General features: G+C 47.5%; 1 protein-coding gene across 1 annotated transcript; it reads right to left on the reverse strand.

Annotated features, from left to right (window-relative positions):
• Positions 1 to 725: 725 nt before the first annotated feature.
• Positions 726 to 108,153, reverse strand: LOC141165835 (ciliary microtubule inner protein 2B-like). The gene is made up of 5 exons (XM_073651793.1): positions 107,947 to 108,153; positions 84,822 to 85,012; positions 51,312 to 51,529; positions 47,035 to 47,224; positions 726 to 907 (listed from the first exon to the last, which is right to left on the reverse strand). The coding sequence occupies exons 1-5, from the start codon at positions 108,012 to 108,014 to the stop codon at positions 810 to 812; spliced, it is 765 nt and encodes a 254-aa protein (XP_073507894.1). The 5' UTR covers positions 108,015 to 108,153; the 3' UTR covers positions 726 to 809.
• Between the last annotated feature and the right edge of the window lie 36,026 nt (positions 108,154 to 144,179).

Consider the following 144,179-nt stretch of genomic DNA (forward strand, 5'->3'; position numbering starts at 1 on the left):
GTCTTTTAGTCCTTCTACTGATCCCCTTATCTCTTTTTTGCTTCTTCTCTGTGTTCCCTATTTGTACGTTTTTCCTTCCCCCTCGTATACCTTACTCCCCCAAACCCTCTTCATGTTCATTGCCTCACTTAGGTTCCTACTTCTTAGTCTTCTTGCCTAGAGCTTTTAGTGACACACGATTCCTCTATGATCCCTGGCCTACTTTACATTAGTTTATTGTTATATGGCTAAATGTTTTTTTTTCCCTTTATAGAACTTACCTTGGGAGGTAATGCCCTTTCAGGTATTTTATTACTACAGATGGTTATCATTTATTCGTTGTTTTTCACTGTTTTCTCTATTTGTACTTTGAAAAACCAATAAAAAAAAGAAAAAGAAAAAAACAACCAGAAAATGACAGGAAAAAGATGCCACAAAAATAATGAGAAAACCCTCCAAAAAAACACTGGCTGCCAAAAGTGTCAGAAATACGTAACAAAAAAAAGACACAAAAGACGAGTTTAAAAGATGTCGTGTGCACATACTCTCAGTCTTATATAGTTTTCACTTTATCCTAGACTATGGTATAGAGGATAATGTAGAATCTAATGCTAATAGCTAAATAGTATATCATATATATCTTTTTTATTACCTTTCCTAGAACAAACCAAGCACTAATTGCTGTCGCACATAGAACAGAGATCTGTCTAGTATATTTTATGTCATTATAAATAACAAAACAATAATTAGAATGTGTAATATGTTTTTCTTTATTTATTTAGTAAATCACATATGATAAATGTATATGTAGCGTAATCGAATATTTTATTTTAGAAGAGAGACGTCCATTGGAATTTTTGCTCGTGCAGCTTTCCTATGGCATTTTCGCTGCTCCTGCCCCATGTGGACCCAATGGAAAACATTTGTCCTATTGCAATACAAAGAGAAGTATTATTTTTATTATACAAAAACATATTTGTTGATAACGTTACAGTTTGCATTCACAACTCCAAAAGATATCTAACTAACTTATTGAAAGATTTATTCCCTTCCACATAATATGAGGACTGGGAATATGAAACTGGGAATCTGGTCCTTTATGGTCCTGTTACTCAATGGTTACTGATTCATCATTTGCATTTTTTAAGTCCCTTTCCTTTTATGTCTTGTGGTATTAGTTGACTTTTTGGCGCCAAATCCTTTATAGGTGAGAATATATAAAATAGACTTCAAGAAAAGATGCAAATAGAATATTGAATTGGGTGCAAACAAAAAAAGGCACAAAACACACAAAGCTAGACAAAAATAATGCAATGATGCATCGAGGTTTAAATGTTTTAAAGCACCACATAATGTTGTGAGCAATCTTACACAGTGAAACAGGCACACAATCTGCTTTTCATTTCACTTAGAATTTTGACTCACTCATATGTTTTATATAAGCTATTAACAAATGTTTTTATGACCTATTAGAGAGGGCTGGGTCACTAGTGGATCTACATTCACTTTTAAAAAATTTTTGTCCTCTTACATCTAGGACAATAGTGAGAGGGGAGAAACCATACTCAATCTGTAGTCTGCATTATAATGCATCCCGAGACTCCTAAGTTCTGAAAAATAGCACAGCTGGACTCTTAGATGCCTGACTAGCTTACAGAGCATAGGCTGATTGCAGGTTTACAACGGGGAAGCACAAAAAGCAGAAGGAGCTGAGTTCATAATTGAGACTATGTAATACCAGAATACCATTTCAACTTCTCTGTTAATGAGATGCAAGCAGTGAATCAATTGAATCAGGATGACACAATAGTAACACATATAGCAGACAAAAGGGAAAATATTGTAATATTATATAAGGACATGTTTAAAAAGGTAGTCTTTGACATTTGACAATTTTCAAATTTATATTTTTAAAACAATTAGAAAACCCTGTATCATTTCCTTTACACTTTACAAATACTTACTAATTTGTGCTGGTATATCACATAAAATCCCAAGAAAATACATTTAAAGGGAACCTGTCAGGTCCCCCATGCCCTCCAACCCAGTAGCATTCACCTATGTATGAGCAAATTCCCCTCCTAGCCCCTGTATAATGTTGTTGAGTGAAAACAAGGTATAAAAAAGCATTTATAATATCCTCTTTTCCTATGCTAATGAGGTCTTTGACTAGTCGATGATGGGGTGTTAGTTGCCCCAGACTAGTCAGCCTTCTTTCCATGTTATCACACGCATATGGACAAAACATTATTTGTACGAGTAGCGTCATCGGCGCTCATGAAATCTTGCGCATGCGCACCGCTCATTTCCACAGCTTCACTGCATCTCTGAAGCCAGGTGTACACTTCCAAGGTTCAGAGGTGCACACTGCGCATGACCGGAAGCTATCTTCTAAACTTCCGGACATGCGCAGTATGCCACTGAACCCTGGAAGAGTACACCTGGCATCTGTCACCACTTTGTTGAAAGCAGTTTCTGTAATTTTACAGCCGCCTGTTGCACATTCTGGAAAAGGGCCCATTGGGACTGTGTTGCACAAGATCCCATGTGAACCTGAAACTGACTCTGCCATTGGATTCATTCAAGTACAGTCAATCTCAAGATGAGGAGGTGAGGATTACGAAACATATAGCTGACAACACCAATCCCATGTGCCTAAAGTCATTTTTCAACCTGTCACAGGAGTAATATATCGTTGTTGTTTAGATTTCATGGCATTGAACACAATGTTGAGAATAATGCATGCAATGTAAAGGCAGATCTGGCAGCCATTCCCAATGCAGATGAGCAAAAGGAGTCAGTCATCTTCACAATTTGCGAATGCGACTGGCACGTTTTTTTATTATAGTCGTCTGAACCTGGTCTTACCCTACTTTGCACTGATAACAGCAATACTGATGGATTATTGAAAAAAGTTCTTCCAGGTTCTGTTTTATAGTAGACAGTTTTCTGTTTGCATTTTAAATTGCGTGTTTTTTAATCATGTATAAGCAACTAATAAAGATTATTGTATTTTTTTATATCAAGGTGTTTGGACTCTAATTGTTGATAGGTGTTTTCTGGGTTTTTTTTTAGCTACCCGGCATTTACTACATAGTTCTAGCAATTATAGTTACAGTATGTCATGACATAACTACAGAAAAGTAACGGCTACAGAACAGGTAGTGTCAGTCTGTTATGAGCATCAGTACTCGAGAGAAAATGGTAAGATATCTTTTTCCTCTTATCTCAGCATGGAAAAATTAAAAATGAATCACCCAAAATTCTTACAAATATGTTTTTAAGAAAAAAACTTGCAATAATAGGTCAAACTTGGAGACATATTAGTGGGAATGTATCAAACTTTTTTTTTTTTTACAGTATTTTGTCTTTAAAATGTAGCAAGAAATATCATATTTGCAAAAGATATATATATAGTTTATAAGGCCGAAAAAAGACAAGCGTCCATCCAGTTCAGCCTATTTCTTGTGCACTGCAGCTATTCCGCAGCGTTGATCCAGGGGAACGCAAAAAAAGAACAAAACAAAACAAAAAAAAAAACATGCGGTATAGGCCAATTGACATCATTGAGGAAAAAATTCACTTCCCGACACCAATCTGGATTAATTAACTATCACTAAGCATAAGATGTAATTTTATTGTTCTCAAGAAAGGCGTCCAGGCCTCTCTTGAACTCATTAAGTGAGTTGGACATCACCACTTCCTCTCCCAGAGAGTTCCAGAGTCTCACGGCTCTGACCGTAAAGAATCCCCTTCTATGCTGGTGCAGGAACCTCCTTTCCTCCAGACGCATAGTGTGCCCCCTCGTCTTAGTCACCATCCTTGGTATAAACAGGTCATGGGAGAGATCTCTGTACTGCCCCCTGATGTATTTATACATGTTTATGAGGTCTCCCCTAAGCCTTCTCTTTTCCAACGTAAATAGGCCTAATTTTGACAATCTCTCTGGGTATTCTAGTCCCTCCATTCCCTTTATTACCTTAGTCGCCCTCCTTTGTACCCTCTCTAGCTCCAATATGTCTTTCCTGAGCACCGGAGCCCAGAACTGTGCACAATATTCTAAGTGCGGCCTTACCAGCGCTTTATACAGAGGAAGAACAATGCTCTCATCATATGCCCCTATTCCTCTTCTGATGCATGCCATGACTCTATTTGCCTTCGCAGCTGCTGCCTGACACTGGGCACTCCAATTTAATTTGCTATTAACCAAGACGCCCAGGTCCTTCTCCATGTCAGATTTCCCCAACGTTTTCCCATTTAATATGTATGGGTGACTGCTGTTTTTCTTTCCCATGTGCATGACCTTACATTTATCGGCATTGAACCCCATTTGCCATTTTTTGGCCCAACTCCCCAATTTATCTAAATCCTCCTGTAGCTGTGCCCTATTCTCATCTGTATTAACTACTTTACAAAGTTTAGTATCATCTGCAAATATTGCTATTTTACTATGCAACCCTTCCACTAGATCATTAATAAATATATTAAATAATATAGGGCCCAAGACAGACCCTTGAGGCACCCCGCTAGTAACCCTGACACCCCCTGAGCTTACTCCATTGATAACCACCCTCTGCTTTCTATCACTCAGCCAGCTATTTACCCACTTGCACACATTATCCCCCAGACCAAGCATTCTCATTTTATATACCAACCTTTTGTGTGGCACGGTATCAAACGCTTTGGAGAAGTCAAGGTATACAACATCCACTGACTCTTCCCGGTCCAGCTGTGAGCTCACCTCCTCGTAGAAGGCAATTAGGTTTGTTTGGCAGGAGCGATCTCTCATGAATCCATGTTGATATGGAGTTAGACAGTTATTATCATTAAGATATTCTACAATAGCATCTCTAAGAAATCCTTCAAACAATTTACCCACAACAGACGTTAAGCTGACTGGTCTATAGTTCCCAGGGTCACTTTTAGACCCCTTTTTGAATATTGGTACCACATTTGCTTGGCGCCAGTCTAGTGGGACAGTCCCTGTCCATAAAGAGTGCTTGAATATAAGATACAGCGGTCTGTCTATCACATTACTTAATTCTTTTAGTACCCGGGGGTGTATGCCATCTGGGCCTGGTGACTTGTCTATTTTGATATTATTTAGGCGTTTCTGAACTTCCTCCTGGGTTAGGTGGGTGATATTTAGCGGAGGGTTTACTTTATCACTTTGCATTTCCTCCGATAAATTGTTTTCTTTTGTGAAAACAGTGGAGAAGAAGCTATTGAGTAGGTTTGCTTTACCCTCATCGCCCTCTATGCAACTTTTGGTATTTTACTCTACTCTCACCACTTTTAAAAATCTGGGTGAGGTTAGCTATGCAAAGAAGATTTAGACGAGACTTAGGAATTGCGACTTGTGTAAAATTCACACATAATATTGCACACTCACTCCAGAAGGGGGGGTGGATTAAAACATGGAAAATCAGCTGGAGACAGAAGTGTTATATCTAGGAATGCACCAAATTTATCAAACATTGTGCAACACTTTGATTAATTTGGTGCAAATAAAAGCAACACAGGTACAAGCAAAACCAACTTTAAAAAATCCTCTCCTGATAACTTCGCCCTATTCACTTTTAAATTTAGGTTGCGGGGTACTTATGGTAACCCAGGTAGTGTCCAAATTCCAGACCAATAAAAACCTGGAAACCTGTTACATCCATCAATTATTTTGCAGGGATATATTCCTAAGTTAAAGTGGATCCGTTCACCATATTTTAAAATACAAACTTCATATATTAAAAAACAGACCTATTATACCAGATGAGGTTTGTGTACATGGAAAATTCATGTCAGATTAGTCACGATCCTTTATAGAATTTTTCCTGTCTAATATTAAAATATTAAATAAGGAAACCTATACCGTATTTTTTGGACTATAAGACGCACGGGACCATAACATGCACCTAGGTTTTAGAGATGGAAAATAGAAAAAAAAATTGAAGCAAAAAATGTGGTCATGAAGCACTGTTATGGGGGAGGGGATCTGCTGCTGACACTGTTATATCCCCCATCCTAGTATATATATGCCCCCATTCTGGTATATATGGTCCCACCTTCCTGGTATAAGTGGCCCCCATTCCCTTCCTGGTATACATGGACCCTATCCCCATCCTGGTATACATGGCCCCCCATCCTGGTATACATGGCACCCCCATCCTGGAATGCATGGCACCCCCATCTACATCCTCATATGCATGCCAATCCCATCCTGGTATGCATCTACTCACCTTCCCTCTGCTCGAGAGCTGCGTCCTGTTTTGATGCCAGCTGCTGATCTCAGTATGTGAACAGTGCATGACATCACTGCTATGCGCTCTCACACACTGAGGTCAGCTGCTGGAATATTCACTGCTTGCCACGCCCGGACTATGGGCGTGGGGAGCAGTGAATGTTCATATTCCTTATTAGCGCGCACAGCCGCAACAGCCAGCTCCTGCAGCTGCTCGGCAATAATGTGTGCCCGCTCTTAAAGATAATTAATATTCACTTTTCTCCACTCCCATAGGCGTGGGGAGCAGTGAATATTTATTCTCTTTAATAGCGGACACACATATTTGCCCGGTCGCTGCAGGAGCCGGTGTCTGCAGCTGACATCGTTTGCGCTATTAAGAAAAATGAAAATTTACTACTCCACACACATGGGCGTGGGGAGCAGTGAATATTCATTTTTTTTAACAGCGGGCACAGTGTTTGCTGCAGCAGGCGGCTCCTGCCTCTTGTGACCCGCTCCTCCGCCGCTGCCGCTCCCCCCACACATGCCATCATCAACAGCCAGACTATGTACCACTACGACTATGTACGACTATAAGATGCACCCCCCACACTATGTGTTATAGTCCAAAAAATACGGTAATTAAAAAATACTAATAATTTGAGGATAATGCAGCCATTCTGACATGAATTTTCAAAGTTCACCAACCTCATCAGGTCTAAAAGATCTTTTTACCCTTTTCCCACTGCAGCCAGTTTTGACCAAGCCCCTTTTTCAAATCTGACATGTGGGAATAACATTGGAATTCTTTTATATATCCCAGTGATTCTGAGACTGATTTTCTGATTCTCAAACCTAAAATCATGGCACATAAAATAGTTAATAAATAGTGTTGAGCGAGTACTAAAATGCTCGGGTGCTCGAAGCTCGGGCCGAGCTCGCCGTGATACTCGGGTGCTCGACCCAAGCAACGAACCCAATGTTAGTCTATGGGAGACCCGAGCATTTTTGCGGCGGCACCCCCGGCAGTCTGTAGAAAGCCTAAAAAGTGCCCAAAACGATAGTGACAGTGCTCAAATGACATGGGGACAGCATGGGGATCGCCCCAGGAAGCATTTCTGACCCCCAGGTCACTGCTGTCAACAACGTGGTCAGAGGTATTAAGCCACTTTTAAGGGCTCACCATAAAACGTTCAAAAACAAAACTGAAACTGCTTTCCTGTGAAATATGTTATGGAAGTTCCTTTCCAGGGTAAAGACTTGTGTATAAGGTAAAATAAATAACCCCCCCAAAAAATACTCCTCCACAACTTGGGCTATGTTCACAAGTAGCATTTTTTATGCGTTTTTGCACTTTTGTATTGCTTTCAACCGTGACAAATGCATTCACCGGGAAATGTCATGGGAACAGCATGGGGAAGACCCCTGGAAGCATCTCTGACACGCAGGTCACTGCCTAAAAGTGTGCCCATCAGAAGTGATCTTTGCCGCATCAGAAGATGCAGATTTGCAACTAACCCCGTGCAAGTCCTTGTCCCAGGGCAGTGTTCAATTGTACCTCCCCCATTCCTTGCAGTGCAAGTGCAAATATGCAGTCAACCACCCACCCACCCACCCGCAGGCTGCAATACTATACTGATAGCTTGCACTTGAAATGGGGCCTTTTAATTTGGAGGAGGCGAAGCTGGCCACTAGCTCATGGCTGCATCGGCGGCGAGGTCTCCATACTCAGTCCCCAGCCGCCACTATTTGTCCTGGGAACCTTCCTCACACTTTTCTTAGCCTGGCCTGCTTTAGAGCAGCATTGGACGAGCCCATCAGACAACCAGAGACTCCTCCGGTGGGCCCTGGCTTCTCCATCAGAGGAGTTGAGAGTGCCAAGGTGAGGAGCATGATGATGATGATAGAAGTTAGTATCTGCTTTGTTTTCATGGAATGCAAGCGTAAGTGTGCAGCCTGCCACCCACCCACCCCCAGGCTGCAATACCATACTGCTAGCTTGCACTTGAAATGGGGCCTTTTAGTTTGGAGGAGGTCGTAGCTGGCCACTACCTCATGGCTGCTTCGGCAGCGAGATATCCATACTCAGTCCCCAGCCGCCCGGCGGTCGGGTGTCCACGCTCGGTCTCCAGCCGCCAGGGGGCGGCCGGGTGTCCATACTCGGTTCCCAGCCGCCCCGCGGCCGGGTGTCCACACACGGTCCCCAGCCACCTGGGGGCGGCCAGGTGTCCATAAACGGTCCCCAGCCACCCCTATTTCTCCTGTCACCTTCCCACACACTTTTCTTAGCCTGGCCTGCTTTAGGGCAGCATTGGACGAGCCCACCAGAGAACCAGACTCCTCCGGTGGGCCCTGGCTTCTCAATCAGGGGAGTTGAGAGTGCCAAGGTGAGGAGCATGATGATGATGATAGTAGTTAGCATCAGCTTTGTTTTTTTGGAATGCAAGTGTAAGTGTGCACCCTGCCACCCACCCACCCCCAGGCTGCAATACCATACTGCTAGCTTGCTTGCACTTGAAATGTGGCCTTTTAGTTTGGAGGAGGCCGAAGCTGGCCACTACCTCATGGCTGCTTCGGCAGCGAGGTATCCATACTCAGTCCCCAGCCGCCCCTATTTGTCCTGGTGCGCCTTATACATAAGATTTAGAGCGCATACCAAAACATTACCTGTGCCCTCCCCAGTACATTTAGTGGGAAGGACAGCCTATTCCGCTGTAGTGTGTGCATGCCAAACCCCTGTTCATGGTACATGCGAAGATGCCTCCCACCCTGCACCTGTCGTTGCAGACTTGCAACTATCCCCGTTCAAGTCATTGTCCCAGGGCAGTGTTCAATTGTACCTCTCCCATTCCTTGCAATGCAAGCGCAAGTATGCAGCCTGCCACCCACCCACCCCCAGGGCTGCAATACCATACTGCTTGCTTGCACTTTAAATTGGGCCTTTTAGGCATGTGGAGGCGGAATCTGGCCACCACGTCATGGCTGCGTTGGCGGCCGGGTATCCATACTCAGTCCCCAGCCGCCCGGCGGCCGGATGTCCACACTCGGTCCCGAGCCGCCAGGGGGCGGCCGGGTGTCCATACTCCGTCCCCAGCCGCCCCGCGGCCGGGTGTCCACACACGGTCCCCAGCCGCCTGGGGGCGGCCGGGTGTCCATAAACGGTCCCCAACCGCACCTATTTCTCCTGTCACCTTCCCACACACTTTTCTTAGCCTGGCCTGCTTTAGGGCAGCATTGGACGAGCCCACCAGAGAACCAGACTCCTCCGATGGGCCCTGGCTTCTCCATTAGGGGAGTTGAGAGTGCTAAGGTGAGGAGCATGATGATGATTGTAACGGGTCTGGGAGGCGGAACCTCTGAGCTACTATACAAGGGGGCGGTCCTTGTAAGGGAGCGGGTGGCGACCAGGGTAGACGGGCAGGCAGTCACAGCAGGTGACCGGGACAGTCTCTGAATGAACGGACAGGAGGTCACGGCAAGTGACCGGGGCAGTCTCTGGATGAACGGGCAGGAGGTCACGGCAAGTGACCGGGGCAGTCTCTGGATGAACGGGCAGGAGGTCACGGCAAGTGACCGGGGCAGTCTCTGGATGAACGGGCAGGAGGTCACGGCAAGTGACCGGGGCAGTCTCTGGGTAAAGGATTGGTACGACCTGTGGCGGCTGATGATAGACGTGAGCTCCCAGGTGAGCAGGCGAGAGTCTCTGGATAAACGGGTGGTCACAGCATGTGACGGCGGAGCCTCCAGGAAGACCAACAGACAGGTAGCAGATGAGCGCTCCCAGGTGAGCGGGCAGGAGTCTCTGGACAGGCGGGTGGTCACAGCACGTGACGGCAGAGCCTCCAGGTAGGCTAGCAGACAGGCAGCAGATGAGCGCTCCCAGGTGAGCGGGCAAGCTGGTCCTTAGACAGACTGACAGGAGTTGGAAGGCAGACCGTCGGACCTCAGGCAAGCAGGCAGGTAGAAGATGTGCGCTCCCAGGTGAGCGGGCAAGCTGGTCCTTAGACAGACTGACAGGAGTTGGAAAGCAGACCGTCGGACCTCAGGCTAGCAGGCAGGTAGCAGGATATCAGGCAGGAATAAGACAGCAGACTGGCAGGAATCTGGCAGGTATCTGGCAGGTAACTGGCAACGGGACCTGAGGGCTGAAGCAGAGTAGTGAACAGTGCTACAACATTGCTCGGGCACCTCCATTTTGGAGGAGGTGCCTTTTATATGGGAGGTCCTCCGGCAATTGGCCGGGGACTCCTTAGGACGGCGCGCGCGGTCCCTTTAAGAGCGGGGGAGCGCGCGCGCGCGCGCCCTAAGCACACTGCCGGGGAAGGAGCGCGTGCCGGAAGCAGCGGGGAGAGAAGCGCTGGAGGACGCCGCGCCAGGACCGGGGAGGTGAGAGGGACGGCGTCTCTGCCTAGAACAGGGCAGAGACGCCGATGCTACAGTACCCCCCCCTTTAGGCCCCCTCTTTTTTTGGCCAGAAAGAAATTTCTCAAGGAGAAGCGGGGCGTTGATGTTCTCCCTGGGTTCCCAAGTTCTCTCCTCAGGACCAAACCCCTTCCAATCTACCAGAAAAAAGGTTTTTCCTCTTACCCTCTTGGAGGCCAGAATACTCTCTACCTCAAAGATGTCATCAGCGGAAACCGGAGCAGGAGGGGCACCTGGATTTTTGGAAAAAAAGTTAAAGACAACGGGTTTGAGGAGAGATACGTGGAAGGAGTTGGGGATCCGTAGGGTGGCCGGGAGTTTTAATTTGTAGGCCACAGGGTTAATTTGCCTGAGGACTTCGAAGGGACCGATGAATCGAGGACCCAACTTGTAGGAGGGTACTTTGAGCCGCACATGTTTGGATGAGAGCCAAACCTTGTCTCCCGGACGGAATTGGGGCGGATCCAGACGTCTCTTATCAGCATATCTCTTCATCCGCTCAGAGGAGAGAAGAAGAGCGGACCTGGTGCTCTCCCAAATAGTAGAAAATTCGCTGACAAGAGACTCCGCAGCAGGGTTGTCCACAGAAACGGAGACAGGAAGTGGAATCCGGGGATGTTGGCCACCGACTATAAAGAACGGGGATTTGGAAGAGGATTCGCTCTCATGGTTGTTATAAGAGAACTCGGCCCATGGTAGGAGATCCACCCAGTCCGAGTGGTGAGCATCAACGAAGTGCCGGAGGTAGCTGGTCAAGATCTGATTGATCCGCTCCACTTGACCATTGGACTGAGGGTGGTAAGCGGAGGAGAAATCCAGGGTAATGTCCAGCAGCTTACATGTGGCTCTCCAGAAGCGTGAGGTGAACTGAACCCCACGATCCGACACGATGTGGAGGGGCAGACCATGGAGACGGAAGATGTGGCAGATAAAGTCTTTAGCCAGCTCGGGTGCAGACGGAAGACCAGGCAGGGGAATGAAGTGGGCCATCTTAGAAAAACGGTCAGCGACAACCCAAATGACAGTACAACCGGCAGAAACTGGAAGGTCGGTGATAAAGTCCATAGCGATGTGTTGCCAAGGAGCAGCAGGTACGGGAAGGGGCAGGAGATGGCCGGCAGGTAGATGTCGGGGAACTTTGTTACGGGCACAGGATGAACAGGCCGCGACGAAGTCTACCACGTCCTTACGCAGGGTAGGCCACCAGTAATGTCGGGTAATAAGTTGGAAGGTCTTCTTTTGGCCAGCATGGCCAGCTAGTTTAGAAGAATGTCCCCAGCGAAGAACCCTCTCCCGATCTGGCACAGCTACGAACGTCTTACCGGGTGGAAGACGAGTCAGATCCAAGGGGGCCACATTCATCACCTTGGAGGAGTCGATGATGTGCGTAGGTTCCTCCTCTTGATCGGAGGACAGGAAGGACCGGGACAAGGCATCAGCTTTGACATTCTTGTCCGCTGGACGGAAATGAAGAATGAAGTCGAAGCGGGCAAAAAACAACGACCACCGGGCCTGGCGAGGATTGAGTCTCTGGGCATTTTGGAGATATGCCAGGTTTTTGTGATCCGTGTAGATAATTACCGGGTAGAGAGCCCCTTCAAGCAGATAGCGCCACTCCCCCAGTGCCAATTTGATGGCTAGCAATTCACGGTCTCCTATGGAGTAGTTGCGCTCCGACGAGGAGAAGATTTTGGAGAAGAAGCCGCACGTTACCATTCTCCCGGTAGAAGACTTCTGGGTGAGCACCGCTCCGGCTCCGGAGGAGGAGGCATCAACCTCCAGGTAGAATTGTTTATTACAGTCCGGACGGTGCAGGACGGGAGCAGAGGCGAAGGCTTTCTTTAGGGAAAGGAAGGCCTCCTCGGCTTCAGGCGACCATGTCCTGGGGTTAGCCCCCTTACGGGTAAGTGCAGATATGGGAGCAGTCCGAGACGAGAAGTGTGGGATGAAAAGACGATAGTAATTAGCGAAGCCCAGGAATCGCTGTATCGCCTTCAAACCTTCAGGACGAGGCCATTTTAGAACGGAAGAGAGCTTCTCGGGATCCATTTGCAGACCTGTTTGGGAGATGACATAGCCCAAGAACGGAAGGGAGGTCTGATCGAAGAGGCACTTCTCGTATTTGACATAAAGGTGGTTCTGCCGAAGCCTAAGCAGGACCTGACGAACATCCCTCCGGTGTGTGGGGAGATCCGGAGAGAAGACCAAGATATCGTCCAGGTATACCACTACGCAGGAGTACAGGAGGTCACGGAAGATGTCGTTGACTAGTTCCTGAAAGACCGCGGGAGCATTACAGAGACCGAAGGGCATCACAAGGTACTCGTAGTGACCGTCCCGGGTATTGAATGCCGTCTTCCACTCGTCTCCTTGACGGATACGGACCAGATTATACGCTCCCCATAGATCCAGCTTGGAGAAGATCCTGGCGCCCTTGAGACGGTCAAAAAATTCGGAGATGAGTGGCAGGGGAAATTTGTTTTTTACCGTGATGAGATTGAGTCCTCTGTAGTCAATACAGGGACGTAGCGAGCCGTCTTTCTTTTTGACAAAGAAGAATCCGGCTCCAGCCGGGGAGGTAGATTTTCGGATAAATCCCCTAGCCAGATTCTCTTCAATGTACTCAGACATGGCCCGGGTCTCGGCTGCAGACAACGGGTAGATACGCCCACGGGAAGGAGTGGTGCCAGGTACCAGGTCGATCGGGCAATCGTATGGCCTATGGGGTGGCAACGTCTCAGCTTCCTTCTTACCGAAGACGTCCGCATAGGGCCAGTAGGGAGCCGGGAGACCAGGTAAGTTAGCTGGAGTAGGCTGAGGGCGAAGTGGACGGACCGGGACCAGGCAGGTCCTATGGCAGTCAGGACCCCATCGGAGTACTTCACCGGACCGCCAGTTCAATACGGGTTCATGTGTCTGGAGCCATGGTAGACCTAGCAACAGGGAGTTAGAAAGTCCGGACAGCACATGGAATGAGATCTCCTCAGAGTGCAGCATTCCCACCTGCAGGGTTATGGGTTCAGTGACGAGCAGGATGGTCTCCGAGAGAAGTCTTCCATCCACGGAGGCGACTGACAATGGTTCAGCCAGGGACTTGGTGGGAATATGGTATCTCTCTACCAGAGACTGGGAGATGAGGTTTCCAGCAGCTCCAGAATCCAGATGGGCGAGTTCAAAGAGACGGTTCTCTCCCCAAGCAATAGAGACCGGTAAGGTCAGAGACAGAGAGGGCTTACTTTTGTCTAGGACGACCTCTCCGAGTGGTCCTAGACACTGGCGTTTCCCGGCTTTTCCGGGCAGGAACGGATGAAGTGCTTCATACTGCCACAATAGAAACAGCTTCCCTCGGCTCGGCGAGATTCTTGGCGAGAACCGACCATCTTGGTCTGGTCGACCTGCATAGGCTCAGGAGAGTGTACCTGAGGAGAGACGGAGGGAGTGACGGGTTTCAGAAAAGTAGGAGCTAGACGTGGAAACCTCCTCTCACGGGTGACCTCTTTGGCACGCTCCTGGAACCGCAGGTCAATCCGGGTGGCAAGAGTTATTAGGTCATCGAGAGTGGTAGGAATGTCCCGACCGGCAAGTTCATCTTTAATACGGCCGGACAGACCCTCCCAGAAGACGGATACCAGAGCGTCATTATCCCAGGCCAGCTCCGAGGCAAGGGTACGGAACCGTATGGCATATTGGCCCACGGTGAGACTTCCCTGACGGAGGCGTAGCAGTGATGATGCGGATGAGGTCTTCCGTCTGGGTTCGTCGAAGACTTTCCGGAAAGCCGTGAGAAAGGCAGGCAAATCGGACACCAGGGGGTCTCCTCTCTCCCATAGAGGATTTAGCCAGGCCAGGGCCTTTCCGGTGAGATGGGACATGATGAAGGCAATTTTGGCCCGGTCGGAGTTAAACTGGTGAGACAGGAGTTCAAAGTGCAGGGTGCATTGATTTATGAAGCCCCGAGCCTGGGCGGAGTCGCCTCCGAAGCGAGGAGGTGCAGAAAGCCGGGGTCCGGGGTAGGATACCATGTTATTAGTGGGCAGTGGAGCTGCCGGATTGCGAGTCATGGCACTGGCGGTGGTTGCAGGCAGAGCAGTCAGAGTGTCTAGGCGAGAATTGACATTCCGCAGGTGACCCAGGATGGACTCCTGTTGGGACCTCTGATGGGACAGTTCATGACACAGGTCCGAGAGCGAGGGAGCTTGGGTGCCACCGGGTTCCATGGCCCGAGCAAACTGTAACGGGTCTGGGAGGCGGAACCTCTGAGCTACTATACAAGGTGGCGGTCCTTGTAAGGGAGCAGGTGGCGACCAGGGTAGACGGGCAGGCAGTCACAGCAGGTGACCGGGATAGTCTCTGAATGAACGGACAGGAGGTCACGGCAAGTGACCGGGGCAGTCTCTGGATGAACGGGCAGGAGGTCACGGTAAGTGACCGGGGCAGTCTCTGGATGAACGGGCAGGAGGTCACGGCAAGTGACCGGGGCAGTCTCTGGATGAACGGGCAGGAGGTCACGGCAAGTGACCGGGGCAGTCTCTGGGTAAAGGATTGGTACGACCTGTGGCGGCTGATGATAGACGTGAGCTCCCAGGTGAGCAGGCGAGAGTCTCTGGATAAACGGGTGGTCACAGCATGTGACGGCGGAGCCTCCAGGAAGACCAACAGACAGGTAGCAGATGAGCGCTCCCAGGTGAGCGGGCAGGAGTCTCTGGACAGGCGGGTGGTCACAGCACGTGACGGCAGAGCCTCCAGGTAGGCTAGCAGACAGGCAGCAGATGAGCGCTCCCAGGTGAGCGGGCAAGCTGGTCCTTAGGCAGACTGACAGGAGTTGGAAGGCAGACCGTCGGACCTCAGGCAAGCAGGCAGGTAGAAGATGTGCGCTCCCAGGTGAGCGGGCAAGCTGGTCCTTAGACAGACTGACAGGAGTTGGAAGGCAGACCGTCGGACCTCAGGCTAGCAGGCAGGTAGCAGGATATCAGGCAGGAATAAGACAGCAGACTGGCAGGAATCTGGCAGGTATCTGGCAGGTAACTGGCAACGGGACCTGAGGGCTGAAGCAGAGTAGTGAACAGTGCTACAACATTGCTCGGGCACCTCCATTTTGGAGGAGGTGCCTTTTATATGGGAGGTCCTCCGGCAATTGGCCGGGGACTCCTTAGGACGGCGCGCGCGGTCCCTTTAAGAGCGGGGGAGCGCGCGCGCGCACGCCCTAAGCACACTGCCGGGGAAGGAGCGCGTGCCGGAAGCAGCGGGGAGAGAAGCGCTGGAGGACGCCGCGCCAGGAGCGGGGAGGTGAGAGGGACGGCGTCTCTGCCTAGAACGGGGCAGAGACGCCGATGCTACAATGATGATAGAGCGTCTGGTTTGTTTTCTTGGAATGCAAGCGCATGTATGTAGTAGCGGCTAGGCCTGAGGTGGTCAGCGTTTTGGCGCATATCCTACCTCCTCCGAGGATTGTTGGATGTTTTCCTGCTACTATCCCAGTTCTATGACTCCCGTTAAAACAAAGCTTCAGCTGATAAATGATGGATGAGGTGGTGGCAAAGGAGAAAGAGCAGGAGGAACAGGGACCATTCACATCAATATCAGGCCAGCCAACCACATATGTCTTGTAGGATATGTTTCTGTAACAAAAGGAGCTGTTCGGCTACACAGTTATAGGGCATACAGTGAGTGCAATGCCTACCAAAATTTTCGAGGCACTCCAATGCCCCTTGGAAATGACATGGAGGTCAGAGGGCCTTAACTAAACCGTTTTTTCCATTTATAGCAACTGGGTCTCCTGTACACTGTTGACCTAAGCAGTGAATGGAAGGCTTTCCAAAAAATGATGAGAAACTGCAATACCCCTTGAAACAGACGTGGATTACAGCATACTAAAAACCTTCTACCCATTATTGGGGAGTGGGTCTCCCTTAGTTTTCGCCTTTGCATTGAAAAGCAAAAGCTGACTAAAATTAGGAGGAATTGCAATGCCCGTTGGAAGAGTCATGGAGGTTAGAGGTAATTAAAAACAACATTTCAATGCCCCTTGGAAGAGCTGTGGAGTTCAGAGTGGTTTAAGAAGATGCTTTTAATGCCCGTTTGAAGAGACATGGAGGTCACAATAGCTTAACAAGACGGTTTTAATGCCCCTCGGAAGAGACGTGGAGGTCACAGCTTAACAAGACGGTTTTAATGCCCCTTGGAAAAGTGGTGGAGGTCGCAGTAGCTTAACAAGACGGTTTTAATGCCCCTTGGAAAAGTGGTGGAGGTCACAGTAGCTTAACAAGACGGTTTTAATGCCCCTTGGAAAAGTGGTGAAGGTCACAGTAGCTTAACAAGACGGTTTTAATGCCCCTTGGAAAAGTGGTGGAGGTCAAAGTAATTTAACAAGACAGTTTTAATGCCCCTCGAAAGAGACGTGGAGGTCACAGTAGCTTAACAAGACGGTTTTAATGCCCCTCGGAAGAGACGTGGAGGTCACAGTAGCTTAACAAGACCGTTTTAATGCCCCTAGGAAGAGACGTAGAGGTCCCAGTAGCTTAACAAGACGGTTTTAATGCCCCTTGGAAAAGTGGTGGAGGTCGCAGTAGCTTAACAAGATGGTTTTAATGCCCCTTACAAGAGCCATACAGTACAGTATCTTAAAAATATTATTCCCATTATTGGGGAGTGGGTCTCCCACCGTCTTTGCTTATGCCTTCCAAGCAAAAGCTGACAAAAATAAGGACGGATGAACTTTCAATAATGGCAACATGGACCACGGTCACCTTGGTGGTATAGTGGAGGCTGAGGATAAGGAGAAGAACATAAAACAGCCAAAATGAGGAAGCGTATACCCATGTGTGGGTGTCAAGTGGTGCATGTGAATACACCTCCTGAAATAACACAGTGGATTTGACTTTATGTTACTCTGCTGTCATTTGGTGGTGATGAGAAGTCTGGCCCAATCCAGCCCTTGTTCATTTTGATAAGGGTCAGCTTGTCAGCATTGTCAGTTGACAGGCGAGTGCACTTATCAGTTATAATTCCCCCAGCAGCACTAAAAACACGCTCCGATAACACGCTAGCGTCAGGGCAGGCCAGGACCTCCAAGGCGTACAGAGCGAGTTCATTCCAAGTGTCCAGCTTGGATACCCAATAATGAAAAAGCACAGAGGAATCACGGAGGACGCTGGTATGGTCAGCAAGGTACTCCCTCACCATCTTTTGAAACTTTACTCTCCTTGTGAGAGTACCCCGCGCCTCAGGGTCTGTCTCAAGGGAGGGTCTGAGAAAACTGTCCCAGAACGTTGACAGTGTTCCCCTGCCTCTGCTGGATAGGAGTTGCGTCTCTCTCGCATGTACGCCTTGGTTGAGCAACGAACTGTGACCTCTGCCCCTAGCGTGTTCAGATGGGAATTTTTTTAACAGTTCTGCAGCAAGTGCCTTCTGGTACTGCCCCATTTTTGTAGACCTCTCCACCTCAGGAATAAGAGAGTGAAAGTTCTCCTTGTAGCGGGGGTCTAAAAGTGTCACCAACCAGTAATGACTGTCACCCAACATTTTGACAACGTGAGGGTCATGGTTAAGGCAGCGTAACATAAAGTCAGCCATGCGTGCCAGACAGGTAACGGGCAAGACTTCCGTGTCCTCACCAAGATGACGACTGACTATGCTCTCCTCCTCCTCCTCCTCCCCCCTGTCCTCAGGCCACCCACGCTGAACCGACGGTATGACAGTTGTATAGGTACTACCGTCTACAGCGCAATCTCCTGTTCTTCCTCCTCCTCCTCTCCCTCATTGTCCCCCAATGCACGTTGGGATGAGATGAGGCTGGGCTGTGTGTAATCTCCCGCTACGGCTTCTTGATCCATCTCATCATACTCTGGCTGCAATGCCTCCTCTTTAATTCTCTGCAGAGAGCTTTGCAAAAGACAGACAAGTGGAATGATGGCGTCATCGCCACTCACCATCTTGGTTGACTCCTCAAAGTTGTCAAGATGGTACATACAGTGCTGGCCAAAAGTATTGGCACCCTTGCAATTCTGTCAGATAATACTCAGTTTCTTCCTGAAAATGATTGCAATCACAAATTCTTTGGTATTATTCTCTTCATTTAATTTGCTTGCAAGGAAAAAACACAAAAGAGAATGCAGCAAAAATCAAATCATTGATCATTTCACACAAAACTCCAAAAAAGGGCCGGACAAAAGTATTGGCACCCTCAGCCTAATACTTGGTTGCACAACCTTAAGTCAAAATAAGTGCGAACAACCGCTTCCGGTAACCATCAATGAGTTTCTTACAATGCTCTGCTGGAATTGTAGACCATTCTTCTTTGGCAAACTGCTCCAGGTCCCTGATATTTGAAGGGTGCCTTCTTCAAACTGCCATTTTGAGATCTCTCCACAGGTGTTCTATGGGATTTTAGGTCTCGACTCATTGCTGGCCACCTTAGAAGTCTCCAGTGCTTTCTCTAAAACCATTTTATTGTGCTTTTGGAACTGTGTTTTGGGTCATTGTCCTGCTGGAAGACCCATGACCTCTGAGGGAGACCCAGCTTTATCACACTGGGCCCTACATTATGCTGCAAAATTTGTTGGTAGTCTTCAGACTTTATAATGCCATGCACACGGTCAAGCAGTCCAGTGCCAGAGGCAGCAAAGCAACCCCAAAACATCAGGGAACCTCCGTCATGTTTGACTGTAGGGACTGTGTTCTTTTCTTTGAATGCCTCTTTTTTTTTCCTGTACACTCTATGTTGATGCTTTTGTCTCATCTGACCAGAGAACATTCTTCCAAAACGTTTTAGGCTTTCTCAGGTAAGTTTTGGCAAACTCCAGCCTGGCTTTTTTATGTCTCGGGGTAAGAAGTGGTGTCTTCCTGGGTATCCTACCATACAGTCCCTTTTCATTCAGACGCCGACGGATAGTACGGGTTGACACTGTTGTACCCTCGGACTGCAGGGCAGCTTGAACTTGTTTGGATGTTAGTCGAGGTTCTTTATCCACCATCCGCACAATCTTGCATTGAAATCTCTCATCAATATTTCTTTTCCGTCCACATCTAGGGAGGTTAGCCACAGTGCCATGGGCTTTACACTTCTTGATGACACTGCGCAAGGAAGACACAGGAACATTCAGGTCTTTGGAGATGGACTTGTAGCCTTGAGATTGCTCATGCTTCCTCACAATTTGGTTTCTCAAGTCCTCAGACAGTTCTTTGGTCTTCTTTCGTTTCTCCATGCTCAATGTGGTACACACAAGGACACAGTACAGAGGTTGAGTCAACTTTAATCCATGTTAACCGGCTGCAAGTGTGATTTAGTTATTGCCAACACCTGTTAGGTGCCACAGGTAAGTTACAGGTGCTGTTAATTACACGAATTAGAGAAGCATCACATGATTTTTCAAAGGGTGCCAATACTTTTGTCCACCCCCTTTTTTAGGTTTGGTGTGGAATTATATCCAATTTGGCTTTAGGACAATTCTTTTTGTGTTTTTTTCATTGAAGACAAATTAAATGAAGAGAATAATACCAAAAAATTTGTGATTGCAATCATTTTCAGGAAGAAACTGAGTATTATCTGACAGAATTGCAGGGGTGCCAATACTTTTGGCCAGCACTGTATGTCAGACATCCAGGTCCACTCCTGAGGTCTTATGTGTGGAGTCTGACCTGAATATCGACGGCCTTGTTGCAGCTGGTACTCCACAACTGCTCTCTTCTGCTCACAAATCCTTTGCAACATGTGGAGGGTAGAGTTCCAACGTGTGGGGACATCACACACCAGTCGGTGTGCCGGAAGCTGCAAACGGTGCTGCAACACAGCAAGGGCGGCGGAAGCAGTAGCCGACTTGCAAAAATGAGCTGACAGGCGGCGTACTTTGATGAGCAGATCTGGCAACTCGGGGTACGATTTAAGAAACCGCTGAACCACGAGGTTAAGCACATGAGCCAGGCATAGTACGTGTGTGATCTCGCCTCGCCTCAAAGCCGCCACCAGGTTACGGCCATTGTCACACACGACCATGCCTGGATGTAGGTTCAGCGGTCTCAGCCACAGATCTGCCTGCTCTTTCACAGCTGTCCACAACTCACAAGCAGTGTGAGGTTTCTCACCTAAGGTTATGAGTTTCAGCACAGCCTGTTGCCGCTTGGCGGAGGCAGTACTGCAATGCTTCCAGCTTGTAACTGATGTGGTGATATCTGAGATGGAGGCTGAACATGAGGAGGAGGATGATGCGCAGGAGCTGTACACTGTGGGGGCAACTCTGACTGACATAGGGCCCGCAATCCTCAGTGTAGGGAGGATGTGTTCCGTCCCAAGGTCCGACTGGGTCCCGGCTTCCACTATGTTTACCCAGTGTGCCGTCAGGGAGATGTACGGTCCCTTGCCACAAGCAATTGTCCACGTGTCCGTTGTCAGGTGGACTCTCCCAGTAACTGCGTTGTTGAGGGCACGGCAGATGTTTTGGGACACGTGCTTGTGTAGTGCGGGGATGGCACAACGGGCAAAATAGTGTCGGCTGGGGACCGAGTACTGAGGGATGGCCACCGCCATAAGATTGCGGAAGGATTCCGTCTCCACCAGCCTAAAAGGCAGCATTTCCAACGCAAGCAGTCGTGAAATGTGAGAATTTAGGACTGTGGCTTGTGGGGCGTTAGCTGCAAGTTTCCGCTTTCGTTCAAAGGTCTGGGATATGAACAATTGAACGCTGCGGTGGGACATGGACGTGGACGTTGATGCTGTTTCTTGAGAAACTGCCATAACAAGTGAAGACTGAGAGGAGGGGGCATCTTTGCATGCAGTATGGACTGGGGATTGCCTTGCACACACAACAGGGGGTTCTATTGCACGCACAACAGTGGAAGAAGCAGTAGTGACACCCGCTGACACTGATCGTGGACCCTGGGTTTCGCCCCACAAAGTCGGGTGTTTTGCTGCCATGTGCCTGATCATGCTGGTGGTGGTCAGGCTGGTAGTTTTGTCACCCCTGCTGATGCTGGCATGGCAGATGGTACAAATGGCCTTTTTGGGGTTATCAGCAGAGTCTTTAAAAAAATTCCAGACTCTGGAAGACCTACAGGTTGCACTGGCAACGTCCCTCGTGTTGGTGTTATGGGGAACTGTTGCCTGCCTTCTGTGTGCGGCCACCACACTGCTTCTTCCTGCCTGTTGGGGTACTCTGCCTCCCTCACCCTGTGTGCTGCCGGCCTCGCTCTGCATGTCATCCTGCCACGTTGGATCAGTTACTAGATCATCCACCACCTCCTCCTCTTTCACTTGCGCACCACGATCCTCCTCCTCACTTCCTGGCAATTGTGTCTCATCATCGTCCACCTCTTGTGACAAATTGCCAGCATCGACTTCCTGTGGCCGTGGCTGTTCAAATATTTGGGCATCGCTACATGGGATCTCCTCTTCCACCACTTCAAGCGGAGCAGGCGAGGTGCACAAATCTGGAAATGGACCAGTGAACAGCTCTTCAGAGTGTCCAAGTGTGGGATCAGTTGCTGTCTGATGACACTCGGCATGGTGGGAAGGAGCATCAGGGTGAGGAGGAGTATGCGGTCGAGACTCACGGCTACTAAGATTTGACCGTGTGGAAGACAGACCGGAGGTGGTGGTGCCCAGGTAACTGGAAGTATTATCTACTATCCAATTAATAACCTGTTCACACTGATGAGTTCGCAATACTGGTGTTGTTCTGTGCTTCCCTAGTAATTCGGTCAATAAGTGGGAGCGAGAAGATGTGGCTGTTGGTTGTGGCACATTTTCACCTTGGCCACGGCCCCGTCCTCTGCACGCACCATCACCAGAACCTCCAGTTCCACGTCCCTTGCCACGAGCCTTGCCCATTGTAAAGGAAGTAAAATAGCTTACACTCGCACTATCAATGGAAAAAGGGTAATAAAAAGTAGATTAGAACCGTGGAAGAGGAAAATCACAGTTCTATTTCTCTGGCCTACACCCGACTCTTTTAAACAATCAGAATAATCAGGGAGAAACTATTACTGTTTTTCTTTACGGAAAAAATAACAAAAGCTGGATAATAGAGATTTTTTACTGTGGAACAGCAAAACCACAGTTATAATTTACTGGTGTATACCAGACTTTTTTAAATATATATATTTGCGGCTGAACAGTGAGCGACACACTCAAACTGTTTTTTTTTAGATACAAATGGCCAAAAAGTGGATAATACAGAGGTTTGAACTGTGGAACTGCAAAACCACACTTCTGTTTCTCTGGCCTACACCAGACTATTTTCATCAGATATATTTGTGTCTGAACTGTCACAGACACACTTTTTTTTTTTTTTTGGGGGGGGGGGGGGGGGGCACCAAAAGGTTAATAAGACGGGTATTTGTATAGTGTGAAGGAGGAAAAAAAAAGAGGATTTAGAAGAAAAAAAAAGGATTTTTCCTGGCCCCCGAGACCTGGAGCTAAGTCCAGCAATTTCAGCAACAGGAGCACACAGGACTGTAAAGCAGTGTTTGTTAGTATAACCACTGCGTCTCCTATACAGCCTGCCTGCCTGCCTGATATCTGGGATGGATATTAGTCCTGAGAAGGACTGTTTGTTTGATCTGGCAGCCTTACAGACCCTACACTAACTATTTTGCAGTATATATCTCTCCCTAAATCAGCAGTGCTGTCCCTACACTGTCTGATCCCAGCCGTCTGTGTCCAAGATGGCGGCGCCCGGTTTTAAATACTCGAGGTGACGCTGTGCGGCCAGCCAATCAATGTAATGCCCACAACCAACATGGCTGCGGCATTACAGTGACTGGCTGGCAATCCCTGCATGTTTATTGGCTCTGTAAAGAGCGCCAAACATGCAGGGCGGAGTCCCGAGCTCCTGCCCGAGTAACTTGGAAATGCTCGGTGCTCGCCGAACATCTCGAGTAGCGTGATGCTCGGGCGAGTGTAAGGTGCCCCAGCGAGGTAGTCGTGGGCGAGCTGTAGTCCCCACTCGCTATGGCACAATACAGACAATACGTGTCCTCCCTCTGAAGTGTGGCTGTGTATGTGTTGCTCTTCACTTACTTCAAGCCATCCGATCGCGGCTGTCTCCAGGCATTTCTCTTCTGGGACCAGGGCAGCAAGAACTTCAGAGGACACAAGGTTCTTAACCAGAACTTGAACTTTACTTGGGGAAGAGGGATATATACAGTATTTACAGGCAGATATAATGGATAAGGCCCGACAGGCTATCATCTCTCTCACAGGCACTGACAACATCTTCAGCCCTGGTTCCCTCTTTAAGTGAAGCATCTCTTGTGACTCTATCTCTAGTCCACGAGACTCTTCTGTAACATTAACAGTGACCTGGATCAAATATCTCCCCCACGTCCTAGCCTGGAGTCCTATTTATCTTCTTCTGCTTCCTGCAGACTAGAAGTGCCTCGGGTCCTCACTAGCTCTGATGAGTTTCTCCGACCAGCTAACAGGACTCTTGCTCTTGCGTGAGGAGACTTACACAGTAGTGATCCCACAGTCTGAGTGTGTAGAGCTCCCGTCTACCATAGCAGCCACTATAGTCAGGCTGCTCACACGATTCCCCGTACTGTCTCTTAATGGCCTCTGGACACTAAAACCGAGGCTTTTTGTCAATGTGCCCACCCCCTGTGAGCTGTCATCACACAGCATTAACTCACCACTGCCTGCAACCCTGCTAGCAGACTCAACCTGACATCTGCACTCAAAACAGTGGCATCTTGTGGCCGTTTACAGGTACTGCAGGCCACAACGAATTATGCCAGGAACAAGCTCTATATCACTCAAGGCTTGATACTGGCACTAAGTTCCCCCTTTACTCTACTGACTGGACCAGTAAAGCTAACCCCTTAGCTTGGTCTACCAACAGTTCAGAGAGGTCTGACTTCAGGAACACTCCCTTTAACTATCTCAGTACCAAGGGAAGGCTAAGCCCTTCCCCACTATTACACAAGTACCGAGCAGTGTCGAGCATGTTCGCTCAACACTATTAATAAATAACATTTCCCATACTTTACATTAGCATCATTTTTAAAATGTATTTTTATTTTTTAATAATGTTAGAAAAATTGAAAGTTTAGCAGCAAATTTTCAAGAAAATTTACAAAATCTATTTTTTTTTACTTATTTTAAAAGGCTTTTTGTATTAAACCCCCCCCCCCAAAGTAATACCATTTTGAAAACTTCACTTGTCAAAGTATTCAAAACTACATTAGGGAGGTTTGTCAATTATTCAGGCACATCACAAGAATTAAGACAAAGTGGAATAGAAAGGTTCCATTAATTACATTAATGATTTAGCAAAAAATTTTTCATTTTCAATTTTATTTTGCAGATTTGGTTTGAAACTACTGTTTGAGCACACAGCAGGGCTCTGAATGGAAAGGAATGCTATTTGACTTTTCTAAATGAAGATTTTGTTGAGGCAGTTTGCTGGTGTAGTCTGTGCCATATGCAGATCATCTGAGATGCCAGAACAGTAAGCCTTTTTTTGGAAATTCAATTCAACTAGGGGTTTAAAGCATTTTACCCCACAGATGTCTCACATATTTCTTTCCCATTGGGTTGTTAACATTAAAAATGTAATTTTTTACAATTAAAAAAAAGATTTAGCACAAAGTGAGTGGAATAAGGACGGGGAACGGGCATAGCAAAGCCCTCCTTGCAAATTCATAAAAAGCTATGCCACTAGGTGTAGGTTATGCCAGACATGTACTCCAGTCCTTGGCTGGTGTAACACTTCTGGCGAATGCTCACAGCAATTGTGAGATGCACTAATTCATTAATGGCTATACACCTCTTAATAAATGAAGCGCACCTTACTCCAGCACTACTTTCATTAAGAATCCTATGCTCACCACCAGTCTAGTGAATCGGATCCATAGTTTTTTCCTATGTTATGCTACTTTTGCTCTGCAAAAATACTTTTCTACAAAATATCATTTGTTTTGCATTACCTTACTTTGCGAGCTTTAGCGTTTTATCATTTTTCCCTGGATAGAGCTGCCTTTCTTGTGGGATGAGCTGTAGTTTTCATTGGTTGTAGTTTATTTGATAGCACTTTTGGCATGAATTTTTTTTGTACAGCTAAATAATCTGACAGTTTTATAACTTGGTTCGTTCCAGATGTGGCAATACCAATTATGTGTGTGTTTTTATTTGTTTCTTTATTTTTTTTTACATTCTTTCAAAGTTTATTTCACTTTTATTTTTAGTTCTACACTGAATATGCAAATCACTAGCCTAATACACTGCAACACATATATATATTGCAGTGCTGACTATTGCTGACAGACCCAGAAGCCATTGCTTGGCTTTTAGTTGCCAAATTAACTTTTGACATCTTGCAATAGGATCACGGGGGGCACGATGGAGTGAAAGAGGGGCACCTTTGTGGTATCCCACAAAGTGGCCATTTCTATGGGGTACCGGACATATAGTGTGTTTCATATAAATACTGTGTTTTTTTGTGTAAACTGTGCATTTTAAATACATTGTGAGACCTGCTGACAGGCAGCGCAAAAAGGGTTAACCTTCCTTTCACAGGCTTGATCATGTGACCCAGCTCTGTTTAACCCCTTAACAACATTGGACGTACTAATACGCGTCTGTGCCCTGGGACTTAAGAGCCAGACCCGTATTAGTACGTCATGGCGATCGCGTGCGCACACAGGCTGTGTGGGTGCGATCGCCGCCGGGTGTCAGCTGATTGTCACAGCTGACACCCGGTACTATGTGTAGGGAGCGGTCACGCACCGCTCCCAGCACATTAACCCCCGCGATGCTGCGATCGAAGTCGATCGCAGCATTGCGGTGGCAAGGGGAGGTGATCGTAGATACTCACCTCCTCTTCCGGCTTCCAGCGCTGTCTGCCGTGGCTTCCAGGATGTTGCCATGACTACCCGATGTCGTCATGACAACATCCGGGTCACCAGACAGCAGGAAGATTTTTTGGACATGCGCAGTGTATCTCCAAACAATCTTCTCCCTGTCCATCGCTGACAGCCTGCATGGCACAGGGATGGTGCTGCATTCCTGTGCCATGCAGGCGATCAGAGAAAAAAAAGTGAAAGTCCCATAGTGGGACAAAGTAATAAAGTATAAAAACTATCAGAAAGTGAAAAAAATAAATAAAAAAAAACTTGTAAAAATATTAAAAAAATAAATAAAAAAAATAATCCACCAAAAATAAAAATATAATGTACCCATCAATAAATATTATTATAAAAAAAACACAAAAAAAACAATAAAAGTTCACATATTTGGCATCGCCGCGTCCGGAACAACCTGACCTATAAAACTGTCCCACTAGTTAACCCCTTCAGTGAACACGGTAAAAAAACGAAGCAAAAAACAATGCTTTATCACCATACCGCCAAACAAAAAATGGAATAACACGCAATCAAAAAGACAAATATAAATAAAAATGTTACCGCTGAAAACGTCATCTCGTCCCGCAAAAAACAAGCCACCATATAGCTCCATCAACCGAAAAATAAAAAAGTTATAGCTCTCAGAATAAAGCTATGCTAAAAAATAATTTTTTCTATAAAATTGCTTTTATTATGTAAAAGTGCAAAACATAGAAAAACGATATAAATGTGGTACCGCTGTAAACGCACTGACCCGAAGAATAAAGCTGCCTTGTCAATTTTACCACACGCGGAACAGAATAAAAAAAAAACAAAAAAACAATTCCTGAATTGTTGGTTTTTGTTTATTCTGCCTCCCAAAAATCAGAATAGAAAGCGATCAAAAAACGTCACGTGCCTGAAAATGGCACCAATAACAACGTCAACTCATCCCGCAAAAAACGAGCCATCACATGACTGTCTGCCAAAATCTGGAAAAATTATAGCTCTCAAAATATGGCGATGCAAAAACTAGATTTTACAACAAATGCGTCTTTTAGTGTGTGACAGCTGTCAGTCATAAAAACCCCATATGATTCTGGTATCGCTGTAATCGCACCGACCCGAAGAATAAAGTCGTCTAATCACTTATACCGCACGAGGAACGGCGTAAAAAATAAACTCTCGGGTTAGGGTTGGGCTAGGGTTAGGGCTGGGTTTGGGGTTAGGGTTGTGATGGGGTTGGGATTTTTTTCAAAGGTAAGAAAAAAAGATGACGATATGGCGACTAGTGTTGAACGCAAGTGCTCGCTACTTGAGTTTGCATCGGGTGCTCTGGTATGCATTGAGTATCGTGGGTATTTGAGTGACATGCTAGAGTCTCCGCCCCATAAGCTTCGCGGCCAAAAAAACTTTGCGGGGATTGCCTGCCATGCACGAGCGATCCACGCATGTTTTTTTTTTGGGTGTCTAATAACCGTGAAACATGCGGAGCAGGGACTCGAGCATGTCATTCGAGCATATGCTGTACATGGTGCATACCTGAGTACCCGATGCAAACTCAAGTAGCGAGCACTTGCTTTCAAGACTAATGACAACTTATTCAATATGATGACCTAATGTTATCAAATTCTGTGTCGTACCTCTGGGTTCAAAATGTTCACTATACCCCTTAATAAAATCCTTGAGGGGTATAGTTTCCAAAATGGGGTCACTTGTGGGGGAGCTCCACTGTTTATGCATATCAGGGGCTCTCCAAACGCGACATGGTGTCCGCTAACAAATTCAATGGAAAATCGGCTCAAATTGTTAGCGGACGCCATGCTGCATTTGGAGAGCCCCTGTGTGCCCAAACATTGGAGCTCCCCCACAAGTGACCCCATTTTGGAAACTAGACCCCCCAAGGCACCTATCTAGATGCATAGTGAGCACTTGGAACCCCTAGGTGCTTCACAAATTGATTCGTAAAAATGAAAAAGTGATAAAAAAAAACAGGTGCCTTGGGGGGTCTAGTTTCCAAAATGGGGTCACTTGTGGGGGAGCTCCAATGTTTGGGCACACAGGGGCTCTCCAAACGCAACATGGCGTCCGCTAATTATTCAAGCAAATTTTACAATCAAAAAGTCAAATGGCGCTCCTTCCCTTCCGAGGCCTGCCGTGCGCCCAAAGGCTATGTGCCCACGTTGCGGACCTGAAGCATATTTTTTAGGCTTCTCCCTGGCGGGAAAATCGCATGCGGATATTACATGCGGTTTTCCCGCCAGGTAGAAGCGTTTGTGAGGCGTCTTTGCATGCATTTCCGCATGCGGGTTATCAAGCACTTCTCCAAGCATCACTTGGAAAAGTGCTTGACAACTTGTTCAGAATGGTAAAAATTAAAAAAATAAACTTTATACTCACCTTCTGATGCATTCTCTGCCCCGTCCGGAGTCTTGAGCGGCTCACGCTGTTGTGTGCAGGACCTGCGGTGACATCATTGAGTCATGTGGTGGGTCACATGACTCGATGACGTGGCAGGTCCTTCAGACAACAGCGCGACGGAGGGAAAACATCAGAAGATAAGTATAAACTTTATTTTATTCTTTTTTTTACAGGTTCTTTGGTACCCAGGTCTGGATGAGAGTCTCCTCTCATCCAGACTTGGGTACCATCCGCACATTGATTCCGCTGCGCTTCCGCAAAATTAATGAACATGCTGCGGATTTTTGACCGCAGCATATACGCTGCGGAAAAATCCGCAGCATGGGCATTGACATTGCGGAATGCCATTGGGGACCATGGGGTGCGGATATACATGCGTTTTTCAAGCGTTTACGCTGCAGAAATTCCGCAGCATATACGCTTGAAAAACGCTACGTGGGCACACAGCCAAACAGTGTTTTTTCCCCACATATGGGGTATCTGCGTGCCCAGGGGAAATTGCACAACAAACTTTGGGGTCCATTTTTTCTTGTTACCCCTATGAAAATAAAAAAAATTGGGTCTAAAGTAACATTTTTGTGAAAAAGTTAAATGTTCATTTTTTTCTTCCACATTCCAAAAATTCCTGTGAAGCACCTGAAGGGTTAATAAAGTTCTTGAATGTGGTTTTGAGCACCTTGAGGGGTGCAGTTATTAGTATGGTGTCACTTTTGGGTATTTTCTGTCATAAAGACCTCTCAAAGTGACTTCAAATGTGATGTGGTCCCTAAAAAAGTGGTTTTGTAAATTTTGTTGGAAAAATGAGAAATCGCTGGTCAACTTTTAACCCTTATAGCTCCCTAACAAAAAAAAATTTTGGTTCCAAAATTGTGCTGATGTAAAGTAGACATGTGGGAAATGTTATTTATTAACTCTTTTGTGAGACATATCTCTCTGATTTAAGGGCATAAAAATTCAAATTTTGAAAATTGCAAAATTTTCAACATTTTCGCCAAATTTCCATTTTTTTCACAAATAAACGCAAGTGATATCGAAGAAATTTTACCACAATCATGAAGTACAATATGTCACGAAAAAACAATCTCAGAATCAGGGGGATCCGTTGAAGCGTTCCAGAGTAATTACCTCATAAAGTGACAGTGGTCAGAATTGTAAAAATTGACCTGCTCATTAACGTGCAAACCACCCTCGGGGGTTAAGGGGTTAATATGCAGAAGCTTCTGGAACAAACGCCTCTGGTCAGTCAGCCAATGACTGCAGCTCTAATAGTCACATGGGGTGGGAGGAGCCAAATCCTGTGAGGTAGTTAACGGTTGAAGTGGCAGTTGGTGGTAAGACATGAGAAGAGGAAGCCATTTTGTAGGTGAAGGAGCTACCTATATTCCCCGACTGCTGCGCTTAAAAAGGGACAGACACAATAAGGGGAACTGATAGTCTTCATATTAGGAAGATTACAATTGCACCTCTAGGAGGAAGAATTACCTCAGGGCAGGAACAGAGCACAGTGCTGAGGAAGAAATCTTCAGATTTGATGAAAGCAGAGGTTACCAAGACACAGCTGTCTCAACCATGAGTGTAATCCTGTACCTCATTTCCCTACCTTTTGTGAATAAGAATTTGCCCCATTATCTTCAGCAAAGAGACTTCTGTTTAAGTTCTTAAGGCTTCTTTATGACTGGGGCTCGGGTGCACAGACTACTACCACCATCATCACCCTCAACCAGGAGGCATTTACTGGAAAAACATTATAATGTGGAGCTTCATGTGGGAGTGTAATTTGAGAAGAGAAGACTCTTCTCCTGACAGAAAACTGGCCACAGCGAGATATATTGTATATTGTGAGTAGAGATGAGCGGTGTTCGACTCGAACTGTTCACCAATCTCAAATTCGAGCTGTTTTGGACGGTGTTCGAGCCGTTAGGCGAACACGAACGATTTGAAAAAAATCCGGCTGTTTGAGGTTATGTTCGATAACTGTTCGTGCACCAAAATCATAACTGGATTTTTTCTCAGTAATGCTGAAAATTAATGTTAATGCGCAGTTTCAGTGTACAGCGGGGCGGGGGAGGGGCAGGGAATGGATCTCTGCTTAAATAATGAAGATCTCCTTTTTTTTTTCTCATTCCCGCATTTACAGTGGGGAGGTGCAATCTGTCAGCCTCTCAGCAGCGCACAAACGGAGCGAACTGCTTTTTTTCACACAAGCAAGGGCATGTGTCATTGGCAGTGTATGTCACATGTCCTTGCCCTATAAGAACCAGCCATTTTCCCCGTTGCCACCATTTTCTCACTGCTGCAGCTGCGTGTTAGACAGCATCGCTGTTGCTGTGTGCGCTATACTTTCAGTGTTCATTTCAAGCCAATTTTCTCAGAAATATACAGATAGCTTGGGAGTAGGGAATAGTTGTGATTGCAGTCCTTTTGAGGGCTAGGTTACAGCATTTCCTACGACTTTTAGCAGACAGGTCTGTGCCAGTGCTGTGCAAGTGTTTTTCACAGCATTTGGCTAAATCTAGCTAAGCAAATCCTTTTTGGCCTCTTGCAGTGTGTGTTAGTCAGTGGAGTAGCGTATCTGTGTTGCAAGCTACACCACCTGTGTATAGAATACAATTTTTTTTACTGCACCTAGCCAAGTAAAACCTTTTGGGCATAGCATCATTCTATTAGTCCATCTATACTAAGCTCCACCAGCTTGCAAATTACTAATAATTTTTATCTACATCTAGCTCGGAAGATAATTTTGGGCATAGTAGTAGTGTGTAGTACTCATTGTATTAGGCCATCTATACCAAGCTCCACCAGCTTTGAAATTAATAATATTTTTTAGCTGCATCTTGCCTGTAAAATAATTTTGGGCATATTAGCAGTGTGTGGTACTCATTCTATTAGGCCATCTATACTAAGCTCCACCAGCTTTCAAATTACTAATCATTTTTAGCTGCATCTTGCCTGGAAAATAATTTTGGGCATAGTAGCAGTGTGTGGTACTCATTGTATTAGGCCATCTATACCAAGCTCCACCAGCTTTGAAATTAATAATAATTTTTACCTGCATCTAGCCCGGAAAATAATTTTTCTTCCCAATAGTGGTAGCAATAGAAATATGGGGGGCGTGCCTGGCTAACAAAAATATATGCTTCATAACAAAAAACACCAGCCTAGCGCACTGCATTAATAAGATGGCATCATCGTCTCTCCCAGTGCTAGGCCTACTACGCCGGCTAGCATTCCTGTGCCTAAAACACAATGTATGGGTCCGCGCTAGCCACGATGCTGAGGGGTCTAAAGCTGCTGCTAACGCTTTATCACAATTCAATTGGCAGATTTTCACAGAGCTCCTCCCCAACGCCCACACATCGGGCAACAGTTGCCCACCCTCCCTATGGGATCTAGTGGCGAATATTTGATGCCATTAATCAGAGCGTCAGTTGCCCTGTCGACGTGGCAAGCATACGGTAAGGCATGGGAAGAGTGGACACGACTAGTAGCAGGCAGACGGGTTGACCAATGTGAACAAGCCAGATTACAAGTCACAGAGAATTTCTCCACCAGCTAATGATGAGGGGCATATCAGGGGCGTCAGCGCAGCGGTGTCTGACCGGAGTAGCATTTCACTTCCAACTACTGAATTGGGGAGATGTGACAAAGAGATTCATCATCAGACAATCCATAAAAGGGTGGAAAAGGGGTCAGCCAAGTCAGGAGTGTAGACGTCCCGTCCCGTGTCACTAAAACTGATTTCTCACATCATATCCCTAACACCATTAACATGACACTCACAATTTGAAGCAACACTACTGTCTACTGCATTTGTGATCGCCTTCTTCGGGGCGCTATGCATAAGCGAATTAGTCTCTCAATCCAAAATTACCACCAGTGGAGGCTTATTACACCAGGATGTAGTCATAGCCAATAATGCAATACGTCTACGCATACGCCCATCGAAATCGGTTCCAGCAGGCAGGGGCACTTGGGTACTTCAACAACCCACAAACGGTACACTGAGTCGGGTAACAATAGTAAAAACATATATAACCATCAGATCACAAAGTAATTTCTTCCTATCACACATTGATGGAATGCTATTATCAAGATACCAGTTCAAAGCTATATTTAATAAATGTATAACATCAGCAGGGAACCACCCCAAAGATTATGGGACACACTCATTCCGCATAGGCGCGGCCACGGAAGCAGCAAGGGCAGGACTGTCAGAAACGGAAGTTCAGAGGATAGGGAGATGGCGATTCACGTGTTTGGCGAGATACATAAGACCGGACTTGTTATCCTAACGTGGTTTGTTTCTTTTACAGGTGACGCTAAGCCAACAGTGTGGGTGATAGGCCACTCGTATATATATTGGGCAGAAAAAAGGGCAAAAGTCCGCCCAGACGGGAGGAAATTAGAGTTTCATAACACATATTTCAACTGGAAAGGTATTAGAGGCCTGCTATGGCCACAGGTGCTAATGGAGGTAATCAACGTAGGGAGAGAGGTAAGAGGTCCGGTCATCTTAGTTATACAGACCGGGGGAAATGACCTAGGTCATCACAAGAGCGCATAACTGATGGCAATAATGAAACTAGACACTGAGCGCTTCAGAGAATTTTTCACAAAACTAACTACAGTATGGTCAGAGATTGTGCCGATAGCGGTATGGCAAGATGCGCGAGACATCATGGCCATTGAACGGACAAGGCGGGTAATAAATATTCGGATGGCAACATTTAGAAGAGACAGAGGCGGTGTAGTGATACAACACCGACAACTGGAAGGAGATAAAGCAGGCCTCATACGGCCCGACGGTGTTCACTTAATGAATATTGGACTGGACATATTCCTGTCAGGACTCCAGGACGGAGTGGAACAAGTGTTAAGAGTGATGGATGGGGGTCAGAGTCCTGCATACGAGTACGCAGGATCCTCCGTGGCCTGGAAATAGAAAGGACATGTTGGAGAGTTACACTTGTTGGCCAACTTGCCGGTGTGGAGACCCAGGGCATGCTGCAACAAGCTGAATTATTTTAGAAATAAAATGCCTTTCTAATGGAATGAGTATAAAGAGTTAATAAAGCTGTGACCGATCCTCACCCATCCAGTTGTAAGAGTTACATTACTGCATTGTCAAGGAAAGGGGGCGGTAGGGGGGCTGAGCGTCTGGGTTTGGTTGGGGGTGCCCACAGTCTGCCTAGGCTAGATGCATTTAAAAATTCTTATTAGATACACAGGCGGTGCAGCTTGCTTCGCAGCTGGGCTACTACGCCCAAAGTATTGCCTAGGCTAGATGCAGCTAAAAATTCTACGCTGACTAGCAGACACTGAAGCTTTGGAGCAGACCTCTGAGTAACAGCTCTTCAGACTCAACCATCTGTGTTACCCCAAGCCATAGTGTATGTAGTTTCTTACAGTTAAACGGGGGGGGGGCGACCCAACCCACCTGGAATTGACGATGCCAACGTCACGTAAAACACAGCAAGGGGACTCAAAAAAAAGTCTCAATTTTTTCCAAAAATTGTGGCACAGACACCAATTAAGTGGCATCAATTGCCCCAGAGTTGCTTAAAACGGTTGGTGAGGTGATTTTACCAAATCCTCAAGCTTTTAGTCTCCTCAGGATGACACAGGGGTAGAAAAGTCCTTGCGGATCCATGATTTGTTCATCTTTATGAACGTGAGTCTGTCTACATTCTCAGTGGACAGCCGCGTGCGCTTATCTGTCAGCACACCACCAGCAGCGCTGAACACACATTCAGAGAGAACGCTGGCTGCAGGGCATGACAAGATCTCCAAGGCGTGAGTGGCGAGCTCCGGACATTTTTCCAGATTGGAATACCAAAATGAGCAAGGGTCCAGTGACACAGTCATGGCTTCGATGTTCACTTGGAGATACTCCTGTACCATCCTCTCTAGGCGTTGACTATGTGTCAGACTTCCTGTCTCCTGTGGCCTTGCAAAGGATGGTCTAAAAAAGTGGAGAAACGATTCCAGAAAATTGCTGTTACCAGCAGATACTGTGTTACTGTTACGGTTTGAGTGATGAAGACTCGACAGTCCCACGGTTTGCAAGTTAGAACTGAGATTCACTACGTGCACCACTGGTGTTTTGTGGAAAAGCACATGTAAGATTCTGCAACAGCCTCTGCTGATACTCCTGCATGCGTGAATCCCTTTCTATGGCAGGAATTATTTCGGCAAATTTACTTTTGTACCGGGGATCTAAGAGTGTGGCAACCCAGTAGTCGGGATTACTTCGAATTCTGACAATCCAAGGGTCATGTTGCAGGTAGTGCAGCAAGAAGGCACTCATGTGTCTTGGGCATCCAGGAGGACCAAGTCCTTGTAATGTTGGTAGCGAGGTAAGAATCATGCTTCCTTCCCCTGCCCTCTCCCCCCAACCTCAAACAACAGAAATGTGATCAAAGTCTCCCTCATCTGATGAGTCTTAGATGCCCATCGCCAGTTCATCCTCCACTTCTTCCTCGGCTCCTGCACCTTCCTCAACAGTTTGGCTGCTACCATGCGCCCTGGTTAATTCCTCTCCCCCACCCTCACATGCCTGCCGCCTTGGTGCTGCCGACCGTCTGGACCTTGGAGATGTTATCCCTTCCGCATACGACTCCTCCTCTACTTCCTCCACCTCCTCTTGTCCCACCACCTGACTCTGAATTCTGTTTAACGTGTGCTCCAGCATGTAAATCATCGGAATAGTCATGCTGATAATGGCATCGTCAGCACTAAACATCTTCGTCGCCATTTCAAAACTGTGCAGAAGGGTGTGTGGCACCCCTGAGGGTTCAGTCGCCACAGAGGTACTGAATCTCACCCAGAGGTGTGGTATCTCACCCTCAGGTAAGGAAGGAGTATGGCTCGGGACCCTAACACCTGCATCCAACACATACTCGCAGTGGGGGTAGGGCGAGATTGCTCCTAAGGGAGAGCACAGTCCCAGGTCCCTAGCTGGCGGGAGGGTCCTATGTAGTGGGTGTGGGTGGAGAAAGCAGCACATGACAGGGAGAGTATAAATAGGAAGCCATCTTAGAAAGAGCAAGCCAGTCAGAGGAGGAGAAGTGACAGGAGCAGAGGCTCTGCATGAGCTCTGCTCCGGAGGCGGGCCTAGCCTGGGAGGCCCAGGACTGAAGGAGAGAAGAGAGGAGTGGGAGCAGGAAGGCTCCAGGAACCGAAGGGACCCTAGGGGTATGGGCCGTGCAGTAGGCCACCCGTACGCCTGCTTCTACCAGGAGGTAGAGGGGTCAGGCCAGATAAGGGGAACTGGTCCCTCAACTAGCGAGAAACAGCAAGGCTCAACTAGAAACCGGAGGCTGCAGCATTTCATGTACTGCAGGCCAAAGTCCACACTAGTTTCACTAAGAAGGTAGCCACATAGGACCCAGGGGACGGAACACACGTCGCCCGCCAAGGCCCGGGGATACCGGATAGAAGTGTCACTGGGTGTGAGGTGCAGGGAGAAGGCCAGAGAAAGGACACACAGAAGGGGGGTCCTGCTAAGTACTCCGGAGCTATCTGGGGGTGGACTGAGCCCCTCACTGAGTATGCACAGCACGACAGGGGAGATTGCTCTGGTACCTGTAATCTGGACTGCAACAACTGTGAGTAAAGATCTTGGGACTGCATCACACGGACTCTGTGTTCATTACTGACTCCCTGCACCATCATCCACCCACACTGCCCTGAAGCTACACTCTTCCTGTGGGGAGTAATAATACCATTGCTGCAAAACCACCAGCTTCAGAGGACTGTTTCGCAGCGGCAGCCCCTTTGGCTGCACTCCACAGGTGGCGTAGTCGGACATTATAAAACCAATATATCCAAATTACCCTTGAATTGACCGCCCTGGGTCACGGACCGGGTCACCGCCACAGTGACTACAACCCCCAGCGTCTACTGGCCCGGCTCCGGGTACCCCATGGCCCAGGGGGCGCATCAACTTCATAGGTCCCTGATCTGAGACCACTCCTGCAGCGTGATTTGCCCCACCTCTGGATCTCATTGGCCCAGGCTATACGTCAGAACGTATTGCACCAGGGCTTGTCGGTGCTGCCACAGTTGCTGCAACATGTGCAGAGTTGAATTCCACCGGGTAGGCACATCGCATTTCAGCCGGTGAACTGGCAGGCCCAACGACTTCTGTAGAGATGTAAGTCGTTGAGCTGCGGGATGCGAATGGTGGAAGTGAGCACACAGCGACCGTGCCCTCTGCAGAAGGCCATCTAGTCCGGGATAGTGGGCTAAAAATTGCTGGACAACCAGGTTCAACACGTGAGCCATACAAGGCACGTGTGTGACATTGCCCCGGCGAAGGGCCGCACCCAGGTTTGCAGCATTGTCGCACACGGCCTTCCCTGGTTGCAGGTCCAGTGAAGACAACCATTCATGAAACTGGGTCTCCAGAGCTGACCACAACTCCTCAGCTGTGTGACTCACATTTCCCAGACATTTCAAAGTAAACACCGCCTGATGCCGTTGAGCCCTGCTGCCAGCATAGTAAGGAGGTATGCAGGAATCCTTCTGCGCAGTTAGAAAGCGGGTGGCATTAACATACATGTTTTGGGTGCAGGTGGAGGACCGAGAGGAGGTTGAGGAGGCAGAAGCAGTGGAGGAACTTCTAGATAAAGAGGATTGACGTACAACTCGTGGGGACGGCAAGACTTGGACAGCAGCCCCTTGTCCTGCTGTCACCATAGTTACCCAGTGCCCAGTCAGCGACATGTAATGCCCCTGTCCATGCCTACTCGTCCAAGTGTCTGTGGTGAAATGCACACAGAGTCACACACAGAGTTTCTCAAAGAAGCGGTGATGTTGTGTGCGACATGCTGGTGGAGCGCAGGCACACCTTTCTTTGAGAAGTAGTGCCGACTGGGCATCTGGTACTGGGGCACTGCGACGGACATAAGGTCTCGAAAATCCTCTGTGTCCACCAGGCGGAAAGGCAGCATTTCTGTAGCCAACAGCTTGCAGATGGTGAAATTCAACCTCTTAGCTTTGTCATGGCTAGGAGGAAATGGTCTTTTACTTGTCCACATCTGAGGGACCGAGGGCTGGCTGTTGTGCTTAGACGGGGTTGAGTAGGGTGTTCCCGGCAAACTGCCGGTCTGTGAGGAAGATGAAGGCGGAAAAGTTAGGTTGCCTTGATCCAAAGGTGGTGCTCTCAATGTCGGAGAGTGCTCAACACCAGCTGGTGTTTCCACTTCCAAATGAAATGATGACCTGCCAATCACACTGGCTGTTGCGGTTAAAGAGGTGGCAGGTCTGCGTCCAAAAGCATGTGTGACTGCTGTCCCCCCAGTCACAGAGGATGAAGAGGCTGCGGATGCACAAGATGGGGCAGACGGTGGTTGGCCCGGCCCGCTAGGCCGCATTGTAGCACAGTGAGCTTCCCACTGCAACTTATGCTTCATATCCATGTGACGGTTCATGCATGAAGTACTCAAACTATGGATTTTTTGGCCTCTACTTAGCTTTTGGTGACATATATTACAGATAACACAAGTTGGGTCATCCTTATCGATCTGAAAAAATGCCCAGGCTACGCAAGGCTTAGAGCCCATGCGACCTGAAGAGCCACTACGACTTGTGGTCAGAGGCAGAGTTGTGGTTTAGGATGCAGTTGTTGACATGCTTCCAGTACTCCGTCTCTGTCCAGGAAGGCGCAACCTAACCTCGTCGTCAATAGCATCTGTGATGCCCTGCTGTGCTTGGTATTACAGATCCTAGAAGAGTGCATTGATGGAATCCTCCACAAGAGGCCCCCATAAACATTCACACATCTCCACCTTCCACCTCAGACCAGCAGAGGGAGCCCGTTAGGGATATAAATAGGGAAGGTGGAGCTAGGCAGTTCAGTTCCTCTGAAGAGCTCCTGCAGTAGAGAAGCCTAAGAGAGGTCAGTCTGCAGTGGAGCTCAGTCTAGTCTAGAGAACTCAGTTAATAGTTCAGCAGTGGAGCACGAGGCTCCTGCTAGCTAGATTCAGGGAGCCCAGTTAGAGCTTAAGGTGTGCTGGCGCCATAAGATCGGTGAAGCGCGGCAAGCTGCCGTTAGTGTGTATAGCCTAGTGAGGGCCCGAGTAGGCCGAAGGCGAGTGGAGAGTTAGTACATAGGGGGCAGAGGAACTTAACCAGCTCACCCCGAAGCATTTACCGGACACCGGATCCGAGCTTACCGGGATCTCTATGACCCAGTAAGGCATAACCGGAATCCCTGGAGAACTACAAGTCCCAGGATCGCTAAGGTGCTGATACGTAACAGAGCCAGGAGATGCTTAGGCCCCGCATACTGGGAGCGTGAACTCCAAGACAAGGCCCTACCACAAGGTCAGCCAGCGCAGGACAGAGACAAAGTTAGGCCTAGCTCCAGGTAGGTCAGAAACTTACTACACAGAGGCAAGAAACAGGAGGCCCTACACCCGCTCATTGGGGAGGATCCTGATATGCACCCTTCACCCTACAGTGCTCCGGGATGTGCCTGAATTTCCACCAGTAAAAGGTACTGAAGTGACTACCGTGTCCATTCACGTTCTTGCTCTGACCCAGCTGGGTCTCGCCTGTCCTGCATTCCCCCTGCATACGCTTTTCTGAGGCCTAGCTCCACCTGTGGGGAGCTATACCATCGAGCTGCCTTATCACCGGCCTCAGTGGACTGCTGCAGCGCTGGTGCTTCTCACCAGATACCACAGGTGGCGTCACGAACTCTTATAAAAATAACAATTATCCACCCTTTTAAAGAGTGACCCCAGGGTACGGGCCCGGGAGCCGACTACCGCGACATCCCCAAGGCCAGGCAAAGGCCCGGGTACCGAGTCATCCCCATCCCCTGGGCTACTCACATCCTCCTCCACCTCCTCTGCTGACCTCATCGACTGGCTGACTGTGGGTTGACAGTAAGTGGGATCTCCAACCTCGTCATCATCACCCTGTGTGTTCTCACACCCGTCGTCCTCAGAGCCAACCTCTTCCTGCCCTGACCGAAAAGTCAAGTTGTCGCTCCAATCAGGTACTTGAGTCTCATCGTCTTCATCATTGTCTCCACCAACAGGAGTTACAGTTTGGGAACGAGGGTCTACATTATGCTCAGAACCTTCTTCATCTGGTCCAGGATCCGACTCATAAATATTCTGGGCCTCAGTGCAGATCATTTCCTCGTCTTGATTAACAGAAGCTCTGGAGCAGACCTCCGTTTCCCAGGCTATAGTATGAGTAAACAGCTGTGCAGACTCAACCATCTGTTCTACCCCATACTCAGACGGGCAGCTGGAGACTTGGGAGCTGTGAGGAAGCAAGTGCGATTGGGGTGACACCTCTGAGAACTGGAGTATTTGTGATGTTGAAGTTGAGGTGGAGGAGAGCCCACTTGAAGGAGCACTTGATATCCGTTGACGCACGTGCTGTTTTTGTGCCTCATCTGGAATTTGTAGCGATGGGCGTGTCCGTTAGAAAGGGATCGTATCACATTGTCCACGAAAAGAAGTAGACATCTTAGTTTGGCTGGAAGATGGTCTTTCTTCTGCAGATGTTACTCTCCCCCCCCACCGCGGGGGGGCTCGACTCACCAGCGGACAGGCACCAGTATTGGGAGAGGGGGGCTGGCCATCAGGGTCCACCGCGGCTCTGGCACAAACCCGGCGACATGGAGGTCGCACGGGCAGGAACGAACTGGCCGTGTCGGCTTCGCACTCCAGCGTAGTCCCTCATCCCGCTAGCGCCCGTAACCTCAAAGGGATGCGCAAGCGGCTTTTCTTCCCAGGGCTGTTCCCAGCACAGCAGGAACGTGGGGGAGCTCAGGTCGGCCTTCCACTGTACTCCCTTACCTCCCTCATCCTCTTTCCTTCTTCCATTCTCCATCTAACCCCTCGGCTCTGTGGTGTCCGCTCTCCCTCTAGCTCTCTCCTTCTCACAGGTGGACTACCGCGTGTATTCACACTGTGGCGAATCTTTTGGGCCCAGGCATAAGAAGTTGTCGAGGTAATGGATAATATATGCCCCCTTAGAAACGTCCATTACAACCCATTCGAGGAAGCAACTAAACGCCTCAAATAGTGACCATGGGCAAACAGCGATCTATATAGTATGCTCCTTCCCAGAAGCAGCCCAATAGCTGGACACTATTCGGAGGCACAGGTAGTAAGTAACCGGAACGCCGCATCAATGTCTGTTTTGGCCATTAGGGTGACCCTTCCCAACTTCTTGAACCGCCAGATTGCCTTGTCAAAGGATGTACAGTATATACTACTGTACTTGGTTCCGCGTCGATGTTTTCGTTTACGGACCTGCCCCTTGGATATGACAAATGGTGGATTAGTCCGAATGTATTGGGTCCCATTTTTGGCACAACTCACAACGGGGATACCACTACGTCTTGTAAGAAAAGTGTTCTGAATGGAACCGCCATTCTAACTAAAGATATTTCTTTTTTTAATTTTCTTGTCACGACGTCTGGGTTTTGGTAGGCTGATTTTAGATTTTTACTCCAGCCTTTCTTGATTTTAGAAGGGCATGACATGCCTATATCTGTGTCTCCCCCTCCTTTCACTCCTCCACCTCTTTTCTTTTCGCATGACTATATGTACTTGTCACTTTTCCATGTGTTAGTTGTGTCTTCTGAGCAGTTTGTCAGCTTTTGGACACCTTTGAAGTGTTTTCTATGTGTTTTCTATGTGTTTTCTATGTGTTTCTATGTGTTTTTGTTTGCCTGCCATTGGTTTTAATGGTGTTCAAAGGTGTTCGATGAACAGTTCGACGAACAGTTCGGCGAACATACGGGTGTTCGACGAACCGAACCGAACTCGAACACTACGGGGGTGGCTCAACACTAATTGTGAGGAGTACAGCACCCTGCCATACACCACATGAGATTACCATACCTTCCTTTTCACAACAATCCAGATGCCATAGTCAATGGCATCAAAGAATAAACAGCCAGGATTGGTGCTGGCGTGAACCCTGGCTACCAGTATAGCCGAACTTAAGCATTGATCATACAATCAACAAAGTGAACAAGTACATCCATTTGTGGCACCACTTTCCCAATTAGAACATACATATACATCTTACGTTGGGAAAGGGTTTATAATGTGTGCACTTTGTAATGTAAAATCTGGTGACAGATCCACTTTAAGTACTACAAGAGTGTTAGAACTCTCCTGTTAGGTTTTTTCTATTATGCTGGTCACATGACCGTTTTTGCCTATTTAATCCTGCTCCACCCTTCTGGCCTTGCTGGACTTCATTGTAATTTCTACTCTTAAGCTAGCCAGGTGCTTTGTAACCTTTCTCAGTCAGTTTAGCTAGGTCTTTTGACCTCTATGTTCTATGTTGTTTGTTTGTCTTTTTACTGCTACAATTTCTGCTAGGAGGTGTCCATCTTTCTCCCAGTCCCTAGTTCTTGTAGGGATCCCTTCCTCACATCTATAGGTCTTCGTTCAGACTAGCTGAGGACTTTAGCGGGTCTGATTGCAGGATCAGGTTCCCCGTTACATCGTAGGGATCTAGCTTAGTTCTATTGTAGGGACAGATCTCCTGTCTTTCCTTAGTGCTTGTAGCAGATCATAACAGTAAGTCCAGCCAAAAAATATCTCTTAGGAAAGACCTCCAGTTTCCATCATGGTGTCGGTTCAGGATTTGGCTCAACGCCTGCAGGGACTCTCTCTGGAGGTGGCCGAGCTCCAACAACACGTGAGTAGCTGTTCTGAAGCGCATTTTGTGGAGCCAAAGGTACGATTGCCTGATTTATTTTTTGGTGAACAACAAGATTTTTTTTCCTTTAAAAATACTTGTTTATTGTATTTTCGTTTGAGACCCAGATCCTCTGGTGATGAATCACAGCGCATAGGGTTAATAATGTCACTTTTGCGCAAATAACCTCAGGGATGGGCATTTTCTCTCCAACCTAGTGATCCGTGCTTTAGATCAGTGGATAGTTTTTTTTCTGCTTTGGGGTTGTTGTATGATGATCCTGATCGTGTCTCATCAGCTGAGACGGAATTGAGATATTTGAGGCAGGGATCAGGTAATGTGGAAAATTATTGTACTCACTTCCGTCGGTGGTCTGCTCAGGTGGGGTGGAACGATTCAGCTCTGAAAAGTTTGTTTCTTGCTGGGCTAGGTGAAAGGGTTAAGGATCTGCTGATTGCTTATCCTACACCTGGAAACTTGCAGGAGGCAATGCAATTAGCTATATGGGTGGACAGGAGACTGCGTGCAAGGGTTAATGAGAGTAAATCCTCTGCCATGTCAGCTCCGAGTCTTGAGAGGGTCTGTACTGACACTGGAGAGCCGATGGAGATTGGGGCGATGTCACCCCGCTCTCAGGAAAAAGACCGCAGGTTTTCTGAAGGTTTGTGCTTTTATTGCGGCAAATCTGACCATTTTATTAAGAACTGTGTGCTTCGTATAAACAAAGAAAAAAAAAAAGGTCAGTTACGCCTGTATAGCCTGTTTAAACACTAAGGGTGTATTTCTTTCTGCTACTACCGCAGCTCAGGAAGAATTAATTGAATTTCGGGTATTTGTGGATTGTGGTTCTACTCTGAATGTGATTGATGGGGGATTCTTGGAAAAACTTAATTTAAAACCCAAACCTTTGTCATCCCCTATTGCCGTGGTTTCTGTCGATGGCTCTCACTTGAAATGTGTTACTCACAAGGTTTATGAATTTCCCTTCACTATTAATGGTATTCACGAAGAAAATTTGGATTTGGTGGTATTAAATAATTTGCCTTCTCCAGTAGTTTTGGGGTTGCCCTGGTTAAAATTGCACAATCCTGTACTGGATTGGTCTACCAATGAAATTAAGTCCTGGAGCCCTAAGTGTTATGACAAGTGTTGTAACGGGCACATTGCTGCTGTGGATAAAGGGGAATTACCTGTACCTATTCAGGATTTTTGGAAAGTTTTTTCTGAGGAGGAGTCGCAAATTTTGCCTCCCCATAGAGACTACGATTGTACCATTGAATTTGTTCCTGGAGCGACTCTTCCTAAAAGTCGTTTATTTAATCTGACTATTCCTGAGAGAAAGGCTTTGGAGGAATACATACAGACGAGCTTGGCCGCCGGTCATATCAGACCCTCTAAGTCACCTGTGGCTGTTGGATTTTTTTTTTTTTTTTAAAAAGGACGGCGGTTTACGTCCTTGTATGGACTTTCGCGAGATTAATAAAATTACTGTACGCAATCCCTACCCACTGCCATTGATTCCTCATTTGTTTAACCAGTTAGTGGGGGCCAAGTGGTTCTCTAAAATTGATCTCCCGGGGGCATACAATTTGTTGCGCATGAAGGAGGGTGATGAATGGAAGACTGCTTTTAACACTCCAGTGGGTCATTTTGAGAATTTGGTTATGCCTTTTGGTCTTACCAATGCACCAGCATTTTTTCAGAATCTTATTAATGACATCCTTAGACCTTTGATCGGCAAAAATGTGGTTGTGTATTTGGATGACATTTTGATTTAGTCGCCTGACCTGGAGTGTCATTGGCGGAGCGTACGTGAGGTATTGCAGTTATTGATTGACAATTCGCTTTTTGCTAAGCTGGAGAAATGTGAGTTCGCTGTACAGAGAATTAGTTTTATGGGCTACATTATCTCCAGCGAGGGCTTTGAGATGGACCCGGTGAAAGTTCAAGCTGTGCAGGAATGGCCTAGGCCTATTGGTTTGAAATCGATACAGAGGTTTTTGGGTTTTGCCAATTATTACAGAAAATTCATTAAAAAATTTTCTATTATTGTTAAACCACTGACCGATCTCACCAGGAAAGGTGCTAATACGGTTCAGTGGACTACTGAGGCCATTGAAGCTTTTGTGTTTCTAAAGGAGAGGTTCAGCTCTGCCCCCATCCTTATACAGCCTGATGTGACTAAGCCGTTTTTGGTTGAGGTTGATGCTTCTTCTGTGGGGGTCAGTGCGGTGTTGTCTCAGGAAAACAAGGATGGAGTACATCCCTGTGCCTTTTTTCAAAAAAATTTTCTGAGACTGAACTTAATTACGATATTGGTAATCGGGAATTGCTGGCTATTAAACTCGCATTTGAACACTGGCGTCATCTCTTGGAAGGTGGTGATTTTCCCATTCAGGTTTTCACTGATCATAAAAATCTGATCTATCTTGATGCTGCCAAGCGCTTGAATGCCCGTCAGGCTAGGTGGGCACCTTTTTTTTCGCGGTTTAATTTTTCCGTTACTTACATCCCCGGTACCAAGAATGTTAAAGCTGATGCGTTGTCTCGCAGCTTTTCTCCCATGGTCGGTGCTGAGGAGAAGGAGAGCATTTTACAAGAAGGTGTTGTGATTGCTGCATTGGACTCCGTTTTGGAAGATGAGATTCTTAAAGCACAGGAGAATGCCCCATCTAACACTCCCCATGAGAGGTTGTTTGTGCCTAGGACCTTTAGGAGAGATTTGTTTGTTGAGTGTCATGAGTCTCGGTTGGCAGGTCATCCTGGAATTTCTGAGACCAAGAGACTTGTGGGTCGCAGTTTTTGGTGGCCTGGATGGCAGAAGGAGGTCATTAAGTGGGTGCGTCAATGTACTGTGTGTGCTAGATATAAGTCTTCACATGCTCCTGCTGCAACGGTTGCTTTGCCCTCTGGAGGTTCCTAGTGCACCTTGGACACATCTGGCTATGGACTTTATAACTGACCTTCCCCCCTCTGAGGGTTTCACGGTCATCTGGGTGGTCGTGGACCGTTTTAGCAAGATGTGTCACTTGGTTCCCTTCATCAAACTGCCCTGCGCTAAGACACTCGCTAAGGCCTTTGTCAAGGAAATTGTCAGACTCCATGGTGTTCCTACTGACATTGTTTCTGATAGGGGACCTCAGTTCGTGGCTCGTTTTTGGCGTGCCTTTTGTGACAGGTTGGGAGTTCATTTGTCGTTTTCATCTGGATATCATCCTGAGTCTAATGGCCAGACAGAAAGGAAGAACCAGGATGTTGAGCAGTTCTTGCGTTGCTTTGTGGTAGACAATCAAGAGGGGTGGTCTGAGTTTATGCCGCTAGCTGAATTTGCTCTTAACAACCATACATCCTCTTCTGCTGGGTGTTCGCCTTTTTTTGGTTGTTCTGGGAGACATCCGTCTTTTGGGTCATTCTCCAAATTGGTATCGGCTGTGCCTGAGGAGGAGAGTTTTTCCGGTGATTTGGAAAGAGTTTGGACGGATGTGCGTGGTAATCTTCAAGAGGCTAACAAAAAATCTAAGAGGTACTTTGACAGGAAACATCAAGAGGTTTTGTTTATGGTTGGTGACATGCTTTGGTTGTCCTCTAAGAATCTGCGGTTGAGGATTCCTTCTAAAAAATTGGGTCCCAAGTTTGTAGGGCCCTTTAAGGTGCTTCAGGTAGTTAACCAATCTGCTGTTAGGTTGGAGGTTCCTACCTCCTGGAAGATTAATCCGTTGTTTCATGTTTCTCTATTGAAAAAAGCTGATGTATCAGATAGAGACGCCACTGCCACTGTTCCTCCAGTGGTGGAGGACGGGGAATATGAAATTTCCCGCATCCTTAATTCTAGACGGTATAGGGGGAGTTTGCAGTATCTTTTCGCTTGGAAGGGTTTCGGTCCCGAGGATAACTAATGGGTGAGGGCAGATGATGTTTCTGCTTCCAGACTTGTCAGAGCGTTTCACAAGAGGTTTCCGGATAAGCCTAGGCCTAGGGGATCCGGAGGATCCTCTTAGAAGAGTGGGTACTGTTAGAACTCTCCTGTTAGGTTTTTTCTATTATGCTGGTCACATGACCATTTTTGCCTATTTAATCCTGCTCCGCCCTTCTGGCCTTGCTGGACTTCATTGTAATTTCTGCTCTTAAGCTAGCCAGGTGCTTTGTAACCTTTCTCAGTCAGTTTAGCTAGGTCTTTTGACCTCTATGTTCTATGTTGTTTGTTTGTCTTTTTACTGCTACAATTTCTGCTAGGAGGTGTCCATCTTTCTCCCAGTCCCTAGTTCTTGTAGGGATCCCTTCCTCACATGTATAGGTCTTCGTTCAGACTAGCTGAGGACTTTAGCGGGTCTGATTGCAGGATCAGGTTCCCCGTTACATCGTAGGGATCTAGCTTAGTTCTATTGTAGGGACAGATCTCCTGTCTTTCCTTAGTGCTTGTAGCAGATCATAACAAAGAGATGCCATACTTACAAACCATTTAAATAGATCTAATTCTAAAAGAAACATTACTGTACCAGGGGTATATCCTGAGTAGTTAGGGAGGAGGCCACTGTTGGTTCTGTATATCAATTTTCCTTGTCTTTTCTGTAGATAAGCATTTGTATCAGATAGCTTTGTAAGAGCATTTTTTTCTGCCAAATCTTCCTTGAAGATTTTTTTCATCTTTTCATTCTTTAAAGAAGGAAATCCGGACATTTCACCTGTCTGCAAAACAAAAAAAATATGCATGACTGATGTTGTGATAGTAGAAAAAAAAATACACAAAAAAAACACATTATTGTCATGTGTCTGGATTTGAACACTTGATCTTGGGTTCTGTGGCCGGCGTCTCTTTCCACTGAGCCACAGCAGATACCCCTTTTCTTTGAGTGTTTTAGATCTTTTTTCCTGTCGCTTTTGGGTAACAGATGTTTTTCATTTACTCTGCTTGTCTGTTCTATCATCTTTAGGGTGCAGCTTTATATACCTTCCCTTGCTGGTGTTTCCTGCTGGTGATAGTCTTTGTTGAATTCATTCACTTTTCTGTAGTTTAAATTGATTAAAGTTGTTTTGTGTGTGATTTCTTTATTTCTTAGGGAATTGCTACTCTAGCAATACTAGGAGCTCCTAAGGACAATCAGAGTAAGCCGCCATCGAGTGGGGGCACCATTGTGTTATCTTAGGGTGCCAACCTCCGAGGTCAGGCAGGGACAGACCAGAGTCAGAGAAGGGCTTTTCCTAGTCTGAACAGGGTTCTGTCAAGTTCAGGTATTTGTCTCCCTGGTTTGTACTCTACCCATGTGAATGTGCTTTAGTTATTTTCTGAGTTTTTGCTCCAAAATTGTAATAGTATTTTAAAGTGTAAGAATTCTTTTAAATTTAAAGGGACACTCCAGTCAAAGCAAAGGTTTCTTATGTGTCCATTTATGTAATTCCATGTGTCTGTCTATTTCTAGTTGTTTTTCTTGCTGCTTCTATCTCTATATATCAAACAGGATTCAGTTGCATAGGAATGGTCTGAATCAGGCAATATAGAGCCACTTTTCCTACCTGGTTAATGGAGATATACAGTACAGACCAAAAGTTTGGACACACCTTCTCATTTAAAGATTTTTCTGTATTTTCATGACTATGAAAATTGTACATTCACACTGAAGGCATCAAAACTATGAATTAACACATGTGGAATTATATACTTAACAAAAAAGTGTGAAACAACTGAAAATATATCTTAGATTCTAGGTTTTTCAAAGTAGCCACCTTTTGCTTTGATGACTGCTTTGCACACTCTTGGCATTCTCTTGATGAGCTTCAAGAGGTAGTCACCGGAAATGGTTTTCACTTCACAGGTGTGCCCTGTCAGGTTTAATAAGTGGGATTTCTTGCCTTATAAATGGGGTTGGGACCATCAGTTGTGTTGTGCAGAAGTCTGGTGGATACACAGCTGATAGTCCTACTGAATAGACTGTTAGAATTTGTATTATGGCAAGAAAAAAGCAGCTAAGTAAAGAAAAACGAGTGGCCATCATTACTTTAAGAAATGAAGGTCAGTCAGTCTGAAAAATTGGGCAAACTTTGAAAGTGTCCCCAAGTGCAGTTACAAAAACCATCAAGCGCTACAAAGAAACTGTCTCACTTGAGGACCGCCCCAGGAAAGGAAGACCAAGAGTCACCTCTGCTTCTGAGTCTAAGTTTATCCGAGTCATCAGCCTCAGAAATTGCAGGTTAACAGCAGCTCAGATTAGAGACCAGGTCTATGCCACGCAGAGTTCTAGCAGCAGACACATCTCTTCAACAACTGTTAAGAGGAGACTTTGTGCAGCAGGCCTTCATGGTAAAATAGCTGCTAGGAAACCACTGCTAAGGACAGGCAACAAGCAGAAGAGACTTGTTTGGGCTAAAGAACACAAGTAATGGACATTAGACCAGTGGAAATCTGTGCTTTGGTCTGATGAGTCCAAATTTGAGATCTTTGGTTTCAACCACCGTGTCTTTGTGCGACGCAGAAAAGGTGAACGGATGGACTCTACATGCCTGGTTCCCACCGTGAAGCATGGAGGAAGAGATGTGATGGTGTGGGGATGCTTTGCTGGTGACACTGTTGGGGATTTATTCAAAATTGAAGGCATACTGAACCAGCATGGCTACCACAGCATCTTGCAGCGGCATGCTATTCCATCCGGTTTGTGTTCAGTTGGACCATCATTTATTTTTCAACAGGACAATGACCCCAAACACACCTCCAGGCTGTGTAAGGGCTATTTGACCAAGAAGGAGAGTGATGGGGTGCTGCGCCAGATGACCTGGCCTCCACAGTCACCAGACCTGAACCCAATCGAGATGGTTTGGGGTGAGCTGGACCGCAGAGTGAAGGCAAAAGGGCCAACAAGTGCTAAGCATCTCTGGGAACTCCTTCAAGATTGTTGGAAGACCATTTCCGGTGACTGCCTCTTGAAGCTCATCAAGAGAATGCCAAAAGTGTGCAAAGCAGTCATCAAAGCAAAAGGTGGCTACTTTGAAGAACCTAGAATATAAGACATATTTTCAGTTGTTTCACACTTTTTTGTTAAGTATATAATTCCACATGTGTTAATTCATAGTTTTGATGCCTTCAGTGTGAATTTACAATTTTCATAGTCATGAAAATACAGAAAAATCTTTAAATGAGAAGGTGTGTCCAAACTTTTGGTCAGTACTGTACCTCTATAGGAGATACTCAATGAAATTAAAATAAGAAAAAGATGAAGGTATAGTTATAAAAAATAAGCAAAACTTTACATAATTAGAACAGCATATCCCAATGTCGGAGGAGAGGGCAGAGAAAGGGCATTAAAGGAAACCACCAGATGTAAGTTGTTCATTCAACCTTTTTGGGTTAAACAGATTCTAAGCAAAAAATCCATTGGCTTTCCTTCTGTAATAGTAGCTGATTCCAATCCCTCTTTCTAGGTGAAGGAAATACCACCTCAATGACTCTGGACGACACACTCCTCCTATTACATGCAACCTCAGAATCAATTTCTCTGGTGGACCCAATGTACCTCAACATTGCCCTCTTAGATCTAGTTGTCTCACTACAGTGGATAATTCTTCTAGCATGTGACGCGCCCCTGGGCCTGTGTCGCGCTGCGTTGCGCACGCGGGAGCTTACCCGGAGCCGGATCTGTTTAGGGTTGTAGTCTCGTGGCGGTGACCCGGTCCGTGCCCAGGGAGTCAAACTGGACGGCAGTCTGTTAGCGGTAGAAAATGGTTGATGACTACGCCACCCGTTGAATGCAGCCAGGGGGCTGCTGCTGCAGGGCAGACCGCTGAGGCCGGTGGAAGGATGGTGCAGCGTGATAGTATAACCCCCAACGGGAGGGGTATGGCCTCAGGGCAGCCGACGTGGATGATGGGGGTAGCAGGAACCACTCAGAGACGGTATGGTAGCGTTCAGGGTCTTTACTGGTAACAACGATAGACCCTCCCGGAGTACTTGCTAGCGAACGGGGCCTGGTCAGTCCTTGAGCAGATGGGATCTCCCCTGGCCAGGCGTAGTTGTAGGCCTCCCAAGCTGACTGTACTCTTCTGGCTACCTTGCTAGAAGCTGATGTAAGTAGCCCACGTCCCTGAGTGTACCGTGTGGTGCTCACCCGTATGGCCGGTGACTCGGGGCCTTCTAATGGCTTCCGCTCCACGATGGCGGTGCTGGTCCCACGCGTGTGACCGGGCCTTCGGGCTTCTGGGCCAGGGGACCTGAAATCCCCTGCCTGACGGATTCTGCTGCTGGGTAGAAGTTAGTCCCCACAGCCTCGGACTCCGGGTCCGGTAAAGAATCTTCTTAGTCAGGGCGAGCTCTTTAGCTGCCAGCCCCTGACTCCTTGTGACTCTGCTGCTTCCTATGCTGCTCTTGTCTCTACTCTTCCTGGACTCAGGCTCAGGCCCCAGGACAGGGCCTGCCTGTGGAGCAGAGCCCATAGAGCAGCTCTGCTCCCTGTCTTCTCCTCTCAGAACTCTCTACCCTGCCTCAGCCCCAGGTTTATATAGGGGAAGTCCTTCCCCTCCCAAGACTGGGCAGGAGGTGTGGCATGCACAGGATCCCTGACCAAAGGACCTCCCACCTGCTCTCAGACGTAATATCTCTATCACTGTGGCAACCAGACCCCTGGGGTGTCACACATGCATTGCAAAGTGTAATATCTACTTTTTCTATCCTAGCAGAACATCTGCAAATACTGTGATGTATAGCTGTAATTTAAAATATCATATATTTGTGATATAAGAATGAATGCATATAATATTATATACTGTATAAAATCATGCAAGAACAAACCTGCTCAGTTCTTCCACAAGACGTTGACCTCTCCCTTGAAGTACCTTCTCTCAGAGAAGTCCATCTGTCCATTTCAGACGAAGCGCACTTTACAGGAGTCCTCAGCTCATACTTTATTTCCTCTATTGCTTGTATTGCAGATGAGGTCTGAGGATTTCCATCATAAATGTGTTTTCTTTGAGTAAACAGATACCTCCCACTTGACGGATGAAAATATCCTTGAATTGAGAGAAGGAAATACCAAGTGATATATTATTTCTATTTAGGATGCCTCAGAGTTTGCTGTATTCATGATGTAATACTTTTATTAACTAAATGTAAAAAATGATAATTGTAAGGTTTTGGAACAAAAAGCTCCCTTCATTCATAAAGTTTACAAATGTTCAGATCACATTTAGGGTCTGTCTGGGTTAAGCACCAGGAATATCTTGGGAGTGTGCATCAAAACTTAAAGGGATTTTCCAGTTTCAAAGCTTTTTCTTCAGTATGTTAGCAGGTATAAAATAATAGACCTTCCCCTGTACTAGCCCCTGGTCTCTGTCGCTACTCCGGTGATTGCTTACAGACTGCAGTGCACATCAATACTGCAGCCATTCACTGACCACAGCGGCTCGTACTGTCAGTATATGGAGTCCGCTTCATACACCTGCACCCGACATAGGTCATACCAGTAGGGGAAGGGGTTAAAAGGTTTAATTGTTTTGTTGTGAAGATTTTATAGGTAAACCGATATTTTAAACCCCCTCTTGCTCATTAGGTTTATTAAAGAAAAAAAACGTCTTCTGCCTGCAATTAGTTCTGAAACAAGAACAATATAAATATCTCAACACAACTATAATAACAAGTCGTTTCTCCAAAGTGTACACAAAATGCCATTTTTAATGATTACTGCAGTCTCGCAATTGTTTAACTCCATAGGACAGGCCTCTATAGTACTTAGACCAGGCTTTGGCTGTTATAACCTGCTACAAACATCATGCATAGACAGACATCAGCTTCTGCCACACCATTTCTCGTAGACAATCCATGGGTAATGGCCTCCAGTTCACTAATATTCTTGTGTTGGTGAGATAGTGGGCCAGAAAGTTAAAAGTAGAGATCACTGCCTGTCACAAACAAGAAAAAGGTGGCAAAAAGATACAAATGCATTAAAATGTACCTCCACTTTTGAAATAAAAATGATCATAGTGCAAGATGTTGCTGTATAATTACTCTTTTACAGGATATTGCTTTTAACCCTTCCCGATATGGTCATTTTCCATTTTCAATTTTTCCTTCCTTCTTTCAAGAGCCAGAACTTTTTTATTTTTCTGTCAACATAGGTGTATGAGGACTTGTTTTTTTTGTGGAACAAATTGTACTTGATACCATTCATTTTATCATGTGATGTAATGGAAAGCCAAAAAAAAATTCCAAGTGCAGTGATATAGCACAATTCCATAATTGCTTTTTATTTATTTATTTGTATATACAGTGTACACTAAACGGCAAAAATTACCAAGTAAAATGACTCTCTAGGTTACACCGAACATGCTAAATTTTTTTCTTTAAATGGTGAAAAAAATGTGGTAATTTGTAATAAAAAATTAGTTTCTGTCAACATATTCCAAGACTGATAATGTTTTCAATTTTTGGTTGCTGGAGCTGTGTGAGGCCTTGTGTTTTGTGCCCTGAGCTGGCATTTTTATTGCTAAAACTTTGAGGTAGATATAATGTTTTGATTTCCTCTTACCATTTTTTTCCCAAAAAAAATAATTTGGCATTTAGATTTTTTCTCATTACATCGGTTACCAATCGGGTTAATTACAGTAACTTTTTATTTTGTTAGATTGGACTTTTACAATTCCACATGTGTATTTTTTTCCATTTATTTATTTTTAATGGTGGAAAAAGGGTGTTGATTAGTGTTGAGCGAACATTCTCGACACTGCTCGGTACTCGCCCGAGCATCACGCTACTCGGGATGTTCGGCGAGCACCGAGCATTTCCGGGTTACTCGGGCGGGAGCTTGGGTCTCCGCCCTGCATGTTTGGCGCTCTTTACAGAGCCAATGAACATGCAGGGATTGCCAGCCAGTCACTGTAATGCCGCAGCCATGTTGTTTGTGGGCATTGCAGTGATTGGCTGGCCACACAGGGTCACCTTGAGTATTTAAAACCGGGCGCCGCCATCTTGGACACAGTCGCTCCGGATCAGACAGTGTAGGGACAGCGCTGCTGATTTAGGGAGAGATATATCCTGCAAAATAGTTAGTGTAGGGTCTGTAATGGCTGCCAGATCAAACAAACAGTCCTTCTCAGGACTAATATCCATCCCAGGTATATCAGGCAGGCAGGCTGTATAGGAGACGCAGTGGTTATACCAGCAAACGCTGCATTACAGTCCTGTGTGCTGCTCCTGTTGCTGAAATTGCTGGACTTAGCTCCAGGTCCCGGGGGCCAGGAAAAATCCTTTTTTTTAATCTAAATCCTCTTTTTTTTTTCCTCCTTCACAATGTACAAATACCCATCTTATTAACCTTTTGGTGCCCCCCCCCAAAAAAAAAGTGTGCCTCTGATTTTTCAGACACAAATATATCTGTTGAAAATAGTCTGGTGTAGGCCAGAGAAATAGAAGTGTGGTTTTGCAGTTCTATGGGCCATTTGTATCTAAAAAAAAACAGTTTGAGTGTGTCGCTCACTGTTCAGCCGCAAATATATATATATAAATTATTACTGTGGTTTTGCTGTTCCACGGTAAAACATCTCTATTATCCTGTTTTTGGCATTTTTTGCTCTATAAAAAAAAAATAGTGTCTCCCTAATTTTTCAGACACAAATATATCTATTGAAAATAGTCTGGTGTAGGCCAGAGAGACAGAAGTGTGCTTTTGCTGTTCCACGGTAAAAAATCTCTATTATCCTGCTTTTTGCATTTTTTGCTGTAAAAAAAAAAAAAAAAATAGTGTCTCCCTGATTTTTCAGACACAAATATATCTGTTGAAAATAGTCTGGTGTAGGCCCGAGAAATACAAGTGTGGTTTTGCAGTTCCACGGTACAAACCTCTGTATTATCCACTATTGGGCCATTTGTATCTAAAAAAACAGTTTGAGTGTGTCGCTCACTGTTCAGTCGCAAATATATATATATTTTAAAAAGCCTGGTATACACCAGTAAATTATTACTGTGGTTTTGATGTTCCAAGGTAAAACATCTCTATTATCCTGTTTTTGGCATTTTTTGCTGTATAAAAATAATAATAGTGTCTCCCTGATTTTTCAGACACAAATATATCTGTTGAAAATAGTCTGGTGTAGGCCAGAGAGACAGAAGTGTGCTTTTGCTATTCCACGGTAAAAAAATCTCTATTATCCTGCTTTTTGCATTTTTTGCTGTAAAAAAAAAAAAAAAATAGTGTCTCCCTGATTTTTCAGACACAAATATATCTGTTGAAAATAGTCTGGTGTAGGCCCGAGAAATACAAGTGTGGTTTTGCAGTTCCACGGTACAAACCTCTGTATTATCCACTTTTTGGCCATTTGTATCTAAAAAAACAGTTTGAGTGTGTCGCTCACTGTTCAGCCGCAAATATATATATATTTTAAAAAGCCTGGTATACACCAGTAAATTATTACTGTGGCTTTGATGTTCCACGGTAAAACATCTCTATTATCCTGTTTTTGGCATTTTTTGCTGTATAAAAATAATAATAGTGTCTCCCTGATTTTTCAGACACAAATATATCTGTTGAAAATAGTCTGGTGTAGGCCAGAGAGACAGAAGTGTGCTTTTGCTGTTCCACGGTAAAAAATCTCTATTATCCTGCTTTTTGCATTTTTTGCTGTAAAAAAAAAAATAGTGTCTCTCTGATTTTTCAGACACAAATATATCTGTTGAAAATAGTCTGGTGTAGGCCAGAGAGACAGAAGTGTGCTTTTGCTGTTCCACGGTAAAAAATCTCTATTATCCTGCTTTTTGCATTTTTTGCTGTAAAAAAAAAAAAAAATAGTGTCTCCCTGATTTTTCAGACACAAATATATCTGTTGAAAATAGTCTGGTGTAGGCCCGAGAAATACAAGTGTGGTTTTGCAGTTCCACGGGACAAACCTCTGTATTATCCACTTTTGGGCCATTTGTATCTAAAAAAAACAGTTTGAGTGTGTCGCTCACTGTTCAGCCGCAAATATATATATATTTTAAAAAGCCTGGTATACACCAGTAAATTATTACTGTGGTTTTGATGTTCCACGGTAAAACATCTCTATTATCCTGTTTTTGGCATTTTTTGCTGTATAAAAATAATAGTAGTGTCTCCCTGATTTTTCAGACACAAATATATCTGTTGAAAATAGTCTGGTGTAGGCCAGAGAGACAGAAGTGTGCTTTTGCTGTTCCACGGTAAAGAATCTCTATTATCCTGCTTTTTGCATTTTTTGCTGTAAAAAAAAAAAAAAAATAGTGTCTCCCTGATTTTTCAGACACAAATATATCTGTTGAAAATGGTCTGGTGTAGGCCACAGAGACAGAAGTGTGCTTTTGCTGTTCCACGGTAAAAAATCTCTATTATCCTGCTTTTTGCATTTTTTGCTGTAAAAAAAAAAAAAAATAGTGTCTCCCTGATTTTTCAGACACAAATATATCTGTTGAAAATAGTCTGGTGTAGGCCCGAGAAATACAAGTGTGGTTTTGCAGTTCCACGGTACAAACCTCTGTATTATCCACTTTTGGGCCATTTGTATCTAAAAAAAACAGTTTGAGTGTGTCGCTCACTGTTCAGCTGCAAATATATATATATTTTAAAAAGCCTGGTATACACCAGTAAATTATTACTGTGGTTTTGATGTTCCACGGTAAAACATCTCTATTATCCTTTTTTTGGCATTTTTTGCTGTATAAAAATAATAATAGTGTCTTCCTGATTTTTCAGACACAAATATATCTGTTGAAAATAGTCTGGTGTAGGCCAGAGAGACAGAAGTGTGCTTTTGCTGTTCCACGGTAAAAAATCTCTATTATCCTGCTTTTTGCATTTTTTGCTGTAAAAAAAAAAAAAAAATAGTGTCTCCCTGATTTTTCAGACACAAATATATCTGTTGAAAATAGTCTGGTGTAGGCCAGAGAGACAGAAGTGTGCTTTTGCTGTTCCACGGTAAAAAATCTCTATTATCCTGCTTTTTGCATTTTTTGCTGTAAAAAAAAAAAAAAAATAGTGTCTCCCTGATTTTTCAGACACAAATATATCTGTTGAAAATAGTCTGGTGTAGGCCCGAGAAATACAAGTGTGGTTTTGCAGTTCCACGGTACAAACCTCTGTATTATCCACTTTTTGGCCATTTGTATCTAAAAAAAACAGTTTGAGTGTGTCGCTCACTGTTCAGCCGCAAATATATATATATTTTAAAAAGCCTGGTATACACCAGTAAATTATTACTGTGGCTTTGATGTTCCACGGTAAAACATCTCTATTATCCTGTTTTTGGCATTTTTTGCTGTATAAAAATAATAATAGTGTCTCCCTGATTTTTCAGACACAAATATATCTGTTGAAAATAGTCTGGTGTAGGCCAGAGAGACAGAAGTGTGCTTTTGCTGTTCCACGGTAAAAAATCTCTATTATCCTGCTTTTTGCATTTTTTGCTGTAAAAAAAAAAAATAGTGTCTCCCTGATTTTTCAGACACAAATATATCTGTTGAAAATAGTCTGGTGTAGGCCAGAGAGACAGAAGTGTGCTTTTGCTGTTCCACGGTAAGAAATCTCTATTATCCTGCTTTTTGCATTTTTTGCTGTAAAAAAAAAAAAAAAATAGTGTCTCCCTGATTTTTCAGACACAAATATATCTGTTGAAAATAGCCTGGTGTAGGCCCGAGAAATACAAGTGTGGTTTTGCAGTTCCACGGTACAAACCTCTGTATTATCCACTTTTGGGCCATTTGTATCTAAAAAAAACAGTTTGAGTGTGTCGCTCACTGTTCAGCCGCAAATATATATATATTTTAAAAAGCCTGGTATACACCAGTAAATTATAACTGTGGTTTTGCTGTTCCACGGTAAAAAATCTCTATTATTCAGGTTTCGGTAGTTTTTTCCGTAAAGAAAAACAGTAGTGTCTCCTGACTGTTGTGACACAAAAATATATCTGTTGAAAATAGTCTTGTGTAGGCCCAACATCCCAGTGTGGTTTCGCAGGTCCACGGGTCAAATCGCTGTACTATCCAGTTTTGGGCCTTTGGTATCTAAAAAAAAAGTAGTTTGAGTGTGTCGCTCACTGTTCAGCCACAAATATCTCTATTTAAAAAAGTGTGGTATACCACAGTAAAAAATAACTGTGGTTTTCCTCTTCCACGGTTCTAATCTACTCTTTATTACCCTTTTTCCATTGATAGTGCAAGTGTAAGCTATTTTACTTCATTTACAATGGGCAAGGCGCGTGGCAAGGGACGTGGAAGTGGACGTTCTGGTGATGGTTCGTGCAGAGGACGGGGCCGTGGCCAAGGTGAAAATGTGCCACAACCAACAGCCACATCTTCTCGCTCCCACTTCTTGACCGAATTACTAGGGAAGCACAGAACAACACCAGTATTGAGAACTGATCAATGTGAACAGGTTATTAATTGGATAGCAGACAATACTTCCAGTTACCTGGGCACCACCAACTCCGGTCTGTCTTCCACACGGTCAACTCTTAGTAGCCGTGAGTCTCGACCGCATACTCCTCCTCACCCTGATGCTCCTTCCTCCCACCATGCCGAGTGTCGTCAGACAGCAAGTGATCCCACACTTGGACACTCTGAAGAGCTGTTCACTGGTCCATTTCCATATTTGGACCCCTCGCCTGATACGCTTGAAGTGGTGGAAGAGGAGATCCCATGTTGCGATGCCCAAATATTTGAACAGCCACGGCCACAGGAAGTCGACGTTGGCAATCTGTCACATGAGGTGGACGATGACGAGACACAATTGCCAGGAAGTGAGGAGGAGGATCGTGGTGCGCAAGTGGAAGAGGAGGAGGTGGTGGATGATCTAGTAACTGACCCAACGTGGAAGGAGGACATGCAGAGTGAGGCCAGCAGCACACAGGGGGAGGGAGTCAGAGTACCCCAACAGGCAGGAAGAAGCAGTGTGGTGGCCGCAGACAGAAGGCAGGCAACCGTTCCCCGTAACAGCAACACGAGGGACGTTGCCAGTACAAGCGGTAGGTCTTCCAGAGTCTGGAATTTTTTTAAAGACTCTGCTGATAACCCCAAAAAGGCCATATGTTCCACCTGCCATGCCAGCATCAGCAGGGGTGACAAAACTACCAGCCTGACCACCACCAGCATGATCAGGCACATGGCAGCAAAGCACCCGACTTTGTGGGGCGAAACCCAGGGTCCACGACCAGTGTCAGCAGGTGTCACCACTGCTTCTTCCACTGTTGTGCGTGCAATAGAACCCCCTGTTGTGTGTGCAAGGCAATCCCCTGTCCATACTGCATGTAAAGATGCCCCCTCCTCTCAGTCTTCACTTGTTATGGCAGTTTCTCAAGAAACAGCATCAACGTCCACGTCCACGTCCCACCGCAGCGTTCAATTGTCCATATCCCAGACCTTTGAACGAAAGCGGAAATTCGCAGCTAACGCCCCACAGGCCACAGTCCTAAATTCACACATTTCACGACTGCTTGCATTGGAAATGCTGCCTTTTAGGCTGATGGAGACGGAATCCTTCCGCAATCTTATGGCGGTGGCCGTCCCTCGGTACTCGGTCCCCAGCCGATACTATTTTGCCCGGTGTGCTATCCCCGCACTACACTAGCACGTGTCCCAAAGCATCTGCCGTGCACTCAAAACGCAGTTACTGGGAGAGTCCACCTGACAACGGACACGTGGACAAGTGCTTGTGGCCAGGGACGGTACATCTCTCTGACGGCACACTGGGTAAACATAGTGGAAGCCGGGACCCAGTCGGACCTTGGGACGGAACACATCCTCCCCATACCGAGGATTGCGGGCCCTATGTCAGTCAGAGTTGCCCCCACAGTGTACAGCTCCTGCGCATCCTCCTCCTCCTCCTCATGTTCAGCTTCCATCTCAGATATCACCACATCAGTTACAAGCTGGAAGCATTGCAGTACTGCCTCCGCCAAGCGGCAACAGGCTGTGCTGAAACTCATAAGCTTAGGTGATAAACCTCACACTGCTTGTGAGTTGTGGACAGCTGTGAAAGAGCAGGCAGATCTGTGGCTGAGACCGCTGAACCTACATCCCGGCATGGTCGTGTGTGACAATGGCCGTAACCTTGTGGCGGCTCTGAGGCGAGGTGAGATCACACACGTACCATGCCTGGCTCATGTGCTTAACCTCGTGGTTCAGCGGTTTCTTAAATCGTACCCCGAGTTGCCAGATCTGCTCGTGAAAGTACGCCGCCTGTCAGCTCATTTTCGCAAGTCGGCTACAGCTTCCGCCGCCCTTGCTGTGTTGCAGCAGCGTTTGCAGCTTCCGGCACACCGACTGGTGTGTGATGTCCCCACACGTTGGAACTCTACCCTCCACATGTTGCAAAGGATTTGTGAGCAGAAGAGAGCAGTTGTGGAGTACCAGCTGCAACAAGGCCGTCGATATTCAGGTCAGACTCCACACATAAGACCTCAGGAGTGGACCTGGATGTCTGACATATGTACCATCCTGACAAACTTTGAGGAGGCCACCAAGATGGTGAGTGGTGATGACGCTATCATTAGTGTCAGCATCCCACTTGTCTGTCTTTTGCAACGCTCTCTGCAGAGAATTAAAGAGAAGGCATTGCGGCCAGAGTATGATGAGATGGATCAAGAAGCCGTAGCGGGCGATTACACACAGCCCAGCCTCATCTCATCCCAACGTGCATTGGGGGACAATGAGGGAGAGGAGGAGGAGGAGGAAGAACAGGAGCTGCTATCATGCGTTGTAGATGGTAGTACCTGTACAAGTGTCATACCGTCGGTTCAGCGTGGGTGGCCTGAGGACAGGGGGGAGGAGGAAGAGGAGGAGGAGGAGGAGAGCATGGTCAGTCGTCATCTTGGTGAGGACATGGAAATCTTGCCCGTTACCAGTCTGGCACGCATGACTGACTTTATGTTACGCTGCCTTAACCGTGACCCTCGCGTTGTCAAAATGTTGGGTGACAGTCATTACTGGTTGGTGACACTTGTAGACCCCCGCTACAAGGAGAACTTTCACTCTCTTATTCCTGAGGTGGAGAGGTCTACAAAAATGGGGCAATACCAGAAGGCCCTTGCTGCAGAACTCTTAAAAAAATTCCCATCTGAACACGCTAGCGGCAGAGGTCACAGTTCGTTGCCCAACCAAGGCGTACAGGCGAGAGAGATGCAACTCCAATCCAGCAGAGGCAGGGGAACACTGTCAACGTTCTGGGACAGTTTTCTGACACCCGCCCAGCTTACAGGCCCTGAGGCGCGGGGTACTCTCACAAGGAGTGGAAAGTTTCAAAAGATGGTGAGGGAGTACCTTGCCGATCGTACCAGCGTCCTCCGTGATTCCTCTGTGCCTTTTAATTATTGGGTATCCAAGCTGGACACTTGGAATGAACTCGCTCTGTACGCCTTGGAGGTCCTGGCCTGCCCTGCCGCTAGCGTGTTATCGGAGAGTGCTTTTAGTGCCGCTGGGGGAATTATAACTGATAAGCGCACTCGCCTGTCAACTGACAATGCTGACAAGCTGACCCTTATCAAAATGAACAAGGGCTGGATTGGGCCAGACTTCTCATCACCACCAAATGACAGCAGAGTAACATAAAGTCAAATCCACTGTGTTATTTCAGGAGGTGTATTCACATGCACCGCTTCACACCCACACATGGGTATACGCTTCCTCGTTTCGGCTGTTTAATCTTCTTCTCCTTATCCTCAGCCTCCACCACCACTATACCACCAGGGTGCCAGCATTGCAAGTTCCTCCGTCCTAATTTTTGGCAGCTTTTGCTGGGAAAGCATAAGCAAATACCATGGGACACCCACTCCCCAATAATGGGACTTATGTTTGTAATATGCTGTACTGCATGGCTCTTGTAAGGGGCATTGCAAGTTGCTCCGTCCTAATTTTTGGCAGCTTTTGCTGGGAAAGCATAAGCAAATACTATGGGAGACCCACTCCCCAATAATGGGACTTATGTTTGTAATATGCTGTACTGCATGTGACGCGCCCCCTGGGCCGTGTGTACACGTGTGTGGGATACCCGGTGCCGGGTCTCTGGGGTCTGTAGTCTCCGTGGCGGTGACCCGGTCCCGTGGCTCAGGCTGGTCAAACCAGTGGCAATCTTTCTTAGGTTTTGAGGTTAATTGTCCGACTGCGCCACCCGTGGATTGCGGTCAGGGAGTACCACCGCTGCGAGGCAGACCGCTGAGGCTGCTGTTGTGTGCGCAGCATAAAATGGGATAACTCCCCTCGGGAGGAGTATAGCCTCAGGGCAGTGAGTGTGGATGATGGGGGTGATGGTGCACGAGCGCAGCAGGAATGACTCAGAGTCTTTGCAGTGCAGTTCAGGGTCTTTACTGATGATTATAAGGTAGACCCTCCCGGGAGTACTGGCTAGCATAAGAGGCCTGGTCAGTCTGTGAGCAAGCAGAAGTTCCCCTGGCCAGGTGGAGTTGTAGGCCTCCCCGTCTGTCTGCACTCTTCCTGGCTACCTTGCTGTAAGCGGGAAGAAGTAGCCCACGTCCCTGAGTGTACCGTGTAGTGCTCACCCGTATGGCTGGTGACTTGGGGCCTTCTGTTAGCCTCCGCTCCACGACGGCGGTGCTGGTCCCTTGCTTGTGACTGAGCCTCCGGGCTTCTATGGCCAGAGAACCTGAAATCCCCTGCCGGCTGGTTTCTGCTGCTGGATATATAAGTCCTCACAGCTTCGGACTCCTGTGTCCGGTTCCTATTGTCTTCTGCCAGGGCGAGCTCTGCTCAGCTTCCAGCCCCTCGTCTTTAGCTCCTAGCTCCTACAGAGCTCCTTGCTGTTACTTTCCCTTGCTCTCACTCTGACTCTGACTGTTCTCTGTTCTCTGACTCACTCAACCCCACCCCAGATCCAGTTTATAAGGGCAGAATTCTCCCCTCCCAGGACTGGGGCAGGAGGATGTTGCATGTTTAAGGGATCCTGACCAGGAAACCTCCCACTTGCTCTCCGACGTAATCTCTATTACTGTGGTGACCAGACCCCTGGGGTGCCACACATGGCTCTTGTAAGGGGCATTGCAGTACCTCATAATTTTTGTAAAGCATTCCATTCACTGCTTAGGCCAACAGTGCACAGGAGACCCAGTTGCTATAAATGGAAAAAAAGGTTTAGTTAACGCCCTCTGACCTCCATGTCATTTCCAAGGGGCATTGGAGTGCCTCGAAATTTTTGGTAGGCATTGCACTCACTGTATGCCCTATAACTGTGTAGCCGAACCGCTCCTTTTGTTACAGAAACATATCCTACAAGACATATCTGGTTGACTGGCCTGATATTGATGTGAATGGTCCCTGTTCCTCCTGCTCTTTCTCCTTTGCCACTACCTCATCCATCATTTATCACCTGAAGCTTTGTTTTAACGGGAGTCATAGAACTTGGATAGTAGCAGGAAAACATCCAGCAATCCTCGGAGGAGGTAGGATATGCGCCAAAACGCTGACCTCCTCAGGCCTAGCCACTACTACATACATGCGCTTGCATTACAACAAAACAAAGCAGATGCTAACTTCTATCATCCTCATCATGCTCCTCACCTTGGCACTCTCAACTCCCCTGATGGAGAAGCCAGGGCCCACCGGAGGAGTCTGATAGTCTGGTGGGCTCGGCCAATGCTGCCCTAAAGCAGGCCAGGCTAAGAAATAGGGGTGGCTGGGGACCGAGTATGGACACCCGGCCACCCCCTGGAGGCTGGGGAGCAAGCGGGGACACCCGGCCACCAGGCGGCTGGGGACTGAGTATGGATACCAGGCCGCCGACACAGCCATGGCATGGTGGCCAGATTCCGCCTCCACATGCCTAAAAGGCCCAATTTAAAGTGCAAGCAAGCAGTATGGTATTGCAGCCTGGGGGTGGGTGGGTGGCAGGCTGCATACTTGCGCTTGCATTGCAAGGAATGGGAGAGGTACAATTGAACACTTCCCTGGGACAAGGACTTGAATGGGGATAGTTGCAAGTCTGCAACGACAAGTGCAAGGTGGGAGGCATCTTCGCATGTACCATGAACAGGGGTTTGGCATGCACACACTACAGCGGAATAGGCTCTCCTTCCCACTAAATGCACTGGGGAGGGCACAGGTAATGTTTTGGTATACGCGCTTAATCTTATGTATAAGGCACACCAGGACAAATAGGGGCGGCTGGGGACTGAGTATGGATACCTCGCTGCCGAAGCAGCCATGAGGTAGTGGCCAGCTTCGGCCTCCTCTAAACTAAAAGGCCCCATTTCAAGTGCAAGCTAGCAGTATGAATTGCAGTCTGGGGGTGGGTGGGTGGCAGGCTGCACACTTACACTTGCATTAAAAGAAAACATAGCAGATGCTAACTTCTGTCATCATCATCATGCTCCTCACCTTGGCACTCTCACCTCCACCGATGGAGAAGTCAGGGCCCACCGGAGGAGTCTGGTTCTCTGGTGGGCTCGTCCAATGCTGCCTAAAGCAGGCCGGGCTAAGAAAAGTGTGTGGGGGGATGTTCCAAGGAGAAATGGGGGCAGCTGGGGACCGTTTATGGACACCCGACTGCCCCCAGGCGGCTGGGGACCGTGTGGACACTCGGCCGCGGGGCGGCTGGGGACTGAGTATGGACACCCGGCTGCCGGGCGGCTGGGGACTGAGTATGGATTCCAGGCCGCCAACACAGCCATGACGTGGTGGCCAGATTCCGCCTCCACATGCCTAAAAGGCCCAATTTCAAGTTCAAGCAAGCAAGCAGTATGGTATTGCAGCCTGGGGGTGGGTGGGTGGCAGGCTGCATACTTGCGCTTGCATTGCAAGGAATGGGAGAGGTACAATTGAACACTGCCCTGGGACAAGGACTTGAATGGGGATAGTTGCAAGTCTGCTACGACAGGTGCAAGGTGGGAGGCATCTTCGCATGTACCATGAACAGGGGTTTGGCATGCACACACTACAGCGGAATAGGCACTCCTTCCCACTAAATGCACTGGGGAGGGCACAGGTAATGTTTTGGTATACGCGCTTAATCTTATGTATAAGGCACACCAGGACAAATAGGGGCGGTATGGTATTGCAGCCTGGGGGTGGGTGGGTGGCAGGCTGCATACTTGCGCTTGTATTGCAAGGAATGGGGGAGGTACAATTGAACACTGACCTGGGAGTAGAACTTGCATGGGGATAGTTGCAAGTCTGCATCTTCTGATGCAGCAAGGATCACTTATGATGGGCACACTTTTAGACAGTGACCTGGGAGTCAGAGATGCTTCCAGGGGTCTTCCCCATGCTGTTCCCATGTCTTTTCAGCACTTTATGCATGTGTCACACAGCACATGGCCAGATAAGGTTGTAAAATGTTAAAATGACATTTCCCGGTGAATGCATTTGTCATAGTTGAAAGCAATACAAAAGTGCAAAAACGCATAAAAAATGCTACTTGTGAACATAGCCGAAGGTGTGGAGGAGTATTTTTGTTTTTGGTCATTTATTTTAACTTATACACAAGTCTTTTCCCTGGAAAGGATGTTCCTTAACATATTTCACAGGAAAAAAGTTTCACTTTCGTTTTATTGTGAGCCTGTAAAAGTGGCTTAATACCTCTGACCACGTTGTTGACAGCAGTGACCTGGGGGTCATAAATGCTTCCTGGGGCGATCCCCATGCTGTCCCCATGTCATTTGAGCACTGTCACTATCGTTTTGAGCACTTGTTAGGCTTTTAAAAGACTGCCGGGGGTGCCACCGCAAAAATGCTCGAGTCTCCCATAGACTAACATTGGGCTCGTTGCTCGGGTCGAGCACCCGAGTATCACGGCGAGCTCGGCCCGAGCTTCGAGCACCCGAGCATTTTAGTGCTCGCTCAACACTAGTGTTGATTCAAATGTTTGTATTTTTTTTCAGAGTTTTAAAAACATTTTTTTCAGCTTTTCACTGCACTTGTTAGTTTCCTTAGGGGACTTGAACCTGTGATCATCTGATCACTTGTGCGATACACAGCAATACCACAGTATTGCTGTGTATAGCAACGATCACAGTCTCCTCTGAACACCAGACAGAAATTGTTGTTCACATGAGAACCAGGTTAATTCACAGCACATATTGCCCAAGGTTTATGCTGTAAGCTGTGCTAAACTAGACTGTTTGTGTCTCTCAGTTAATGTCTTCAGCGCAGGACTTAGCTTTATATGCTTTCTCCAGCACTGAAGATAGCATCCTGGCGACAGGAGCAGGGTGCGGCCTTGTTTAGTGTAGCCCACAGCGCAGATTTCAGGTGGTTCATGCTGCTAGGTAACAGCAAAGTCCTCTGATACAGTGATTTTGCTAGGGTGATGGTACAGACTTGTTAATTGGCATATGAAACAATGAGGAGTAAGACCATGGGGAAACCCATGCCTCCCAACCTTTGAAGAACAGAAAGAGGGACAAATTATGCAGCGCGCCACACCCAAATTCACGCCCATTTACCATTTCTTTCTTCCCTGACAGTAGGAGCTGTCAGAGGGGCGCTGGCAGTGAGGGACATTCATCAGATGTTAGAGACTGCAGGGCATAGATCCAAATCCAGGACTGTCCACTGTATCCAGGACAGTTGGGACTAGAGATGAGCGGATCGATTCACAGGTCTCTGGTCCAGCGTCCAGGTCAGTGGAACCTGGCAGCTAGACGGGAGGCCGCGAATCCTTTTTCCCCGGCGCAGACTTTGATTAGCCAGGGCTGGCGTGACGTCATCTGTGCGTCTTACTCATCTCTACTCGGGACCTGTGGATTTATTTTTTGTTCATTCATTTACAGTCACAACTTTCTCATCTTTATGTAGCTTCACTCTATGACATCTGGCTTTTTGGTGTCTCTAAAGCTGTGTCCACACGTTGCAGAAATACTGTATTTTTTGTTTTCCGCAGGTGTCCACACCAAACTACACAATAATAATCTTCTCTGATTATTGCTGCATTTTAGGCCTTTTCCCCCTTATTTGATGCGCTTTTTTTAGGCAGATCTGAAGCGTTTTTAATGTGCTTTTTATAGTACAGAAAAGTTTTGATTCTGCACTTAATAAAGTAACTGCAGTTTTTTACATGTTTGCTTTAGACTCCAAATAGAAGACAAAAGAGAAAACAAAGAACCAAAACCGCAGAGTTCAGCAGCGTCTTTATATGCACAAGGGGCGCAGTTTTCATGGAATCACATCCACTTTGCTGGGACAGTTAAACACAGAATTTCTGTGCAAAAAAAGCAGCAGAAAATATGCAGCATTTATGCTACATGTGAACATGATCTAAATTTTCAAGCATAGTGGATGTGATTCCATGAAATCTCCGTCCTCGGTGCGTCTAAAGACGTTGCTGAACTCTGCGGGTTTCGTGCATTTTTTCTCTATAGGCTTCTTCTGAAAAAAAAAGCATGAAAAATAAAACTGCTGTTGCATTTTTAAGCGCAGAATCAAAGCTTTTCTGTACTATTAAAAACAAGTTTAAAACTCTGCTTCATATCTGCAGATTGTTATTTCGTTGTGAGGACACCTGCAGAAAAAAAGCAGTAGAAGGAACGCAGCATTTATGCTGTATGTAAACACGACCTCAACATTGCATTTTTATTACATTTTTTAATAGTTTAATAGCGAAAAATATCAATCACGCCATTTTTTTACACCATTTACTGATACCCATAAATAATCTGATTGCTGTGTTGTGCAGGTTGTTGACAAATATATCTGTTACTTGCTTATTTTATGTTTATTATTTAAAAAAAAAACACATTAAAAATGACATTTTTTTTCATTATCAAGTGTTTTTCATTATTTTTTAGTAATTTTATAGGATGAAAAAAATCTTTTTTATTCTCCCTCTAGAAAACAAATACATAGAAATACACTGCTGTGTACAATTGCAATCTGAGTCAGAGCCTGCAATAAGACCAAGTACACAAAATTCTCCCTACTATATCACCAGATCATGTGGCTTGCTATCTTTAGCTCATTCCTATAATGTTGAAGGTTGTGGGTTCAAATACCGGGGAGACTCACAAACAAGAAAAAATTATATTTTAGTAATTGCTTTTTATTATTTTTAGTAGTTTTTTAGGAACAAAAAATCAGAATTTTTCTTCACCTCTAGTATACAGGGAGCATAGAAATACATTGTTATACAATGTATGTCTATGTATAATAGTATAATCTGTTTCTGGGCTCTGTCTGCAATACAGGTCAAGATTAGCAAATTAGATCTATATTAGTGTGGGCTGTGGCTCATAGATAGAGCTACAGCCTGTGAAAATGGAGACTTGAGTTTGAGTATCAAGGAGACCTGATCACAGAAGAAGGATGTGAATATTATAATTTAATTTATGCACTGAGCAGAGATGAGACCTGATTACAGGAGAAGGGGGTTAACATAATTTAATTTATGCACTGAGCAGAGAGATGCGGCACTGCCCCCCCAATAAAGAGGAGCAACACAGCAATGAAGACGTTGGAGAGAGCTGAGTATCAGAAGCCGGGACTGAGCCCTCAAATTAGGGTATTCCTGCTGAATTCAGGATGGTTGGGAGCTATGGGGTAAGCAGAAGGGCAGTCAGGCAAAAGGAGCAGATCACCTAAGAAGACACAAAGCAAGGGATGTCGACAAACATAGGAACTGAAGTAGTATAGCCATTCAATCAATTGTTGCAGTATAATGTGAACAAGCCCAGAGGAGAATTCATTATTTTTACAGGAGGCAAATGGTTAATCAGCAGACAAATGGATAGCCTCTGGCAGCAGCAATGAAAACGCAAATTTGTTTAAAGAGAAGATACAGACAGGTGCAGCAGTCCTGAAGACATAATGATACGGCATCTAGATTGTGAGTAGTGTTGAGCGAATTTGTTCGGCATTTCAAATTCGGGTTCGGGGTTCCGGCTTGTTCGTGCCAAAAAATCGGCTCCGCCTATGAACATCCCTTATTTGCCACGCTGTCACGCAGATAACATCTGCTTGACAGCGCTGGAACAAGCTGGAACCCCGAACATGAACCCGAATTTGAAATGCCGAACAAATTCGCTCAACACTAATTGTGAGCCCCAGTGGGGACAGTGATGATAATGTCTGTAAAACGCTATATCAGCCAGTAAAATTAATAAATAATAAATGATCCTTTCAGCAGGCGAAGGGTTAATCAGCAGCTCTGAGAAGTAGGTACAGGTTGCAGAATCCACAGGAGTTTGCAGAAAAGAAAGCCATCCAGGAAAAATGAAGATGCAACCTAGCAAGTATCTAATAACTGAATAGTAGCATACTCAATACTCAGACACACGTGTCTAAATTGACCTTATAACATCTTGGATGATTTTATTTTCCATCTTTAAATAATGTCACCCAGAATTTGTTCAAATCCACTGAGAAATAAGCTAAAATCATTTTGAGGGTGAAAATAAAATGAACACAAATAAAATATTGTTGTATAAATTTGAACACCCTCTTATAATTGGCTAATTCTGAACACAACCATGTATCCAATCACATGTAAACTCAATAGTAGTCAGCACGCAGCTGTCATTATTTAATCCACTACTGGGACAACCCCTTCTCAATTTGTAGGTTTCCCCCCTTTTAAAATAACAACACTTTTACCTCCCTCCGATGCCTGTGCTGTTCCAGCCGTTCCTTTCTCTCCCGGCGAGTGCATAACAGTGAGACGTCATGCAAACCCTGTTTCCAATCAGCGGCCGCTTCACACTCCCTGCCTTTGGCCAAATCACTTACATCTGGAGGACGTGAATGCTGCTTCCCTCTCTCTTCCTCTGGATGTACAGTCATGGCTGAAAGGGTTGGCCCCTTGAAATTGTTCCAGAAAATGAAGTATTTTTGCCAGAAAATGATTGCAATCCAATCCTAAATGCAACTGCCAGGATCATATTGCTCGCCAACCACTACACTGATTCCTCCACCCTGTGACAGTCGTTGAACTGGCTACTCAGCCGCTACAGAGTTCAATATAAACTCATCACCCTCACCCAAAAAGCGCTCCATGCTTCAGCACCGCCCTACACCTCCTCTCTCGTCTCAGTCTACCAACCTACCCGTGCCCTCCGTTCTGCTAATGACCTACTGTAAGATTAACATCCTCAATAATCTGAACCTCCCACTCCCGTCTCCAAAACTTCTCACGTTCTGCGCTAATTCTTTGGAACGCACTACCCAGGACTCTTCGCTTAACCCCCAATACCCACAGTTTTAAGCGTGCTCTAAAAATGCATTTCTTCAGACTGGCCTATTGCCCCACCTCCTTTATCTAACTATCCCTTTTTCCTTTTTTTTTCCTCCATACAAAATTTCCTTCCAATCCAGGCCCCTTGTACCATCTGTTCACACACCGCCATGTACTTAATAGACTTCTGTGTCTGTACTTGTTGACATACTGTTTAGTAACTGGTTCATTTAGCATTAGGTGATTACACTATTTATTACATTGTTGGTTGACCGTACAATACAAGCAATTGTTACCATCCACCTTTCGTGTCTCCCCTATTTCCTCAGACTGTAAGCTTACGAGCAGGGCCCTCTCTTCTCCTAGTATCTGTTGATTTATGTGATTATTGTTATTCTGTAATGTCTTTTATTGTCTGTACAAGTCCCCTCTAAAATGTAAAGTGCTGGCGCTATTGAAATAAAAATTATTATTTTTATTATTATTATTATTATTGCAATTACACATGTTTTGTTATACACATGTTTATTTCATTTGAGTGTATTGAAACAACAGAAAAAAAAAGAAAAAAAGGCAAATTGGCCATAATTTCACACAAAACCCCTAAAGTGGGTCGGACAAAATTGTTGGCACCCTCAACTTAATATATGCTTGCACACCTTTGGAATAAATAACTGCAATAAATCGCTTCCTATAACCATTAATAAGCTTCTTACACTTCTCAACTGGAATTTTGGACCCCTATTCTTTTGCAAACTGCTCCAGGTCTCTTATATTTATAGAATGCCTTCTCCCAACAGCAATTTTAAGATCTCTCCACAGGTGTTCAATGGGATTTTCTCATTCAGAAAATAAAAATAAAAAAAGACGCACCAGAATTGCTGTTTTTATTCCCTTTACTTCCACCAATATATTAACTGAAAAAGCAACTATAAAGGCATATGTATCCCAAAATGACACCAATAAAAACTACAGCTCGCCCTGCAAAAAAAGATCCATCTACGGAATTATAAAAAATAGAATTAGACTTACCGGTAATTCGGTTTTTAATAAACCACCAGGGACAGGAAATATGAAGAGGTTTAAATAGCCCCTCCCACATTCTCCCTCCAGTGTTATTACAAAGGACCACAAGAGTATAGATGCTTCAAATTAATTTTATTTCTACTAATCCGACTGTCATCAAAACAATAAGCGAGAGGGAGGGAATTACCCGTGCTGTCGTGGTGGGTTATTAGAAACCGAATTACCGGTAAGTCTAATTCTATTTTCTCTTATAACCCCCCACGACAGCACACAGGAGGCATACCAAAGATATACTAGGAAGGGACAACAGCCTGAAGGACCTTCCTTCCGAAGGCTAAATCTCCAACAGACATTAGATCTAGTCTGTAGTGTTTGGAGAAAGTATGAATCAAGGACCACGTAGCAGCTCTGCAAATCTGTTCGATGGATGCGCTGGCTTTCTCAGCCCAGGAGACAGATATCGCCCTTGTAGAATGGGCCTTGAGCTTTGCCGGAGGAGGCAGATCTTGGATCTGGTAAGCCTCCATAATTCCCCTTTTAATCCAGTTGGCTATTGTGGATTTTGCTGCCTTCTTTCCTCTGTTTGGATCATGTGTATGGACAAATAGGTTCTTTTCTTTCCTTCCTTCTTCTATTTCCTGAAGATAGTGCAGTACTATTCTCCAAACATCCAGAGTGTGAAATTCCATTTCTTTTTTATCTTTTGGGTTGTCACAAAATGATGGAAGAATTATCTCCTGAGATCTGTGGAAATTTGAGACCACCCTCGGTAGAAATGAAGGGTCAGTCGTTGACTGAAAGGGCCTGTATTTCACACACTCTTCTGGCTGTAGTTATTGCAACAAGGAAAGCCGTTTTCTAGGTCAGCCTTTCCAGTCTTATGGTTGATAAGGGTTCAAAGGGTGGAAGGGTTAACCCCTTCAGAACAATGTTAAGGTCCCAGGGGGGAATCAAGTCTGTTACTCTAGAATGGATGCGGGTGGCTGCTGTCATAAATCTCTTCACCCACTATTACGGATCCGGGTGGTGGAACCTCTGCGCTGCGGTGCAAGGAGGGACCAGAGGGGCGTAACTAGGTATCAACTCGGACCGACCAAGGTCGTACGGCGGCTCAATCGACTCCGTGACCAGGGAGGGACCGAACAGAGGGACCAGGTGCTACTCTGGGGACCGACCTTGTATGAGAGCAGGTGACTCCCACGGGTCAGAAGGCAGGGACTGACCGGTATAGCAGATGAGCACGGCAGGCAGGCTGACGGGTGATCCAGGCAGACGGACTGGCAGGCAAGGTAGGTAACAGGCAGGAGCCTCCAGGTAGGCTGACTGGTAGGCACGGCAGGTAATAGGCAGGTTCTTCTAGGTAAGCGGGCTGGCAGGCACGAAAGGTAACAGGCAGGAGCCTCCAGGTAGGCTGGCTGGCAGGCACGGCAGGTAACAGGCAGGAGCCTCGAGGTAGGCTGGCTGGCAGGCACGGCAGGTAACAGGCAGGTGCTTCCAGGTAAGCAGGTGGGCAGAGCCCATAGACAGACTGTTGGACTGGCAGTAGGCAGACTGTCGGGCTGGAGAGTAGACAAGCAGACGGACTGGACTAGTAGTCCGGATGGTGGACTGGACTTGTAGTCTGGCTGGCGGGCTGGACTTGTAGTTGGGCTGGCGGGCTGGACTTGTAGTCTGGCTGGCGGGCTGGACTTGTAGTCTGGCTGGCGGGCTAGACTGGTAGTTAGGCTAGCAGCGAGACCTGAGGGCTGAAGCAGAGTATCACACACAAAGCTACAACCTTGCACGGGCACCTCCATATTGGAGGAGGTGCCTTTTATAGGAGAAGTCCTCCGGGGACTTTTTAGGACGGCGCGCGTGGTCCCTTTAAGAGGGCAGGAGCGCACGCGCCATAAGCACAGGGAAGCTGCGTGCACTAGCAGCAGCTGCAGGGAGGCCAGAAGACGCCGGAGCAGGACCGCGGTGGTAAGGGGGACGGCGTCTCTGCCGGGCAGGAGGCAAAGACGCCAATGCTACAGTACCCCCCCATTTACGCCCCGTCTTTTTCAGGCCAGCAAGAAATTTTTTAAGGAGAAGCGGGGCGTGGATGTTCTCCCTGGGTTCATAAGTTCTCTCCTCTGGGCCAAACCCCTTCCAATCCACCAGAAAAAAGGTTTTTCCTATTACCCTCTTGGTGGCCAGAATGTTCTCTACCTCATAGACGTCCTCAGCAGAGACCGGAGCTGGGGAGGTACCTTGATTGTCGGAAAAAGAATTAAGCACAACTGGTTTGAGGAGAGATACGTGGAAGGAGTTGGGGATCCATAAGGTGGCCGGGAGTTTTAACTTGTAGGCTACTGGGTTGATTTGCTTGAGGACTTCAAATGGGTCGATGAACCGTGGACCCAACTTATAGGAGGGTATTTTGAGACGAACATGTTTGGAGGAGAGCCAAACCTTGTCTCCCGGACGGAATTGAGGTGGATCCAGACGTCTCTTGTCAGCATGCTTCTTCATCCGCTCGGAGGATTGAAGATGTGCGATTTAGTATCTCCCAAATAGTGGAAAAGTCGCTGACCAGAGACTCCGCGGCCGGGTTGTCCACAGAAGCGGAAACGGGAAACGGAATCCTGGGATGTTGACCGTAGACCACAAAGAACGGGGACTTGGAAGAAGATTCGCTCTCATGGTTGTTGTAGGAGAACTCGGCGCAAGGTAGAAGCTCCACCCAATCGGTATGGCGAGCGTTGATGAAGTGCCGGAGGTAGCTGGTAAGGATCTGGTTGATACGCTCCACTTGGCCATTGGACTGCGGATGGTAAGCGGAGGAGAAATCCAGGGTGACATCCAGCAGCTTACACGTAGCTCTCCAGAAGCGCAAAGTGAACTGGACCCCTCGATCAGACACAATGTGGAGGGGTAGGCCGTGGAGACGAAAGATATGATGGATGAAGTCCTTAGCCTGCACAGATGCAGATGGGAGACCAGGCAGAGGAATGAAGTGGGCCATTTTAGAGAAGTGACCACCCAAATGATCGTACAACCGGCAGAAACAGGGATATCCGTAATAAAGTCCATAGCAATGTGTTGCCACGGGGCAGCAGGTACGGGAAGAGGTAGGAGACGGCCGGCAGGAAGATGTCTATGAACCTTGTTGCGGGCACAGGACGAACAGGCCGTGACGAAGTCTAACACATCATGGCGCAGGGTAGGCCATGAGTAATGCCGGGTAATGAGCAGGAAGGTCTTCTTATGGCCAGCATGGCTGGCTAGTTTAGATGAATGACCCCAGTGAAGAACCTTCTTACGATCTTGAACCGCTACAAACGTCTTACCCGGTGGGAGACGAGACAGATCCAAGGGGGCCACATTCATCACTTTAGAGGAATCGATGATATGCATAGGCTCCTCCTCTTGATCAGAAGACAGGAAGGATCGGGACAAGGCATCAGCTTTAACGTTCTTGTCCGCCGGGCGGTAATGTAGGGTAAAGTTAAAGCGGGCGAAGAACAAAGACCACCGGGCCTGACGCGGATTGAGTCTTTGGGCGTTCTGAAGATATGTCAAGTTTTTGTGGTCAGTATAGATGACCACCGGGTGCAGAGTCCCCTCGAGCAGGTAACGCCACTCCTCCAGCGCCAATTTGATGGCTAGCAGTTCTCGGTCTCCTATGAAGTAGTTGCGCTCAGACGAGGAGAAGAGCTTGGAGAAGAAGCCGCAGGTTACCATTCTCCCGGATGGAGATTCTGGGTGAGCACCGCTCCGGCTCCGGAAGAAGAAGCATCAACCTCCAGAAAGAATTGTTTGTTGTTATCCGGACGGTGCAGCACAGGGGCAGAAGAGAAGGCTTGTTTTAAAGAGAGGAAGGCCTCCTCCGCTTCGGAAGGCCATTCCTTAGGATTTGCTCCCTTTCGGGTGAGTGCAGAGATGGGAGCAGTCCGGGAAGCGAAATGTGGGATGAAGAGATGGTAATAGTTGGTGAAGCCCAGGAATCGCTGAATCGCCTTCGACCCCTCCGGACGGGGCCACTTTAAGACGGCAGAGACCTTCTCAGAGTCCATCCGTAGACCTGTCTTAGGGATAATATAGCCCAGGAATGGAAGGGAGGACTGCTCGAAGAGGCATTTCTCAAATTTTGCATATAGGTGATTCTGCCTGAGCCTAAGCAGGACCTGACGAACATCCCTCCGATGAGAGGGAAGATCCGGAGAGAAGACCAAGATGTCATCCAGGTACACCACCACACAAGAATATAAGAGGTCACGGAAGATGTCATTAACTAATTCTTGGAAGATGGCGGGAGCATTACAGAGACCGAAGGACATCACACGGTATTCATAGTGACCGTCCCGGGTATTAAATGCCGTCTTACACTCGTCTCCTTGGCGGATCCGGACCAGGTTATACGCCCCACGAAGATCGAGCTTGGTGAAGATCTTCGCGCCTTTAAGGCGGTCGAACAGCTCAGAGATAAGCGGCAGGGGGTATTTGTTTTTGACAGTGATTTGGTTGAGTCCTTTATAATCGATACATGGACGTAGTGAACCGTCTTTCTTTTTAACGAAGAAGAATCCGACTCCAGCCGGGGAGAAAGATTTCCGGATGAATCCCCTAGCCAGATTTTCTTCGATGTACTCCGACATGGCCCGGGTTTCGGCCAACGACAATGGGTAGATACGCCCACGGGGTGGAGTGGCACCGGGTATCAGGTCGATAGGGCAATCATATGGCCTATGGGGTGGCAGAGTCTCTGCCTCCTTCTTGTCGAAGACATCAGCATAGGACCAGTAGGGTGCCGGTAGACCGGGTAAATTAGTCGGAGAAGATGGGGGTCGAGCCGGCGAACCGGAACCAGGCAGGTCTCATGGCAATCCTGCCCCCAACGGAGCACCTCACCGGATTGCCAATTCAGAACGGGTTCATGTTTCTGCAGCCAGGGTAGACCTAGCAAAAGGGGATGAGAGAGTGCGGAAAGCACATGGAAGGAAATCCTCTCGGAGTGTAGCATTCCCACCTGCAGGGTTACGGGCTCTGTGATGAGCAAGATGGTCACTGGAAGGAGTCTTCCAGCCACGGAAGCGACTGCTAATGGTTCGGCCAGAGGTTTGGTAGGAATCTGATACTTCTCTACAAGGGACTGGGATATGAGATTCCCAGCGGCTCCGGAATCCAGATGTGCGGTTTCAAAGAAGCGGTTCTCTCCACAGGAAATAGAGACGGATAAAGTCAAGAACGGAGAGGATTTACTTTTGCCTAGGACGACCTCTCTGAGCGGTCCTAGACACTGGGATTTCCCTGCTTCACCGGGCAGGAACGAATCAGGTGCTCCTTACTGCCACAGTAGAAACAGCTCCCCTCGGCTCGGCGTGACTCTTGGCGAGATTTGACCATCTTGGTCTGGTCGATCTGCATAGGTTCGGGCGAGCGTGACCGGGGAGATGCAGGTTGGGAAGCGGGTCTCTGGAAAGCAGGAGCAAGATGAGGAAATCTTCTCTCTCGGGTAGTCTCCTTAGCACGTTCTAGGAAACGGATGTCAATCCGGGTTGCAAGTGACACCAGGTCATTCAGGGTGGTAGGAACGTCCCGGCCGGCTAACTCGTCCTTAATCCGACCGGAAGGTGGACACCAGGGCCTCGTTGTCCCAGGCAAGCTCAGAAGCGAGGGTACGGAACCGTATGGCATACTGGGCCACAGTGAGACTCCCTTGGCGGAGACGGAGCAATGAGGAGGCAGGAGAGGTCCTTCGTCCGGGTTCATCAAAGACCTTCCGGAAGGCAGTGAGGAAAGCCGGAATATCGGACACCAGGGAATTCCCTCTTTCCCATAGAGGGTTAAGCCATGCCAATGCTTCCCCGGTGAGGTGAGACATGATGAACGCCACCTTGGCCCGGTCGGAGGGAAACTGATGTGGCAGAAGTTCAAAGTGCAGCGTGCACTGGTTCAGAAAGCCCTGACATAGGACGGGGTCACCTCCAAAACGAGGAGGCGCAGAAAGCCTGGGTCCTAGGCTGGATGCCGTGATAAGGGTAGGTAGCGGCGCTGCCGGAGCGGGTGTCGCTCGACTTGGGGCGGACACAGGTGGCACAGACAGCTTGTCCAGGCGAGTGTTGACAGACCGCAGAAAGCCTGGGTCCTAGGCTGGATGCCGTGATAAGGGTAGGTAGCGGCGCTGCCGGAGCGGGTGTCGCTCGACTTGGGGCGGACACAGGTGGCACAGACAGCTTGTCCAGGCGAGTGTTGACAGACCGCAGGTAGGTCAGGATGGTTTCCTGTTGGATTCTCTGACGAGAAACCTCCTGGTACAGGTCAGCAAGCGAAGGGGCCACCGGGTTCAATGGCCTGTGCAAACTGTTACGGATCCGGGTGGTGGAACCTCTGTGCTGTGGTGCAAGGAGGGACCAGAGGGGCGTAACTAGGTATCAACTCGGACCGACCAAGGTCGTACGGCGGCTCAATTGACTCCGTGACCAGGGAGGGACCGAGCAGAGGGACCAGGTGCTACTTTTTATGGACCGACCTTGTATGAGAGCAGGTGACTCCCATGGGTCAGAAGGCAGGGACTGACCGGTATAGCAGATGAGCACAGCAGGCAGGCTGACGGGTGATCCGGGCAGACGGACTGGCAGGCAAGGCAGGTAACAGGCAGGAGCCTCCAGGTAGGCTGGCTGGTAGGCACGGCAGGTAACAGGCAGGTGCTTCTAGGTAAGTGGGCTGGCATGCACGGCAGGTAACAGGCTGGAGCCTCCAGGTAGGTTGGCTGGCAGGCACGGCAGGTAACAGGCAGGAGCCTCAAGGTAGGCTGGCTGGCAGGCACGGCAGGTGACAGGCAGGTGCTTCCAGGTAAGCAGGCGGGCAGAGCCCATAGACAGACTGGCGGACTGGCAGTAGGCAGACTGTCGGGCTGGAGAGTAGACAAGCAGATGGACTGGACTAGTTGTCCGGATGGCGGACTTGACTTGTAGTCTGGCTGGCAGGCTGGACTTGTAGTCTGGCTGGCGGGCTGGACTTGTAGTCTGGCTGGCAGCGGGACCTGAGGGCAGAAGCAGAGTATCACACACAAAGCTACAACCTTGCACGGGCACCGCCATTGGCTGGGGACTTCGGCACGCGCGGCCTCTTTAAGAGGGTGGGAGCGCGTGCCCTAAACACAGGGCCAGGGAAGCTGCGTGCATTAGCAGCAGCTGCAGGGAGGCCAGAAGATGCAGGAGCAGGACCGTGGCGGTAAGGGGGACGCCGATGCTATACCCACTGATGTTCAGCTAGGCTTTGATCAAAGTATGAGCTTAATGCTGCTACCTGGACCTTAAGAGTACTAGGTCTGAGACCTTTGTCCAGACCTTCTTGTAGAAAATCTAGAATCTGTACTACATCGGCCCTTGAGGGTCTGGGTGAGTGAGCGCACACCACTTTAAGAAGGTCTTCCAGATCTTATGGTAAATTGTGTTCATTACACGTTTCCTGCTCTTCTGGAGAGTTTTGATGACTTTCTCTGCGAGGCCTCTTGTTTTTAATATCAGGAATTCAGAAGCCAGGCAGCTATGTGTAGTCTCTCGGGATCCGAATGGTGAATTGGTCCCTGGAGAAGGAGATCTCTGATGGGAGGAAGGATTAGAGGGCTCTCCACACTCAGACTGGTTAACGTCCTGAACCAACTTCTTTTAGGCCAGAGAGGAGCCACTAGGATTACTCTGGTTCCTTCGGTCCTTATCTTTTGTAAGGTTTTTGAAAGGATAGGCAGTAGGGGAAAGGCATATTCTAGTTTGAATTCCCATTGGTGAGTGAATGCGTCCACGCCCATGCAAGGATCGTTTGGATCCAGAGAGAAATATTGAAGTACCTTCTCGTTCTGGTGTCCGGCGAAGAGATCTACCTCTGGATAGCCCCATCTGTCGACTAACATCTGGAAGACGTCTGGGTTTAGGCTCCACTCTCCTGGATGAATCTTTGTTCTGCTTAAGAAATCGGCCTGGACGTTGACTGAACCTTTGATATGAAGAGCCGACAGAGATAGAAAATGTTCTTCGGCCCAGGAAAATATTCTCGCAGAGACTGCTTTTAAGCTTGCGTGTCTTGTGTCCCCTTGATGACGAAGGTGGGCTACTGTGGTGACATTGTCTGAAAATATCTGTATGTGGGTTTTCTGGACTAGAGGCTCTGCTGCTCTGAGTACTTCTTCTAAGGCCTTTAATTCTCTGAAATTTGATGAGCGCTGGCTCACCTCTTTGGTCCATATACCCTGAAATAGCTCTTGGGAGACTATGGCTCCCCATCCCTTCCCTCTGGCATCCACTCTTATTTTTACTAGTGGATTCTGGATCCATGGTACTCCTCTGTTCAGATTCTTCACGCTCAGCCACCAGAATAGAGAGGTTTTTACCTGTGATGGTATAGGAATTCTCCTGTTCAGAGACCGTGGATATCCGTCCCCAGGATCTGGGTCTGTAATGTTCGGGTGTGTGCCTGAGCCCAGGCTCAATCTGGATACAGGATGTCATAGACCCGAGGACCGACATGGCATCTCTCAATGATACTGATCTCCTGCTTCTTAGGACATTGATCTTTGCTTTTAGCATGACCTGTTTTTGTTTGGGCAGAAATGACATCTGGCTGTGGGAATCCAATAGTACTCCTAGAAACGTTTTTGTCAAGGAGGGAACCATATCTGATTTTTTGTGGTTCACTAACCAGTCCAGAGAAGATAGGATCTGAGTGGTCAACTGTATATGGTCTTGGAGTAATGTTATTGAGGGCCCGTTTAATAACAAGTCATCGAGGTATGGTACTATTGAAATATTCTGACCCCTGATATAAGCCATGACTTCTGCCATATTCGCGGGGCTGATGATATCCCGAATAGGAGAGCATTGAACTGGTAGTGGACTATTTGTTCCCCTTGAGCCACTGCGAATCTTAAGAACTTCCTGTAAAGTGGATGTATGAGGATGTGGTAATATGCATCCTGGAGATCGATTGTGGCCATGACATGGTCCTGTCCTATCATGAGAACCTTCAATCTGATGGATTCCATCTTGAATCGCTGGTAGTGGATATACTGATTCAGTGGCCTTAGATTGATTATAATTCGGTGCGAGCCATTTGGTTTTTTTATTAGGAAGAGTTTGGAATAATGTCCTCTGCCTATCTCTCTTGTAGGAACCAGGGATATCACCCCTGAGGACAATAGGTCTGTTAGACCGGATATCAGGGTGGCCTGCCGACTTTGAGAAGAGAGCTGCGTTAACTTTACTCTCTGTGGAGAATAGGAGGAGAAATCTATTTTTACTCCAAACTCGACTACCCTCAGGACCCATGGGTCTGAGCAGATTTCTTTCCACTGAGGGAGAAAATTCGAGATGCGGCCCCCGACTATCCTGACGTCGTGGTTTGTTCTGACGTTGATTTTGGGAGAGAAAAAGATTGTTGCCGCCTCTTACTTTTGGGTAGCTCCATCGTCCTGTTTCCCTTTACCCCTATATTGAGGGGTCTGCTCCTGGGAGGGACGAAAAGGCCTCTTCTTACATTTCTAGGTTCCGGGAGGGCCTTCTTCTTGTCGGAGGCTTTCTCGAGAAGATCATCTAGGGCTGGCCCGAACAAGTATTTCCCTTTAAAGGGGATGGAACACAATTTCATTTTTGATGCCACATCACCGCTCCAGGATTTCAACCATAGGGCCCTTCTCACAGAGTTTGATAATGTGTGCAAGTGGGTAAATAGCTGGCTGAGTGATAGAAAGCAGAGGGTGGTTATCAATGGAGTAAGCTCAGGGGGTGTCAGGGTTACTAGCGGGGTGCCTCAAGGGTCTGTCTTGGGCCCTATATTATTTAATATATTTATTAATGATCTAGTGGAAGGGTTGCATAGTAAAATAGCAATATTTGCAGATGATACTAAACTTTGTAAAGTAGTTAACACAGATGAGGATAGGGCACAGCTACAGGAGGATTTAGATAAATTGGGGAGTTGGGCCAAAAAATGGCAAATGGGGTTCAATGCCGATAAATGTAAGGTCATGCACATGGGAAAGAAAAACAGCAGTCACCCATACATATTAAATGGGAAAACGTTGGGGAAATCTGACATGGAGAAGGACCTGGGCGTCTTGGTTAATAGCAAATTAAATTGGAGTGCCCAGTGTCAGGCAGCAGCTGCGAAGGCAAATAGAGTCATGGCATGCATCAGAAGAGCAATAGGGGCATATGATGAGAACATTGTTCTTCCTCTGTATAAAGCGCTGGTAAGGCCGCACTTAGAATATTGTGCACAGTTCTGGGCTCCGGTGCTCAGGAAAGACATATTGGAGCTAGAGAGGGTACAAAGGAGGGCGACTAAGGTAATAAAGGGAATGGAGGGACTAGAATACCCAGAGAGGTTGTCAAAATTAGGCCTATTTACGTTGGAAAAGAGAAGGCTTAGGGGAGACCTCATAAACATGTATAAATACATCAGGGGGCAGTACAGAGATCTCTCCCATGACCTGTTTATACCAAGGATGGTGACAAAGACGAGGGGGCACACTATGCGTCTGGAGGAAAGGAGGTTCCTGCACCAGCATAGAAGGGGATTCTTTACGGTCAGAGCCGTGAGACTCTGGAACTCTCTGGGAGAGGAAGTGGTGATGTCCAACTCACTTAATGAGTTCAAGAGAGGCCTGGACGCCTTTCTTGAGAACAATAAAATTACATCTTATGCTTAGTGATAGTTAATTAATCCAGATTGGTGTCGGGAAGTGAATTTTTTCCTCAATGATGTCAATTGGCCTATACCGCATGTTTTTTTTTTTTGTGTTTGTTTTGTTTTTTTTTTGCGTTCCCCTGGATCAACGCTGCGGAATAGCTGCAGTGCACAAGAAATAGGCTGAACTGGATGGACGCTTGTCTTTTTTCGGCCTTATAAACTATGTAACTATGTAACTATGTAACTATGTATAACCCAGATGCTCTTGCCGCCACTCTCACCGATTCTGCAGAAGCATCTGCTAAAAACCCCGTAGCTTTCTGTAGAAGCGGTAGGGATGCTAAAATGTCTTCTCTGGGGGTGCCCGAGACTAGGTGTTCCTCCAGTTGATCTAGCCAACGAGCTATTGATCGAGCTACGCCCGTAGAGACTGCGTTGGTGTTTAATAGTGCAGCCAAGGTCTCCCAGGACTTTCTGAGTAGTCCCTCCATTTTGCGTTCCAAGGGGTCCTTTAGTTGAGAGGAATCTTCAAAGGGCAATGTGGTCTTCTTTGCCACTTGTGCAATATGGATTTCCACTCTTGGGACTTCAGACCAGCATTCTGCAGTCTCGTTGTCTACAGGAAATCTATCCTTTAACTCCGTAGGGGTATTCAACCTCCTTTCCGGAGATTCCCATTCCTCTAGGATTAAGTCCCTAATACTCTGGTGTATAGGGAACACTAATTTCTTCCTGGAACGCAGCCCCCCAAACATCTGATCCTGTACTGTCTAGAGAACCTTTTCTTCCTCGACCTCCATAGTTCTCATTACTGCTATGAGGAGTTACTCCAAGGTATCTGATGGAAAGTAATATCTTTCTTGCTGGGGGTTATCAGGAGTTGGACTCTGTTCACCTTCCTCTAGAAGATCTTCCGAGATATATCTTCCTCCCCTCCCTCTGGCGGGCTGATCTTTTTGGCTGCTGAGTGAGTAGATGTAGTATCATGACTAGGTGAGGGCGTAGGGAGAGCGACTGAGGCTAAGGAGGATTTGATCTCTTGACGTACAATCCCCTTTATTTCTTCCATTAAGGAAGGTTGCAGAGCAAGAAGATGCTTCAACAGACATGGTTTTGTCCTACCTGCAGATGTCTTCCTGTCCAGGGCTCCTTTATGGGCAACTGGACCAGCGCCTCCCTCTGATTAGAGGGCTACTGCCCCGGTGTCCAGATGAAGACCGGTGTGATCACCGGCGGCTATCACCGCTCTTTTCCCCCCTTGTGTCTGCTGCGCTCCACCTTGGAACGCATAACCGCCGGGAGTGACGTAATCATCCACCACTCGGCGTCCAACGTCACTTCCGGCGCCGCGGTGTGCGCTCCACATCCTACAGATCGGCATCGCCCACGCATCCAGCGGGGGGAGGAGGAGGAGATGGGCTGGAGAGCTCAAAGAGGCCTCCAACCAGAAGATCCTGCAGATCCTGGAGGAGGGGGTCCCGAATCCGGAGGAGACGGGAGCAGTGCATGTGAGGAGGAGAGGTAAACCGCTCGATCCTCCGCTGCCTGGCTTGTAGTTTTCTCCCCAGTGCCTGTCGCCGACCCAGCACACCGGGGATGACCTCTTCATCCCTGATAGGGACAGGAAATAACACTGGAGGGAGGATGTGGGAGGGGCTATTTAAACCTCTTCATATTTCCTGTCCCTATTAGGGTGGGGTTACATCCTCCTGTGTGTTGTCATGGGGGGTTATTAGAGAAAAAAAGGTTATAGGTCTCAGAAAATCTCGACATAAGTTTTATTTTTCATACTTCACATTATTTAGAATTTCATTGTAAGAGGGTATCATTCAAAACTGGAACTCATCCCTCAAAAAACATGCCCTCATATGGCATTGTTAGCTGAAAAATAAAAAAAAAGTTATGGATCTTAAAAGGAGGGGAGGAAACATTTAAAGAAGGGCCGTCAAATTCAAATACAAAGAGGGCCAAAATTAAAAGCTTGGACAGAGTCCAACCTTGAAATTTATTAAAAACTTTTTCATATGGAAACAAAGTTAAAGGGGTTGACCCACGAACAAAGTCAATTTTAATTAATAGATCTTAGAATAAAATCTTGGAATAATATAATATATTATGTAAGAGCAGTAAAAAGCATACATATGGCCCAATGGCCTCATTTAAATATGCAATAAAAAAGGATAAAAAACCTTGAAAATACAGATAAAGTATGATGCAAACAAAAGTGCTCCAAAACACAGTATGATACCCCTACAGTGAATTCCTCTACACGCATGGTATGATAACCTTATTTTACCCCCCTCCCTCACTCCCCCTGACAAAGAATGATGACCCCATCACAGTATGATTCTCCAAATATAATCCTCACACAGCCCTCCATACAGTATAATGGCCACAAAAAGTGCTCCATACAATATTATGGGCCCCGCATAGTCCTCCATACAGTATAATGGGCACCACATAGTCCTTCATACAGTATAATAGGCATCACATAGTCCTCCATACAGTATAATAGGTCTCACATAGTGCTCCATACAGTATAATGGCCCCACATAGTGCTCCATACAGTATAATGGCCTCACATAGTGCTCCATACAGTATAATGGCCTCACATAGTGCTCCATACAGAATAATGGCCTCACATAGCGGTCCATAAAGTATAATGGCCTCACATAGCGCTCCATACAGAATAATGGACACCACATAGTGCTCCATACAGTATAATAGCCTCACATAGTGCTGCATACAGTATAATGGCCTCACATAGTGCTCCATACAGTATAATTGCCTCACATACTGCTCCATACAGTATAATGGCCTCATATAGTTCTCCATAAAGTATAATGGCCTCACATAGCGCGCCATACAGAATAATGGGCGCCACATAGCGCTCCATACAGAATAATGGCCAGACATAGTGCACCATACAGTATAATAGCCTCACATAGTGCTGCATACAGTAAAATGGCCTCACATAGTGCTCCATACAGTATAATGGCCTAACATAGCGCTCCATACAGAATAATGGGCCTCACATAGTCCTCCATGCAGAATAATGTGCCCCACTTAGTCCTCCATACAGAATAATGGGCCTCACATAGTTCTCCATATCTGATATTGATAGTCTAACCAAAGGACACGTCATCAATTCTCTTCTTGCAGAAAACTCCTTTAAGTTCCCAATACATAATTGGTTCAAGGAAATCCTTCAACTGCATTAACCTTTAAATTTAAGGCTATGGTTACCACCTGACTCCCAAGACAAACAAGTGAGTGCCACTGAACAACTCCCCAATATCGCAGTCTGGAGCTATTTAAAAAACCCATGTATGTTACTTACAGTCCTATTCAACCAACCAATAGGAGTGTAAAATAATAAGCATCCATGGAATACTCCAAACTGAAGTAACTATCAAATAGAAATTCTAACGTAAAGATGTTTGTCTTGATTAGAGATTATAATTATAAATGTTCATTGTATACTGATACTGAGTAGTTAATTACAAAATTAAACTTACCATGCTTATTGTTCCAGTTTTCAACATCATCTCTCGGAATATGAGAGACATTTACACCCAACTCCATATTGAAGGAAGGAATATGATAGCCTCCACATCTCTGGCCAGGTTCATAGTTGGCTGATCGTAGAGTAGCATTGCCATATACTTCACCTTGTACACTGCGTAGTTTTGGACTAAAACCTGTGTAACTAAATGAAAAATAGAATTTAATATGAACAGATATGTCATATAAGTGAGGGAGGCATCATATAAAGCAAGATGGAAGGAATTAATATTTTTCATAAAAACAGCTTCCTGCGGTCAGTCAGCCAAACGTCCAAGGCTCACTACAACTCCTTGAGGTCCATTTCGATTATAAATGGCTCATTTCTTCCTACTCCTGACATCATTCCTCCACAGCTCAGGCAAAAAAGACTGTTTTACAACAGTCTATGTGAACAAAGCCTTAAGCTGAGTGCAGGATTTTGAAAATATCTTTTCTGCTGAAAGTCTTGATTTCTGCTCTGCTTAAACTGATGGAATTTGCCTTTAGGTAAACATACAACCCCTTAAAAGATTATTTTTAATAGAGTATTTTTAAAAAAACACCAATGTCCATGTGTTAATATAAAAAATGCTTATGTGTCTCTAAAAAGCAAAGGCCAGACACAGCCAGAAGCCTGTATTACCCTACAAAGTGCCTATCACTGATACTACCTACAAGCGGAGGTTGGGACCCTAAAGTACGAGATAAAGCGCCAACGCTCAATAGATATCTATATTCATGGCAATAGTGGTGGGTAGGTAGCTTTAGATATGGTTATTAATGATATGCCACTACTTTGCCTGAAATGCCATAATCTTAAGAAGGCAGAAATATCATGGGTGGAATACCATGAGATATGGAAGGGCGGAATACCATGAGACATTGAAGGGTGGAACACCATGAGATATATATAAAAATAACTAATTATCATTCAGGTAGTGAGATATGAATATACATATGTTACTCCATCAACAACAAAGACACTTATCGTGTTGGTGAATTCTCCTCAATCCATTACCCCATATTTGTGGTTTATCAGGAGACTTTGGATGAGACTGGATGGTCACATGAAGGATAAATGTTGCAATGAGCTATCACAGGTCCTTACCGGTGTCACGCACTTATTGCACTTGTAGCTTATTTTTGTCTAGTTTCCAGTATTTTTCACATATTTTTCATTTGCGCCTAATTCTTCTTTTAATTTGTGCCTTTTTTTCAGTTTATTTTATGTGTTCATGTTTTTTTTTATGCTTGCCATTGTGAGCGGAGTTTTGAGTTCCCAGATGTTTTCAAGTGCTTCTTCAATTGAGTCTTTTTAAAATTATGCAAAACTTAGCAAAAATGTGTTCCAGTATCCCCCCTGGGGTGATTTTATTTGTGTCAGATATTTTGCCACAAATTTTGTGTCATTTAGGGAAGAGTGACAGTTTTTACTCTAAAAAGTCGTAAAACATGTCAAAAGGTGAAAATAAAGATTTGACGAAAAATTCATAGACCACATGCTCCATTTTCAAAAATTTGGCTAAAAAAAAGTAAAAAAAAAACCCCAAGACAAAAAAAGAAAAGTGACTTAAACCCCCACCGCCTCCATCCTCGATAATAATGAATTGGGACCCTGCTTTCTGCAAAACACAGCAGTGTTTTATAGTACTTTGTTAGCATCATGGAACCAGATATCAAACAGTTATGAATGGAAGCTTATGAATTTATGCCTCATGCTCTTCTAAATATAGTGAACCATTTTTAAACCCCTGCTTTTTACACAATGCAGTTGACATTTTCTGTCCCCCATCCAGGCTTCAGTTGGCACATACTGTACATTTATGCTCCAGGTAATACTCCAAAAAGATTTTAAAAGATTTTAATTTATTTATTTCATGATACATCATCTCATATAGAAATATAGTGGTGAATGGGCCAAATGCATGTCTTGAGGTTGCTGCTACTGTATTGCTGCATGAGATGTATGTATTGTTAAGTCATGGAACAAATACAAATTCTGATTAAAGCATAATTATCTGATCCCATCAAAGCAACAATTTTATAGTATTAAGGTCAGATCTTTGACTTGGCCATTCCAAAGCTTTAACTTTATTCTTCGTTGGTCTTTCTATTGTAGAATGACATGTGTGCTTTGGGTCATTGTCTTGCTGCATCACCCATGTTCTCTTGAGAGTCTGGACCGATGCGCTGTTATTCACCAAAGTTGCAGATGCTAGCTTTCTGCTGAGTCAGTACTGGCTATAGGCAAGACAGCTGCTATAACTGCACAAGCACATGGGTAGCGTACAAACTAGGGGGACAAATACCTGAACCTGACTGATCCCTGTTCAGACTACTAAAAGTCCTACTCTGACCTTGGCTGTCCCTACCTGACCGCTGAGGTTGGCACCCTAAATTAACGCAATGGCTCCCCCACTCGACGGCGGCTCACTCTGAATGCTCCTAACAGCTCCTAATAGATCTATGCCTATATAGCAACTCACTCGGGAAAATAGGTTATACACTAAAAAAACTGCAACTGACCCGGCTGATTCCTGTACAGATTAGATATCCTGACTCCGTAGTCCCTAGTGGTACCTGCGGGTGCAGAGATAGACCTAACCACAGACTAGAAGATGGTAACTCTGGCCTAAACTACCTAAAAGAGTGACGAGTTGCTTCACGTTCCTCCTAAAAAACCGGAGGATAGAGAAGAGTGTGAATTACCTACAAGAAGAGAAGTGTGCGTAACAAAGGCAATATCTCAGAGTGAGTAAAGTAAATAACAAAATACCAAACAAAGAATAAAGCCAATACTGTTAACAAATATACAGAGATTGAATCCAGGAGCATGACATCAGCGCTATCCTCACATTTTCCTTTAAAATTTGCTGATAAAATTCAGAATTCAATGTTCCATCAGTGATGGCAGCCATCCTGGCCCAGATGCAATAAAACAGGCCCAAACCATGATACTACCATCACTGGGTTTCATAGAGGATATGAGGTTTTTATGCTGTAATACACTGTTTTTCTTTGTCCTTTGGTCTAAAACGGCCACCGAAAATACAGACACAGACTAGCCTTCTGTTGTGTCCATGTGATCTTTAGCAAACTGCAGATGACAAGCAGCAATTTTCCTTTTTCAGAGCAGTGTTTTTTTCCTTACAATCATGTCATGCACACCATTGCTGTTCAATTTTCTTTTTGTGGTGGACTCATGGACATTAACATTAGCTAATGTGAGATAGGTCTTTAGTTGCTTAGAGGTTATCTTTGGTTTCTTTGGGGCCTTGCAAAGTACTATAAACTTGCTCTTGAAGTGATCTTTGTTGCACAACCAATGCTTGGGAGGTTAATAACGGTCTTGAATTTTCTACATTTGTACACAATCTGTATGTTGATTGTTGAACTCCAAACTTTTTAGAGATGGTTTTCTAACCTTTACCAACCTGATGAGCATCAACAACTCTTCTTCTCAGGTCCAAAGAAATCCCAGATGTTAATGCCTTGATACACTTCCCCAAACAAGTGTTGTGAAGATCAGACTTTGATAGATCCCTGTTCTTTAAATAAAACAGGTTGCCTACTCACACCTGATTATCATCCTTTTGATTGAAATTACCAGACTCTAATTTCACCTTCAAATTATCTACTAATCCTAAAGGTTCATATACTTTTGCTACTCAAAGACATGGGATATTAAATAATTTTTCTCAACAAAATGACTAATTTTTCATATTTTTTACTGATCTAATTTGGTTCTCTTTATCTGCCTTTAGGACTGGTGTGAAAATCTGATTCAGTTTTAGGTCAAATATACAGAAACATGGAAAACTCTGAGTTTCACAAACTTTGAAGCACCACTGTATATTGCTATTGCCATTGTAAAATTACTTGCCTGCACTGAGCTGGAAGCCCATCTCTGTGTTATTATGCTTCTATGGCGTTTGACAGACAGGAGAGCAGGAGCAGAGAGACAAAGATGTGACCCTACTTCCTGCCATCTCTTCTTCTAGAGAGAGATTGAATTTGACACAGGTAAGGAGTAGTGTTGAGCCACCCCCGTAGTGTTCGAGTTCGGTTCGGTTCGTCGAACACCCGTGTGTTCGCCGAACTGTTCGTCGAACTGTTCGTCGAACACCTTCGAACACCGTTAAAACCAATGGCAGGCAAACAAAAACACATAGAAACACATAGAAAACACCTTCAAAGGTGTCCAAAAGCTGACAAACTGCTCAGAAGACACAACTAACACATGGAAAAGTGACAAGTACATATAGTCATGCGAAAAGAAAAGAGGTGGAGGAGTAAAAGGAGGGGGAGACACAGATATAGGCATGTCATGCCCTTCTAAAATCCAAAAAGTGAGAAGCCGAGACGGCCAGTCCGCTCCTGCCCGTGCCACCTCCGTGTCGCCGGGTTTGTGCCAGAGCCGCGGTAAACCCTGACGGCCAGCCCCCTCTCCCAATACTGGTGCCTGTCCGCTGGTGGGTCGAGAGAGCCCCCCTGTGGTGGAGGCAGCTCTAAGCTTTTTAATTTAAATTGTCCCTCTAATTTGAATGAATACACTTTAAATCCATTTACAAGGATCTATTGGAGGGCAAGTCTCATGCCAGCAGCCGCGTAATTCCAGCTCCAGTAGCGTCCACTAAAGCTGCTGCAGTTAAAAAGCTTTTATAAGGATCGAGCTCGGCTGTCCACCGCAAGGCATCCTAGTGCCAGTCCCAGCCCCTATGCCTTGGGGTGCCTCCTGATGCTCTTCACTGAGTATCCCGTGGTCCCGAAGCATTTCCTTTGAAAAAATTAAGTGTCCAAACTACAGGTGGTGTAGCTTGCTTAACAGCCGGGATAATCCGCTGACTAGCAGACACTGCTACTAGGCACAAAGTATTTCCTGGGCTAGATGCAGTTAAAAATTTGTAAGTAGATACTCTCGTTGGATGCTGAGAAAGCATTCCATAGAGTCTCCTGGCACGCCCTATATGATTCTCTTAAAAAGCTTGGGGTAGGGGTCTAGGGGACCCTTTTATAGCCAAAATCACGGCCCTGTATCACAATACATCACCTAGGCTGAAGATAAATGGAACTGTAGCACCGAGGGCTCGGTTGCTACAGACGTATTGCACCTCACCCAGAGGTGTGATATCTCACTCTCAGATAAGGATGGAGTGTGGATCAGGACCCGACACCTGCATGCATTACACCACATTGCCGTGGGGCAGGGCGACCAATATGCCCCTGAGATGGGCACGACAGTCCCTGTCCCTGGCTGGAGTGGGGGGAGGGAACACTGAGGAAGGGGAACCCTGCAGTGCAGGAGCAGGGAGGAAGCAGTTCCTGGGTGCATTGAGAAGGGAGTATAAAAGGTGGGCACCATCTTAGTTCAGTGCAGAGAAGTCTGAGCAGAAGTGGCAGGGAGCAGGGGCTCTGCATGAGCTCTGCTCCGGAGGCGGGCCTAGTAACAGAGGCCCAGGCCTGCAAGAGGGAGAAGGAAGGAAGAGGAGCGGAGAAGGCTCCAGGAACGAGGAATGAAGGGATCCCAGGGGTGCGGACGGGCGAGTCGCCACCGCACGCCCGAATCCACCTGCGTGGAGGGGTCAGGCCAAAGGGGGAGACCGGTCCCCGAACTAGTGGAGGCAGGAAACGACCCTCAGCTAGAAACCGGAGGCTCTGACATTTTATGTGGCGCAGCCCCTTGCTCCACCCGCTAGGAAGGCACCACATAGGGTCAGGGAAACTGGCGCCAAGTTTACCAAGAGGAGGCCCGAGGCAGCCGGACAGAAGTGTTGGTAAGAAAGGCCAGACAAAGGACACACAAAGGGGGTCCTGTGAAGCGCTCCAAAGTTATCTGGGAGTTGTCTGAGCCCCTCACCTGGTGAGCACAGTACGACGTGGGCAGCCGTTACCTGCAGACGTGGTCTGGATAATAAGAACTGTGAGTAAAGGCCCTGAACTGCATCACTGACTCCGTGTCGTTACTGCTGCTGCCCTGCACCATCACCCCCATCCTCCGCATACACTGCCCTGAGGCTATACTCCTCCCGTGGGGAGTTATGCTACGCTCTGCTGCACCCACAACACCAGCCTTAGCGGTCTGCCCTGTAGCGGCGGTTCACTCTGACCGCAATCCACGGGTGGCGTAGTCGGACATTTAAACATCAAAACCACATAAATAGTTCCGCCACTGGTTTGACCGCCCTGAGCCACGGAACCGGATCGCCGCCACGAAGACTACAACCACCAGCATCCACCAAAAAGGGTCCGGCTCCGGGTGTCCCAAGGCCCAGGGGGTGCGTCAGAACATTTTCATCACCTTTCACAATCACCAATGGGACAAGGCAGGGATGTCCTCTGTCCCCTCTCTTATACATCCTAGTGACGGAGCACCTGCTCTCATCAATTCGCCATAACCCCAATATTAGGTGGATTGAGGTGGGAGGCACCGAGTACAAGTGCTCTCTATTTGCTGATGATGTCCTAGTATATATCACTCAATCACATATATCCATCCCTGCTGTTATGGCTGAAATAGATCACTTTGTTACATGGTAAAATTTTAAAATCAATGCAGCGAAGTCTGAGGCCCTCGATGTCTCCCTCCCTAAATCCATATAGGATTCCATCCAGTCCAACTTTCCCTTTGCCTGGCCCTCACAGGGTATCAAATACTTAGGGATTCCTATTCATAGAGACCTCTCCCATCTATGTTATCTTAATTTTGGGCCCTTTATTGAACAATTCCATACAGACCACGGTTGGCAAGTTAGAACTGTAAGATTCACTACGTGAACCACTGGTGTTTTGTGGAAAAGCACATGTACACCGCGTTCCAAATTATTATGCAAAAAGTGTTTAGGAGTGATAAGGGAAGAATTTGTTTGTTTGTCAGTTAAACTCATTGATGGTGATGTGTGTCAGGGCTCTTTATATCACTGTAAGCAATTGCAGACACCTGTGCTAATTAGTTTGGCAGGTGTGTCCAATGAAAGGCAAGACTACTTAAGAAGGCTCTCTCACATTATTAAGCAGCCTACATTTTCTGCCAAAATGGGAAAGAAAAAGGATGTGTCGGCTGCTGAGAAGCAACAAATTGTGGAGTGTTTAGGTCAAGGCATGACTACAATCAACATTGTGCGATGATCAGGATGAAGTGTCTTGGCAATCAAGAAGTATGTAGCTGATTCACAGTACACACGTGTGCGTGCTGATAAGGGCAAATTGAGGACTCTTTCCTACAGGCAATTACGTCAGGTTGAAAGAGCAGCGGCAAAAAAGCCTTGTCATAGCAGCAGACAAGTTTTTGAAGCTGCTTGTGCCTCCAACGTCCCCCGAACAACAAGATGCAGGGTCCTTCAGAGGTTTGCAGCTGTGCATACGCCATCCTGTCGACCTCCTCTATCCACTTCACACAAGCAGAAACGGCTCCAGTGGGCCAAACATTACATGAAGACTGATTTCAAAACTGTTTTGTTCACGGATGAGTGCCGTGCAGCGCTCGATGGTCCAGATGAATGGAGTGGAGGATGGCTGGTTGATGGACACCCCACGCAAACACGGCTACAGCGCCAACAAGGAGGAGGTGGAGTAATGTTTTGGGCTGGAATCATGGGGAGAGAGATTGTCGGCCCCTTTAGGATCCCTGAAGGCGCTAAAGATGAACTCCATAATGTATGTGGATTTTCTCAAACAGCACTTCCTGCCATGGTTCAAGAAGAAGAACCGTGTATTTCACAGCAAGATCATTTTTCTGCATGATAATGCACCATCTCATGCTGCACATAAAACATCTGCATCTCTGGCTGATATGGGCATAAAAGGGGACAAACTTATGGTGTGACCCCCATGCTCCCCTGACCTCTACCCCATTCAGAACCTTTGGAGCATCATTAAAAGGAGTGTCTATGATGGCGGGAGGCAGTTCACATCTAAGCAACAGCTCTGGGAGGGTATTCTGTCCTCATGCAAAACAATTGAAGCAGAAACCATCCAAAACCTGACAAATTCAATGGACGAGAGAGTTCAGAAGCTCCTTTCGAACAAGGGGTCCTATGTGAAAATGTAACATCACCTAGAATAAAGTTTTGAGTTGAAAACTGTTTGATTTCAGTTTCTAACAACCTGCTAATGCTTATAATTTCAAAAATGACCATTTTTTTGGTCTTTATTAAAATGAAAAGGTTGATCGAAAAGTTTGGGGGATCTAAGAGTGTGGCAACCCAGTAGTCATGATTACTTCGAATTCTGACAATATGAGGGTCATGCTGCAGGTAGTGCAGCAAGAAGGCACTTATGTGTCTTGCGCATCTCGGAGCCCCAAAATTATTTTCCGGGCTAGATGCAGCTAAAAATTATTTTTAATTTTAAATCTGGTGAAGCTTATTATAGATGGCCTAATAGGATCAGTGCTGCACACTGCTACAAAGCCCAAATTATTTTCCAGTCAAGATACAGATAAACATGATTAGTAATTTGAAAGCTTAAAACGGTTGGTAGGGTGATTTTAACCAATCATCAAGCTTTTACTCTCCCCAGGATGACACAGGGGTAGAAAAGTCGTTTCGGATCCATGATTTGTTCATCTTTATGAACGTGAGTCTGTCTACATTATCAGTGGAGAGCCGCGTGCGCTTATCTGTCAGCACACCACCAGCAGCGCTGAACACACGTTCAGACAGAACGCTGGCTGCGGGGCATGACAAGATCTCCAAGGCGTAAGTGGCTAGCTCCGGCCATTTATCCAGATTGGAAGCCCAAAAAGAGCAAGGGTCCAGTGACACAGTCGTGGCTTCAATGTTTACTTGGAGGTACTCCTGTACCATCGTCTCTAGGCGTTGACTATGTGTCAGACTTCTTGTCTCCTGTGGCCTTGCAAAGGATGGGCTAAAAAAGTGGTGAAATGATTCCGCAAAATTGATGTTACCAGCAGATACTTTGGTTCTGTTACGGTTTGAGTGCTGAACACTTGACGGTCCCACGGTTGGCAAGTTGGAACTGTGAGATTCACTACGTGCACCACTGGTATTTTGTGGAAAAGCACATGTAAGATTCTGCAACAGTCTCTGCTGATACTCCTGCATGCGTGCATCCCTTTCTATGGCAGGAATAATTTCTGCAAATTTACTTTTGTACCGGGGATCTAACAGTGTGGCAACCCAGTAGTCAGGATTATTTCTAATTCTCACAATTCGAGGGTCATGTTGCAGGTAGTGCAGCAAGAAGGCACTCATGTGTGTTGCGCATCCAGGAGCACCAAGTCCCTGTTGTGTTGGTGGCGAGGTAACAATCATGCTTCCTTCCTCTGTCCTCTCCCCCCAACCTCGCACAACAGAAATGTGATCAAGGTCTCCCTCATCTGATGAGTCTTCCATCAGTTCGTCCTCCACTTCTTCCTGGGCTCCTGCACCTTCCTCACTAGTTTGGCTGCTACCATGCGCCCTGGTAAAATCATCTCCCCCACCCTCACATGCCTGCCGCCTTGGTGCTGCCGACCGTCTGGACCTTGCAGATGTTAGCCCTTCCGCATACAACTCCTCCTCCTCTACTTCCTCCACCTCCTCTTGTGCCACCACCTGACTCCGAATTCTGTTTAACATGTGCTCCAGCATGTAAATCACCGGAATAGTCATGCTGATAATGGCATCGTCAGCACTAAACATCTTCGTCGCCATTTCAAAACTGTGCAGAAGGGTGCATAGGTCCCTGATCTGAGACCACTCCTCCAGCGTGATTTGCCCCACCTCTGAATCTCGTTGGCCCAGGCTATACGTCAGAACGTATTGCACCAGGGCTTGTCGGTGCTGCCACAGTCGCTGCAACATGTGCAGAGTTGAATTCCACCGGGTAGGCACATCGCATTTTAGCCGGTGAAGTGGCAGGCCCAACGACTTCTGTAGAGATGTAAGTCGCTGAGCTGCGGGATGCGAACGGCGGAAGTGAGCACACAGCGACCGTGCCCTCTGCAGAAGGCCATCTAGTCTGGGATAGTGGGCTAAAAATTGCTGGACAACCAGGTTCAACACGTGAGCCATACAAGGCACGTGTGTGACATTGCCCCGGCGAAGGGCCGCACCCAGGTTTGCAGCATTGTCGCACACGGCCTTCCCTGGTTTCAGGTCCAGTGGAGACAACCATTCATGAAATTGGTTCTCCAGAGCTGACCACAACTCCTCAGCTGTGTGACTCACATTTCCCAGACATTTCAATGTAAAAACCGCCTGATGACGTTGAGCCCTACTGCCAGCATAGTAAGGAGGTGTGCAGGATCCCTTCTGCGCAGTTAGAAAGCTTGTGGCATGACCAGACAGGCTTTGGGTGCAGGTGGAAGACCGAGAGGAGGTTGAGGAGGCAGAAGCAGTGGAGGAACTTTGACATAAAGAGGATTGACGCACAACTCGTGGGGACGGCAAGACTTGGACAGCAGCTCCTTGTCCTGCTGTCACCATAGTTACCCAGTGCCCAGTCAGCGACATGTAACGCCCCTGTCCATGCCTACTCGTCCAAGTGTCTGTGGTGAAATGCACCCTGTCACACACAGAGTTTCTCAAAGAAGCGGTGATGTTGTGTGCGACATGCTGGTGGAGCGCAGGCACACCTTTCTTTGAGAAGTAGTGCCGACTGGGCATCTGGTACTGGGGCACTGCGACGGACATAAGGTCTCGAAAATCCTCTGTGTCCACCAGGCGGAAAGGCAGCATTTCTGTAGCCAAGAGCTTGCAGATGGTGAAATTCAACCTCTTAGCTTTCTCATGGCTAGGAGGAAATGGTCTTTTACTTGTCCACATCTGAGGGACCGAGGGCTGGCTATTGTGCTTAGACGGGGTTGATAAGGGTGTCCCCGGCAAACTGCCGGTCTGTGAGGAAGATGCAGGCGGACATGTTAGTTTGCCTTGATCCAAAGGTGGTGCTATCGATGTCGGACAGCGTTCAAGACCAGCTGGTGTTACCACCTCCAAAGAAAATGATGACCTGCCAATCACGCTGGCTGTTGCGGGTAAAGAGGTGGCAGGTCTGCGCCCCAAAACAGGTGTGACTGCTGTCCCCCCAGTCACAGAGGATGAAGAGGCCGCGGATGCACAAGATATGGCAGACGGTGGTTGGCCCGGCCGGCTAGGCCGCATTGTAGCACACTGAGCTTCCCACTGCAACTTATGCTTCATGTCCATGTGCCGGTTCATGCATGAAGTACTCAAACTATGTATTTTTTGGCCTCTACTTAGCTTTTGCTGACAAATGTTACAGATAACACGAGTTGGGTCATCTTTATCGATCTGAAAAAATGCCCAGGCTATGCAAGGCTTAGCACCCATGCGACCTGAAGAGCCACCACGACTTGTGGTGAGAGGCAGAGTTGTGTTTGAGGATGCAGTTGTTGACGTGCTTCCAGTACTACGTCTCTGTCCAGGAAGGCGCAACCTGACCTCGTCGTCACTAGCATCTTCCTCCACCTCCTCTGCTGACCTCATCTCTTGGCTGACTGTGGGTTGACAGTAAGTGGGATCTCCGACCTCATCATCATCACCCTGTGCGTTATCACACCCGTCGTCCTCAGAGCCAACCTGTTCCTGCCCTGACAAAAAACTAAAGTTGTCGCTCCAATCAGGTATTTGAGTCTTATCATCGTCTTCCTCATTGTCTCCACCAACAGGAGTTACAGTTTGGGAATGAGGGTCTACATTATGGTCAGAACCTTCTGCGTCTGGTCCTGGATCCGACTCATAAAGATTCTGGGCATCAGTGCAGATCATTTCCTCGTCTGGATTCACAGAAGCGCTGGAGTCGACCTCTGATTCCCAGGCTATAGTATGAGTAAACAGCTCTGCAGACTCAACCATCTGTTCTACCTCATACTCAGACGGGCAGCTGGAGATTTGGGAGCTGTGAGGAAGCAAGTGCGATTTGGGTGACACCTTTGAGGACTGGAGTATTTGTGATGTTGAAGTTGATGTGGAGGAGAGCCCACTTAAAGGAGCACTTGATATCCGTTGAAGCACCTGCTGTTTTTGTGCCTCATCTGGAATTTGTAGCGATTGGCGTGGCCGTAAGAAAGGGATCTTATCACATTGTCCGCTAAAAGAAGTAGACATTTTAGTTTGGCTGGAAGATGGTCTTTCTTCTGCACCTACCCCACGGACACAACCTTTTTTCCCCTTCCCAACACGCCTATTCCCCTTTCCACCAGCAGCAGGCCTTTTTCCACTCATTTTGGTGGTTAACTAATTCACAACTCTGGAGTTGTTTGCACAAAAAAACAATGGATGGTAACCGAGCAGAGCTGAGTGGCCAAACTGTGGTATTAGGCCAAAACTATTGGCTGGGTTAGATGCAGAAAAAAATTATTTTTAATTTGCAACCTGATGGAGGTCAGTATAGATGGACTAATAGACCAAGTCCCACACACCGCTAGAAGCCCAAATATTTTTTCAGAGCTAGATGCAGAAAATTTTTTTATTCAATTTGCAACCTGATGGAGGTCAGTATAGATGGACTAATAGACCAAGTCCCACACACCGCTAGAAGCCCAAATATTTTTTCAGAGCTAGATGCAGAAAAAAATTATATTCAATTTGCAACCTGCTGGAGGTCAGTATAGAAGGACTAATAGAACAAGTCCCACACACTGCTAGAAGCCCAAATATTTTTTCAGAACTAAATGAAGAAAAAAATTATTTTTAATTTGCAACCTCATGGAGGTCAGTATAGATGGACTAATAGACCAAGTCCCACACACTGCTAGAAGCCCAAATATTTTTTCAGAGCTAGATGCAGAAAAAAATTATTTTTAATTTGCAACCTGATGGAGGTCAGTATAGATGGACTAATAGAACAAGTCCCACACGCTGCTAGAAGCCCAAATATTTTTTCAGAGATAAATGAAGAAAAAAATTATTTTTAATTTGCAACCTGATGGAGGTCAGTATAGATGGACTAATAGACCAAGTCCCACACACTGCTAGAAGCCCAAATATTTTTTCAGAGCTAGATGCAGAAAAAAATTATTTTTAATTTGCAACCTGATGGAGGTCAGTATAGATGGACTAATAGACCAAGTCCCACACACCGCTAGAAGCCCAAATATTTTTTCAGAGCTAGATGCAGAAAAAAATTATATTCAATTTGCAACCTGCTGGAGGTCAGTATAGAAGGACTAATAGAACAAGTCCCACACACTGCTAGAAGCCCAAATATTTTTTCAGAGCTAAATGAAGAAAAAAATTATTTTTAATTTGCAACCTGATGGAGGTCAGTATAGATGGACTAATAGACCAAGTCCCACACACTGCTAGAAGCCCAAATATTTTTTCAGAGCTAGATGCAGAAAAAAAATATTTTTAATTTGCAACCTGATGGAGGTCAGTATAGATGGACTAATAGACCAAGTCCCACACACCGCTAGAAGCCCAAATATTTTTTCAGAGCTAGATGCAGAAATTTTTTTTATTCAATTTGCAACCTGATGGAGGTCAGTATAGATGGACTAATAGACCAAGTCCCACACACTGCTAGAAGCCCAAATATTTTTTCAGAGCTAGATGCAGAAAAAAATTATTTTTAATTTGCAACCTGATGGAGGTCAGTATAGATGGACTAATAGACCAAGTCCCACACACTGCTAGAAGCCCAAATATTTTTTCAGAGCTAGATGCAGAAAAAAATTATTTTTAATTTGCAACCTGATGGAGGTCAGTATAGATGGACTAATAGAACAAGTCCCACACGCTGCTAGAAGCCCAAATATTTTTTCAGAGATAAATGAAGAAAAAAATTATTTTTAATTTGCAACCTGATGGAGGTCAGTATAGATGGACTAATAGACCAAGTCCCACACACTGCTAGAAGCCCAAATATTTTTTCAGAGCTAGATGCAGAAAAAAATTATTTTTAATTTGCAACCTGATGGAGGTCAGTATAGATGGACTAATAGAATGATGCTATGCCCAAAAGATTTTACTTCACTAGGTGCAGTAAAAAAATTGGTATTCTATACACAGGTGGTATATCTTGCAACACAGATAGGCTACTCCACTGACTAACACACTCTGCAATAGGCCAAAAAGGATTAGCTTTGCTAGATTCAGCCAAATGCTGTGAAAAAAACTTGCACAGCACTGGCACAGACCTGCCTGGCAAAAACTGATAGGAACTGATGTAACCTAGTCCTGAAAAGGACTCAAATTACAATTAGTCTTTACTCCCACAATCTATCTATTTAAGAGCACAGACCTGCTTGATAAAAGTCGTAGGAAATGCTGTAACCTAGTCCTTAAAAGAACTGCAATCACAACTATTCCCTACTCCCAAGCTATCTGTATATTTGTGCGAAAATTGGCTTGAAATTAACAAGGTATAGCGCACACAGCAACAGCGGTGCCGTCTAACACGCAGCTGCAGCAGTGAGAAAATGGTGGCGACGGGGAAAATGGCTTGGTCTTATAGGGCAAGGACATGTGACATACACTGCCAATCACACATGCCCTTGCTTGTGTGAAAAAAAGCACTTCGCTCCGTGTGTGCGCTGCTGATAGGCTGACAGATTGCACCTCCCCACTGCAAATGCAGGAAAGAGAAAAAAAAATGGAGATCTTCATTGTTCCTGCAGAGATCCATCCCCTGCCCCTCCCCCCGCCCCGCTGTACACTCAAACTGCGTATTAACATTAATTTTCATCATTACTGAGAAAAAATCCAGTTATGATTTTGGTGCACGAACAGTTATCGAACATAACCTCGAACAGCCGAATTTTTCTCAAATTGACCGGCTCGAACACCGCCCAAAACAGCTCGAATTTGAGATTGGCGAACAGTTCGAGTAGAACAACTTTGGAGCGATTTTTTTTGGAGAATAAGACAATATAATTTTTAAAACTAATACAGATTGTCTGTTTAGCACACCATCTATCAAATAAGATTGAGTTGTTTGAAAATACCGTGATATTTTAAACTGCCATTATAGAAGCCAAGGACTGGTGCCCATGAGCACTACACAGTTTTCTATGAAGAATTTTCCTTATAATGACTATGTGACTTTTATACAAGTAATAAACTTGTTTTCATCCATGATTCATATTTATAAAGCCATTTGATGAATGTAATTTGTTCATGATGACTCATAATTCATTTTACTCCAGGAGGGCAAACCTCATAAAATCCTTGAGTATAATAGTAACTACACATAGTATGCCGAGAAATAAGGTAATCAAATACGGTAAATTACCTTTACATGCTGTTTCTACAATTTTGCTTGAGGGGTAAGGATTCAGAAAATAGAAATGTAAAATATTTCATAGAAAAACTGTAAAAACTGTCCTGCAGAAATTACTAATCAGCTTCTTAAAAGGGTTATATGCGTAAAGAGGTGGTAAAGGATTAAAAACATATGTTTTCGTCCAGAAACTTTACCACACCTGTCCATTGTTTCTTTATAACATTGCAACTCAACTCCATTTAAGTATATTTGGCTGAGCTGTAGTACCACAGGCAAACTGTGGCATTAGTGTGACACTTTTTGGAAAAGAAGCCATCTTCTTCTAATCCTGTGCAATCCCTTTATCACATTAGCAACATCTCTTGTACATGTATTCCAGAAGTGGCATATATGACAGCTATATAAGGCCTCATTCAGACGTGAGTGATTTTTCTTGCATGCAAAATACGATCAGAGTTTAATCCGTTTTTATTTATCAGCCTTTCATCAAAGTTTGATCAGTGTGTCAGTTTTTCCCAGAGTTTGGTCAGAGTTTCATCAGTTTTTCTTGAATAATAAAAAAAAAATCATGAATGTTTTTCAACCTTCTCATATGAACCAGTCTGTGAAAAATCAGACAGCGCACAAATATGATGAGTGCGGTCCAATTTTTTCACAGACCCATAGACTTGCACTGGCAAAATTGATCTGAGACTCGGATAAAAAGAAATAAATATGGCTGTGTCTCCAAGGGGTTTAAAAAAATGCTTAACCGTATGTTACATTACATACATTCATCTCATTCCATAGTTTACTATTTTTGGAGATTAGAACCTCTTAAAAATTCCCAGATGATGAGTAAAATATTGGAGAGCTTTTATCTCTTGCCACACTAAATATAGATTTAATCATTGCTGCCCTTTAATTCCACTTGTGAATGAATCACTAGCATTTGAGGAGCTGAAGTTCTCCCACATAGATGTTTTGATGAAGATTACTGCTCCGTACAAAGCTACTGAAAGGGTTAACACAAAAGGCCAACATTCTAAATATGAATCTTCATTCTGTACTTCTTTACCCTTCTTATTTACACAGACATTCAGCACCCTAAAAAAGTATTCATACCCCGTGAACTTCCACATTTTTTACACCCACAAACTTAAATGTATTTTATTGGGATTTTATGTGATATACCAATACAAAGTAGCAAGTATTTGTGAAGTGTAAAGGAAATGATACATGGTTTTCTAATCATTTTAAAAATATAAATCTGAAAATTGTGACTCAATACTTTGTAGGACCACCTTTCACTGCAATTACAGCTGAAAGTCTTTTTGGGATATGTTTCTACCAGCTTTGCACATCTAGAAGCTGAGATTTTTACCTGTTTGCAAACTAGCTCTAGCTCAGCGAGAGTGGATGGAGAGCATCTGTGAACAGCAATTTTCAAGCAATCTGTCTCTGCTGAAGAAAAGCATCTCCACAAGCATCACGACGCTGCTACCGCCATGTTTGAAGGTGGGGATGATATTTTCAGGGTGAGGTGCAGTGTTATTTTTTCATCACACAAAGTGTCCTGCGTTTGGCCCAAAAAGTTCTAGTTTGATCTCATATGACCAGACCACCTTTTTCCACACGCTAGCTGTGTCCCGTGCATGGCTTTTTGCAAACTGCAGAGGGGAATTCTTATGGCTTCCTTTCAAATATGGTTTTCTTCTTGCCAGTGTTCCATAAAGGTCAGATTTGTAGAGTATTTGACTAAGGATACGGTCACACTATCAGTATTTGGTCAGTATTTCACATCAGTATTTATAAGCCAAAACCAGGAGTGGGTCAAAAATGCAGATTGATGCACAAGTTTCTATTATACTTTTCCTCTGATTGTTCCTCACTTGGTTTTGGCTTACAAATATTGATGTGAAATTCTGACCCAAATACTGCTAATGTGACCGTGACCTTATAGTTGTCCTGTAGACAGATTCATCCCACCTAAGCTGGGGATCTCTGCAGCTCCTCTAACGTGACCATGGGCCTCCTTGCTGCTTATCTAATTAGTGCTGTCCTTGCTTGGAATGTCAGTTTAGGTGGATGGCCATGTCTTGGTAGGTTTGCAGTTGTGCCACACTCCTTCCATTTTTGGATGATGGATTGAACAGTGCTTTGTGAGATATTCAGAGTCTGGGTTATTTCATTATACTCTAGCCCTTCTTTGCTCTTCTTCACAACTTTAGCCCTGACCTCTCTGGTGTGTTCCTTAGTTTTCATGATGCAGTTTGAGCCCTAATGTTCTCAAACAACTGAGGCCTTCACAGAACAGCTGTACTTATACTGAGAATAAATTAAACACAGGTGAACTTAACGTACTTAACATACTAATTATGTGACTTGTAGAGGAAATTGGTCACTCAGGATTTTATTTAGTATATCAGACAACAGAGGGCTGTATACAAATGCACACCACAATTTTCATATTTATATTTTTCAGACATGTAGAAAACCATGTATCATTTCCTTTACACTTCACAAATGCTTGCTACTTAGTGTTATATCACATGAAATCCTAATAAAAATACATTTCAGTTTATGGGTGTAACGTGAAAAAATGTGCTTAAGTTCACAAAAACTTTTTCAACGCACTGTGTATATATATATATATATATATATATATATGTATATATATACATATATATATATATATATATATATATATATATACACTGCTCAAAAAAGTAAAGGGAACTCAAACAACAGAATATAACTCCAAGTAAATTAAACTTCTGTGAAATCAAACTGTCCACTTAGGAAGCAACACTGATTGACAATCAATTTCACATGCTGTTGTGCAAATGGAATAGACAATAGATGGAAATTATTGGCAGTTATCAAGGCACCCTCAATAAAGGAGTGGTTCTGCAGGTGAGGACCACAGACCACATCTTAGAATCAATGCTTTCTGGCAGATGTTTTAGTCACTTTTGAATGTTGGTTGTGCTTTCACATTCGTGGTAGCATGAGATGGACTCTACAACCCACAGAAGTTGCTCAGGTAGTGCTGCTCATCCAGGATGGCACATCAATGCGAGCTGTGGCAAGAAGGTTTGCTGTGTCTGTCAGCGTCATTTCCAGAGGCTGGAGGCACTACCAGGAGACAGGCCAGTACACCAGGAGACGAGGAGGGGGCCGTAGGAGGGCAACAACCCAGCAGCAGGACCGCTACCTCTGCCTTTGTGCAAGGAGGAACAGGAGGAGCACTGCCAGAGCCCTGCAAAATGACCTCCAGCAGGCCACAAATGTGCATGTGTCTGCACAAACGGTTAGAAACCGACTCCATGAGGGTGATATGAGGGCCTGACGTCCACAGATGGGGGTTGTGCTCACAGCCGAACACCGTGCGGGACGCTTGGCATTTGCCACAGAACACCAGGATTGGCAAAGTCGCCACTGGTGCCCTGTGCTCTTCACAGATGATAGCAGGTTCACACTGATCACATGTGACAGAGTCTGGAGACGACGTGGAGAGCAATCTGATGCCTGCAACATCCTTCAGCATGACCAGTTTGGCAGTGGGTCAGTAATGGTGTGGGGTGGCATTTCTTTGGAGGGCCACACAGCCTTCCATGTGCTCGCCAGAAGTAGCCTGACTGCCATTAGGTACCAAGATGAGATCCTCACACCCCTTGTGGGACCATATGCTGGTGCGTTTGGCCCTGGGTTCCTCCTAATGCAGGACAATGCCAGACCTCATGTGGCTGGAGTGTGTCAGCAGTTCCTGCAAGATGAAGGCATTGAAGCTATGGACTGGCCCACCCATTCCCCAGACTTGAATCTGATTGAGCACATCTGGGACATCATGTCTCGCTCCATCCACCATTGCACCACAGACTGTCTAGGAGTTGGCGGATGCTTTAGTCCAGGTCTGGAAGGAGATAGCTCAGGAGACCATCCGCAACCTCATCAGGAGCATGCTCAGGTGTTGTAGGGAGGTCATACAGGCATGTGGAGGCCACACACAATACTGAGCCTCATTTTGACTTGTTTTAAGGACATTACATCTAAGTTGGATCACTCTGCAGTGTTTTTTTCCACTTTAATTTTGGGGGTGACTCCAAATCGAGGCCTCCATTGGTTAATACATTTGATTTCCATTGATTATTTTTGTGTGATTTTGTTGTCAGCAGTTGAGCAGTGTATACTATATATATTTTATATATGTATATTCGTGGCCAAGTCATATTTTAAAGTGTTTAAGGGGGTTGTCCACTACTCCTCGGACTGGCATTGGCATTCACGATCCCTGGGGCTACTTTACTCGCCTTCGGATATAATTGACATTCAGAAGAAGTTGTGGCGCCCCTGAGGGTTCGACCGCCACAGGGATGCTTCACCTCTTCAAATGGGGTGAGGTGTTCCTCCTTTGAGGTAAGAATGGTGCAATGGTCAGGACCCCACCTCCACATCCAACACCACACTTCTCCCGCCAGAGGGGGCTAGTAGGCACTAGTGTGCCGCCCCTACTGGAAGCTGGAAGACTGGGAAACCACAAGATAGGGGGAACCATTTAGTGGGTGTGGGTGGAGGACGCACATCTAGTTACACTTAATATTTCATATTTAATAAACATCCATCTTGGCTCATGCTTCTTTGATTGTGATCTCCATCCCTGAACGTGGCTTCTGGGTGAACCTGCAGCGGATGGAGACACGGCCCTCATACCCTGGCCTTGGGTCGAGGGGCAGGTTGGAGTTAACGTATGTCTCAACCCGGTCAAGGACCATGACCAAGAAGGCCTGGAGCTTAGGAGTGTAGCTCTACCGCAAAAGGATCCCAGGGGGATGCAGACGGAGCGGTATACGTCACCTGTCCTCGCTATCCTGGCCTAGTCAGAGGGATTCCGGCTGCAAGAGGGGTACCGGCCCCCGACACCTGACTTTGCTACTCTACGTCCTGGTCAGGGAAGCCCAGCAACACCGGGTAACGGAAGGAGCGGAGCTGCCACCCGTACCCTTTTTCTGAACGAAGTCCAGAGGGAGACCCGGCCTATCTACACACACACAGACAGGAAAGGACTCGGTCTGAAGTCTAGGAACACTCTGGTGCGGGGTCCTGATTGAGCACTTGAGTTACTCGGAGGTTGTCGGACCCCCGTTCCTGGTGACCGCAGAACTCCGTGAGGAGCAGGGAGAAGCCTTGCAGCTGTACTCTCCACCGTGAGTAAAAACCCTGGAAGTCAACCCCTATGGCCTCCGGACTCTTTATTTCTGCACTGCACCGCACCACGCAGCACCAGACTTCCTATACTACAACCCCCTCCATCCTTGTCTCTGCCCTGAGGCCCTGCTCCGCCTGTGGGGAGTAGTATCAACTTCGGCTGCCACAACATCCCGCCTCAGAGGACTGCAGCAGCGCTGGTGGCCTTCACCAGGTACCACAGGTGGCGTAGTCAATAGCAACCACTCAACCCTGATAGCCCGTACCACCCTTTTTAATGTGACGGCCCTGGGCACGGAATGGGTCCAGGCCACGGCTGCACCCCACCAAAAACATAGGACCCGGCTCCGAGTAATTCCCCATCTTCCCAGGGTGAGGGCTGTGAGCGTCACAAAGTCAGAAGCAGTTGCTCTCTCACTTCCTCTGGATGGCAATTATGTTCAAAGGAGAGTGAAGTGACTACTGATTGGCCGCAGCAATAACAATGTCATGCGAGATCAAGGAGAGCCATAGGGAAAACATAGTGATTGAGAAGGCAGAAATCCTGCCGTATCCAAATCTCCTGCTCGTCTTAACCCATTCCACTCCTGTTTATTTTTCTTTCTGATATTTCTTTATTTTCCTCATTGCAATAGAATACTACCCCCTACAGTCCCACCCCCAATGCCTTCTCCTCACCCAATGTAGTCTATCTAGTTCTATTACTGTACAGCACACCAACTAATTTCATTTTTTGGACAATCACTCCAAAAATGTGTACAAATGACATGACAAGATATTTTTGTAAATTTGGCCTGGAAGGACAGAAATGTTTTTGACCCATTGCCTTTTCATAATAATTATTGCAAATATTTGCACAGCATATGTTAAGATTCCAAAATAAATGTATACCCATCTATTGTGTGATTTATAGTGGCTTGCGAAAGTATTCACCCCTCTTAGGAACAGCATGGGGAAGACCTCTTGAAGCATCTCTGACTCCCAGGTCACTGCCTAAAAGTGTGCCCATCATAAGTGATCCTTGGTGCATGCAAAGATGCCTCCCGCCATGCACCTGTCGTTGCAGACTTGCAACAATCACCATCCACATCCTTGTCCCTGTGCAGCGTTCAGTTGTCCCTACCCCATTCCTTGGAACGCAAGCGAAAGTATGCAGCCAGCCTTGTATGTGGTATTATTCGGTCACTATGTGGTGGTAATATGTGGTCTGGTCATGGTGTAGCGGTACTTGTGCCTTGTATGTGGTATTAATTGGTCACTATGTGGGGGTAATATGTGGTCTGGTCATGGTGTGGCGGTATTTGTCCCTTGAATGTGGTATTATTCGGTCACTATGTGGTGGTAATATGTGATATGGTCATAGTGTGGTGGTATTCCTCCCTTGTTTGTGATATTATTGGTCATTTTAAAAAATGTATGTGACACATTCCCATAAATAAAAATATACCTAAAAGAGTATTGGGTATTATAAGAAATGTTTATTAGGCTAGAGTAGGGTCCGACCAGAAGAGTCTCCTTGTTGTGGTGGCAGCTTAAAAAATCTTTTGGTCAAAACAAAAGCTGCTGGCTATATATGTGATGTGGTGTTCAATGGCAACTGTTAATGTGTGATTGGTGAAGACGTGGTGCAGAAAGTAGAGTTTTTCCAAGAGTGGGCGGTGGGACTGTGGAACGCTCGAGGGGTGGAGGCGGAGCTGGAGTGGAGGCAGAGCTGGGGTGGACCCTGGGCTGAGTCTCAAGGAGGCCCAAAAATTTTGACAGTATGGGGCCCTGAAATTCCTAGTGGCAGCCCTGGCTGTAATTATCGCAAAAGGAGGCTCAACAAAGTACTGACTTTAGGGAGGTGAATAGTTATACACACTAAAGTTTTCAGTTTTTTTGTCCTATATGTTGTTTGCGTCATAATAGAACGAAAACCAATTGTTCACAGTTGCAGGCATGTTCTTTACATGAACTGATGCAAATCCTGATAAAAAGACAGTGAAATTCCAGGTTGTGAGGTAGGAAAGCACGAAAAATGCCAGGGGTGGGGGTGGGGGGGAGGAATACTTTCGCAAGCCACTGTAAATCAATGTTTCCCAAACTCCAGTCCTCACAGCCCCCAACATGTCATGTTTTCAGGATTTCCTTATTATTGCATAGTTGATGGTATTATTACCTAGGCATCAGAAATTGCCACAGGTTCTCTCACCTGTGCAATACTAAGGAAATCCTGGTCTAAATTGTGAAACATGAACTGACCCCAAGTTGTATAATGGACATTTAGGCTATGTTCACACTAGGCGTTTTTTCAGCAGCAAAACCAGATTTCTTGCCAGGAAGGTTTGTTCAGGATTCTGCTTGTTTTTTTGCTGCGTTTTTTTCCACTGTCCTTTTTCACCACCCATTACTTCCAATGGGTGAAAAACGCTGAGAAAAGTGACATGCGCTATTCTGCAAAAAAAAAAACATGTAAAGCACAAAATCCTGAGGACAAAAACCAAAGTGTGTGCATGAGATTTCTGGAATCTCATAGACTTTGCTGGTACAGTAAAACGCAGCAGAAAATTTTCATAAAAAAATATGAAAAAATTGCTGAAAAAACACCTAGTGTGAACATAGCCTTAGACGGGCAGAACTGACAAGCCCCCGTAATAGTCTTATTTTTCCATTGACAGTGTTGCAGTGTCACGTATGAAACATCTAAAAAAAAAAACTCTAAAAACTAAAATTAGTATCACTTACCCTGGCACATATTTTGGGTCATAGCTGGAAAACAGAGTGTCAGGTAGCTGTGGTAAAATGATAGGCATTTTTGCAGAAAGTGTTGATGATGCCCAGGACTAACAATACAGATTATGGAGAACCTGCTGGCGTTTGCCTGGTAACAGTAACTGGACACACAGAAGCCAGGCAGCTACGCTAATGGTGTTTGTGTACACAGCCGGAGGAGAACCCAGGAATTAATGTATAGAGACACTGGAATATGGGTGATATATCAGTATTTTTTCTTTCAGTGACAGAATGTAACTGTATTTACTATAAAATAAAATGGATATGTTTATATGCTTGTATAGGAACCCTGCAATCTGCCATTGTATGTGTGGTTGCTACAGTAACAGGATGACAGGTATACACAAGAGGAGTGCAACACTACTGCCACCTAGTGTTCACTGAAGTAGTGCTTTTTTAATCTGCTTATTTAACTCATGTCTATGTCATATCCATCTATCCATTCATTTAACTATCTACAGTACAGACCAAAAGTTTGGACACACCTTCTCATTTAAAGATTTTTCTGTATTTTCATCACTATGAAAATTGTACATTCACACTGAAGGCATCAAAACTATGAATTAACACATGTGGAATTATATACTTAACAAAAAAGTGTGAAACTACTGAAAATATGTCTTATATTCTAGGTTCTTCAAAGTAGCTGACTCGCTCCCTGGGCCGTGGGGTTCCCGGAACCGGGCTTCTGTACGATGCTGGGGGTAGTAGTGGCAACCCGATCCCGTGGCTCAGGGTGGTCAGACCAAGTGCTGTGGCAGTCTATTTGTATGGTTTGAATGTCCGACTACGCCACCCGTGGATTGCAGTCAGGAAGGACCGCCGCTGCAAGGCAGACCGCTGAGGCTGATGTAGATGTGCAGCACAGGGATAGGATAACTCCCCACGGGAAGAGTGTAGCCTCAGGGCAGTGTAATAGGATGCTGGGGGTGATGGTGCAGGTGCAGCATAAATCACACAGAGTCAGTGATGCAGTCCAGGGTCTTTTACTCACAGTTGTTATCCGAGTCACTTCTGCAGGGAATGACTGCCCAAGCCGTGCTGCGTCTACCAGGTGAGGAGCTCGGTCAACCCCCAGGCAATTCAGGAGTATGGCACAGGACCCCCTTCTGTCCTTTCTCCGGCCTCTCATGCCCCACCAGTGACCACACTTCTGTCCAGCTGCCTCGGGCCTTCTCTTGGTGAAACCTGTCGCCGGTTTCCCTGACCCTATGTGGTGCCTTCCTAGTGGGTGTAGCAGGGAGTCGCACCAATAGATGATCACGACCTCCGGTCTTTGGCTGAGGGATGATTTACCTCCACCAACTTGGGAATCCGGTACTCTTATTCTGCCTGACCCTTCACCCGTTATCTCGTGGGTTCTTAGGGTCCCTTCTGCCTTCTTGTTTCTGGAGCCTTTCTACTCCTCTTTCTCTCCTCTTTCCTTACTTCTCCTTCTTCTCTCTTCCCTCAGGCTCCGGCCTCTGTGCTAGGCCTGCCCAGGGAGCAGAGCCCATGCAGCAGCTCTGCTCCCTGCCTTCTCCTCTCACAGAACACTGAACTCCCTCCTAAGATGGCCCCCACCTTTTTATCTGCTTCACTGTGTCTGAGCTCAGGTGACCTGCAACCAATGAGCTCCTTCCTATGCTCCTGAAACCGTCCCCTTCTGCTCCTACATCACTGGGTTCTCTCCCCCCTCCCCACTCCAGCCAGGGACATGGTCAGTCGTGCCTGCATACTAATGAGAGCACCGTAGAGCTGTCCCTCGGAAATGGGGAGTGTGTGTGGTGTATGCAGCTAACTGAGCCCTGGTCCACACTCCATCCTTACCTGGGAGTGGAATATCACACCTCTGGTTGAGGTGCAATACCCCTGTAGCAACCGAACCCTCGGGGCGCTACATAGCCACCTTTTGCTTTGATGACTGCTTTGCACGCTCTTGTCATTCTCTTGATGTGCTTCAGGAGGTAGTCACCGGAAATGGTCTTCCAACAATCTTGAAGGAGTTCCCAGAGATGCTTAGCACTTGTTGGCCCTTTTGCCTTCACTCTGCGGTCCAGCTCACCCCAAACCATCTCGATTGGGTTCAGGTCTGGTGACTGTGGAGGCCAGGTCATCTGGCGTAGCACCCAATCACTCTCCTTCTTGGTCAAATAGCCCTAACACAGCCTGGAGGTGTGTTTGCGGTCATTTTCCTGTTGAAAAATAAATGATGGTCCAGCTAAATGCAAACCGGATGGAATAGCATGCCTCTGCAAGATGCTGTGGTAGCCATGCTGGTTCAGTATGCCTTCAATTTTGAATAAATCCCCAACAGTGTCACCAGCAAAGCACCCCCACACCATCATACCTCCTCCTCCATGCTTCATGGCGGGAACCAGGCATGTAGAGTCCATCCGTTCACCTTTTCTGCATCGCACAAAGACACGGTGGTTGGAACCAAAGATCTCAAATTTGGACTCATCAGACCAAAGCACAGATTTCCACTGGTCTAGTGTCCATTCCTTGTGTTCTTTAGCCCAAACAAGTCTCTTCTGCTTGTTGCCTGTCCTTAGCAGTGGTTTCCTAGCAGCTATTTTACCATGAAGGCCTGCTGCACAAAGTCTCCTCTTAACAGTTGTTGAAGAGATGTGTCTGCTGCTAGAACTCTGTGTGGCATTGACCTAGTCTCTAATCTGAGCTGCTGTTAACCTGCGTTAACCTGAGGCTGGTGACTCGGATAAACTTATCCTCAGAAGCAGAGGTGAATCTTGGTCTTCCTTTCCTGGGGTGGTCCTCATGTGAGACAGTTTCTTTGTAGTGCTTGATGGTTTTTGCAACTGCACTTGGGGATACTTTCAAAGTTTGCCCAATTTTTCGGACTGACTGACCTTCATTTCTTAAAGTAATGATGGCCACTTGTTTTTCTTTACTTAGCTGCTGTTTTCTTGTCATAATACAAATTCTAACAATCTATTCAGTAGGACTATCAGCTGTGTATCCACCTGACTTCTGCACAATACAACTGAGGCTGGACAGATATCTGTCTGAGATGATTTAGTGAATCCTGCTTTGAGCAGGGGGTTGGACCAGGTGACCCAGGAGGTCCCCTCCAACTCTACCATTCTATGATTCTATGATTCTATGATGGTCCCAACCCCATTTATAAGACAAGAAATCCCACTTATTAAACCTGACAGGGCACACCTGTGAAGTGACTACCTCTTTCCGGTGACTACCTCTTGAAGCTCATCAAGAGAATGCCAAGAGTGTGCAAAGTAGTCATCAAAGAAAAAGGTGGCTACTTTGAAGAACTTAGAATATAAGACATATTTTCAGTTGTTTCACACTATTTTGTTAAGTATATAATTCCACATGTGTTAATTCATAGTTTTGATGCCTTCAGTGTGAATGTACAATTTTCAAAGTCATGAAAATACAGAAAAATTTTTAAATGTGTCCAAACTTTTGGTCTGTACTGTATATATCTAAAATGACAAAACTGAGATGCAGCACCAGTGAACGAATGTGTAGGTACAAAGCTTCCCAGGCAAAGCCCAGTTGAGAAAGGTTCAAACATGAACCGAAACATTGCCATGTTGCGCGAAAAAACACCAACATTTTTTTAGAATTGGTGTGCTGCTCTCCCCTCTTTAATACATATCTATTTATCTATCCAAAAATCTACACACCCCTTGCTTTTGTGATGGTTATAAAATATGGTCAAACATACTGTAATAATTCTAAAATTGGCCTTACAAATGCAAACAAAGAAAGCTCTTTGCCTTGGCCAGAAGTTTCATATCAGGTGGCAGATTTGTCTTCTCCCTTACCCTAATGGAAAAACACATTGTACAGAAAACTGCATGAAAAAAGATAGGGTATGCGCACTGGCCAGCATCGGTCTTCATCCAGGATTGTGTGTGCCACAGCGACAATCAGTACTGAATGATTTGTGCGTGCCTGCATGCTCACAGTGCTTCTCTGCAAAAAATTAAAGGGCAGGTGGCAATTAAGCGCTATGGCCCACTAGTAATCTACCCAGTCTGGTCTTTCATATTGGGCCATATTCACATCCATCCAGGACTGTATGGGATGCTGGTTGGATACCCCTGCAAAATGTGCTCATATTCCACTATTTTTGAACATTCGATCCTATGTCTTATTCCAGAGAAATCCACGTTTTTCTTATATGTAAATAAGCTGTTCCAGGTTATGGGCGGGTCACTGATCTACATGAGAATCCTCCTCCAGAGATTATTTCACATTATATATTATATATATATGTATTTTTGCACACTTTTATTCCAGGGTGCATCCAGGCCCATCAGTGCAGGCATTGTAAACTAGGGTGTCTGTTCCCAGGGGGTGCACTTGGATAGTATCGGGCAACCCGCCTAGTCTAATAGTATGGGCGTAACTAATAGGCTGTAAGCCGGATACTGTGCACTACCCTAGTGTGAACAGCACCCCATACAAGCCTTTTTTTGTGCGATTTAAATACTAAGCAGTTACCCCCTCCATAAAATGGTAGGTTGTGAGTGATTGTCTCATCAGTGTTTTGCACCTGTGTAGCCGCCATCTTTATGTGGGTCTGCTGCATCCTGGTAGTGCATTTGGCTTTGAAGATCTGGGCAGGTAAACATTGCTGCCCTTTTTTGCTGTTTTTTCTTGAATTTTTGGGGGAATTTTAATTCTTCTTAGTGTGGCTCACCCTAATGAGGTCAGTATCTAGCTCTGGTTCACAGTTAATCTATGTTTGGTGCCAAACTCCCTCTAAGTCCGCATGCACGCTCCCACCAGGATCCCTGTGGTGGGGCCTGAGCTCAGAACTTACCAACAAAAACTAATCGTAAAGGAGGGTAGCTGATCCGTTTGCCCATTAGCTGGGAGGCTAGGGTGTAGATCTTGGATTTGTCAGTTGGAGTGCAGAATCAGGGCAAATCGGCCAGAGGGGGCCCTCCACATCACAGCAGATGCCTTGGTGGGGAATCCAACTCTGCATCCAACCATAGTCATCCTCCCAAAGTAATTCTTCCTCTCTAATAGTAGTCACAAGAACAGGTACACTTTTCTCCAGTACCCTGTTCAGCCTCAGCATACAGCAAACTCTCAGCTCCCAGAAAAAATGACAGTTGAAAATGTCTTTCTCCAGTCAGCTTGCTGCTCCAACTTCCAAAAACACCATGAAATCTGCAATAGAGTCTATTCAAGAGGCAACAGAGACCTCTTGTGGTCGGAGTCTGATACCGCAACAATCTCTATTCAATATCATCTTACACTTGCTATGGGTACAAGCTTCAACTCGTTGCCCTCGTTGCCCTAACTCATCTCAAAGATGCTCTATAGGGTTTAAACCAAGTGATTGTCTTGGCCATTGCAACAGGCAAACATTTTTCCTTTGCTAATCAATTTTTGACTAAATTAGATGTGTGCTTAGGATCATTGTCTAGCTGGAATTTCCATCCCCTGCCTACTTTGGTTCCATCCCCAATTCATTATCTTACTGTTTGCTCTCCCACCCACCCCCAATTCATTATCATAGTGTTTGCTCTCACATACCCCCAATTCATCATCACATTCTTTGCTCTCTCTCACCCTCAATTTCCTCCCTCTCCCACTGCCCACCTCAGGTCATTTATTTGAAAGGAAAAAAGCAAAACAAAAAAACTTACCCTTCCTGGCTATCCCATTGCTCTGCATCCTTCCTCTTCTTGCTAGGAAATGCCAGCGCGTACACGCTGAATGATGCAGCCAGCGCGATGATGTCATTGCTTCCCACCAGCTGCATCATAGCGAAGGCAATGTTGGCTTCCTGCGTGTTGTAAGTCCGCATCTCTCGATTGCCAGCAGTGGAACAACAGGAAAGCGCTCCCTGCCGCGATAAGCGACGCTGATGGTGGCGCAAAAAAATATTATGATGAGGGCAGTCTGGACACAGGTCCCCCTGGAGCCCCGGACCCCAGGCGGTAGCCCAGATTGCCCTAATTAGAATCCGCCTATGCATCTGACCACAACACCTTAGACCAATCTGTCGCTTTCCATTGGCTGTGTTCTTTGGCAAACTCAAGTCGGACCTTCTGGTTCTTTGCAGAGATGAAAGGCTTCTTGACTGGAACTCATGTGTTGAACCCTAATGCTCTTAGCAGGCGCACCACAGTTTGGCGACTCACTTTGACACCATATTCTTCGTTCATTCCGTGGGAAATCTATACAGCACTTTTATGAACATCAGATACTGACTTTTTGTTAATAATGTGATCAACTCTAGAGGAAGTTTTCCGTGGTTGTCCACTTCTTTGTCAGCTGTTCCATAACCTTCTTTTTCTTTCTTTAATATACATGACACTTGACACTGAGAACAGCTGAACAGGTGAATTCCATAGCTACCTCTTTTTGGCTTTTGCCTGATTTTCACTCTCAGAATAATAAGCTTCCTGACATCTGGTGATAAATTTGGCTTTGTCTTTGCCATGTTTTAACCTAAAAACACACACACACAAAAAAAAATTTAGGCAAAATTCGATTACCCATGACAAAATATGCAAAGCATTTGGCCCAGCAAATGTTGAAAACCAACACATAAAGGAATAAAACAATGTCAAACACAATTTTTGTCCTTGTGACTTTTTGATTGCTTTTAATTCAATTTCTTCAAGGTGAAGTGACAAAAAATATCAATTCTGTCTTTTTTTATGTCATTCACCAAGTGAGCTAAGCGACAAGGTAGTTTTATAATTTGGTGGTTACAGACACAGCAATACTAAATACTGTATGTGTTGTATTTTGAGGCCTTTTTTTCTTCCAATAGTAATAGACTTAAAAGGAGAAAAGGGCTGTTTATGTTTTTTTACATTTGCTCTCATTTGTTTCTTTTTCTAAAAAAAAATTTCCACTCACCCTTAACAGCACCTGAGAGATAGAGTGGGATCTGCCCCTGGAAAGGAAGCCAAGAGCACAAAATAAAAAGGCAACTCCCAATTCCTCCTTCAATGTGGTTTCCTTTCCTTTGGCTGTAGGAGCCTTGAGCAAACGGCTTGGAGTAACCATGTATCATAGAACACCATAGAGTGTTCCATAGCAACCTCTAGTAAGAATGGCAGTGAGTACATTTAATGCTTCAGTACCTACCTATGATTGTTTGATGTCTGGCCTAGGGCCTGGTGTCTGGCCTGAGGCCAGGCTCGGACTGGCATGGTGGGGTGCCCCTGCAGAGAAGACAGTGTCGGAGTCAGCGGAGAATTAAAGAAAAAAAAAAGTGGTCGCTGGCCCTTTAAGAGCGCGTGCACACACTTTCACCGCCGCGATTCCCAGGACAGTAGCAGGCGGGGCCTGGGAGCAGGAGAGCTGAAGAGCATAGCAGGGGCTGCACTGCAGTGTAACACATAGCAGACAGGGCCGCACGTCTGCTAAAAGTCCGCTTCTGTACACTCTATGGGCCGGACTGCAGACAAGCCAATGTAGTGTATCACCTTTGTGTGTTCCTATGAGTTTTTATGTATATGCCTGTGTGTGTGTGTGTGTGTGTGTGTATATGCCTGCATGTGTGTATATGCCTGGATATATGTGTGTGTGTGTATATGCCTAGATATGTATATGCCTGCGTGTGTGTGTGTATATATGTCTGCATGATTGTGCGTGTGTGTATATGCCTGCATGTTTGTGCGTACGTGTGTGTGTATGCCTGCATATGTGTGTGTGTGTGTATATGACTCGCCCAGGGGGATATGGGGAGGGACTCGGTACCCGGGCCTTTACCTTCTTGGGATGTCACGGCGGTCGGCTCCTGGGCCCGTACCCTGGGGTCACTCTTAAGAAGGGGTTGCTGCTTGAAGGGATGATAAACGGTTTTATCTCGTGACGCCACCTGTGGTTCCTGGTAATGGATACCAGCACTGCTGCAGACCTCTGGAGCAGATGTTAGGGCAGCTGGGTTGGTGCGGCTCTCCACAGGCAGAGCTCAGCTCCAGGGCAGTGTAGGTGCAGATGGTGATGCTGGCCGTTGTAGTGCAGGAGCGATAACGCAGCGACAATAACTGACAGAGACAGTGGGGTGCAGTCGTCCGAGTTTACTCATGGTTATTAAGTTCATCAGGTGGCACTGTACAGGTGACAGCCTCCCACTTCGCGCTGTGTTTACCAGGCAGGGGTTCAGCACTCCCTCAAGTATCTCAAGAGCACTTAATGGGACCCCTTTCTGTATGTTCCTTTCTTAGCCGACTTCCCGCGCTGGGTCTCTCCCTCCTGCCCTGCGCCCCGCCACACAAAGTCCCGATCTGGTACCTTGGGATCCCTCTGGGCAACTTGGACTTCCCGGACCCTACTTGGTGCCCTCTTCGGCGTCTGCACCTTGAAAGTGCAGAAGCCTCTGGTTTTCTAGCTGAGACCTAAAGTAACTCGGCTAGTCCAGGGACCGGTTCCCCTCTTGTGGCCTGATCCCTCTACCACCTGGCAGATTCGGGCGTACGGGTGCTGTCCTGCACTCACCATACCCCCTGGGATCCCTTCAGTTCCTGGAGCCTTTCTCCTGCTCCCACTCCTCTCTCAGTCTTGGGCATGACAGGCCAAGCCTGCCTCCCGAGCAGAGCTCCTGAAGAGCCTCCGCTCCTTGCGTCCTCTCACTCCCTCTCTCTCCGTCCGATCCCTAAAAAGATGGCTTCCATCTATATATATGTCTCTTCTTCAAGTGCTTCCCTGGTCTATGTCCTCCACCCACACCCATTACATGGTTCCCCCTCACTTTGGTTCCCCCCACTCCAGCCAGTGGTCTTTTAATACAAAACCAATAGGGGGCCTTTAATAAGAGCAACTATTTACAATGGACAGTTTTTGGCTGCTCACAGTCCTCAGCCTGCAACTTTTTATAGCAGTTCACACATAACTTTTTCTTCTGTACCCTTACGGGTAACTATTTACACTGTTCAGTTCCACCTACTTTTGCTCAGTAGTGGTGTCCCCGCCGGGGGGGGGTATTCGTGGTTTTTGCCGACTAACCCAGCCGGGTCATTAGCCCTAGACTGCAGGGGCATGTCCTCATCATGTATGCTGGCTGGACTAACCTGTTTCAGGGCCCGCAGGGCCTCTTGTAGACGGCAGGCATAGTCGCGGATACTGTCCTCAGGTTTCTGAGTACAGTGGTAGAACTTCATCTGAAGATCTGTCTCAGTGCGGTTTTCAAAGACAGTTTGCAGTCTCTTAAATATAATAGATACTGAATCCTGGTCTGCGGCTGGCCAGGTTTCAACTTCCCGCTCTGCGGCACCAGCCAACCGTCCCAGCACAACAGCAGCTCTCTGTCTACCAGTCACTGAGTACATGTCCAACACACCGCATACTTTTCTCTTGAACCCAGACAGGGTGCCTAGTTTGCCGTCATACTGGGGAAGCCACTTCGCTCCGGGGACGTACGGCAGGGCCATGGGTATCACTGAAGTCACGACCCCTGCTGGTGGGGCGGCAGCTCCTGCCTGAGCAGCGCCGGGCACAAGTTGAGCATTGGGAGCGTTAACCGGTGCTCCGGCGTTTTGCTGGTCGTCGGCCATGGTTGCGCCCCCCCAGTAAACCGTAGCCTACCTTCTTTGCTTTTTTTCGGGTAGGCCACAGCTCCGCAGATCGCGGTCTCCTTCCAGAACCTGACGCTTCCTGGTGCGGCGTCAGAGCCTGAGGCGGGGCTTGGGCGTCAGGCGCTACCAACGGTCACGCCTCTCTGGTTCCCGCAGTTACGCCCTTCTTCCCGCGCGGCAAAGCGGTAATGGCGGCAATGTTCACCACAGTTCAAACACAGTTCAAATACGGCACACAGTACCCGGTGGCAACGGGCACGAAATCCTGTTCGTGACGCCAGAAAGAGTATGACTCGCCCAGGGGAATATGGGGAGGGGGGGCTCGGTACCCGGGCCTTTACCTTCTTGAGATGTCACGGCGGTCGGCTCCCGGGCCCGTACCCTGGGGTCACTCTTAAAAAGGGGTTGTTGCTTGAAGGGATGATAAACGGTTTTATCTCGTGACGCCACCTGTGGTTCCTGGCAATGGGTACCAGCACTGCTGCAGACCTCTGGAGCAGATGTTAGGGCAGCTGGGTTGGTGCGGCTCTCCACAGGCAGAGCTCAGCTCCAGGGCAGTGTAGGTGCAGATGGTGATGCTGGGCGTTGTAGTGCAGGAGCGACAACACAGCAACAATAACTGACAGAGACAGTGGGGTGCAGTCGTCCGAGTTTACTCACGGTTATTAAGTTCAACAGGTTGCACTGTACCGGTGACAGCCTCCTACTTCGCGCTGCGTTTACCAGGCAGGGGTTCAGCACTCCCTCAAGTATCTCAAGAGCACTTAACGGGACCCCTTTCTGTATGTTCCTTTCTTAGCCGACTTCCCGCGCTGGGTCTCTCTCCCCTGCCCTGCGCCCCGCCACACAAAGTCCCGATCTGTTACCTTGGGATCCCTCTGGGCAACTTGGACTTCCCGGACCCTACTTGGTGCCCTCTTCGGCGCTTAGGTGCGGATGTGGCGACTGCACCTTGAAAGTGCAGAAGCCTCCGGTTTTCTAGCTGAGACCTAAAGTAAATCGGCAAGTCCAGGGACCGATTCCCTTCTTGCGGCCTGATCCCTCTACCGCCAGGCAGATTCGGGAGTACGGGTGCCGTCCTGCGCTCACCGTACCCCCTGGGATCCCTTCATTTCTTGGAGCCTTTCTCCTGCTCCCACTCCTCTCTTAGTCTTGGGCATGACAGGCCAAGCCTGCCTCCCGAGCAGAGCTCCTGAAGAGCCTCCGCTCCTTGCGTCCTCTCACTCCCTCTCTCTCCGTCCGACCCCTAAAAAGATGGCTTCCCTCTATATATATGCCTCTTCTTCAAGTGCTTCCCTGGTCTATGTCCTCCACCCACACCCACTACATGGTTCCACCTCACTTTGGTTCCCCCCACTCCAGCCAGTGACGGGGCCAGCAGAAAGCAGTGCATCTTGCCCCTCCAGCCGGTCTGGAGTAGTGTAGTGTTGGGTGCAGGTGTTAGGGTCCCGGGCAGCACTCCATCCTTACCTGAGAGAATGAGATGCCACACGTCTGGGTGAAGTGCAGTACCTCTGTGGCGACTGAACCCTCAGGGGCGCCACATATATATATATATACATATATATATAAATATATATATATCTGTGTGTGTGTGTATATGTGTATGTATGTATACATACCCTGCTCAAAAATATAAAGGGAACACTCAAATAACACATCCTAGATCTGAATGAATGAAATATTCTCATTGAATACTTAGTTCTGTACAACGTTGAATGTGCTGACAACAAAATCAAACACAAAGCATCACTGAAAATCAAATTTATTAACCAATGGAGGCCTGAATTTGGAGTCACCCCCAAAATTAAAATGGAAAAACACACTGCAGGCTGATCCAACTTTGATGTAATGTCCTTAAAACAAGTCAAAATGAGGCTCAGTATTGTGTGTGGCCTCCATGTGCCTGTATTACCTCCCTACAATGCCTGGGCATGCTCCTGATGAGGTTGTGGATGGTCTCCTGTGGGATCTCCTCCCAGACCTGGACTAAAGCATCCGCCAACTCCTGGACAGTGTGTGGTGCAACGTGACCTTGGTGGATGTAGCGAGACATGATGTCCCAGATGTTCTCAATCGGATTCAGGTCTGGGGAACAGGCGGGCCAGTCCATAGCTTCAATGCCTTCATCTTGCAGGAACTGCTGACACACTCCAGCCACATGAGGTCTGGCATTGTCCTGCATTAGGAGGAACCCAGGGCCAAACGCACCAGCATATGGTCTCACAAGGGGTCTGAGGATCTCTTCTCGGTACCTAATGGCAGTCAGGCTACCTCTGGCGAGCACATGGAGGGCTGTGCGGCCCTCCAAAGAAATGCCACCCCACACCATTACTGATCCACTGCCCAACCGGTCATGCTGAAGGATGTTGTGGGCAGCAGATTGCTCTCCACGGCGTCTCCAGACTCTGTCAAGTCTGTCACATGTGCTCAGTGTGAACCTGTTTTCATCTGTGAAGCGCACAGGGCGCCAGTGGTGACTTTGCCAATCCTGGTGTTCTGTGGCAAATGTCAAGCGCCCTGCACGGTGTTGGGCTATGAGCACAACCCCCATCTGTGGACGTCGGGCCCTCATACCACCCTCATGGTTTCTAACCATTTGTGCTGACACATGCACATTTGTGGCCTGCTAGACCTCATTTTGCAGGGCTCTGGAAGTGCTCCTCCTGTTCCTCCTTGCACAAAGGCGGAGGTAGCGGTCCTGCTGCTGGGTTGTTGCCCTCCTAAGGCCCCCTCCACGTCTCCTGGTGTACTGGCCTGTCTCCTGGTAGCGCCTCCAGCCTCTGGACACTACGCTGACAGACACAGCAAAACCTTCTTGCCACAGCTCACATTGATGTGCCATCCTGGATGAGCTGCACTACCTGAGCAACTTCTGTGGGTTGTAGAGTCTGTCTCATGCTACCACGAGTGTGAAAGCACAACCAACATTCAAACCAACATTCAAAAGTGACCAAAACATCATCCAAAAGCATTGGTACTGAGATGTGGTCTGTGGTCCTCACCTGCAGAACCACTCCTTTATTGAGGGTGTCTTGATAATTGCCAATAATTTCCATATATTGTCTATTCAATTTGCACAACAACATGTGAAATTGATTGGCAATCAGTGTTGCTTCCTAAGTGGACAGGTTGATTTCACAGCAGTTTGATTTTCTTGGAGTTATATTCTGTTGTTTAAGTGTTCCCTTTATTTTTTTGAGCAGTGTATATATATATATGTACACACACACACACACACACACATACACACACACACACACACACACACACACACACACACACGCATATATATACACTGCTCAAAAAAATAAAGAGAACACTTAAACAACAGAATATAACTCCCAGTAAATCACACTTCTGTGAAATCAACCTGTCCACTTAGGAAGCAACACTGATTGACAGTCAATTTCACATGCTGTCTGCAAATGGAATAGACAATAGATGGAAATTATTGGCAATTATCAAGACATACTCAATAAAATAGTGTTTCTGGAGGTGGGGACCACAGACCACATCTCAGTACCAATGCTTTCTGGCTGATGTTTTGGTCACTTTAGAATGTTGGTTGTGCTTTTACACTCGTGGTAGCATGAGACAGACTCTACAACCCACAGAAGTTGCTCAGGTAGTGCAGCTCATCCAGAATGGCACATCAAGGTGAGCTGTGGCAAGAAGGTTTGCTGTGTCAATCAGCGTAGTGTCCAGTGGCTGGGGCTCTACCAGGAGACAGGCCAGTACACCAGGAGACGTGGAGGGGCCGTAGGAGGGCAAGAACCCAGCAGCAGTGTAATATCCCTGGCGGCGTGCTTGCATAGTGCACCACCTCCCACTATGCAAGACCGCAATCTTACCTGTCAGTCCAGCCTGCAAATCTTGCTCCAGTTCATGCTGTGTGAATGTGTCACCCTGGCCTGGATGCCACAAATATAATAAAGCTGTGTCTGAGAGCAAGGGGGAGGTCCTCTAGTCAAGGACCATTAGCATGCAACACCTCCTGTCCCAGACCAGTAGGGGGAGCAGGCTGCCCCTATAAAAACTGGAGCTGGGGGCAGGGTTAGAGAGAACTGGACAACCTGTCTCTGGATTGAGAGGTGTCCCAGAGCAGGGACAGACAGTTGTGTTGCAGCCTAAGAGGACGTGTGGCAGTAGGAGAGCCATGAGCCAGGGACAAAAGGCGAAGTGAGCCTGTCCTGGCAGAAAAAAGAGACTAATCTACCAGACTTTGGTGTCTGAGGCTGGGAGGATTCCAGGTCCTACAGCAGATAACCAGTCCGCAGGGGACTGTATGTTCCTTGGCCTATGAAGCCCGGAGGCTCCGCCACAGCAGAAGGGACCAGCAAAGCCTTACCAGGCCGGGAGTAGAAAGGGACCCAAGTTGCAAGCCATACGAGCGAGAGGACACGGTGAGCTCGGGAACGTGGGCTGTTACACTACAAGTAGGGAAATAGCCCGAAGGAGCACAGAGAGCACGGTAGGCCTACACCCTCACACTGACCAGGGCCAGCTTCCCACTTGTTCTCAGACATCCAGGCCCCCTCCTAGCTGGGCCTGTTTCTGGGTCATTTTACCTGTCCTAATAAAGACCCTGAACTGTTTAAGAGACCTCTGTTTCCTGGCTATCGCGATCGGAATCGTCCCCTCCATCATCCATTATATATACTGCCCTGGGGCCATACTCCTCCCGTGGGTAGTTGAACTATTCAGTGCTGCACATTTATATCAGCCCCAGCGGTCTGCACTGCAGCGGCGGTTAGCCTTGACCGCAATCCATGGGTGGCGTAGTCGGACATTACCTACAGCACATAGCAGACTACCACTGGTCTGACCACCCTGAGCCACGGAACCGGGTCGCCACTACTACTCACAGCATTGCCCTGAAGCCCAGTTCCGAGTGCCCCACGGCCCAGGGGGCGAGTCAGCTTTGGCGTAGTCGGCAGGATTGTAACCAACCCGCCACAAACGGGTATTGCGTGCCTGAAAAAGACTGTACACGTACCTGAAGAAGAGGTTTCCCGCCATCCGGAGCCATTTCCCGCCATTTTCAGCCTTTCCCGCCATCTTCCGTCAGTTCCCGCCATCTTAAGCCGTTTTCCCGCCATCGGATGCCATCTTCAGGACGCCACGCGGGAAGAAGAGGGGCGTGGACGTCCAAACCGCGTGAGACCCGAAGCTCCGCCCCACGCACCGACGCTGCGCAAGGTCCTGGAAGGGAAAGAGAGCGACGCAAGGTCCTCATCTGGAGCAGCACCAGCAGAGCCGCGGCCTACAGAAGAGGATCGTCGGAAGGTAGGCCATGCTTAACTAGGGGGGAGGAAGATGACGGACGCGGAGGGACCTTCTACCACCAGCGCCGCTGCAGCAGCGGTGATGCCATTTTCCCTGCCCTACATCCCTGGAGCGGCCTGGCTGCCTAAGTATTCAGGGGAGCCCCATGCCCTAAGTGACTTTAAGGAAAGGCTGTACAGTTTGTTCCAAGTTTACCCCCTGACAGAGGAACAGAAGATTAGCACACTGACAGGGCAGTTAACTGGCGCAGCCCAGCGGGAGGTAAAGTCATGGCCCGCTGAGGAGAAAAGAACTGTAAAGGAGATTCTGGCCTGGCTGCGGGGTACCTTTGATACACGTACCTCCGCTGAAATTAAAATGCGGTTCTACGGATGTAAGCAGCGGGCACAGGACAGCATCAGAGACTATGCCCTAAATTTGCAAGAAGCCTTGAGAGCCATCAAACAAGCTGACCCTGGCAGCGTGCAGGATACGGATGTTTGAACTCTCCTGTTAGGTTTTTTCTATCTTGCTGGTCACATGACCTTTTTTGCCTATTTAATCCTGCTCCGCCCTCCTGGACTTGCTGGACTTCATTGTAATTTCTACTCTTAAGTTAGCCTGGTGCTTAGTTACCTTTCTCAGTCAGTTTAGCTAGGTCTTCGGACCTTTATGTTCTATGTTGTGTGTTTGTCTTTTACTGCTACAATTTCTGCTAGGAGGTGTCCAACTTTATCCCAGTCCCTAGTTCTTGTAGGGATCCCTTCCTTGCATCTATAGGTCTTCGTACAGACTAGCCGAGGACTTTAGCGGGTCTGATCGCAGGATCAGGTTCCCCGTTACATCGTAGGGATCTAGCTTAGTTCTATTGTAGGGACCGATCTCCTTTCTTTCCTTAGTGCTTGTAGCAGATCATAACAGTAAGTCCAGCCGAAAAATATCTCTAAGCAAAGACTTCCAGTTTCCATCATGGTGTCGGTTCAGAATTTGGCTCAACGCCTGCAGGGACTCTCTCTGGAGGTGGCCGAGCTCCAACAACACGTGAGTAGCTGTTCTGGAGCACATTGTAACGGGTCTGGGAGGCGGAACCTCTGAGCAACTTATACAAGGGGGTGGTCCTTGTAAGGAAGCGGGTGGCGACCAGGGAAGACAGGCAGGCAGTCACAGCAGGTGACCGGGACAGTCTCTGGGTAAACGGGCAGGAGGTCACGGCAAGTGACCGGAACAGTCTCTGGGTAAACGGGCAGGAGGTCACAGCAAGTGACCGGGACAGTCTCTGGGTAAACGGGCAGGAGGTCACAGCAAGTGACCGGGACAGTCTCTGGGTAAACGGGCAGGAGGTCACAGCAAGTGACCGGGACAGTCTCTGGGTAAACGGGCAGGTACGACCTGTGACGGCTGAGCCTCCAGGTAGGCTAGCAGGCAGATGGCAGATGAGTGCTCCCAGGTGAGCAGGCGAGAGTCTCAGGATAAGCAGGTGGTCACAGCATGTGACGGCGGAGCCTCCAGGTAGGCTAACAGGCAGGTAGCAGATGAGCGCTCCCAGGTGAGCGGGTAAGAGTCTCTGGACTGGCAGGTGGTCACGGCATGTGACGGCGGAGCCTCCAGGTAGGCTAACAGGCAGGTAGCAGATGAGCGCTCCCAGGTGAGCGGGCAAGAGTCTCTGGACTGGCAGGTGGTCACAGCACGTGACGGCGGAGCCTCCAGGTAGGCTAACAGGCAGGTAGCAGATGAGCGCTCCCAGGTGAGCGGGCAAGAGTCTCTGGACTGGCAGGTGGTCACAGCACGTGACGGCGGAGCCTCCAGGTAGGCTAACAGGCAGGTAGCAGATGAGCGCTCCCAGGTGAGCGGGCAAGCTGGTCCATAGACAGACTGACAGGTGTCGGAAGGCAGACCGTCGGACCTCAGGCTAGCAAGCAGGAAAGCGGATGACAGGCAGGAATCAGGCAGCAAACTGGCAGGAAACTGGCAGGCAACTGGCAGGCAACTGGCAGGCAACTGGCAGGTAACAGGCAGGTAACAGGCAGGTAACAGGCAACGGGACCTGAGGGCTGAAGCAGAGTAGTGAACAGTGCAACAACATTGCTCGGGCACCTCCATTTTGGAGGAGGTGCCTTATATATGGAGGGATCCTCCGGCCATTGGCCGGGGACTCCTTAGGGCGACGCGCGCGGCCCCTTTAAGAGAGGGGGAGCGCGCGCCCTAAGCACAGTGACCGGGGGAGAGCGGGCGCTGCAGGCAGAGCGGGAGGAAGCCGCCAGGCACGGAGCAGAGAGGTGAGGGGAACAGCGTCCCTGCCTAGCAGGAGGCAGGGACGCTGACGCTACAGTACCCCCCCCTTTAGGCCCCCCCTTTTTTAGGCCAGACAGAAATTTAGCAAGGATGAGAGGGGCATGGATGTTCTCCCGGGGCTCCCATGTTCTCTCCTCAGGACCAAACCCCTTCCAATCCACTAGAAAAAAGGTCTTTCCTCTTACCCTTTTGGTGGCCAGAATGTTCTCTACCTCAAACTCGTCTTCAGCAGAAAGCGGAGCAGGAGGCGTACCTGTAGACTTGGAAAAGGAGTTAAGTACCACGGGTTTGAGAAGAGATACATGGAAGGAGTTAGGGATCCGTAAGTTGGCCGGGAGTTTCAATTTATAGGCCACCGGGTTGATCTGTTTGATAACCTCCAGTGGGCCGATGAACCGAGGCCCAAACTTATAGGAAGGAATCTTGAGCCGGACATATTTGGATGAGAGCCAGACTTTATCTCCGGGACGAAATTGTGGGGAATCCAGGCGTTTTTTGTCGGCGTGTCTCTTCATCCGCTCGGATGACTGAAGGAGTGCGGATCGGGTACTCTCCCAAATGGAGGAAAATTTGCTAACGAGAGATTCCGCGGCCGGGTTGTCCACAGAGGTGGAGACAGGAAAAGGGATCCGAGGATGCTGACCGAAGACTACAAAAAATTTAGAAGAAGATTCGCTCTCGTGATTGTTGTAAGAGAACTCGGCCCATGGTAGGAGATCCACCCAGTCTAAATGGTGGGCATTAACGAAGTGCCGGAGGTAACTGGTCAAATTCTGATTGATCCGCTACACTTGACCATTGGACTGTGGGTGGTAAGCGGAGGAGAAGTCCAGGGTGACGTCGAGCAGTTTACATGTGGCTCTCCAGAAGCGTGAGGTGAACTGAACCCCACGATCCGACACGATGTGGAGAGGCAGACCATGGAGACGGAAGATGTGGCGGATAAAGTCCTTAGCCAACCCGGGAGCAGATGGGAGGCCTGGCAGGGGAATAAAATGAGCCATTTTGGAAAAGCGGTCAGCGACCACCCAAATGACCGTACAACCGGCAGAGACGGGGAGATCTGTTATGAAGTCCATAGCTATATGTTGCCACGGGGCAGCAGGCACAGGCAGAGGAAGAAGGCGGCCGGCAGGCAGGTGTCTCAGAACTTTGTGGCGGGCGCAGGACACACAGGCAGAAACAAAGTCAATTACATCCTTGTGCAGGGTAGGCCACCAGTAGTTCCGGGTAATAAGCTGGAGGGTCTTTTTCTGACCGGCGTGCCCAGCTAGCTTAGACGAGTGACCCCAGTGTAGAATCTTCTCCCGATCGGACTCCGTTACGAACGTCTTACCGGGAGGGAGACGATTTAGGCCCACGGGGGCTACCTGCATTACTCTGGCGGGATCGATGATGTGTTTAGGCTCCTCTTCAAGATCAGACACCAGAAAGGATCGGGACAGGGCGTCAGCTTTGATGTTTTTGTCAGCCGGACGAAAATGAAGAATGAAATCAAAGCGGGCAAAAAACAAAGACCACCGGGCTTGGCGCGGATTAAGTCTCTGGGCGCTCTGGAGATATGCCAAGTTCTTGTGGTCAGTGTGAATTATTACCGGGTGGAGAGCCCCCTCGAGCAGGTAACGCCACTCCTCCAGTGCCATCTTAATGGCCAACAATTCTCGGTCTCCTATAGAATAATTGCGCTCAGAAGAGGAGAAAAGTTTGGAGAAAAAGCCGCAGGTTACCTTTCTTCCAGAAGAAGATTTTTGGGTAAGTACCGCCCCCGCTCCGGAGGAGGAGGCGTCAACTTCTAGGAAGAATTGTTTGTTGCCGTCCGGACGATGCAGCACCGAGGCGGAGAGGAAGGCCTGTTTTAAGGAAAGAAATGCCTCCTCTGCTTCGGGCGGCCATTCTCTGGGGTTCGTACCTTTACGGGTGAGAGCAGAGATAGGGGCGGTCCGGGAAGAGAAGTGCGGTATGAATAGGTGGTAATAGTTGGCGAAGCCCAGGAACCGCTGAATAGCCTTCAACCCCTCTGGTCGGGGCCACTTCTGGATGGCAGACAGTTTCTCAGGATCCATTTGTAGACCAGTCTGAGAGATTATGTAGCCCAGAAATGGAAGAGAGGTCTGCTCAAAGATGCACTTCTCATATTTAGCGTAGAGGTGGTTCTGCCTGAGCCTGAGCAGGACCTGACGAACGTCCCTCCGGTGAGTAGGAAGATCCGGAGAGAAGACCAAGATATCGTCCAGGTACACCACCACGCAGGAGTAGAGAAGATCACGGAAGATGTCATTGACCAACTCTTGAAAGACGGCAGGAGCGTTACAGAGACCGAAGGGCATCACAAGGTACTCATAGTGGCCGTCCCGGGTATTGAATGCCGTCTTCCACTCATCCCCCTGACGGATACGGACCAGGTTATATGCGCCACGGAGATCCAGTTTGGTGAAGATTCTAGCCCCCCTCAGACGGTCAAATAATTCAGGAATAAGCGGAAGGGGGTATTTATTCTTCACAGTAATCTGGTTTAGGCCTCTATAGTCTATACATGGACGGAGTGAGCCGTCCTTCTTTTTGACAAAGAAGAAGCCTGCTCCCGCCGGGGAGGTAGATTTCCGGATAAATCCCCGGGCCAGGTTCTCCTCAATATATTCAGACATGGACAGGGTTTCAGCAGCGGACAAAGGGTAGATTCGCCCACGGGGAGGAGTAGAGCCGGGCATCAGGTCGATTGGGCAGTCGTATGGTCTATGAGGAGGTAAAGTCTCTGCCTCTTTTTTATTGAAGACATCCGCATAAGACCAATAGGGAACCGGAAGACCGGGCAGATTGGCTGGAGTAGGAGAAGGACGGGCAGGATGAACGGGAACTAGACAAGTCTTATGGCAGTCCTGTCCCCAGCGAAGGACCTCTCCGGTCTGCCAGTCAAGTACGGGTGCATGTTTCTGGAGCCAAGGCAGGCCAAGCAATAGTGCGTGAGAGAGTCCAGGCAGAACATGAAAGGAGATGCTCTCAGAATGCAGCATTCCCACCTGTAGAGTCAGAGATTCGGTGATGAGTTGGATGGGATGTGGTAAGAGACCCCCATCCACGGCGGCGACAGATATAGGTACGGCCAAAGGTTTGGTGGGAATGTGGTATTTTTCTACCAGGGATTGAGAGATGAGATTTCCAGCAGCTCCAGAGTCAAGTTGAGCCAGTTCAAAATAGCGGTTCTCTCCGCAGAGAATAGAAACAGACAGCATCAGGGATGGAGAGGGTTTACTTTTGTCTAGGGCGACCTCTCTGAGCGATCCTAGACACAGGCGTTTCCCGACCTCTCAGGGCAGGAACGGATCCGGTGCTCCTTACGGCCACAGTAGAAACAGCTCCCCTCGGCACGACGTAAGTCTTGACGGGTCTTGACCATCTTGGTCTGGTCGACCTGCATAGGCTCAGGTGAGTGTGCCTGGGGAGTAACAGAGGGAGTGACGGGTCTCTGGAAGGTAGGGACTAGACGTGGAATCCTCCTCTCACGGGTGACCTCCCTAGCGCGCTCCTGGAACCGGATGTCAATCCGGGTGGCAAGTGTAATCAAGTCGTCGAGAGTGGTAGGAATGTCCCGACCGGCGAGTTCATCCTTAATACGGCCGGACAGACCCTCCCAGAAGATGGACACCAGGGCGTCGTTATCCCAGGCCAGCTCCGAAGCAAGGGTACGGAACCGTATGGCATATTGGCCCACGGTGAGACTCCCTTGACGGAGGCGTAGCAGAGATAAGGCGGATGAGGTCTTCCGTCCGGGTTCGTCGAAGACCTTCCGGAAAGCCGTGAGAAAGGCTGGCAGGTCGGACACCAGAGGGTCTCCTCTCTCCCATAGAGGATTTAGCCAAGCCAGTGCCTCTCCCGAGAGATGGGACATGATGAAGGCTACTTTGGCCCGGTCGGAATTAAACTGGTGGGACTGGTGTTCAAAGTGCAGGGTGCACTGGTTAATGAAGCCCCGAGCTTGAGCGGAGTCGCCTCCGAAGCGAGGAGGTGCAGAAAGCCGGATTCCAGAGCAGGATACTATGGTATTGGTGGGCAGCGGAGCAGCCGGACTGCGAGTCATGACACTAGCGGTGGTTGCTGGTGGGGCAGTCAAAGTGTCCAGGCGAGTATTGGCATTCCGCAGGTGACCCAGGATTGACTCCTGTTGGGACCTCTGTCGGGACAGTTCATGACAAAGGTCCGAGAGCGAGGGACCTTGGGTGCCACCGGGTTCCATGGCCCGAGCAAACTGTAACGGGTCTGGGAGGCGGAACCTCTGAGCAACTTATACAAGGGGGTGGTCCTTGTAAGGAAGCGGGTGGCGACCAGGGAAGACAGGCAGGCAGTCACAGCAGGTGACCGGGACAGTCTCTGGGTAAACGGGCAGGAGGTCACGGCAAGTGACCGGAACAGTCTCTGGGTAAACGGGCAGGAGATCACAGCAAGGGACCGGGACAGTCTCTGGGTAAACGGGCAGGAGGTCACAGCAAGTGACCGGGACAGTCTCTGGGTAAACGGGCAGGAGGTCACAGCAAGTGACCGGGACAGTCTCTGGGTAAACGGGCAGGTACGACCTGTGACGGCTGAGCCTTCAGGTAAGCTAGCAGGCAGATGGCAGATGAGTGCTCCCAGGTGAGCAGGCGAGAGTCTCAGGATAAGCAGGTGGTCACAGCATGTGACGGCGGAGCCTCCAGGTAGGCTAACAGGCAGGTAGGAGATGAGTGCTCCCAGGTGAGCGGGCAAGAGTCTCTGGACTGGCAGGTGGTCACGGCATGTGACGGCGGAGCCTCCAGGTAGGCTAACAGGCAGGTAGCAGATGAGCGCTCCCAGGTGAGCGGGCAAGAGTCTCTGGACTGGCAGGTGGTCACAGCACGTGACGGTGGAGCCTCCAGGTAGGCTAACAGGCAGGTAGCAGATGAGCGCTCCCAGGTGAGCGGGCAAGAGTCTCTGGACTGGCAGGTGGTCACAGCACGTGACGGCGGAGCCTCCAGGTAGGCTAACAGGCAGGTAGCAGATGAGCGCTCCCAGGTGAGCGGGCAAGCTGGTCCATAGACAGACTGACAGGTGTCGGAAGGCAGACCGTCGGACCTCAGGCTAGCAAGCAGGAAAGCGGATGACAGGCAGGAATCAGGCAGCAAACTGGCAGGAAACTGGCAGGCAACTGGCAGGCAACTGGCAGGCAACTGGCAGGTAACAGGCAGGTAACAGGCAGGTAACAGGCAACGGGACCTGAGGGCTGAAGCAGAGTAGTGAACAGTGCAACAACATTGCTCGGGCACCTCCATTTTGGAGGAGGTGCCTTATATATGGAGGGATCCTCCGGCCATTGGCCGGGGACTCCTTAGGGCGACGCGCGAGGCCCCTTTAAGAGAGGGGGAGCGCGCGCGCGCCCTAAGCACAGTAACCGGGGGAGAGCGGGCGCTGCAGGCAGAGCGGGAGGAAGCCGCCGGGCACGGAGCAGAGAGGTGAGGGGAACAGCGTCCCTGCCTAGCAGGAGGCAGAGACGCCGACGCTACACACATTTTGTGGAGCCAAAGGTACGTTTGCCTGATTTATTTTTTGGTGATCAAGAAGAATTTTTTTCTTTTAAAAATGCTTGTTTGTTGTATTTTCGTTTGAGACCCAGATCCTCTGGTGATGAATCACAGCGCATAGGGTTCATAATGTCACTTTTGCGCAAAGAACCTCAGGGATGGACCTTTTCTCCAACCTAGTGATCCATGCTTTAGATCAGTGGATAGTTTTTTTTCTGCTTTGGGTTTGTTGTATGATGATCCTGATCGTGTCTCATCAGCTGAGACTGAATTGAGACGTTTGAGGCAGGGATCAGGTAATGTGGAAAAATATTGTTCTCACCTGCGTCGGTGGTCTGCCCAGGTGGGGTGGAACGATTCAGCTTTGAAAAGTTTGTTTCTTGCGGGGCTAGGTGAAAGGGTTAAGGATTTGCTGATTGGTTATCCCACACCTGGAAACTTGCAGGAGGCAATGCAATTAGCTATACGGGTGGACAGGAGACTGCGTGCAAGGGTTAATGAGAGTAAATCCTCTGCCATGTCAGCTCCGAGTCTTGAGAGGGTCTGTACTGACTTTGGAGAGCCGGTGGAGATTGGGGCGATGGCACCTGCTCTCAGGAAAAAGACCGCAGATCTTCTGAAGGTTTGTGCTTTTATTGCGGGAAATCTGACCATTTTATTAAGAACTGTGTGCTTCGCATGAACAAAGAAAAAAAAAAAGGTCAGTTACGCCCGTATTGCCTGTTTTAATACTAAGGGGGTATTTCTTTCTGCTGCTACTGCTGCTCAGGAAGAATTAATTGAATTTCGGATATTTGTGGATTGTGGTTCTACTCTGAATGTGACTGATGGGGGATTCTTGTAAAAACTTAAATTAAAACCCAAACCTTTGTCATCCCCTATTGCTGTGGTTTCTGTCGATGGCTCCCCCTTGAAGAGTGTTACTCACAAGGTCTGTGAATTTCCCCTCATTATTAATGGTATTCACCAAGAAAATTTGGATTTGGTGGTATTAAATAATTTGCCTTCTCCAGTAATTTTGGGGTTACCCTGGTTAAAATTGCACAATCCTGTACTGGATTGGTCTACCAATGAAATTAAGTCCTGGAGCCCTAAGTGTTATGACAAGTGTTGTAACGGACGTATTGCTGCGGTGGAAAAAGGGGAATTACCTGTACCTATTCAGGATTTTTGGAGAGTTTTTTCTGAGGAGGAGTCACAAATTTTGCCTCCCCATAGAGACTATGATTGTACCATTGAATTTGTCCCTGGAGCGACTCTTCCTAAAAGTCGTTTATTTAATCTTACTATTCCTGAGAGAAAGGCTTTGGAGGAATACATACAGACAAGCTTGGCCGCCGGTCACATTAGGCCTTCCAAGTCTCCTGTGGCTGCCATTGATTTCTGATTTGTTTAACCTGTTAGTGGGGGCCAAGTGGTTCTCTAAAATTGATCTCCGGGGGGCATACAATTTGTTGCGCATGAAGGAGGGTGATGAATGGAAGACTGCTTTCAACACTCCTGTGGGTTATTTTGAGAACCTGGTTATGCCTTTTGGTCTTACCAATGCTCCAGCATTTTTTCAGAATCTTATTAATGACATCCTTAGACCTTTGATCGGCAAAAATATGGTTGTGTATTCGGATGACATTTTGATTTATTCACCGGATCTGGAGTCTCATTGGCGGAGCGTACGTGAGGTATTACACTTATTGACAATTCGCTTTTTGCTAAGCTGGAGAAATGTGAGTTCGCTGTACAGAGAATTAGTTTTTTGGGCTACATTATCTCCAGCGAGGGCTTTGAGATGGACCCTGTGAAGGTTCAGGCGGCTCAGGAATGGCCTAGGCCTATTGGTTTGAAATCGATACAGAGGTTTTGGGGTTTCGCCAATTATTACAGAAAATTCATTAAAATTTTTTCTATTATTGTCAAACCACTGACCGATCTCACCAGGAAAGGTGCTAATGCGGTTCAGTGGACTACTGAGGCCATTGAAGCTTTTGTGTTTCTAATGGAGACGTTCAGCTCTGCTCCCATCCTTATGCAGCCTGATGTGACTAAGCCGTTTTTGGTTGAGGTTGATGCTTCTTCGGTGGGGGTCGGTGCGGTGTTGTCTCAGAAAAACAAGGATGGAGTACATCCCTGTGCTTTTTTTTCAAAAAAATTTTCTGAGACTGAACTTAATTACGATATTGGTAATCGGGAATTGCTGGCTACTAAACTCGCATTTGAACACTGGCGTCATCTCTTGGAAGGTGCTGAATTTCCCATTCAGGTTTTCACTGATCATAAAAATCTGATCTATCTTGATGCTGCCAAGCGCTTGAATGCCCGTCAGGCTAGGTAGGCACTTTTTTTCTCGCGGTTTCATTTTTCCGTTACTTACATCCCGGGTACCAAGAATGTTAAAGCTGATGCTTTGTCTCGCAGCTTTTCTCCCATGGTCGGTGCTGAGGAGGAGGGGAGCATTTTACAAGAAGGTGTTGTGATTGCTGCATTGGACTCCGTTTTGGAAGATGAGATTCTTAAAGCACAGGAGAAGGCCCCATCTAACACTCCCCATGGGACTTTGTTTGTGCCTAGGACCTTTAGGAGAGATTTGTTTGTTGAGTGTCATGAGTCTCGGTTGGCAGGTCATCCAGGAATTTCTGAGACCAAGAGACTTGTGGGTCGCAGTTTTTGGTAGCCTGGATGGCAGAAGGAAGTCATTAAGTGGGTGTGTCAATGTACGGTGTGTGCTAGATCTAAGTCTTCACATACCCCTGCAGCGGGGTTGCTTTGCCCTCTGGAGGTTCCTAGTGCACCTTGGACACATCTGGCTCTGGACTTTATTACTGACCTTCCCCCCCCTGAGGGTTTCACAGTCATCTGGGTGGTCGTGGACCTTTTTAGCAAGATGTGTCACTTGGTTCCTTTCATCAAACTGCCCTGCGCTAAGACACTCGCTAAGGCCTTTGTCAAGGAAATTGTCAGACTACATGGTGTTCCTACTGACATTGTTTCGGATAGGGGACCTCAGTTCGTGGCTCGTTTTTGGCGTGCTTTTTGTGACAGGTTGGGAGTCCATTTGTCGTTTTCATCCGGATATCATCCTGAGTCTAATGGCCAGACAGAAAGGAAGAATCAGGATGTTGAGCAGTTCTTGCTTTGTTTTGTGGCAGACAATCAGGAGGGGTGGTCTGAGTTTCTGCCACTTGCTGAGTTTGCTCTTAACAACCATACATCCTCTTCTGCTGGTTGTTCGCCTTTTTTTTGTTGTTCTGGGAGACATCCGTCTTTTGGGTCATTCTCCAAATTGGTATCGGCTGTGCCTGAGGAGGAGAGTTTTTCCGGTGATTTGGAGAGAGTTTGGATGGATGTGCGTGGTAATCTTCAAGAGGCTAACAAAAAATCTAAGAGGTACTTTTGACGTGCCCCCTGGGCCTGTGCTGTGCAGGGGATACCCAGAGCCGGATCGCTGGTGGGATGCTGGGGGTTGTAGTCTCCGTGTGGCGGCGACCCGGTCCGTGCCCAGGGTGGTCAAACCAGTGGCAGTCTTAGTAATGTGACAAATGTCCGACTACGCCACCCGTGGATTGCGGTCAGTGGGGACCGCCGCTGCGCTGCAGACCACTGAGGCTGATGTTGTACGCGCAGCCAAGTATGGGATAACTCCCCACGGGAGAAGTATTGCCTCAGGGCAGCTGGTGTGGATGATGAGAGTGATGGTGTGAGCGTCCCAGTACTAATGGTGCTGGCGCGGCGATGAAACACAGAGACGTGTGGTGCAGTTCAGGGTCTTTACTGATGGTATAAAGCAGACCCTCCCGGGAGTACTGGTTAGCAGTAGGGGCCTGGTCAGTCTGTGAGCAAGCAGGATCTCCCCTGGCCAGGTGGAGTTGTAGGCCTCCCCGTCTATCTGCACTCTTTCCTGGCTACCTTGCTGTGTGCGGGTAGAAGTAGCCCACGTCCCTGAGTATACCGTGTGGTGCTCACCCGTATGGCCAGTGACTTGGGGCCTCCTGTTAGCCTCCGCTTCACGATGGCGGTGCTGGTCCCTTGCTTGTGACCGTGCCTCCGGGCTTCTATGGCCAGAGGACATGGAATCCCCTGCTGGTTGGATTCTGCTGCTGGACCTGGATGTCCCCACTGCCTCGGACTCCGTGTCCGGGTTTAGTGTCTTCAGCCAAGGCGAGCTATCTAGCTTCCAGCCTCTGGCACTCGCTCCTGCTCCTACAGAGCTCCTAGTTCTTGCTTTCCCTGTGTCTGCTGTCCTCCAGACCTGACTGCGTCTCTGTCTGGGACTTCACTCTAGGCTCTGACTGCTCTGCTTGTTCTGCAGGCTCTGTCTCCCCTAATCCCGCCCCAGACCCAGTTTATAAGGGCAGATTCCTCCCCTCCCAGGTCTGGGTGGGCCATGTTGCATGCTTAGGGCTCCTGACCAGAGAAACCTCCCACTCGCTCTCAGACAATATTTCTATTACTGTGGCAACCAGACCCCTGGGGTGCCACATTCCCCCCTAGTAAATTTTAGTACTCCGGGACTAAACACATTTTTAAAGAAACATAAATGCAAGGGTATAAACGATAATACAATAACATATTTTCGAGAAGCTTTAGTTCTTTAAAGGTCACTGCGTGTCCGCAACCGGGTGTCCATATCACCCAAGGTGAAGTTTGTGAAACAAGAGGGTGTCCATGTCACCCAAGGTAAAGCTTTAAGCGAAGTAGGGGACCTGTCCAAAGCAAACCCCTTGCGTTGGCCTTGGGCGTGGCTGCAAGGCTGAAGCTAGCTACTTTGGACCGCAAGGAGGCCACGCCAGACAGGTTTTCTTTTCCGCGGCCGTCTTCGCAAGAGGCACCAAGGTGCAACTATCTACAAAACTGTTCCGGTTATCCAGCGTCCATAACCTGTTAGTCCAAAGAAATCTGCAGGGTAACTGAGAAACATAATTAATAACAGGCAACAAACATAAACCAAAAAACCTTTTCAAGAAACAAGTAAATTTACAGTGCATTAGTCTAGATTTTCCAGCGAGCGGGCATCTGACCTCTAGTGACTCTAGTGGACCTACGGAGCTCACTAACTGGTCCTGCACTACAGGGTGTAGGGGGTGTTATGGGTAAGCTGGGCAGCTGTCTGCGCACTCTTTGGCTCACTAGGGGCACAGCAGGCTCACTACTAGCAGAGGGTTGATCCTCCTGCGCTGCTGGTGTGGACTCTTCTGCCTCCTGGGCCGGCTGCTCTTCCAGCTCTACCTGGTCTTCTGTAGGCACTTGAGGGGCTGGCTGGAGAAAGGTGAGGACAGGCACCACGATAGCGTTGTTTACTTGTGTCCAGGACCGAGGAAAGTCTCCGAGTACGGTGGTGATCATTTCCTCCTTTTCCTCTACGGGTTGAGGGTCTTCCTGATCTTCATCCGTGCTTTGCAACTTCTCGGGGAACTTTTTCAGGTGGTGTCTGGAGACAGTGGCTGTGGTCTCTCCTCCATCCTTACTGATGACGTACACCTTTGGATTATTGTGGCTTGAGGGCAGTGCGGTGTACGGGTCCTTTTCCCACTGGTCGTCCAACTTATGGAGCCGCCATTTTCTTTTTAAGACCTGCTCTCCAGGTACCAGGGGAACAGCGGGAGCATATTGGTTATAAGTCCTCTCCTGCCTTTTTCTTGATTGACAGAGACTTCGCTTGACGCTCTCTTGTACTTTCCGGTACTGCTGCTGCCGTTCTGTATCCCAGTCTGCCTCTGGCGAGGTGTCCTCAGGCGTCAGGACTCCCATATCCAGGTCAACAGGCAGCTTACCAGGTCTTGCTCGCATTAGGTAAGCCGGGGTACAGTTGGTGGAACCTACAGGGATGTGGTTATACAGGTCCACCAGATCGGGCAGTTTCTCAGGCCACAGACTGCTTTCTTCCAGGATTAATGTTTTTAGCAGATCTATCACTACCTGGTTCATCTTCTCGCAGAGTCCATTGGTTTGGGGGTGATAGGGCGTTGTTCTTATCTTCTTGCAGCCATACAGGTTGCAGAACTCCTGGAAGACCTCCGCTTCGAAGGCCGGTCCTTGATCCGTCAGCACTTGGTCCGGGTACCCGTGTGGGCGGCAGAAGTGCAGCTGGAAGGCTCTGGCTGCTGTCTGAGCCGTCAAGTCTTTGACGGGGACCACCACCAGGAACCGGGAGTAGTGATCCACGATGGTTAGGCGTAGACATACCCGCTTCTGCTCGGAGCCAGTTTAACATGGTCCAGAGCGACCAGTTCCAGTGGCTGCCTGGTGATGATGGGCTGCAGGGGAGTCCTCTGGCTGGCATGGTCCCTTCTTCTTAGATTGCACGGGCCACAGTCTCTACACCACCTCTCAATGGCTCCTCTCATGCCTATCCAGTAGAACCGTTCACGCAGCAGGAACTCCAGCTTCTTCCATCCGAAGTGCCCTGCCCCATTGTGGTAGGCCTCCAGCACCATAGCTGCGTCCCGTCTCGGTACCACAACCTGCCAGATCAGTTCATGTGTCCGGGAATTGACCATTCTGCGGCACAACTTCTCCTTGTAGAGGAACAGTCTGCTCTTTTCCGTCCACAGTTGCTTGGTCTCTTCCGGAGCGTCTGGGTCCAGGCGGGCGTCAGCCTGGGTCTGCATCTCCTTCACCAGACGGACTGCGGGGTCACTGTCTTGCGTCTCCGCCCAGTTGTAGTGGGGTAAGGGGTTGAACGTAGCGGATCGCTGGCCCCTCACACGGTGGGAATACTGGGTAATCCCATGACGGTGGAACGCAGGGAGTTCGACCTCTTCCAGTTCTTCTGGATCTTCCCCTCCGTCCGGTAGGTTTGGCATCCTGGACAGGGCGTCCGCGTTTGTATTGGAACGCCCTGCCCGGTATTTGATCGTGAACTCATAATTGGACAGGCGGGCCATCCATCTCTGCTCCAGGGCACCCAGTCTTGCAGTGTCCAGGTGTGTCAACGGGTTGTTGTCCGTGTACACAGTGAACCTGGAAGAGGCAAGGTAATGCTTGAAACGTTTGGTTACTGCCCACACCACTGCCAGGAACTCGAGCTTGAACGAGCTGTAATTCTCAGGGTTTCTTTCCGTGGGTCGCAGTTTTCGGCTGGCGTAAGCAATTACCCGTTCTCTCCCCTGCTGGATCTGGGACAGTACGGCTCCTAGCCCGATGTTGCTTGCATCCGTGTGGAGGATAAAGGGCTGACTGTAATCAGGGTACGCCAGGATTTTATCCCCCGTGAAGGCCATCTTCAGCTGGCGGAAGGACTCCTCCTCCAGCTTTTCCCATTTGAAGGGTGGCTTCCGGTTTTTGGCCTTCCTGGACTGGCCTATCAGGAGGTCCTGCATAGGAGTTGCCTTCTTGGTAAAACCGGGAATGAATCTTCGGTAGTAGCCTACCAACCCGAGGAACTGCCGCACTTCCCTTATGCTGGATGGTCTTGGCCAGTCCTTAATCACGGTGATCTTGTCAGGGTCGGGGGCCACTCCGTCAGCACTCACCACGTGTCCCAGGTACTGTACCTTTGGCTTCAGTAGATGACACTTTGAGGGTTTTACCTTTAGGCCATAGTTTGCCAGGGCTTCAAACACTTCTGCCAGGTGTTCCAGATGGTCCTCATAGGTCTTGGAATAGACGATGATGTCGTCCAGGTATAATAGGACCATCTCAAAGTTCTGGTGTCCCAGACAGCATTCCATCAACCGTTGGAAGGTTCCTGGTGCGTTGCAGAGCCCGAACGGCATACAGTTAAATTCGCTGAGTCCCATCGGGGTGGTGAATGCGGTCTTCTCCCGGTCCGCCTCTGCTACAGGAACCTGCCAGTACCTGCTAGTGAGATCCAAAGTAGAGAAGAAGTTAGCAGATTTTAATGCAGCTAAGGACTCTTCTATCCTTGGTAACGGGTACGCATCTTTGTGTGTGATACGGTTGACCTTCCTGTAGTCTACACACATTCTCATGGTGTTGTCTTTCTTTTTCACTAAGACTAGTGGAGCTGCCCAGGGGCTACAGCTGTCCCTAATTACCCCAGCCTCCTTCATGTCTTTTAGCATCCCCTTGGCGTGTTGATAGTGTGCAGGGGGTACGGGTCGGTATCTCTCCTTTATGGGCGGATGGTCTCCCGTGGGGATGTGATGTTCTACCCCCTTTACTTGCCCGAAGTCCAGCGGGTGTTTACTAAACACTCTCTCGTACTCTTGAACCACCCGATAGACTCCCTGTTTTTGGTGTGAGGGAGTGGAGTCAGTACCCAAATGCAGTTGCTGACACCAGTCCTCCATTGGTTTCTTAGAGCCGTTACCTTTTTCTGGTTGAGATGGAGGCAAGGGTTCCACGGCCTGTACAGAATTCTGGTTGATGGTGAACAATTTGGCTAGCGTAGCATACCGGGGCAGGTATACTTCCCTCTCCCCGATATTTATGATGCGGACTGGTACCCTCCCGTGGCTTACATCGACCACCCTCCATGCTGTCAAAATGGTGGGCCTACTGTCTGAGTAGACGGGTTCTACCATTGCTTGGTAGTCTCTACCTCTTAGACCAATAGCTGCCTGGCACCAAATCATCATCTCACTTTTTGGGGGCATGGCAATAGGGAAAGGGTCACACATTCTCACGCTACCTATCTCACCACCAGATAGTTCCACTTGTTGCCGCTTCATCAGTGCCCTTATCTCTTTTTGGAGCACACGCTGCTGGCTGGAACTGGCGTTCTTGGCAACCTGCTGCAAAATAAGAATCACCTCTGCAAGACAGTTTTCAATTACGTTAGTGCCTAGGGTTATTTTTGGGTGACTCTCGCGATGGTCAATGTCCACAATGATAAGTCCTTGTGCCGCCAGTTCAACCTTACCGACCTTGATGGTCACCTCTTTAAATCCTATCTGTGGCACGGGCTGACCATTGCTGGCGATAATGCTCAGGTCGTCATCTGGGTAGCGGGTTGTGTCCGAGTCATTCCAGTACCGCTTGAAGAGCACGTACGGGATGGTAGTCACCTGTGACCCAGTGTCTAGTAGGGCACTCATAGGAATGCCATCCAGTACCACAGGCAAGACCGGACGTCCCCCTACGTATTTATCACGCCAGTTCGATGGGCCTGATGATCTTATGCCTGGGGGTTGGCCCTCTACCCCAGGTTGTGCCCGTTTAAATGACAGTACCTTGCCATATGTCCGGGTTGATTGCAGCGGCGGCAGATGGGTCGTCCGTCCTCGTTGTATCGGTCGTTGGGTCTTCCTCTGGCCGGTGGGGTCCTCCTCAGTCGGCGCCACGGGACGTCCTCCGGTCCGGATGCCAGCTGGATCTTTCCTGGAGAAGAGACCTGTAAAGACTGCACAGTTCTGGTTAGCGCGGCAACGCTCTTAGTCAGCTATTGGACCTGATGGTGCAGGTCTGTAGCCGGGTTATTATTCAAAGCCTGCGCATCAGCTCCCACAGGCCCTGCAGACAAGGGCGCCGCGTCGTGGTGATAAGTGATAGCAGGGCGCCTGTGGGTCACAGCGCCACCTGGTGCCGGTTCTCGGAGCACCCAGATGGCTCTGTCCTTGAACTGTGCAAAGTCCAGGTCAGGGTCCTGTAAGGCCATTGCCCGCAACTGTGTTCGGTGGGCATTGCACAGTAGACCCTCAATAAATTGTTCGGTCAGCAGCTTGTCTTCATTCCCCACTCTGTCAGGGTCTGCCTGCTTAATGGCTCTCAGGGCCTCTTGTAGGTTTAGAGCATAGTCTCTTATACTTTCATGTGCCCGCTGTTTGCACCCGTAAAATCTGAGCTTTATTTCGGCTGAGGTGCGGGTATCAAATGTGTCTTTCAGCCGGGCTAGTATTTCTCTGACAGTCCTCTTCTTCCCAGGTGACCAGGACTTTACCTCCCTTTGGGCTGCCCCGATTAACTGGGCCACCAGGATGCTCACTTTTTGCTCTTCCGTGAGGGGGTATACCTGGAAGAGGCTATCCAGTCTTTCCCTAAAGTCACTTAGGGTATGTGACTCCCCTGAGTACTGGGGTAGCCAGGTTGCCCCCGGGATATAGGGCATGGTGAAGGGCATGACCGCAGCAGCGGTTGCGCTGGTGGCCGGTGTGGCGGTGGAGCTCCCCTCGTGTCCGACATCCTCCTTCCCCCCTAGTGGACCGTGGCCTACCTTGCGATGCTCTTCTTCCGTAGGCCGCGGCTCCGCAGTCGATCGTCGGGTCGAGGACCTTGCGTCGCGCTCCTGTGACGTCAGCGTCGCTCTTCCTCCCTTCCAGGAGCTTACGCAGCGTCGGAGCGTGGGGCGGGGCTTCGGATCTCGCGCGCCTTTGGCGTCCACGCCTCTCTTCTTCCCGTGCGGCGTCCTGAAGATGGCGTCCGATGGCGGGAAGCAGCTGCGGATGGCGAGAAGACGGCAGAAGACGGCGGGAAACGACCCAAGATGGCGTCCGATGGCGGGAAACGGCTCCAGACGGCGGGAAACTTCACCACAGGTAAGTACAAAAGTCTTTTTCAGGCACGCAGTACCCCGTGGTTGCGGGCACGAAATCCTGCCAATTACGCCAAAGTTGACGCGCCCCCTGGGCCTGTGCTGTGCAGGGGATACCCGGAGCCGGATCGCTGGTGGGATGCTGGGGGTTGTAGTCTCCGTGTGGCAGCGACCCGGTCCGTGCCCAGGGTGGTCAAACCAGTGGCAGTCTTAGTAATGTGACAAATGTCCGACTATGCCACCCGTGGATTGCGGTCAGTGGGGACCGCCGCTGCGCTGCAGACCGCTGAGGCTGATGTTGTACGCGCAGCCAAGTATGGGATAACTCCCCACGGGAGAAGTATTGCCTCAGGGCAGCTGGTGTGGATGATGAGAGTGATGGTGTGAGCGTCCCAGTACTAATGGTGCTGGCGCGGCGATGAAACACAGAGACGTGTGGTGCAGTTCAGGGTCTTTACTGATGGTATAAAGCAGACCCTCCCGGGAGTACTGGTTAGCAGTAGGGGCCTGGTCAGTCTGTGAGCAAGCAGGATCTCCCCTGGCCAGGTGGAGTTGTAGGCCTCCCCGTCTATCTGCACTCTTTCCTGGCTACCTTGCTGTGTGCGGGTAGAAGTAGCCCACGTCCCTGAGTATACCGTGTGGTGCTCACCCGTATGGCCGGTGACTTGGGGCCTCCTGTTAGCCTCCGCTTCACGATGGCGGTGCTGGTCCCTTGCTTGTGACCGTGCCTCCGGGCTTCTATAGCCAGAGGACATGGAATCCCCTACCGGTTGGATTCTGCTGCTGGACCTGGATGTCCCCACAGCCTCGGACTCCGTGTCCGAGTTTAGTGTCTTCAGCCAAGGCGAGCTATCTAGCTTCCAGCCTCTGGCACTCGCTCCTGCTCCTACAGAGCTCCTAGTTCTTGCTTTCCCTGTGTCTGCTGTCCTCCAGACCTGACTGCGTCTCTGTCTGGGACTTCACTCTAGGCTCTGACTGCTCTGCTTGTTCTGCAGGCTCTGTCTCCCCTAATCCCGCCCCAGACCCAGTTTATAAGGGCAGATTCCTCCCCTCCCAGTTCTGGGTGGGCCGTGTTGCATGCTTAGGGCTCCTGACCAGAGAAACCTCCCACTCGCTCTCAGACATAATATTTCTATTACTGTGGCAACCAGACCCCTGGGGTGCCACACTTTGATAGGAAACGGCAAGAGTTTTTGTTTGCTATTGGTGACATAGTTTGGTTGTCCTCTAAGAATCTGCGGTTGAGGATTCCTTCTAAAAAATTGGGTCCCAAGTTTGTAGGGCCCTTTAAGGTGCTTCAGGTAGTTAACCAATCTGCTGTTAGGTTGGAGGTTCCTACCTCCTGGAAGATTAATCCGGTGTTTCATGTTTCTCTGTTGAAAAGAGCTTATGTGTCGGATGGAGACGCCTCTGGCACTGTTCCTCCGGTGGTGGAGGACGGGGAATACGAAATTTCCCGCATCCTAAATTCTAGACACTGTAGAGGGAGTTTGCAGTATCTCGTCGCTTGGAAGGGTTTCGGACCCGAGGATAACTCATGGGTGAGGGCGGATGATGTTTCTGCTTCCAGACTTGTCAGAGCATTTCACAAGAGGTTTCCTGATAAGCCTGGGCCTAGGGGATCCAGAGGATCCTCATAGAAGAGGGGGTACTGTTAGAACTCTCCTGTTAGGTTTTTTCTATCTTGCTGGTCACATGACCTTTTTTGCCTATTTAATCCTGCTTCGCCCTCCTGGCCTTGCTGGACTTCATTGTAATTTCTACTCTTAAGTTAGCCTGGTGCTTAGTTACCTTTCTCAGTCAGTTTAGCTAGGTCTTCGGACATTTATGTTCTATGTTGTGTGTTTGTCTTTTACTGCAACAATTTCTGCTAGGAGGTGTCCAACTTTATCCCAGTCCCTAGTTCTTGTAGGGATCCCTCCCTTGCATCTATAGGTCTTCGTACAGACTAGCCGAGGACTTTAGCGGGTCTGATCGCAGGATCAGGTTCCCCGTTACATCGTAGGGATCTAGCTTAGTTCTATTGTAGGGACAGATCTCCTTTCTTTCCTTAGTGCTTGTAGCAGATCATAACAATGGAAAAGCTACTAACAGAACAGTTCATAGAAGGTCTGCTGTCTAGCGCCCACAGGACCCAGCTGCGCCTCATGTTCTTTCAGAACCCTGATCTGACCTTTGCCTAATTCAAGGACAGGGCCATAAGGGTGCTCCGTGAACCCGCAACAAGTGGCACTATAAACCCCCGGCGCCGTGCTCTCACCTATCACCAGGAGGCAGCGCCCTCCTCTATGGACTCTGTGGGGGCCAATGCACAGGCCCTGAACCAAGCCCCGTCAAAAGATCTGCACCACCAAGTCCAGGAGCTGACCAGGAGCGTCGCAGTGATGACCAGGACCGTCCAGGAGTTGCAAGTGGACCCGTCAAGACCCATCGAGTTGGCCTCAAGTCCGGAGGATGTCCCATGGCGTCTACAGAGGAGGATCCCGTCGTTCCGAGGGATGCCCACAGACCGCTACGCGAAGGATGGACAGCCCATTTGCCGTCGATGCAACCAGCCCGGACACATTTCCAGGTACTGTAATCTAAACGGGTCCAACCTGGGGCAGAGGGCCAACCCCCAGGCATAAGATCACCAGGCCCTTACAATTGGCGCAATAAGTAAGTTGGGGAGCGCCCGGTTTTACCCGTGGTGCTGGACGGTATCCCCATGAGCGCCTTGCTGGATACCGGGTCGCAAGTACCTACTATCCCTTATGTACTTTTTAAGCAGTATTGGACTGATGCTGATATAACACGGTATCCAGACAGTGACTTGAGCATCATCGCCAGTAATGGCTTGCCCATGCCGCATATGGGGTTCAAGGAGATGACCATTAAAATTGGTAAAGTTGAACTACCGGCACAGGGAGTGATTATTGTGGACATTGACCGTCGTGAAAGTCACCCTAAAATAACTGTGGGTACTAACGTGATTGAAAATTGTCTTTCCGAGGTAATTGTAATTCTACAACAGGTGGCGGTGAATGCTAGTTCCAGCCAACAGAGAGTCCTCAACAAGGAGATAAAAGCCCTGATGAGACGGCAGCAGGTAGAACTGTCTGGTGGTGAGATCGGTAGCGTAAGACTGAGTGACCCATTCCCCATTTCCAT

Source organism: Phyllobates terribilis, unplaced genomic scaffold, assembly GCF_046119375.1.
Source record: "Phyllobates terribilis strain yellow unplaced genomic scaffold, ASM4611937v1 Scaffold_1__5_contigs__length_1240528914, whole genome shotgun sequence".
Lineage (NCBI taxonomy): Eukaryota > Metazoa > Chordata > Amphibia > Anura > Dendrobatidae > Phyllobates > Phyllobates terribilis.

Coding starts and splice junctions, on each gene's coding strand:
- LOC141165835 (XM_073651793.1), bottom strand. CDS start 108,014: ATGCCTATCATTTTACCACAGCTACCTGACACTCTGTTTTCCAGCTAT. Junction 47,225..51,311: donor CTTGTGGAAGAACTGAGCAG/GTTTGTTCTTGC, acceptor TTTGTTTTGCAG/ACAGGTGAAATGTCCGGATT. Junction 908..47,034: donor CTACTCAGGATATACCCCTG/GTACAGTAATGT, acceptor GTATTGCAATAG/GACAAATGTTTTCCATTGGG.